Here is a 101,216-nt window from a genome sequence, read left to right as displayed (position 1 = left end):
TCATGCTCAGTCCTAATTGGACGACTGTCAAACAGCCAGGGGGCTTCACTAATAACACAGAACTTTTGTTGATGTGTGCATTCACTGTGACGTTGTCTTGCTCAGTTCATTTTACTAGAAGCGTCCCTGTGGGTGAAGTGTTTAAGGAGCTGGAGCACCAAAATGCTGCTCTGAAGCCGAGGCTGCGCATCACGACTCTGTGCCTCCACCTAGTGTCTCGCTGCCTCTCTGCATTTACTCCAGGCACGGCCAGGACGTCTTGTGACTCAGCTTATTTTACACACTTTATTTTATATGTAAAATAGTTATCTAATCTTTTCTGGCAAGGATTGTTGTATATCTGTAAATTTTTAAGAAGATTCCTGGGAAGGATTGTGTAATTCTGTACTAATTATAAGGTTGGTACACTTCCAATAGTCCAATAATTGCTTACATGACCAAGAGCATCTTTTGATCAGTGGTAGAAGAAAGATTCAGAGCCTTTGCTTAAGTAAAGCAGCTATGACACAATGTAAAAATACTCCATCACAAGTAAAAGTACTGCATAATTTTACTTACAATAAGTGTATAGTGCAGTAAAAGTATTTATGGTGCAGAAATATCACCCATTTGAGCTTTACATTGTTAAAGAAAAAGGTTTTAAGACATTTGTGCTATTTGTGTCTGTCTGCAAATAGTGTACATTTGATTTCACAAGTTTAATAACTGGACACAAGATGTCTGACTTCACTGAAAAGTCTATTCTCAGTGTTTGTGCGCTGGAAGTTTAAAGTTTCCACATCCCACTTGAGTAATTGGACCACGACTGGCCTACGAAGTTGTGATGTCACAAAAGCTTGTAGATACACATCATAAACTCAGATTTAAGGTGAGTACAGAGAAACTTTCCCCCTTTAGCAGATGAATGTGAAAACAAACATACTCTGCACATACATCATTCTGTACAGTGAAGGTCAAACATCCAAGCAACGTAACAATTTTACACATCTTTCTGGAGTGGAGGGGGACTTTAAATATTGTAGTATTGGATTGTTGTTACATATATTAGTGTTCAAGTAGCACTTTATTCTCATCTTCTATAAGGTCATGAAGTGTTTTGTTCGTAAAATCTCAACCTGCAAAGGAGCTAATAACCGCAGCTGTCACATAAATGTGGCAGTTAAATTGAGTTAAAAATGACAATCTCTCTCTTTTACCATGTAGAGTAGAAGCAGTAGAAAATGGAAAATACACAAGTAAGTATACTTGAGTAAATGTATTTTCCACTCCTACTTTTAATCATTGCGCAAATGTAAAAATGTGTCTACAGGCAAGAACACAATCAGTTTTCCAGACAGTAAGAGTTCAGTACATCTTGCATGGAAAATGTACAACTGCTTATCAACTCAACAAAACTAACTAAACTGAAATGTCTAAGAACTTTAAGTGTTTCATTTAAATTCTATATGGTTAACTTATTCATGTATTTAAAAAAAGAGTCAGTACCCTAAGTTTCATTTTTATTGGTTTAATCCACTGAAGTCAACACAGATAGGGTCAAATGCTGACAGGACCGATGATTTCCCCCAAAACCCTTGTATCCTACAAAACATACATGACTGAGAGAGTATCACACTTGCTGGGAGAGGGGCAACAACAGTGCTCAACATCACAACTCAATAACCATAACCAAGAAACTTCCCCAAATGTAAATCACTTCACATTATAGCTTGGCATACAAAACCTACACTTGACAAGGCAATGAGGAAGAAATAATCCAGTGTTTTACAGTATGGCCGCAGTGTGCCGTGAAACTGACTAACCCATTGTGGTTCAGTGAATACAGTTAACTACCTCGAGTGAATCTGGTGTGGACGATGCCGGGGCAGGTAGAGGGGTAAGAGAAGAGAAACTGGATATCTGGTAATTCATTCACAACACTAACACCGAGAACAGTGGACACATCATCAGCACGCTGTGAAGGATTTCATATACATACCGAAGCATTTTTCATCAGGTCTCCAAGATCAGGGTTCCACTTCTTTAAAGAGCCTTCATAGATACAGTGTGCTATCAATATCTTACAGAACAGGCAGGCAAAGTAGTTCAATTCAACAAATATCCTAATACATACAGACATATCCAATACAAATAAAAAGTTGCAAGCTCACATACATTTTTTTTACCATTTGGATTGTTACAGGTGCAAAACAAACTCTTGTCAAAACTGGGTAAATGGTGACTCTACTCTGGCTGCTGTTATTACAAAGCTCACACGACTGCTGAGTGGATGTTGACATCATCTGCACATATACAGCAATGGTCATATAGCACCAGGTGCAGAGAGGTTGTCTGCAAATCTCTAGCTTCTTCGTAGTGTCCGTCTGTATCCTGAACAATATACACCGGCCTGATTACTGAAAGCTTGTTGCCCTGACAACCTCTTAACAAACGTGAGGAAAAACAAACAAAATGATGAAATGAAGGAACAGGTTTATGTTTCTCAGACAAAATGTTATGTGCCAGCCGTTTCTCTGCCCATATTCAGGGCAGAGTTGAATGAGTGGTTTAACCCCAAAATACCCTTTCTTTTCCTTTCAGTGCAGTCAGCGCTTTCCAAAATGACTTAACGTAATAAAAACATTGATTTAAAAAAAAGTGCAACTATAAACACAAAAGGAAGACCAAGGTGAATTGTTCAGCTGCACAGAGTACCTACACAAAAATAAAATACTGCAAACGTCAGATAAAATTAGGTGTTACAAGAAGCAGAAACCATATTCTACAGTCTAATCTTTCATGATTAGTATTTTGAGTTTGAGAACATTTTTCGTACTAAAACAGCAATCTTACAGTGTAACAGTTTACTTTCAAATGAAGGTGGCACTGCAACACGACCACCAGCACATTCTAGCTTAGATCTGGGAAATTAAAAATTGTAAACACCTGAAGTTTCTAAAATGCCCGCTCATGAGACTGACCGCTTCTTGGGACTAACTTCTGTCAACTTTCTGAGCTAACAGGGCAACTTAACAGCTCAAACATGTACATCAAAAAAATATACAAAAAAATGTAAACAAATACATTTCATCAATAATCAAACTGGGCTTGAAAACAGCAAAAAAAAAGCTGCTTTAATTCACTTGAACCTTCCATGATGATGGAATGTGGCAGGAAAGATGAAACAAAATGGAATAGTGCCTTCTTCTTCTTTTTTTTTGCATGAAGTGACATAGTGGTAGTGTGTGAATAAGAATGGATGGAGTGCTTGTGGGTGGGGCGCAGGGGGAGTCAGAGGTGACCAGATGTGATGTGACAGCGGTAAGAGTGGCCCTCTGGCCCCGTGTTGCCCTGTGCCCCCCCCCCGGCTCAGCTGAGAAGAGAGCTTAGCCGAGGCTGGTGATGTTGGCTTTTCCACCAGGGGGAGCCACGATGCGTTGAGTGGTGCGACGAGGAACGTTGTCGTCAATTTGGGCGCCTAAAAAATGTACATACGATACAATATAGCTTAAATGCCTAGTCATGAAAGAGAGAGCTGAGAGCCAGGAATAAAATTTGCGCTTTCACTCACCAGACAGACTGAAGCCAGACTGGTGAAGGTTGCGCACTGGCTGGTGAGTAGACTGCTGTTGCTGCTGCTGCTGCTGCTGCTGCTGCTGCTTGGCAGGGGAGGTCTTCACTGAGGAGACTGTGGACATCACCTTGGGAGTCACAGTCACCTCACACACCGGCCCGTCATACTGGCCCCTGGGGACTCCTCGCAGATCTGTGAGCTACACACACAGGCCAATTCATCAGACCACGAGCTGTGTAGCTACCTATATTGTAGGAATTGAGTTTCTCCATAGCAGATGAATGCACCTGCTGAAAGGTGCGACTACCTGCACTTAGAACTCACCCTGCTGCGAGCCTTTATCCTCTTGTACACATGGTCAGAGAAGGGTTTACGGGTGACGTAGCGCCCGCAGCCCTCCGTGGTGTGAAGGCTGCCCTCCTCCAACACGATCTTGCCCTGGCTTATCACCACCACAGGACCTCCACGCATTTCTGTACCCTCAAAGATGTTATACTCCACAGCCTGGGAGGAGAAGAGATTTGATCAGCAGACTGGTTTAAACTGATTTTCACTTGGAGCAACACATCTGAAAATAGTTGTTTTGCCTGCAGGACACTGTTCACTGTAATACACATTAAGGAAGATCGACAGTACATTACATTAGATTATACTTGCAGTCCCTTTAAGTAACTTACTTTACTTACTTTTTTAATGGTTAAAATACAGTGTTTGCACTTAAATCTCAGATTATGCCTTACTCTATATTACTAAATCTATTGTTGCTCTTGTAGAAGTATGCTAATACCTTCAACAGCCACCTTACCTCTCTACAGAGCTAACTTAGCATGTTATAGCATGCAATGTGCATTCACCTACAATCTTAAGAATTAAGTCTCAACATGTCTAGGACACATAAATGAGTCAAAACAGGCAAAGTAACTATCTGACCAGGTTGTGGCTCTTAGCTGAGATGATCTTAGTGAAATCTGGGTCCCACAACACGAGGTCGGCATCAGACCCCACAGCGATGCGGCCCTTGCGGGGAAACAGGTTGAAGATCTTGGCTGCGTTTGTGCTGGTCACCGCCACAAACTGGTTCTCGTCCATCTTGCCAGTCACCTTTTGGGACAGGACAACAAATCACATGCTAGCATCTAAACATACACAAAAGGTCTTCATGATAGGAAGTTTTGGAATTTATGTGAAAAGTGGGTCGCATCAAGCTCACCACACATTTGTCCCAGATTAGGGACATCCTCTCCTCAGTGCCGTTGGTGCCCTCTGGGATTAGGGTGAAGTTATCTTTGCCGACTGCACGCTGGGAAGTCTGGAAAGTGCAGTGAGCGCTACCAGTCACCTGCAGGTCCCCACTAGATAAGAAAGAAAGCAAGAATGTGTATGCATGTACATGTTACCAAGGGTATTTTATAATGAATGGATGAGGTATAGCAGAGTAAAAATAAAATGCAGCACATAGCAGTAACACATGTCAAATTGTGCTCAGCTATCTTTAGGTCCTGGCACAGCGCACCTACCATGACAGCAGAGAGTTAAGGTAGTCGGGGGTGGTGGGATCAGGACTGAGCGGTGGAGAAGTGACATAGGTTGCCGCCTTGGCCCAGTTCTTGCTCCAGTAATGGGTACCGTCTGTGCCCAGGCTGGCAGATATGGGCTCTCCGTAAACCACAGCACCTACAGCAGTTGACAGGATGATGTCAGCACAAAAAAAGTGGAAGCCAGATGGACACAGGTAAAAGTGTACAGTAAATTTGCAAAGAAAAAGTTCAAAATTACCCCTTTTCCTGGCGAGGGCAATGACATCAGCAGCACTCTTGCTCATCACCTTGGTGATGTAGAGGGGACAGTTGGTCTGATTGGCTATGGTGACAGAGCGATTGACTGCCTCGGCCTCCACCTGCAGACACGCAAAGTGAGATTCATCAGTAGCCTGGTGACGGCGCCTCTTCTCATCTATACTATATTCTGGGTCTTTTTATCTTAAAAGCACATTATCACGAAACATTTTCTCTTTTGGCTACAGTTATTGGGAAACCAGTCCTCCGTCGTACCTCCTCTGGGCGGCTGAGCACATGGCCTTCGGGGCCAGTGATCCCCAGCTCGAGAATACGTCTCTGCTCCTAAAATCCACACAAGAACATTAGAATCCAAAATGGCAAAAGCTGCTTACAACTGAGACTTGCCCGACTTAATCGTTGGTTCTGTTACCTCTGCAATGATGTCTCCATTCTCAGCGTGCACCTGCGCAATGGCTCCAAGGTCTCTAATGACACTGAACACCTCATAGATCTAAAAGGAAATGATACACACTAGTAGGGCAGTCATGTAAGCCAAAGACATTTTAGAGGCTCAAAAACAAATGCCATGACAGACAGCTCAGTAGAGCATGCAGAGCATACCTCAGAGTCAGAAAGTTGGAAAACATCCTTATAAGCCAAATAGACCAGGAAAGAGTTGACACCTGAAGATAGAAAACTTATGAGAAAACAGCCAAAGGTGGAATAAAGAGAGCAAAAGAGGGAAAACCCAGAGCGAAGGAGAAAAGTAAAATCAAAAGGATAAAAAATTACAAAGCAGAAACATTTAGTTGTTTTATCGTCTGTGATAAGTGGTTTTCCCCATGCAATGTCAGAGAAACACTTTTTATTGAAACATAATGACGGAGAAACATTTCTGTACCAGTAAAAGCGGCAGGTAAGTCAGGGATTTTTAGTTATGTTGACAGCATACCATGATCCTTCACTAGGGCCTCCATCTCCTCTTGAGTGCCTTTGTTCCACTCAGTGATGTCCACATGCAGAGAATAGTCACAGCAGGACTTGCTATCAGCCCACTCCCTCCACTGCTTGAAAGCTGCAACCAGGCTGACGCCAGGCTCCGGCACCACATGGTCAACTGTAAAAACACAAACAAACAAACAGGTTGGACTTAATGTGCACACGCAAACTGCATAACTGAATCATATGCTTGACGACATGCACATCTGCAGTGTTATAATCCCTGAAACATTATTACTGAGCCTTTAAACTGATTCACAACACACGTGGAAATCTGTGTGATGTAATACATACTGATCATTGTCGTCCCCCCAGCCAGGGCCGCCCTAGTGCCCTGGTAGAAGTCATCTGCTGCCACCATGCCTCGGTCAGGCATCTGGAATCGGGTGTGCACGTCAATCCCCCCAGGCATCACCATTCTCCCATGAGCCTCTATGATCTTGACTCCTCCGGGAACAATGAGGTTGTCTCCTATTTGCCTGAAGAGACAAATGAGAGGAAACCTGATGAAACTGAGACAATCTAGATTCCAAGAACGAAGGCAATAGGTGTGTGTGTGTGGCGTTCTTGACAACATGATTAAATATTTTTCATTCATTCGTCATATGACCCCTATAAGAGTTAGAAGCTCACCTGCATTGCAACAACAAACATTTTAAAAAAGTAGCCCTGCTAATCTTCAAACTGAACTTACTTGATGACTCCATCCTCCATGTAGATATCAGCCAAGAATGACTGATCATCGTTCACTATCTTTGCTCCTTTGATGAGGAGACGGTCACTCTGAAAGGAGGAGACAGCACTTCACATTACCCATAAACCACAAAAAAAATCTAGCCACCTGCTGAGCAGAGTAAAGGAGTCAAACTTTAGAGATTCATTTAGCTCAATGTATTTCCCAGTTAGGTCAGAGAGAGACAATGCTGCTGAAGTTGTGAAATAGCTAATGGTTACCACATGGATCAATCCATACCAGCTTTTATCATCAATCGATGATTAGGGTTATCCTACATGGTTACATTATTCACACATATTAGACACGTCATTTGAAGGCAATTATTGATCAAAACCCCTCAAGTAAGAGCACAAACTCTTGAGTGGCACAATTAATTCAACCCGTATGAGATGAAAGGAGAGCTTACTAGGCTGGCCTACTTCTCCTACAGGCTTGCTGGGGTCTCTGAGGACAGTGAAGGGAGCTTAATGAAGACAAAAGTGGTTTACTACAAACCTCACAGCAGAAAACACTCATTTACTAATGTGCAGAATGATTGGACACGGACAGCAGGGATGCATTAGGTATACATATCATGGCTGTATGGACAGGATCTCCCAGGCCATTACTCTCCTATAAGTGGGTCACATAACCTATATCCTCTCTGTGCCCGAGTGGTCAGCAACGAGTGCACGGAGGTCGTCATGTACCTCAGCTCAAAATGGCTTTCATTGTGCAAAAATTGCAGCAGTCCTTAACTCCCTAAATGAATGCATCAGAATATAGAGGATATATATTCTCTGCAGTAAAAATGGACCCTCATGATTAATCCTATAACGTACAGTCATAAAACTGAATTGATTACTGAGAACTCAATGTACTTAGGAAAGGGCTCAGTGTCAAGCAGCGTAGGCTATACTATAAATGGAAGGAGGAACTGAGCGTCACATACACAGAACTACACTCAGTTGCCAGTTTATTACGTTCACTGCAGGATTGTTGTACTAGGCTGCATTAGTTTTAGCTAGGTATACCTAATAAACTGGCCACTGAGTGCATGTTACAGCTGACTGTAACTAAAAATAATCAGCATGAATAAAACATGACTTCCAAGTTGCATAAACATCATTGTCTCTGGTTATTTCACGTAATACAACAAAAGCTTAACAAGCAAGCAGCTAATAAACAAGAGACCATGCTTATAATCGTGATTAATAAATAATGTTGCTTTTCCATCACCATCATCATATCAATGTATAGCTGCAACTAGTGATTATTTTCACCATCAGTTAATGCATTTTTAATATTTTGTTTAAATGTTCAAGAAAACGTCAAACGTCAATGACAGTCTTATGAGCCAAATAAATGTCAAAAATAATAAGAGACAAAGAGAAATGTGCTCATTATCACTGTTGTTTTAATTGACTGAAGACAAACAAATGAATAGTCAAAATAATCGGGAAGGACCACCCCTGTCTATCACTGTGAGGCTCTGACTGCAACCTTCACATCATTGCTATTATTTTCTGCTCTAGAGACGAAGTGATGTGACAATTCAGTTACTGTTGTTCAGGGACAAAGCCTGATCTTTTTTGTCAAAAGCTCTGCAGAATGCAACTATCTGCTTCATTCCCAACTAATAAGTGGTGTCTGACTGTGTGTGAGGGCCTGGGGGACTGCTGCAGAGTTACTGCTGTCTGCATGTTGTGTCTGGGATGTCAGGGCTGTGTGTTTATAACCCTGCCTCGACCTGTGAGAGAGAGACCTGACAACTGCCTCGATAACTGCCTGTACAAGACAGAGTCTGAGCCTGAGCCAATACATTTCACAAGGCAGTTTTGTGTTGTCGAATGATCAAACTTAAACCAGTTGCTGCCTATATGCTTCAGCACTCGGGCTTTAGCTGCATGATGAAAGCTTAGGGAAAAAGGTTTGGATGGGTTTTTGGATGGGTGCTGTCCAATGACCTACTTTACAAAAGAGATTTTACTTCTTTTAACTGTCACGGCATCCCTACTGTAGGCCCTTAATACTGGGCTTTCTGGTTGAAAAGCTGCATCATGAAGCAAAACAGACATTATATGATCAAATCCCAACAGTATATATATATCACAGAATCAGGGTTAAATAACACAAGATAGAGCTAGCTGTAGCATTGGAAGATTCTGCAAAAATCTAGCTCTCCAAAATGAAAGAATAAAAAAAGACAGAGCACTGAAGAGGGCAGGCTATGTGGATGTCTGAGGATGAAAAATGAAATGATGACTGTGAGGGAACCTGTACCTAAACTACAGCCTACATTGCTGAGGATGCTGGCAAACGTTACAGCTACTAATGACAGCTAAAGGAGCTGCTTCAGTCAAGCTCTGGGCGTTCATTATACAGAAAATACTACCTAAGCCCCAAATGAGGAATTGTGAAGGAGCTTGCTGCAAACCCACTGGCTGGTTATCATTATTCATCCCGGGCTGTCAGTATGTGGAGCTGCTGGTGACAGCGTCAGTGTAGATGAATGGACACGCCAGCTAAGCGTTGGCTAGCTTTTGGTCTAATCCTGAGGCTCGCCGCACGTTAAAAACAAAAAAGCCCACCGCCGCTGAAGGACAAATGTAATATTTTTCAAATAATGAAACAAAACTCACTGTAATTCGTGGAATGTTCTTCTTTCCTTGGTACCCCGACATTTTGAAGATGCCTCTGACACAGCTGTCCCCTGCCTCTTGGCTAACGCTAGCTAGCTGGACTGGAAAACCTCAGTTGCCAATGAAAGGATGAATGGATGCTCTGCTTGCTGGCCAGTCGACGCCCTGGGTGATCTGTGCCTATCTGACAATTTCTGTCGACAGCAGGTAGTGCAGCCTAACAGATAATTTTCAATGAGTGGCTATATCTTTGCCTAACAGTCCTATCCTTGGATTTGCTGCTAGAATAGGTCCCTGAAGCCCAGACAAGCACCAAGAGGAGAAGGGCCACAAAGAGGAACCGCGCATGCGCACTGCCCCACCCTGCTCAGCTACAGCTCCATGTTTCTTTCATGTGTTTTCATCAGTTTGGGGGAAACAGGTTAAGCATCGCCTGTTTGATTGACTGTGTCAGATCAGAGCATAGGGCAGGGACCTCAACAAGTTATTGGGGAGTAAAATAATTACAATGATTAACAGTTATTGTGGTTGATTAACTTTGCAATTACATGTTTCTATAAATAAGCTGGAGAGAACTTTTTACAGGGAGCAGTCACATAAGATGAGCTTTTGCCCTGGGCACACAATTTGTCTTATTACTTACATTAACAGTTGTTTCTGACTTGGATAAACTTGTGATTACTGTATGTATAGCTGGAAATAGTCATAACACTATATACCACTATGAGCAATGTTACACTTTAATGTCATGTTTCCAATATGATAACAATCAGACGTCTAGGTCTTTGCTACTGCACTGATAGAATAAAATTTGACTATTATACTTGACAATTAACCAGGGCCCTGCCCTGCCTATGAACAAGCCATGTTTGGTCTTTACAATACTGTACAAGGTAAACCTCTCTCTGATGGATCACAATGGACGAGACTGAAATTTACCAGTCAAAGGCATGTAAGTAAGCAAATAATTAGGATTAGAAGCAATTAAAATCAAATCCATTTAACATTGCCCCTCATCTCATCTCTTTGTCATTATTGTGGAAGAAAGGATGAAGAAAGGACCAATGTACAAGGAGAAAAGAGAAGAGATGCTTTCTAGAGGAATGATTTGGGATATCCATGGCCTGAAAAGGGTTGGGCCTGTGACCAAAAGGTTGCCGTTTTGATCCCTGAACCATCAGGATAAATCTGTGTGGGCAAAGTGAAAGTGTGGCACTTGCCCCTCTGTCATTACCACCACTGTGGAGCCCTTAGGCAAGAGCCTTAACCCCAAACTGTTGAGCTACTCAGTGGCCCACTATGGATGTGCTGGGCTGCTTCCAGATGTGTATGTGTGTGAACATGAGAATTAAAAAGAGTGTTGCTCTCAGCTGAATTTAAAAAAGGTTACAAATGCATGTAGATGTTTTGAAGCTTCTTTAAAGGCATTTAGCTACTAGCTTGAATAAGTAACAGAATTCATTTTGAACTGAGTTAATGGATATTAGTTGGAAGAGGAGTTTAAGCCTTACCTAAATTAGAGGGGAAGGACATGAATTTAGAAAATGTACTTCCATAGACAAAAATTGTATTTATGTCTCAGCCTCTGTATTCAATACAAAGACCATTCAAAATTTACAATGGTCACTGCTGCTCATTAATCAGCTGCACAGAAGCCCGTAATGATGATATGTGCATTTTATTAGTTATTATGACTTAAATAATGCATTAAGGTCTGTGGAGCTCTGTCCACTCCCTTTCTATTTATATCTCAGCCATTGTATACAGTACAAACTTTATTCAAATTCCAAAATGCTCTGTATTGCACACCGATCAACTGTACATAAGCCTGTTAGGATGACATGGAGTTAGTATGAGTTATATAATGCATTAAAGCCTGAACGCATGTTGAGTACTTTAAACCCAATACAGCCAATACTGTACATTATGGTCTGAGATTTTTCATATGACTCTGTAATGTCATCCATTTTCAACACTGACAGAAGAATCATCCAGTCATCCAATCAGCATCAATATACTGAAATCACATACATTTTCGTCAGGAAATGCTCCTCTACTTCCTCTGGAAGTTCTACACACACTGTACACTGTTTATTGTATTGTGTTATGCGAAATGATTCCACAGTGTAATCTACATAAAAGTCTGATAACACTCTTAAATGAGGCCCCTGGAAATACCTTCCTCTGTGGTGGTTTCTGCCACTGCCGCTTCGGCAATTAAACGACAGGAAAAAACACATTACGTACACTGCCACAAAGCTATATAATAACAATGATATAATATGCAGTAATAGCAATGTATAAACAAATTATACAATGTCAAATGGTGTACAAGGGGCAGATCACAGCTTAAATTATTTTTCACATCTACATCTTTAAATATGTAAACATATAATAAAATCAAAATAACAAAATAAAAAAACAGTCTAAGATGAATCACCAATGTGCAATGGTGAAAGATACAAATTTGGCACTTTGCCATTGCTGCTATGTTATGTTAAAGACAAAGATATGTAGGCAAAAAGAAATAAAAATAGCATATGGCCTGGTAAATTGCCATCCAGCCGAGGTTCCACTAGCATAGGTACTCAAACAACCCCATTGTAAAAATGTTGGAGCTACATACTAGATCAATGTTTAAGTTTTCCAACCTTCATGAAAACAAAGCTTTTAAACTCAACATGATGCACCTTCTATTCGCAAAAAGGTGTGGAATTTAAAAACAAATCCCACTGTGCAGCATCATTTATCCCCCCCAATAACTGCACCTTGAATGTTTAGTCTAAAAAGTTAAGGCGAGAAAAGTCCTTTCTGTTACCAGAGCCAATTCAATTTGTCTGTATTGCAGATATGGCGCATATTTTTGGTTCATACACTCTGCCAACTGAAACACCAGTGGAGAGATGCAGCTTGGGAGAGGGCCAGATTTCTCATGACATAACATCAAAACAAATAGAAAAACTTCCACCCTGAAGCCACCTGACATCAAATCCTTGTCACATACTTTTGAGTTGAATAGGATGACTAATGTTTTTTCCAGCAGGGTCTGTTATCTACTGGATTCAAGTTGGTGACAACTGCTGGGTACAACGTTGCCCTGTGTCAAAATGTGATGGAGTGCAACCACATTACGTCATGTCTATATAACTCTATAACTACATCTACAATGTGACAGAATTTAATGCTGATTGGAAGAGAAATGTGGGTGTACAATAGATGCAGAGAGACAGCTTGACTACAGGAGGATGGTTGAGAGACTTGGAGACAGGAGAACATCCAGGCACTGCTTCGTCTTCTTTTCAGTAAGAGCTGGTGGAGGCTGTGGCAATTCTCTTCCCAATGTACACCCTAGAAACAAAAACGAAAGACAATGCATGATATCAAACCAGTTGGAAAAAAAAAAAATAGCGAGGCAGCCGTCAATCCATATCACCTGATCAATTATAATTAAGGTACACATTTTCATAAACATCTAGGCCCGCTCTCCATTTTGAATGTAATAAGGCTATCCCAATGAATAGCTACAACTTGCAGGTGACAGAAGCTACTGCTGCGGTCGCTGGTTCCTACTCTACTCTTAAACCTTTAGAGCAAAGAGGACAAGGTTCACTATTCAGGTGCGGGTTGCTTGTAGAAGAATTTTCACTGTTTTATGAATGAGGCCCAGACCTGAGCAGACATGCATCAGATACATACATTGCAGTCATCTTGGACACCAAAAATAGCAGTGCACTGATAAACTGACAATGACACAGCCTGTACTGACCCTGTCCTATGGCACACAGTGAGTCACTAAAAATACCAAACTGCCACTGGCAAGTAAAAAAACATCAGTGCAGCCAGAGAAAACATAACTTTTTCAATTCAAAGCCAAGCTGGGCATTATGTCCCTGCATGAAGATAGAACTGCATGAATCCAGACTTACCCGAGGCCAAGAGCAAAGATGTGTGAGATGAGTAAGGAAGGGATGAAGACTTTGAGGAATTCAGCAGAGAAGATGCCACCTTTCTTCATGACTCCACTCTTCCTCATACTGAGAGATACTGAACGTCGGGGGTGCCTGAAGTGGAACTCCCTGAGAGGAATAATCAATTAACCAGTTAATGCTAAATTATTTCAATATCCTGAACCGCTATTAGTGAGAGTCTGCTTACTTTGGCGGAATGTTTTCTGGTCTGCTGGACCAATCAGAGACCCAGTCTACTTCTTTGTTTAGCAGGATGTCTTCGTCTCTGTCCTGCTCTGGACCGTCTTCCTCTGACTGCAAATGTGGAGGTAAAGCAATTAGATTTCATGGTAAAATGAAAAGACTTGAAAAGGGTTTGAACTTTAGAGTTAAATATGTTGCTTTACTTGACTGCCTCTTGAGCTGGGCATCTCCACATCAAAAGTTATCTGACCCTCATCCTGGTCTGGACTTGGTGGCCTGTGAGGACTGATCGGGATGAAAAACAAACTTGTAACAACAAAACCGCATCTGAGCTTTAAAGAGCATATATAACGGCCTTTGTTCCTACCTATCACAGGAGGAGCTACTTTGGCTGGATTCGTGCTGTGCATCCAGGAGGATCTTTTCCATGTCTCCATTGTGGATGGAGGAGGATGACGGCACATGCTCTAGTCCTCCAATCAGGGTTTCGTCATTCTCAGGCACCACTTCCAAGGTCTGCAGAGTTTGACTCATGCCAGCATTTGCGTTTATTTGGTCTGCAGCGGGTGTCATTAGCAGGTCAGTCTGCACGCCCTGGGCCCCTGTGTTTCCATTCAGCTCCAGCTCTACCCAAGAGCCTTAGCAAAACAAGGGTCAAGAGAGGGGGAAGGAAGGGAAATTGAGCTTGTTTTGTTAAAGTGCAAAGCTAACAGCAGATTGTATACCGCACCACACCCCTGCCTCCTATCAAAAGCAAACAGCTGACCCACATTTCCTGCACCACTGACACTGTGCATTCAAAATGAACTGGCTGTGCACTGCATCCATGGTAGCATGCATTTCTTTGTGCCACTGCCCCACAAACAGCTTGCTAGTTTTTTTTTCCAGACAGGAGGGGGTTATGTAATCTCTTACGGCCAGCGGGGCTTGGGTGAGCACAGAATGTAAACCTTGTGATAGCATGAGATGCCTTTTTTTTTATCCCCCCGTTTTGGGCTTGCTAAAAATAAACTATAATTTAAATATTTCGACGACGCACGTATGGATGACCGAGTGCACATTTACAGACGACTGTGTCATCAGTGCTGCTCTCAAGTGAGGTCTTGCATAACTGCAGAGTGCAGTGTGAGACAATTTGCCCAGACATGTCGCTGTTCCAGCTGTGGTGTTGTCACACATAAAGCGCACGTCCCGGTTTTTCGTCCGAGCTAATCCTTTAGTCCTTAAAAAAATTGTTTAGTGGTTTGAGTCTGAACTCGCCTTTCGCCAGTTTAGTGTTTTAAATGTGTTTTGGGAGCTATTAGTCTGCAGGCACTTGAGCTAATATCCTACCATTGTCTTCCAATAGACATTATATTTATTTAAGAAGACTGTGGCCTATTGAATAAAAAGGCAACTCGACTAACGTTACACAAGGAGCGAGAGGGATATGACCCATTATCAGAAAATAGTCGCAAATAATAGCAACATTTATTTCGTCTATTGTCCCCAACTTGTTTTCATTTTGGCTAGAGCCCGCCCTACGCCAACTCGTGTACGTGATTGGCTGCCCCCCCATCAATCAAACATTTACCACGACGCAATTGGCTAGCTTGCGGCAACGTCAAACAACATCACCCTCCACCCCTCCCAGAAGAAGAGGAAATGCCATACCCGATGTAACTTTTACTATAAAAATCACTATTATACAAATTTTCTCAAAAACACACACACTCATTAAGAATATCTAAAGTAGCCTTTGTACCGTGGGGCACGGAAAACTGACGGCAGTACGTACCGTGAAGTCCGGGCTCTTCGTTATTGTTACGTTGAGCAGCAGCGGTGGACATGTTGACTACCCAGTTTTAGCATTCATCAACATGACACGCAGACAAACTAAAATGTGCGCATGCGCCAAATCTGTCCACAGTCCAGACAAGACAGATAAATGACCAAAGGCAGGCTCTAGATCAGTGATGAACAACATTTTGTTATTTCATTTTCACAATAGCTACTTGTCATAAAAATGTGATGTTGCGTTACAACAAGCTTTAGTATCATTTATGCATGCACGCAATAAAAATGTGATAAAGAAAGAAGTTCAAACCAAATACATGTGCACTATCATTAGGTCCTGACTAGCTGATTGTGGTGGACCTGGGTGGACTCTCTTTCTATCTGAGCCATCTGAGTCTGTGCAGGGTTTGAGGACTGATGATAGTCGTGAGGCTAGCCCCTATCACTCACTCTGTAAGTAAGTGCTGCGTTGGCTGGACTCAGCTATTACTGTGGTTGCAGACATCCATTAGCAGTGTTTCCTGTGGATTTGTAGAGGATGGGTCTGTAGTATACATCACCCCTCCAGTTCTATTAAAGTGTCTTGTTGGTGTTTAATTAATTGGATGGGGTTTCTTTTGCAGGAAGATATATAAATATCAGAAAGTATCACATACAGTGATAGGCAGTGGGTTACATGAACACGTGATTTCAGAGTGCTTGAATAAAGGAAGACAGCACTTGGGTAACCCATGCTATCAATCTGTTCTTAAGGCTGGGTATTGATCCCAAGAGTGGTGGGAGTGGGAACAGGTGCAGACTGCGGTCATAAAACTATATATGATGTTGGAAAAGTATTTGCTAATGGACTCATCAGTGGCAATAAGAAGTGGATTGCAGTGGTAAATACATTCTTAGACAATAATTTCAGCAGCACTGTCTGGCACCACTGTAGGGATTTGAAAATATTCTGCCCTTTTGAAAGCACTGCAGCAACTCTGCCTCACTGATGAAACAGCACTAAAGTAAGCCTAACCATGTTTTGAAATGCTTTTCTGATTTATAAACAGTATGTCAGGCTTAGTTTTGTAATACAAAGCGCCACAATAACAACAACCACATCTTGATAAAGCTTCTATTTATGTGATCATTTCACATTTACAGCACATTATCTTCCATACACAAAACTATAAAGCAGTTTAATCATATTATTCAGAATTCAGGTTTGAAATATTTTATTACTTTTCATCTAAATTGTACTTTATTCCATTTGACAAAGACAAACATCGCTGTACAATGAACCATTTGTAGTTTTTTCTTTCCCCCCCAAACAGATCACCAAAACTCTCCTACAATCTTTATTCAAGAGCCCCTTAAAAGAAAAAACAAAACAAAATACAAATTAAAGAAATTCACAAAAATAAAAAGTGCATTTTGTTTTAACTCCTGTGGTACATTAAACATGTATATAATGCTGCTTCAAGTGGAAAAACCTCATAACTCCAATTTAGACAGTTTCCTTGAGATTTCATGATCCTTTGTATGTAGGGCAAGTTTTGTTGACCCAAGGTTCACGTTTAAAAACCATTATAGCAACTTGAATTTCAAAAAGTGTATGAGCTACCTGTAAATAAGGCAGTTTTTACTAAAGTCCTGAAAAGCTGCTTTTTTGTTTTTTGAAGGTACAAGGTTTTGATCACAGAGCAGCGGTAAATTCCCCTGAGCAGTCTCCTGTCTGGCACGCCAGAGAGTTCAAGAAACATACTTGATTATCTTATTTCTTCTCAATGCTATAAGAAAGGCATTAGGGTTCTTCTAAATGTCTTTGTGGTTTATAGCCTTGAACAATAGCTATGAAGACAATGTGAGGGGAAAGTGAAAAAGATTATTGGTTGGTTGTTATTATTTTACTATTGTCCAGTGACTGTTTTTCAATAATGCTCCGACACTCGTACAGTCTGTGATGACCATCTCTGTCGCGTTTGCAAAGATGAGATGTTTAAAAACCAATGTTACCTCACAAGATATTTTCAAAAAGAAAAACATGCCAATTCTGAGTTTAATACTATTTTTTATACAGATTTTTGCATTTTCAAACATTTCTCACATCTTCCAGGTTGTTAGAACAACAGTAACTAAACAGTGAGTTAGTGAGTGAATAAATGCTTGCTTTGGATGAATGATGGGACAAGGCTGATCACTGATCACATATTCTGAATGGACAACTCTCCCTGTTGATTGGTGGCTAATTGATTGGATCATTCTCATTCTTGACCGTGGAATGGGACAAAGGTGCCACATTATACAGGTTTATACATATATCACATGAGGCAAATTACTTGAATGACCCTCATACAATCTTGCATTAGACAATAAAGAAAAGTTGCTTTTCAAAAAGGTTGCAAAATAAGCGTCTCATTATTAGAGGACATTACCCAGAGCCCTGAGAGAGTGACACTCAACAGTAGCTTAACGCCACCGTATGGAGATAGATGGTTATTTTGGTGGCATCCCAGTGATTGGAAATCAGTTCTCTAAAAAAGGTAGGAGTGACACATTAACTTACATAAATATGATCCAATGGACCAAATAAGCTTCATGCCCTGATTTAATGGCTTAATCTGTCATCAAAAAGTAATTTCAGTGAAGTGGAAAACTGTGCTATAATCCACCTGTTTGCTCCAGAAGAGAATTGGCAGCATGTGGCTGAAGCAAAGTGTAGCAGAGAAACAGAAGAGATAATCTTTTGAAGTATTTTCCCGTGTTCAATAGTCATTAATGACCGCTTCCATACAACAATCATCTGCAAACCAAGTGTTTCAAAAATTCTGCTTTTTAAATAAACAAGTCTGTATTCTCCTGCATCACAGGAGAGAGAAGACATTTCATACATTAATTCAAAAATCAGTAACTCTGCCTAGTCAATTGACTTGACTAGCTTTAGAGAGACCTCGATTAACAGTTTTAACATTACATGTTGATTAAAATGCCTTTCCCATTTAGACCCACAAGGCCCTATTCTTTCACAGCGAGCAAAAAGGATTCATAAACAAAACCATGGCACAAAAACAGGACGTTAGGATCCAAATTAACTCAGAATCTGCCGCATCTGAATAAAGTTCTATATAAATAGCAGTTACAGTCAGCCAAATGGAAAAAAATAAACTGTTATAGTGCTTATGACTACAGAGGTACTGACACCTGAAAATACTTTTCTTTGGACATCCCACACGAGAAACGACACACTTCCCTGATGTCACAAAAAGTCTTTTAAAGAAATACCTGCCAGAATAAACAAAATATCCCAAAGTCATGACAAAAATGTGACCCGACCAGGAGACCTTGCATCTACAATCAGTCCGAGACAGACAGCTACAGAAACTACAGTGATCAGACTGTAATCCTATTGCCTTAATTTATACAAAAATAAATCAGCTATAGTGATTATTCTTCTTTTATCAGGTACAGTACAAAACATCATAAAAAAAACCTCTACAAACAGAAACTAGATCCAGAGGGTAAAGCGGTCGATCAATCTGCAACAACACAACAGGCTTTGTGGGGAAGCTGGCAGCAGCACTCAGTTTTGGTGCCACAGGACACAACAGAATAAGGCTACATCATGCCATTTTGCCCTTCCACATATATATATAAGCTTTTGTCCTGAGCTTTATATGGTGGTCCACACATGTTCAGTCTGACCAGGGGCAATAACCTTAGTGTGTGTAGGACTGGTTACTTTGGCATGATTAGCCCCCATTCAACTCCCAAAACCACAATACCTGACAAATGTGTGCGCACGCCATTCTTGTGTCCATGTTAAAGGACGACTCTGGTGTTCTTTTTTTTTTTTATGTTTTTGCCCATTAACTAGAAATTCCATATACATTACTGCAGACCATTTTCCTAAATGTAGCCATTTCAGTACACAATGAAAATCAACTTACAGGCTTGAAACTTGCTTGAGATAAGTAATCCATCTCAGTGAACAGAAGTGAATCAGGTTGGTACGCTATGCTTGAACACACAAGTTTTCCTGCTTGCAATTGCATTACCACCGAGCTTTGACTTAATTCAAGAGACAACAAAAATGGAATACATGTCAAATCAGTTTCACGTAAGTTGACTTTCTTATTGTAGAGAAATTATTGTAAACCAGTGGCTGCCTTGAAGTTAGAAATTTGATCTAATAAACATCGGTAAACTGTGGACAAAGGTTAGCAGTAATATAAATTATGCACGATTTGTAGAGAGTGAGCTAAAACATGATAAAACACTACAATGGTCCTTTAACACAGCAAACCGTATTGTACATTAGGAAAGAAGTGGTGAGTGAACTTGGCAACTTGACAAATACTTGGGGCAAATATGGAGTGTTGAGAGCTTGTATTAGCAGTGTTTCAGGCCAGTACGAAAAGGAACTTGGTGACAGAAAGATGTATAAACAGTAGAAAGAATTTCCTATTCAAACTAATAAAACATGGAAGCTACAAAAACTTAACAATTGGTAGCTATGACATACAAATGAATCATGTCACGATGGCACAAAAAAATAAGGAAACAAACGAGCCAAATATGTGTATCCAACACATTTTCCCTTTGGTTTGGGATGTAGTGGAGCTGCAAACGATAGCTTTGTGAATGGAGTGCTCCTGATGGAGAAAAGCCATGAAACTAAACCCCAAATTCTGGACTCAGATCTGCATGTTTATACTTGTGAAACACATGGAAAATGCGCTTGTGATGGCCTGCATGGATGTACTGTATTAATGCCACGGTTTGTTGTTGACAGATTTAAATCTTGTCACACTCAAAACTAAAATCATAAAGGGCAGATCATATCAAGCCTTGGGGATTTAGCCAAAGACGGACAGATATTGTTTGTATGTATAACAGAACAGTGGGGCTCAAGCGGAAACTGGGATCTGAGCGGATCAACAAATGCTAGTTCAGTTTTTCCTGGAATATGTACAGATTGTTGGTGGTGGCTACAGCAATGATGTTGTCCAGAGGATGCCAGGCAGTGTGAAGGATCTTCTTGTTAAAGTCCAGACTGTCAACACTGATCTCATCCTTTTTGCGCTTCCCACCTGTGCTTACTTTGCGAGGTTTCAGGACCGACCGTGGCTTGCTGTTCTCCCGTGACGCTTCTAGGGTTACGTCCTGCCGATAGCCTCTGTCAAACATCCTGAAGAAGTTGTTGTAGGAGCCGGTCATCACAACGCTGCAGACAGACAAGGTTTAACCACATTATAATAATGAAGGATAACAAATCAAAAAGCCTCAAGTGAATTGTTCTCTGTCATAAACCACTACCAGGAGCATGTACAGGATACCCCTCTGCCACCTAAACCAACTCATGTGCAGCCTTATGCCCCGCACTGAGCAGATAACCACAGTAATTGATAAGGCCAGTGTTGCTCACGTCAAAAAAGGGTCAGCCCAAAACATTTGCATGCATCAAGCGTATTGAATGCAGGGAATTCCAAAGGCATGATAAAGAAACTAAAGATGACTTTCTCAAATGCAAATTTAGTCTGACAATGGTGAAATCTAGCAGAGTAACAACAGTTCTCCAGAAGGCTAATGCAGTGCATATAATATAGACACTCACCTGTCATTCCCATTCCAGCAGCACTCAAACTTGTCGAAGATACAGTCATTCTCGTAGAGTGAACACAACTTACTCCTGAGATATTCATGCACCTGTTAAAACAAAGTGATGGAGAGGTGTTGTAGTTGTAATCAACAGCTGAGTAAGAGTGAAAATAATGTAGCAAGACATATTTAGATTATCTGTCTGTGAAACATCTCCCTCTTGTGGAGAGACAGTACAATTTGCAGAAAAACAACTGATGTAACGTTACTTTTGTCTTGGCATGGGGACGGTTACAGACCTGATATGTCTCTACTGGCCGGGACTCCATGTTGAGATCCCAGATTTTGACAGACAGGTAGTCGCGGGTCATCATGTAGCGTCCACTGTGGCTGAACTTCACATCAGAGATGGATGAGATGATTTCAGAAAAGAACGAACGATTGTTTGGATCCTCTGGCTCTTCAAACACTTAAAAGAAAAAGATATATATCATTAGTATGAAATGACAGGCTACACTTGTTACACAGCTGTGCACAGTTTAATCCAGCAACATATACAACTCAGTTGTGTGGTCACTGCAGGGATGCACTCATGTTCTGTCTGTGCTCTCAACTTTATTCACATTTTTAAACTAACCCTTCTTTTAAATTCTGTGCACACATTGAATAGACATATTTAGCTTCTCCTGCTGCAACTCGTATAGTAAAACTCTACAAGTTATACCTTCTGGGCAATTGTCTACACCAATTAAGACTTCTCCCCAGGAAAGCAGCAGATGCTTTAGATCAGCTGTTGGAAAAGCTACCTCCAAAAATGTCCGGGATTTGAACGCCATTCTCGTCAACATGCATGATGGTTGATAAAGACACTATTGCCACTGCCCTTTACAGACAGACTGGCCTCACAACTCGAGCTGATCGATCAGGGATCTCTTGATATGCATTGCATATTTCAGTTCAACAGCTCCCCTACAGCACACAGTATAAATTAAATCGACTTACGTTTGGAGTGCTTGTCGCACAGCGCTGATGCCCTCATGTCACACAGGCGGATGGTGCCCTTGCTGCTGCTGTAGACAAAAGTGTTGCATTGGTTGGGGTGGAACTCCGCTGCTGTGATCACCTCTGTCAACTCCTCCATATTGGCTGGCTTAATGTCAACAATATCTGAAGAAGTGAAGTTAGGGCCAAACAGACATTTTTTTTAATCTAACTAGTACAAACATAGCTTGTCATTGCCATTTCCTCAGTGGCAGTCTGTTTTGCATGGCTCAGGTCAACAAACAAGACTTTGTACACATTTTACTTTTTAAAACTATGTTTGCACTACTATGTGTAGAAAAGTCCTTACTTACACAAAAGCATATATAATCGAGGATTGAGCAACCTACTGACTTAACATGGATCAGAAAAAGGTGTCGTAATATGCAGTGCGTTTCAGGGACTGAGTGACGCAGAGTCTGACTGTGTCCAATGTGACTGATGTGTGGTGGGCAGGTGAACAGGATGCATGCGGGGGATCATAATCTAACAGTGAGTCAGAGCTACCTCGAAGGAAAGAACTAAACTAGCCTGCACATACCAGTCATTATTTCACATTATACATATACAGAAAAAAGTGAACTCCCGCAAACTTATATTCTCTTAAAATGGACTGCAAATTTGACTTTTTTCTCAATCGAACTGGACACCAACATCGAATAAATATTTCCAAAGAACAGTTACTGCTTAGAAACTAAAATGTCCAATTATAAAAACACATGGGAGACATTTGTATGAGCCTGAAAGGTTGCATTTCCCAGCACAGTTAGTAGTTTTGCTGTGCCACACCTTTCTCCCACAGGAGAGATAATTAAAGTCTATGGGAATAACTACGATCTACAGAAGATGGTGGCTGAACAACAAAGGATACTAAAGCTGCGATCAGTGATCTCCAGATTCCACAGGTTAATGCGCAGGTCATCTGCAGACAGGTACGTCTCACAATCACTGTTGACTGAGATGGAGTTGATATGGTAAGTGTGAGCATTGGCAAACACTCGTCTAGGGCTGGCTTCCACCATCAAGTCCATGGGCATGAATACTGGTACCTGAGGAGAAGAGCAGGGTTAGAGTCACTCCATTTTCAGGGAAAATACAGTAGATTGTGGTGTCATCAAAGTGTCCTTTATTTTATAAATCACATTATGATTTGAAAAGGAAAAAAAAAAAACGTTTTTCTACCAGGCACAAAAAAGGTCCCAAACTGCTGAAGAAGCAGACAGATGTAGTATCACAGCATGTACTGGTTATCGAATAAGTCTGACAATATTCTATATTTTTGGGATTTTGCTGGTAGTGTGGGGGGAAAAGGTCTCACTAACAGACTGACGCAAACAGTAACTGTTAACGGTCTAGACTCAGCGTAACAGGCTAGTCTGTTAAACTGAGTCTATGTTTGGAAACTATTCAATAACTATAGCTCAGTGTTTCCAAAACTGGAGGATGCACATGATCAGTTGATGAATAGACCTATTTCAGAGCAGACAGTTTGACTCGTCAAACACAGGTGTAGCTAATAACATGAATTGCTGCTTTGCAGTAATTGCATGAATGGATTGTTAATGTTATTAGTTACATCCGTGCTTTTGCTGTTAAGACATGTCAGTATGTACACACCCATAGTATTGGGCTTTCAAGTAACTTGCAATCAAGCTAAACATATTTCAGTTTTAATTAATTATCTTGATTTATTCATTTAAGGAATGGATGCAAAATAAGTACAGAACCTCAACAGTAGCTTACAATTACAAATCAGGCATGTCAAAACATGGTTAATAACGACAATGAATAATACATACATGTTCAACCTTATTGGGACAGCATTTTATACACACCCGCAGTGTTGTGACTGTATTGGGATCTCTGTATCGCCCGTCTTCTTCCTTCAAATTGTAGCCCTCTGGTCTCTTGTCACGCTCACTAATTTTCCACAGCTTTATGGTTTTGTCTGACAATGAGCAGAGAGCAGAGATCATGAAAAACTCATTCAGTAACCTAAGAAACTGTAAATTTAGATCACTTGCTGCCAAATTGCGTCTCCAGAGGCCCGATGGAAAGTTTCATTTTAAAATAGCTGAATATCACCAACTCGTACTTTCTACAGTGAATCAATTTAATGAGAATACAGCGGTTTACAAACCATTTGTAGACAAAAGGAACTGTGCTGCGTTCTTCTGAGGCAACCATCGAATCTTGTTGATCTTCTCCTCAATCTCAAGGCTTTTCAGGTAGTCAAACTCAGGCTCATGGCTCTGGAAGGTGCTGTAAACATTGTACTCTCCTCGACACTGCGGCTGACTCTTACTCTAAACAATGACAGACCAAAGAACAGAGTTATGTTCAAGTATTATTAAGATAGAAATAGGCCTATGCTGAGAGCAAGAGTCAGCGTTTCAGCTCATGCATGATCAGAAGCCACAGAGTATTTTGTTTGTTTGTTTATTTCAAGTGGTATTTTTGGCTTAAATTCTGAATTTAGTAAAATGTAAAACCAGCTTGACCAAGTTGTTCATTTATTAAATGTGAAAAACAATGATTGCACTGTTTGTACATATTTAGTTTGGTCAGAGGATTCACCAAAACTTACCTCTGGCTCTTGCTGAAAGATGACAACCCGACCCCCCTTGTCCCCAGTGGCTAGCAGCTCCCCAGAGTGGTTGAATTCAACAGTAGATATGATGTCAGCTGTCAATAAAAGGTAGTGTAGTTAGCATATGATCCCATTTCTTTTAACTTAGCACCCCTTTTTATAGTGTAATTTGCTACTGTAGTTTGGAGTTTGTTGTGTAAATCTGAAGTGTGTTCAATGTCATATATATAAATATTTTGCACTGGTTTGGCTTTTCTGGTTTAGTGATTCATTTCCTCCCAATGACGCACAAAATTCTTCTGGCAGCATTTAAGATATTGTACGCTTGCCCCTGTTTTGTCCACCTGTGAGGGGTGAAAACCATGTCAACCATGGTGAAAACACAACAGAGCAGTGATGTACATGTATATATACACACACATCAGTGTGCTAGTGCAATGGAACTAAAAGTCTACTAAACACTCTTAGGAGGGGGGGGGGCATGTGCTGCCATGTGCAGCTATTCAGCACTTTTCAAAGACAAGCATTCTCAACAAATCCTACAACACAACAATCAATCCCTGTTTACAGGCTGGCACTATTCTGAGCTAGTGCAATCCTTAATATAGACTATGGTGTTGTTGTTCTTCTTAACGCAGCACATAAAGTGCCTGATACGACCTGGCTCCATACAAACTCTCATATAAAGCAAAAGAGGGCGAAGTGAAGGACAGTATTTCTGCAGTAGTCAAATAAAACTCCTACACTATAGAAGTGCTACATTTTCAGCCTATGTACTGCTATGTGTTGACACAAGGAGAGGCTCACATTTATACTTGTTCTCAGGCAAAGCTTACTGTAAACAACTGTGTAGTCCTTAACACGCAAATAAGTCCATCGTGTACTGTAAACATACGTGCTTTGGGAGTGAATTTACTTATTGGACAATGAGAAAGGGGGCTGTTACAATCCACCACTGTTCTTTCTGTTCCTATGGAGGTAAAAACTTGATATATAAAAATCCCCTACCCCAGGGATTCGCATTAATTATCTTCATGTACTGTGTTAAAATTGCCTGTAGTACTGCAAGGGTCAGTTAACCCAAATCACAAAAAAACATTTTCTCACTCATCCCTAGTGGTATCTAACCCTGCAGGCAGTTGAAAACTGCAAGAGCAAAGCACCTTCACAGAAACAATGTTCTGGTTTGTCAGGATAATCACAGACTTCATTGTCATCACTGGCTTTTGTTAGGAACCACTATTTATTAGAAAATAGGTCAATGAAATCTGTCCTGAATGTGTTTCTAAAAAGACACTTTGCTATCAAGGTTTTCATTTCATGACATTTTGTGATGCTTTGAGCACTACACATTCAATTTCCTTCACCTCCATTATATTGACTTTGCAGTAGAAGTTGCAAAATATACGGCCATCTGCATGGCTTGATACTGATAGAGCTAAGTGGAAAAGTTTTTCTTTTGACTTGGCTGATAAGACCCTTTGAAAGAGGGATCGTCATGCACTCTGTGAAACACATTTGATGTTGAACACAAGCAAAGTGATTGCTCGACCAAATAAACCCACTGCTTCAATAACTTCCTGCTTGTTTATGAAATACCCTTATCCTGCAAAGGTAAAACCTGCCACTATTCAATTATGATATGCATTTCACTCCCAAGCATGCAAATATTACATTACACACACTGGACAAATACACTCTGAGGAAGTGTAAAGGTAGTGCCTGCTGACATTTTGCAGCAATTATGCCAAAAAATAAATGAATGTGGTCAGCCGTCTGTAACAGTCCTACTGTACAATGGGCAAGAGTGTGCCAAACCACTGACCTTTTGACTTCAGTGTAAACAGGTTAATGCTCTAAAATAGCAATCACTCATAGAACTTTTCATGATAGCTCAAACAGAAAGTGTAGCAGTAGCATTAGCGCTAACTTCAAAACAAGCATGCACAGGATGCCAATCAGACAGTGCAGGTTAGCAACTGTTCAGTGACCACCACATGGACTTACCTTCAGCGACATCATCATCTATTGCTCCTTTTACTTGGGAAAAGCACCACTGCACATCACCACCGGCGCCTGCACGAAACACAAACCCAAGTTCTGACACACGGCCATCAAAGACAACTTTACACGCGTTAGCCTGGTGCTACCTTAGCTAAAACCAGGAATATGAGAACAAGGCCGCAATAGACTTCATACTTATTACATATTTAAACTGGTGTAGCATATTCCCAGGCACGTGGAAATAGTTTAAACATGTTTTACTATGGAAAACGCTCACTTTCATACTGTCACTAACATACACTAGCATATTGGAAGTATCCTAGCTTGCTAGCTAGCCTGCGCCGGTTAATCACAACAGAGAGACAAACCCATCATGTGTGCTGAACAGGATAGTAACTGCTAAATAATAATTAAACCTCAGACACTCTGACAGTCTTTGCCTTCTAGTTTTACCTGCCATGGTGAGCGACTCAGACAGAGGGTGTCTCTGTAGCGGGCTCGGGCCCTGGACTGGAGCAGTGCTGACCCGGGTCGGCTGGGTGGTTCTGACCGAGGAGCAGTGGAGGAATAAACCTGGGAGAGCTGCTAGTATCTCCGAAGACCGTGCAAGTCCTCGGCCCAGTTGATATAGACAGCACGAAATAGTTTTCGACCAAAGAAAGTAAACCACAATCCTTAATGCTGAATTTTAGACTTTGCACTCTACTTTGAGATTTCCCTCGCCTCTGCCTCTCCCACCATTACACTTTCAAAATGGCGCAACGCGGGCGGCGTTCAGCAGGCATCGAGCAGAGAGCGGTGAGGGTGCATCATGCAATTTTAATCTGGCTGACTCCGCTCCTGAGTCGTCAACGATGAGGGTCTTTTTCCTGTCCCCGGAGACCACATCGTTAATTGATTTATAGCGTGTTTAATTTTCAATGAAAAGTCATAAGGACTTTTTAGGAAACCCTGTAATGGCCAAACCCCGCCCATGTGGATTGTTTCAGTGAATAACATCGAACTAACCTCGCTCGCTGGTTTTTGGCTTCACAGCAAAAGTGAACAGCATTTGATGTGACGTTTAATTTGGAAATTAAGATTTGCTTTTCATATTTTTTTATTTGAGATTTAATTCAAGTGGAAACTAAAGATAATTCAAATACCATTCATAGTAATGTCAATAACAATAATTATTGAGTTCATTTTAGGGGTGCTGCTCATTAAAACAAAAAAATTCGTCTTCGCGCCCATGAAACCCCCAAAAACCGGTGGCACCTGCAACTGCCACTGAGTTTCGACGGGATCTGCTGCAGTTTCTTGCAATTGCAGACATCAGTGATGGAGGATGCCACTCTGAAAAGATGTAAAAAAAGTGAGTGACAAACTGACTGCTCCCATGCAAGGCACCAGGGCCAGTTTACCTGTACCGGGGCTCCAGGGCAAGATGTGAGGTGGACCCCTATAGGACTTTGTCACAACAGATATTTTGACTAGTCATAGTAGTAAAAGCTCTGTTAAGTGTCACAGTAAGCCGTAACAGTGAGGCAGCGTGCACAATACGAGGACCCTAAAAACTGAAGAAGCTAAATGGAATTCAGCCATCATTCATTTTATTAATCACGCACGAGCTTTTTCACCCTTTTGAGACATGTCAAAATGTCTTCTGTGTAAATGAAAAAGGCCTATTGGCACATCCGTCCCCCGATCCCACTCTCTGTCTATGTGTGTATTATTTTAGTTTTTGGTAAAACAGCAAGGTCTCAAGTTTAACACTCAACTCAACAAATAGGTCGCTGGCACCTAGTTTAGCATGTCTGCAGGCACCCCAGTATTTAGGTAATTTGACTAAATAATAAAGGCCTTAAAACTACATTTTAACGATAATGGTTAAGGCTCAAATAATTTCTGTTTATATTTTGCTTTGGTCAAAATCCCACCAGGAGGGAGAGCTTTGTGTCACCAACTCATTCAGGAGAAATTGGAACTATAACAGAGAAACAGTCCCCGCTGACATGGCCACTGCTGATATCCCTTATTTACATAAACATTTATATCAACCTTTATATGTGCTTCCCAAGGAAAGACAGCTTTAAAGCTTTTATCAATCAAGAATACACAATACTGTTTTTTTGTATGCTACACAACCATACAAACATGTTTCATAACTTCATTGTGGTCATTTTTCTACTCAGCAGATATAGTTTCTAGATTGCACATTTAAACACTGTCAACAAACACATCTGATACAAATTGGCTTTTTTAAAATGTTCTATATGGCTGCAACACCCTGTTTAGATTATTAAAAAAAAAACTGAACAAAAGCCGTGAGCTCTAGAGCGTGAATCAAATAAGGAAACAAACATAATCATTCCAGCTGTTATTGTTGTGTGTGTAGACATTAATAATTCATAGGAACTGCATAGACCACAAATGCCAGGAAGGTCTGCCTGATCAACTTCAGTAATGAGCTCCAAGTCCAAGAACAGGCTCATTCTGCAACAGTCGGGTTCCTTTTACTTTCCCACCATAAAACAAGTGGTCCATCTGGCAAGGAGCAAAGCACCAAACAGCACCGTGTAGCTGAAGAGAACAAACTTGAGGATTTCCCTGAATGTCCGGAGGAAGCGGATGAACAAGGGATCCACGTCCTGAGGCTCCTGCTGTGTCTTCTGCCTGCGACCAGGTTGAGTCAGGTGTCCCATGTTCTCACCTTGTCCCATTCTGCAAACACACACGCTTGTCAAAGTTGTAAGTTCCAGTCTAGTTGTATAAGAGGTGCAAATTGATTTTCTTCCCAGCCTTGTAGAAGCTGAGGAGTCTGCATTGTCACAAGACCACTATTAATAATTTATCTGCAAATTGGACTAAATGGGTTCAGTATTGATCCGCTTTGTTTTGTGCATAGTCACAAAACAATATAGACTGACTAACATCTTCAGCGTTCACCTTTCATGACATCTTAAACTGTTTTCAGATATTTTTAGGGAGACATGCTGAAGTTGTGGGATATGCAGCTTTCTGGGTAACATTGAATACATTCATGTATGTTATCTTTGTAGTTATTCCTCAGGCTACAGAAGTTACAGCCAAGCTCATATATGAACCATGTTAGAGTCAGAATAAATGATGCTGGTATAAATATACAGTTTTGTTGTTATGCCTCACGGTTAAAAAGAAATGTTAGTACAATGTAGTCAGTTGTCAAATGAAAAGTGTGTTAATATCTTGTCCTGTAAAGGTTTAACAGACTTAAAGTAAACAAAAACACACACAATTAAACCACGCAGGGATGACAAGATGCTATTTGAATAATATAAAACTTAATCCAATCATACCTTAGTGTTGTTGGAGCAGGGCAGGAGCTGATTTGAAAGTGGGCTCCTGTGCTTCCAGCCCTGAAGTCCAAGTTGGTGTGTGCTGCCTGGAGCGTTTCAAGCCCTTGTGGCAGAGGAGGAGCCAAAAGCAATAACTGATCACACGGATCTGAATCCCCTGGGATTGATCTAATGGGAGTTTAAGTCGTCAGTGCACCTGCTCCTCAAACAAAGAAAATTTGGCCGATTTTTTGGCCATCAAGCAAAATTCACAGAACTAAGTATTTTCTAATTTATCTAGTCAAAGCAGTTTCCAAGTCTGCTAGCCAATCAACATGGAGGACATTAACATAGATTTACCTGAGCAGAGTTCACCAAAATATCTGAGTGCTGTCAGCAGGTCTCCCTATGTTCATAGTGTAAGGCATGGAGAAGGTATTGACTGAAACAGAGATCAAACACCCTCCTGCAGCTCAGTTATCCTCTACCGGAACATGGAGCAAATGGCCTCCTAATTCAATCAGTGTCCTGCGCTGTCAAATCATGGGCTGCCATGGGCTGAGCTCTCCAGACAGCACAGGGCCATTACCGGCTGATCGGGAGGCCTGTTACTCCGCTAATTGCTCCTTCAGCGAGCGGGACCACTGCTGACGGATACACTCCCGTCCCTGCCTTTCATCTGCTCTCTGATCACAATCGGCTTGCCTTTCCGAAAATGATACTACTAAACAATAGGCAAAATGGCCTCCCACATGATCAAGTAATTCAGCACTAATATCAGTTACAGTTATTAAGACTTTTTATTTACCTATTTTTATCCCAGCGAAGGCCACACAAAACTGCCTACAAAAGTGCATCTTTAATCATTTTATACATGACCTCATCACAAACATCCCAAGGATTTTAATCATACATACATATATATACAGTCGCTCCATAGTAGAGCAATGACCTCAGTGATGGAAAGGGATTGCGCGATAAACAGTAGCATTAAACCAGCTTTATATTATATTGTCTGGGTGCAAATCAAGGACTCGAAAAAAATTAAAGGTACCCTGTGGAGTTTATGACCACTGTAAGCGCTATGGAGCAATGTTTTTAGTAGTGGGTCAACCTTTTGTTTGTATCATGCACGTGCATGAGGCCGCAGGTGACGTGATACACGTTCCATTATTCCACTGATCCGCAGTCGGGTGTGGTACCGCACAGAGAAGCGTAGTAAAGTACGAGCAAAGGCAAGCAAGAAAACATGGATGATAACAATGTACGATTTAAAATATTCATGTTATTAAGTTATGAAGAAGGAAATGCATTCAACATGTTTGTCAGGCCTCAAGGATACACGCAACGCATTTTGGTCAGTAACACTAGTAAATATGACTTTGTTTACAAGAAGACTCCACTGGGCACCTTTAAAGAGCCTGTTGCTGTTTAACCAGCACAGACATCAATGAAACACCTGCAGTACATGGACATAAAAAAACAGCAGCTGAGGTTTTCTGATGGATGGGGGTGTTTGATGTAGCCAGGTGTACATGCAGGTGACTCAGGCGGTCTGGGATTCAGGCCGGTCCATGAGGGATTTGATCCAAGTTGTGCCGTTTATGAGTTTTGTGGTGGCTATAATATACTCCATCCCGCTGTCCTCCATTTGAGAGAGGAACCGAAGAGCGGCTATTTCTGCGTACGACACTCCGCCGAGGAAGAATACCAGCGTTGTCCGATTCTCCCCCTGCTGGCCTATACAACAATAAAAGGAGACGCATGTCACGCAAACAGAAAATAAAAGCTAAATTAACTAAAAAAAAGGAAATTGTGAGCATGACAAAGGACATGGTAAATCCCTAAAATATCTGCCACTTACACAAATACAACTGAACGTAAAAAGAGGGCCAAGTCCCTTCTGCTAAAACCCCATATTTTGAAATGTGAAAACACTAATTTAGCCGTCACCCTCCCCCTAGATTAGAGTTCTCTATTATCACCTTTTAAAATCCAATGTAAGGCAGGCATGTAGAAACAAGTCAACTGTATGATGCCCAAACTCACAGTTCTAATTAGCACATTTCAAATTGAGCGTATAATTAAATTCATTATTCACATCAGTGTAACACCTACTGCTGCCAATACGAAGAGGGAGGAAAACACTGGTCACTGACAAATCAAACACACTGTGTTGTCATCTAGCCTTCTCTTCAACACAGACAAACACTGGCAGTGCTTCTGTGGTGCTGTCAGCTCTGTGCCATCAATCTGCTGCTGTTCAGCACTTGACTTAACAGAAACAAAGCCTGTGTCTTATCTACACGTAGCAGGCAGGAGGTCGTTTACTTTTATTCTGTTTAGTGAGCCGCAGGGCAAACGGCAGACCTAGTTTGTACTAGTCCTCACGTTTCTTATGAAGCCCGGCAGGCAGCTGTTGTCTCTCCTCAAAGTGTGGGCCTGGAAGCATCTTCAGCACCTCTTCGATGCTACGCCACCCGGGCCTGGCCAAGACCTGGGTCAGTCGGATGCTTAGCGGAGCGTAACCACTGTACACGTAGGAGATGTCGTTTGGGTTCTGGGGGAATCAAAAAACACACAAGATCAAGGTCCTCCTCAAACCCTTCAAAGTGCATTGTTTTAATCCTCAAAGTCCGTCCTTAAATCATAAATCTCGTACCTGTTCATTGGCGTCCTCCATCCACAGTTTAAGGGTTTTTCTAATAGTTGGGTAGTTATTCCTTGAGCTTGTCTGTGGCTTCAAAAGACCCGTCTTCTCAAGGTTGTTTAATGTTAGTATGTGTTCATAACCATAGGTCTTCAAAAAAGACAAAAAGAAAACTTAGTCATTTTCAATTATTCATGTAATAATATACAATAGAGTCCACAGTATACAGCAAAATGACCACTATACCACTATTTGTTGATGCAGCGGGAATGTATGGACACAGAGAAGACACCAACTCCAAAAACGAATCTTTACGTCTTTGACTCTACCTGGAGAATCTCCCTCTTGTAGTAGTCAAACACCTTCTGCTTGAGGCCGTTGTTGCAGACTGACTGCATGCACACCAGACGCAGAATCTTGATCAGTGGATCCTTTTGGGCAATGCAGTCTTCTATATATGTGTTCACCTGGATAGTAAAATAACGTTCATTAGGACTATATTGGACCCACAGATAAATACATAACTCACTTTTGCAAAATAGTCCATTTGTATAGATTCTAAATCAGTACTGGGTGTAAAACGTGAATAACAAATGCAATAAGGCATCTCTGACTGTTTTAAGGATTTCAGTAAAGTTTAGCAAAAATGTATGAAACCATAGTATGTCTATGTGCATACACATGTGAGAATAGTTTCTATGACAGATTGGCCTTGGAAGAACAATAGGTTGGATGGATGAATACCTTGTCTGTGTCAACTCCAGTCATAAACTCCTGCTCCACTGTTAGATTATCAAAGAAGGCCTCAGATGCTGAAACAACAGACATTAGCTAGATTTTATTTATGTATAACAAACCTTAAAAATACAATGCTGTAAGAAAAGAGAAATACACGATTATGCAATCCTTAAAGCCAACAGAAATATAAGATATAAAAGGCAGGTTTTCTAATGCTACTCCAAACATCCACAAACAGTGCCTTGAGTTGGTGGACAATGGTTACTTTAAAAAGGTTTTCACAAACCACCACTGTCTACTTTCTAATTATGAGAAAAGCTTAAGGGGAAAAGAGGGGGTTATTTACGCACTGGTGATGTCCTTGATCAGTTCTGCTACAGAAGTGTGGTTAGCCAGGGAACTTCGTGCTGCCTGCATGTGAGGCAGCTGAGACACAAACTGCTTTATTTCTCCAACTGTTTTGGCATTATGGCGCTCCTGAAAGACAAAAAATATCCCTTTACTCGCTGAGCCGTTAATATGTCTGATACTGCGGCTCAGAAAAACAGCATTTAAATGATGGAATCCAATTTAATTACCACAAAAAGTCAATCATACAGCACATCAGTAAATTGAATTAGATGTAAACCCAGTAATGACATGGTAAATAATTAAAATGTACCAAAAACAAGGTTAGGAAGCTGTTGCTCCTTTATCTAATTATATTTGTAGAAAAAAACTGTTTCACCCATCTTCAGTTTTTTCTGGAAAATACAGCCCCCACACAACATCTCCACAGATTCCCTTCAGACTAAACAATGACAATACACACCCAACTAATTATGTTCCTGAAAACCTTTCCAATGGGAAGTGTCTTTCCCTACATTAGCGAAGAGCAGCCTGCTCATACTCACTGCTTTCCAGGGTTAGAACACTTCTGGTGGTGCATACGTTTGCTCATTAACAATCTCTGCTAATGTCGTTTGTATTGCAGTCAATGTACCCGAGTTCTGAGCTGATGAGAGAGTAGTAATATGTTTGGCCTTGTTAAGCATTCTGCTTGAACAATTAGTACTTTCTCTTATCTCTAGGTGATTGTCATCACTGCCCTAACCTCATGGATTTCTGTTATGACCTTTGAGGTAAAATGCCACAGAGATTACAATCAGATGATCTACTGGGATGTCTGGGTGTCTGAAAGTGATCTAATGTAGCTCCCTGGAAGTACCAGGCATTGAAACTACACTTTTAAAGCATTTTTTACACTACTATCATTTTAGAGTGCAAGACCAACCTCAAAGGCTGCTGAGATTATTTTGGCCTTCTTGCTGAGAGCTGCTCCAACAGCGTTGAAATTTTTGTCCCGTATTTCTGCATACAGTTCCTCTGCTGAGTTGAGCTGTAACTTCTTGGGCTCTGTGGGTAAGTCTTTACTCGCCTCACCTTGCTTCTTCTGCGCAAACTTCTCAGGTGGCAACTTGACATAACCTGAAAGTCAGAGGGAGTAAAAAAAAAAAACCCAAGGACATTCAAGAAACCTACCAATATATGCAGACTTAAGATAACTATAATGGTGCATTCACATCTGACTCACATTCACACATAATGACAAGGAGTGAAAAAGGGTTTATTCTGACCGTTATTGATTCCATAGATCTCGTCAATGAGACCCTCGTAGGTGAGCTGTGTGGCCAGAGGGGTGAGCAGGTCAACGTTACGGTCCAGGAGGAGCAGTGTATCGAACACGGGCAGGATCTGATTCTGACTGCCGGCAAACTCCCTCTTCATCCTCAGCATCATGTTGGCAACATGCTGAGAACGAGCAGAGAATTTCTTTTTTTCAAACATTCATTCACCTGGCGGCTGCTGAGCCTCTGTCCACGTCCAATTAGAAGTTTCAATACTTTAATACAAAATGATTTCACCTCCCACCAAACTCACCCGTGCACATTCTCCTTTCCCATATATCTGTGGAATGGTGCCATACAGTGCCTGTAAGGTCATGAGGCCTTTGGCTGTGTGGTAAAGGCTTGTTTGGTCATTTTCTAAGTAGCACTCCTGTAAGAGAATCAAGGGATGTTGGTTGAATTCTTGTTGATTTGAAATCTAATTGTCTCTTTATAACAACATATAGATGCTTCATTTGTAGAGCAGCAGAGTGGTTGATATACTGTATATATATATATATCTGGGATGTACAAGTTGAACACACCCTGAAGGCACTCTCATATTCCATGGAGAGCAGGTCACCATCATAGGGAATCAGGTCAAGGATATACTCGTCAATGTTGATGAAAGAGCCCAACACGCCCTCCTCCTTCAGCCGCTGTTCACACAGCATGCTCCGCCGAGGCACAAACAAAATGTGGAAGTCTCGTGACGAATGCATCTTGTCCTCACTTAAAAAAAAAAAAAAAAAGGTGCACAATCCAGGGCAAAAGTGTTAAATACTGTTACATCGAGAAAAGGCCTTTATCACTGTTTACACTGTGGTGCTTGACAATGAGACACATAAACAGACCTGAATACATTCTCAGCAATGATGTCCATGAGCTCCAGTCTGGGACGAACAAAGAAGATGATGTTTTTGACGTCAGCAGAGGGGAGCCTGCCACTCTTGAGGGTGAACATTTTTTCCACTTCATGTTCCTGAACAACACAGTAATAAACAGTCAACATGGGTTTGATATCTACAATTCACAAACGCCTAAGCTATGTTAGATATATGGTACATCACTGTGCTTGACGTCAGATAGCTCATCTGGACATTGTCTATTGCGTTACCTTACAATAAAAAAAACTGTACGCAGAAATCACTTACCTTCAGTAGAGAGTACTGAGCTATCAGTCCAAAAGGTCCCGTCAGATATTCATCCCAAACTATGGCCTAAAGAGAAAAGGCACATAAAGTTAGGTATGTCAGTAGCAAGACCTGAAAACGTATCAGTATGCGGAAATGTTTGATGTCAGTGTTGTCTATGATTTAGCTATTACTAGCTAACTTAATGATTCCAATAATAAGTTGCGATAACGTTAGCCACCTTACAGGACAGATACACATGCTCACATGCAGATATGCCAGCAGCTATAGTCAGAAGATGTAGTGTTGTAACTATCGCTCAACATAACCTGCAACATTATGTGTTTTGTACCATTGACAGCTCCATGATAACGTTGAGGCTGAAGAGACTAGCTTAACTGTCAGACTCATGGATATGGATAACTGTCGCTGTTTCCGCCATGTTTTACATATGTATGTGTGTGTTCATTACCTTGCTTCCCGCACACTTATCCAAAAACTCTCGAAGCTCTTTCCGTGCTGCTTCTCTCAAAATGTTTAAATTGACTCTACCGTACGATAGGTGGGCAGCCATCTTTCTTTATCAGCAACACAACACATCAGGTGACTACAGCGGCGAAAGTCAATCACGTGACCAAAGAAGATACAATATCAAGAGAGTTCACCGAAGCAGCCAAAAGGCTAAATCCTTCCAGCCTGTGAAATGTTCTGTCCGTTGGTCTGAACATCTTACAGCGATCTGAAATGATCATAAATACCGGTAACTAGCTAACAGGATAGCTTTCCATCTGTGGCTCGCATGAGCAGCTAATTCGTGCTACGCATGCGTACTCGGTGCTCGTTAAACAACTTCACGAAAGCCAGTTTTGACGAATATCTCCGTCTCACATGCATACGGCTATCAGTAGATTCAACATATCTTAAACGTTTATGCGTAGACCACGTGTATCAGAGTGAATACTTTCGAAATTTGACTATTGTTAATGTGGGACGCGAATACGGAAGTAGGAGGGTAATTGCTCTTGCTTCACCTGAAGTCTTTTCCTGTGTGTAGGTGTGGCAAACGCACAGTGTAACCACTAAAAACCGTGCCTCTAATGATGTAACTCAGAATTATGTTCACAGTGAGAGTGTTTTTTGCATATTTTGTACCGATTCCACTGCTATTACAAAGAAATAGAGATTGTAATAAAGCAAAAGCGGCGCATTTCATCCTTGCAATGCAGTGCAATGAATACTTAATCCCTTAGATGGCGCGATGGCGCCACAGTAAGAATCAAAGTCTAGGTTTGCTCTTATAATTGAGACACTGCTGTTAGAATTTCAGAGGTTTTTTGGAGATTGAATTCTTGCTGCAAAACAATATATTAACCCAACTCATGTGACTGGAGGGAAAGTTCCAGCAAATTCTATCATCATGTAGGAAACATGAAGGTATTCCAGTATATTTGTTTGCTGCCAAATCCTAGGATATTTCTGAGGGTTCATAGTTATGGAGGATAAAAAATAACCACTAAATAAAAAACAAAACGACTCTTAAGATAGAAATAGAATAGTAACCCAATTCTATTAAAAACCTTTGCATTCAAATGCCAATAAAACTTTGAACCACCTTATGATATCTTGTTGTGATGTGCATGTTAAATTAGCATAAAGCGCAGTTATAAATCCCCACAGTTAGTGCATAACCTTATAAAAAAAAAAATACAGTGATTTCTCAATAGAGCTGCGTGGATGATGAGTCAAATTCAGGCACCATGCGCTGTAGAGACAATCGGATCAGGTGATGACTGTCCACTTAAGCATCAGGGTTATCACTTCAGATCCAGGGGTTTCCTTCCCAGGGTACCAAGGGCTTTCCATCCTCCACGCAAGATAGAAGACGAGTTCCCACGCATTGTGGAGGTCCGCTCTGCTTCTAGCAACAGACTACTCCTCCAGGCAAAAATTAAAAACACGGGTTTTGGTGACAGGCACCCTGCGCAATGACTGACTCTGTGCTCGGATCCAAGCGCTGCACAGAAATTTAGTCCGCATCATTCCCTGACAGCAGCCCGAGAGAGAGGAGAGCGAGAAAGCAGGGCAGCATTCTCAGGTAGGCTTTATGATCTCCTTCGAAGGATTTTTTTAAACATTGCATCCACATCCTGAAATCACTGGGAGGTTGTTGCGTTTGGTCAGTGACTCAGTGAATTAGAATTTCTCATTTACAAGTTGAATGAATGCAGCATTTCATTCACAAGAGAGAGGGGCTGGAAATTATCTCTTATGAGGGAACACATTTCATTGCTCGCATTTGTTAATTTCATGGAACACATTTTCATTGTCTTTATGAGCCAGTTACTTACTGAGTCATTGGAATGAAAAAAAGGAACATTTGTGAATGTGTGCAGTGCAAGTCAGTGTGCATGGAGCTGCTGTTAATTATTATGTGAGGTACAAATTATGCAAAATGAACATTTGATTTATTCCTTTGTTTTAGGGAAAACGTCTTACTGAAAGCATTGCTCTGCAGCAGAATGCTCCTGTCAGTCATGCAGAGGTGTTGAGAGAGCTGATTACCTTCCTCTTTTGAATTGTTGCATTGATTTACTATAGCATGCTTTGGTGTTGTGATTATGTAGTCAGTTTATTCATGAATGGCTGATAAATATAACTCTTGGTGTAGCTGGATGGGCTTTGTTAAATCCTCCTTAAAGATGAGTTAAAACACGACTGGTGGCTGGCTGCACTCCTGCAACATGGGTGCTTCCTTGTTGCAGATCTGATATATAAGAAAACAGACCTGGTAAGTCATGTGGGAGATTGTGTGGTTGCGGTCCCTGGGCGTTGCTGCAGGATTTTTAGGAGCGTACCATGGGGCTTGATGTGCCTGCAGACTAGGAGGAAGAAAACACCAGTGATGCCTCTAAATGCCGATGTGGGCAACGCAGCTCTCAACTCCAGCTGTGCCACAGGACAGGTGATTCAGCCTACTTGTTGTGACGTTATCTCGTCCTGCACTCAGGGGTTATTACACTTTGTTGGGTCAGAGCGGTGTGTGTTGTAAACAGACTTATTGGACCAAAGCGGTTCATTGCTTCTGGTGTTGATATGGAAGGAGGACAGAAAAAAAGAAGCTGGGAATCCGCCACCATCTCCAACTCCTCCTACAGACCTGAAGCATGGGGATTAAATGGGGGGGAGGGGAGGAAAGACTGAATGAACAGTCTGAGAGATATCTGCAGCTGCCTCCTCTCACATGAGCAACCACAGTAGTGATTGGACGACACCCTTATGCTGGTACCTCTTTCTCTCTGTTCTGTCTCTCTGCCAGCCCACTGTTTTCTGTCCAGGGAAAGGCTGGAATTAGGCAATAGAGAAAAGGGGTGAATTGTTACTACATATCACATGAAACAAGAGACAACAAGAGATGGCGAGCAGTTGGAAACATGGGGGTTTAGGGAAAAGGTGAAAAAAAGATGGAGGAGCGAAGTAAGTGCTCTGCACACTAACTGCATTATTTAAAGCAGAAGGATACAAGGCGACTGTACCCATAATCCCATGTCTTCATCTTGTCTTCCTCTCTGCTGTCTTTTCTGCTATGACTGTTAAGAACCGTCCTAGCTGAAGATGCATCTCTCTTTCTGACAAATTGCAACTACGTTTATTGATATGAGAGATGATCCACTGCCACTATTATTGCAACAATGATCCATTCTGCATGGGCTTTGAAATTTGACACAGGTATAGTAAACACATAGACTGGTGGACTCACACACACAGCTTTTAATCAGTCAGATTTTCGTCTTCTGATCTTGCTGTTACCATGGCCACAGTTGGTAAAGGTGCATGACTCTATGTTCCTCTGTGCTCTTCACAATCCATATATGGAGCTTTGAACCCAAATCATATGTTAGACTCTAAATATCTGTTGGTTTCTGTGCCCTGCTTTTGAGCATATTTCTAAATTTGTTGCATGAGAGATATTATTCTGCTGTTCAGAAGGGAGTGGCTTCATCTTCAAATTCTCATCAGAACGGTGGATGAGAATCGATTCACCAGCCTCTCTGAAGCTGGTGATTAGATCTGCCTAAACACTGTGGCACATTGGAAAAGACAGACGTAATTAATGTGGCCTTTAAACAAAGTTCCCCCAAGAGAGCAAGGAGTTAAAAATCCAAAAACATAATGGGGCTGCTGTTCAATCTATAAACACCAGCCTATCTGTAAGCAACATTTCTGTCCACTACAATTCATAATCTCCAACATTTCTATTTAGCTGATTATAATCACCTACGTGCATATGTTGTAGCTGCAGTAATGCCCTTGCCCCAGCTCAGAGTGACGTCTAAATATACAAACTTTGCATTTCAAGTCACATAGCTGAGGTTCCCAACAGGGTTTTTTTGTCATAGGAGTTGGGCCAAAAGCTTATTTTTAGTGTCGCAGTGTTTCTTGACTAGAGCAGGCTCTAGTTTGCCAACAGACATCCGCTAAAAACACCCAGGGGCACTGTACCTGCTAGTTTGCTGGTGGGACAAGAGGGAGGGTCAGATATCCAGCAGCTGAGCCGTGCCAGATCTTCAAAGCAGAGCAACAAAACAAGACAGAATCATGGCCATCACACTGAGGGATTGATGGGAGATCTGACTTGTTTCTTTATATGATAAGAACCATGTAGTTTATCTCAAAAGACCACCAGCTGTAGGTCGCCTCTGGTTAGTAGGAAATAGATGCATAGAGTCTTTACAACAGACCTTTATTGTGCTGATTTAATGCCCCTGTCTGGTAGTACTTGTTTCCCCCGAGATAAGATGGGAGGAAATTGAAGGAGCATGACTGGCCAATGCATCAGCAGCCAGTTCTCAAAGCCCCACCTCTTACCTCTGGGGCATACAGGGATGAATCACCATCGGCAAAGCAAATTTGAGGCTTGCTGCAGGCTCTTGGTGGAGTGCAGTTAATTGAGTCCTCCATGTCCGATAGCCGTTTACTTCCGTAGTTCTAGAAGAAGTCGTGGACAAAAGAAGTCTCTGAATAACATGTCTGAGGAAAATGTGGGTCAACAGATATTTGTCTGCCAAATTCAAGGATGATTACTGGGATGAATTACTGATTCAGTGTGCATTGTGTTGATTTAAGAATGAAAGACCCAGCACCCACCCACCGTTTAGGTCTGTTGGTCGGGGCCAACAGGGATAGCAGGATAACAGCACGGTAGCTTGTTGGTCGCTGGATGGTGTTTCCTGTTTGTTCTCCATCGATGCGGGACCTGGAGCCATCCGTGCCAAGAGGATGTAGTTGTGTGTATATGAAACGGTGCAACACTCTCACATTAGAGAGGTGAAGAGTCCTCACAGATGGTTCCACAGATGGTCCCTGTCAACGCCATTGTCTGACTGAAAACATGGATAATTTGTCGATGCCACAGACCTAAAAGGCCTAACAAACATCCTTAGTGTTTCCCAAAATAGGGTTCAATCATTTCTCAATCTGTCTGGCCCTCTGCGATCTTTTTCTCCCAAAATCCACTGTTCTATACATCAAGTCTGATAGAGATCCGAGTACATAAAGCACGTACTAAAAGAGGGGACTTACACAGAGTGAAAGGCAATGGGGGTGGGAGTTGTAAATAATTAAGAAATGCTGAGTGATGTTTTCGTTCTGCAGTGGAGGGCTTCTTGGTGCAGTGCTTTACAATCTCGTCCAGGTCCAGGCCTCAGTGTGTTGCTATGTTGGCATCTCACAGTCCCTTTATGGGGGTGGATGGAGTTGTGCCATGCAACTGGGCGTGGATGGCTGCCTCGTGTTTTTTGGTCCTCCCCACTCACACTGCATGCCTGGTGTGTGAGCATTAGACATCAGCAGCTGAACACTGTGAGGAGTTGGTTTATAAAACCAAAGATGTGTAAAAAATGTGACAGTCCAGTCGGTAGAAAGTCGATTAACACTCATGACCCTTTACATTGGGTATACTTCAATCATCCATGGTTTACTATTTGTGTTCAAGGCCTGGTCAGCTGTGTGGTGGCACAAGTTATGAAATTGAAAAGTGCATGCCAAGACCTTGAATTTCTTTCTGACATTAGCACCACCATCCACCAGCCCATGTGTGTCACCACAGCGTGTGGGGGAGCAGCTGGTTGTACTTTTAGATGACATGTAGCCTACGTGTGAGTCAAGGTATTGTCAGCTAGTTTCTGAAGGTTTTAGTGAAGGTCTGTAGATGACTCATAACTCAAAAATAACAAAGCAATAATCATATATGGGATTTACTTTTACAGTAATCATTTTCCATAAGTTTTTTTTTTATTTGTGGCCATCTCTCTTGGCATTAAAGATTTCTGTTGAGATTGTAGCGTGATTGCAAATTATATAGTGAACTAACAGCTAACTCAGCTGTAGATTTTTAATATGCAGCTTTAATATTGTCTTCCCTCTGTCCAAAAGATTCTTACATCTGTAAATTTGACTTCTGAATGGCCCTCAAATAAGTATGTATTTATAGATGTGAGTGAAGAAGAGATTTAAAAGAAGTCTTCCCTGCTCAGACATGATGTTCCAGATCACCACAGGACTCAGTCAAAACTGTAGACCAGCCAAGACTCTCCTGTCTGAGGATCTTAAGCGGTTTTCTGTTTCATAATACATAAAACAATCTGAGTTACTGCCAGGCCAGATGGTAGAGGAAGAAAATTTAGGATGAAATAAAATTCTTCTTTCAGCTATTCGGATTTTTATTTTTTGCAGTTTAAACAATGAAACTAAAAATGTATTTTTGTATTTTGTATTTCACAATTTTTAAATAGTTGACAGTATAGTAAAAAGAGAGGAAGACATAGAATCACATCCATTTTATACCAAACATCCATGCTTCACAATATTGATTATTTTTGGAGCGAAGAATCCTTTTAGTGTTGCTTAGTGTAACCATGTTGTTCATAGTTTCACAACGTGATAAATTATGAATGTTAAGTCACACAAGCCAGTATACGCCTAGTAATGGCGGAAAATATCTGAACTAGTTTCTCGCAGCACTGTGAAGAATTGTGTATGTTTTGCTAGGTTATTGGATCTTTAATGGGAAAATGTGTGTTACAGCTGATGAAACATTAATGGTCACAGCAACCTGAAAGAAATGTGTAAAGTTTCACTGGGATTATTCAATCATTGGTACGGTGGATGTGCTGTGCTGACATGAATATCAACTCTGGCATCTACTTAGCATCAGCACCTTGGAAAATGTTTTTGGAGAAATTGCTGATCTGAACCCACAGGGACTCTGCAGTGGCCAGTGGTAAGGGTTGTTGGTGAATGATTAGGTGGTGGCCGCAGCTTTAAGGCGACCTCCACTACACGTAAGTGAGTTTTAGCCTGAGGCAACACAATACGAATGGAGGCCTGATGAAAGATAAATTAAAGTGAAACCAATTGTGGGACTTTGCATTGATCTCCGATTCTCATTAACCCATTTTAGAAATGTCCTTCTTGCGGGATGGCGAGGGAATTGTTGCCCTGGAATTCAATCGCAGTACCACGCAGTGTTTCAGTGTTATTCTATTCAATACATTTACAAACAGGGCACATGGCCGGGCGTAAAAAAAAATCAGGTCGACGAATAATTTCCTGTTAGTTTACTGATCGACTTATTGTTACAGCACAAATTACCTGATGAAAACATGAAAGCACTGGAGTAAAAGCTCGCTTTTACGCATTGTTTTTTGCTGATCTCAGTACAAGGGAGATGACTCTCTTCCGTACATCCCCACCCCCACTTAAGCTCTATCCATAATGACCCATGTTGGATCCATCCATCAATTCCCCGCTGCCTTGTTGTCACTCTCCCTGCTTTCATCAGTTCTTGTTTCCACAAGCAAGTACCAGAATCTTGAAAAAAGTGTTGGGCTGTCCAAAACCATAACAAGGTGCTCTTATTCCAGTCTACTCCATTTCCAGTCATATGTTCTGCAGTAATGAGTCATGCACCTGCTGTTGAAAGTCAGACAACAACATTAATGTGTAGAAGTGCCTGATATGACTTAAAGCTAGTTACTCGTGCTGCGCATTCATCCAAGGAGGATGCATGGCTGTGTTTCTAAAAACAGATGGAAAATGTGTAGGGTGGTGCTCTGCGAGTTGTGTGTGCATACATCCCTAAACATGTACAGATGCAGATTTGTATTGATTATCCTCTCGGGCCCCCGAGGAGGAGACACAGGTTTCTAAACTGGTCCTCTCCGCCCCCATATGAAATTCTATACAGGAGAGATCCTGCTGGGTGGATGACTTGTGATGAACGGGCAGATGACTATCTTGACTCGATGCTCTCCCTCTGGTCTTTCCTGTTGTCATCTCACACATGATTGGTTACTATTCATGCCTGGTATATTTGTTGACACTATTGTGGGGCAGCTTTGCACAGTTCTGGGAACCACTCGGCAGATCGCCACGTCTGAAAGCATCGTCACGGAGGCTTCATGACATTTTGGAAAAAAAAAACAAGAGGAAAATATCTGCTGCTCCCCAGAGAAGAATCTGCCACCTGACTGAGTCATCTTATATGGGAGGAAAACACGTACACAATGACTGTTACACCAAGTCAGAGTCACAGATGACGCAGATAAGCTGCATTTATAACCTCAACAGCAGAGAGGACGACAGTCTGAGGGTCACAGGGATGTCATAACTGCAGAATAACAAGGCTCAATGTGACATTTTGGTCGAGACAGTATTTTATAATTGGCCTTGAATAAGTACATTTGAAACCGTTTGAGATGTAAACCCCTCTCTGACTGCACAGTAGATGAAACCAAGCTGCACTTTTCTGTGTCTGAAGCATCAGAGCTTATACTGACTGCTTTTTATGAGAGAAGTGTGTATACGATCCTTCAGACTATCTCCTGAATGCTAATTGGATTGTCCCCTCAGCGAAGAGTCCACTTCTGTGGTGCAGTGACATCTATCCCCAGCACCAGAGAGCTCTGACTTGTCTGAGTCAGTGATTACCCAGAGTCTGAATGCCTCCTCCCATCTGTCTCTCTCCATCCACCTCTCCGGGACAATCATGTTAGACAAAAGTGGGATAATTCATTTTGGCAGGTGAAGGATGGCCAAGCTTGAGAGCCTTGGCGTATGCAATATATATACTGTACAGTCAGAGTAACGTCTGAACCGTCAGACTGCTGCTGAAAAGTGGGAAAAGACAAATGCTCCCTGAGGACTGTGTTGCCACTGTTGGCTGGATGCAGCAGCAGCATCAGAGGGAAAAGCCCACACCCAGAGTGTCTATTGATAGCTCTGCGAATTTGTTGTTATTCTGTGAATCCCTCAGGCAGTGCAGCAACAGATTAGAGCTCAAAAGGTATGTAGCCGGACGTTACGCAGCATAATACGAGCAGCTGAATGAGGGAAAAGGTGGCGCACCCCTCCCCTTTCGCTCCCTCTTTCACTTTCCCCAAGGTTTTATAGTGCCAGATTTTACTGCCATGAAAAGCTGAAGACAAGTGAAACTTATTGATTTTCCTTTTAGCCGTATCATCATGCATTCCTTACTGTATCTCCCCCACTCTCTCCAATACAGTACCTGCTCTCTCCCCATCCTGCCCCATCACAATTTGTGACATTTGAGGCTCCAGAGAGGCTTTTTCTTCTTTTTGTTGCTCCCTTTCGGAGCCCGCTGGTCCTCTCTGACTGCTGGTACTTCCCCTCAGGACATATCCTGCTGTATCCTCTGGCCTGTGGCTGCTGCAGCATCACTCCATGTATTGTCTGGCAGAGACTTGAAGCAGCTCTAAGTCAATTACACAGGGGCACCCACAATACACACATAGACTTGCCCATGGGCACTCGCCTCAGTGATTTCTGGTGACATCTTTGTATCATCTTTACCATGTCACTCTGAGATTAAATTACATTCCAGGTACATCATGTGGATACAGTTAACAACTCACTGTTTCCTACTGTCATCATCAGCACTGGGCTGTGTTCTCAGCCTCACAAGCGACTACAAAAGCTTATCTCCTGTCATCATGCACTTTAAATACTCTGATGACACAGCCATCCTTAAGACTCCTCCTCAGCAACACTGACTCTCTTCTGGACTACAAACAACCCAGTCCCGATTTCACCACACGGAGTGCCGATAACTTCCTACAGATCTTATAAACTGCTTTTCAGCCTTCCCCACAACACCTGACCACACACTCAGTCCCACCAGCATCCCTGGAGAACAGAGTAGAAGTGGTTGAGAACTGTAAATACACAGACATGACTTTGGATAAAAGCCTCAGCTTCAACCAACACACCATGAACAATCAGAAATGCTGGAGACAAAGATTCTTAGTCATCCTAGTCGGTACAAACTCACCTCCTCCTCCTCCTGTATCGAAGCATAATTGAGCCACTCCTGCTGTATGGAACCATCTCTTTCTTTGATATGTGTAGAGTCACAAACTGAAAGAAATTCCTTACAGTTTCACTTACATCTGCTAAAATAATTGGCCTTGCCTCCCCCAATTTGCACAACCTTATCTTTTAGCCCTGGCATGGAAGGCACACATAAATGTACATGACCCACACCGCCCACTTCAGCCTCATTTCACTCTGGTCGCTAATGTACAGGAAGGCTCACTTTGTCATAAGCTTTGTTCCCTTTGCAATACTCACACTAAGCAACTCTACCCCTAATAGAACCTGTATGTCAGCATCGTTTCAGCTTGTATTTTACACATAACTTATGCTTGTGTTATGTCTTTGCAATGTTTTCCTGTGTCCATTTATTGCCTGAATATGTCTGTGGAAAGAATCTGATACAACAGGCTTGGCAAGAAGAGACGGTATTGATTTGGCTGTAACTTTGGCACCAGGAAACATGCTTACATTGCCATCGGTAGCTGACATTTTGTTGCTATTTCAGGCTTAATATGTAAATTCATATGAAGCAAGTAGATGAAGGGGATAAAAAGTGATAACTTTTCTGGAAACTGTAATTAATTTTTGCTTATTAATGTGAGATACTCATTTGCTACCTTTTCATTTAGCCCTACATCGCTGTGTGGCAATTAAAGGAGGTATCTGGTGACTTTCCAATTTAAGGTCAGCACTGTCCTGGCTCACAAATCTATACGAAATGTTCTTTTTAATGAGAGACAGCAGCCCATGGTGGCAGTTAAATCAGTGCTGCATGAGATTAGGATAGAGGATAGCTAAAGGTGTGGACACATAACTTGGACGTAACTCAGAATATAGTCATGAATGTTGTGATATCTAACTATACTTAGCAAAACCAACCCACATGAGCAGCTCTTTTCATGACATTAGTTTAAGATGGTTTGACTATTTCATGCTGAATTCATCTCTGTCATTCTTTCTTGTCCACCTGCAGACTGGGATAGTGCAGCATGACGGATACGGTGATGAGCAGCAGCTCGGATCGCTGGGTGTCCAATGACAGGCAGAGGAGCGTGCATGCCAGGTAAGCACGATTGTCATAACATTTTAGTATTGTTAACCTTCTCTATGAGTCTACCAACCCTACACTGTCCTCTCCTTTGTTTCACCTGCTTCCCTCCGATATGTGATCTGTGACACAGCGATAAAGAGCAGTGAGTAGACAAACTCTTATCTGCATCTACGTGTATATTCGCTCTGCAAATGTTCTGAAAGCAGTGTAATGTGTCGATGGTCATTCAGTCACTGTGTTTGCGCCGTTTGTCCAAACATTGAATGAAGTGTGTATGCAAATGTGTGATTGGATGTCATTTAGTAAATCATAGAAGCAAGCGCAACCTCAACTGAATAATATGTTTGGCTGACAGAGGCAACTGGACCATGCAGCCAGGCCCTGGCCCTGGTCCAGACCTGACAGATGAAGAGAAAGAGATTATAAACAATGTGATCGCCCGTGCTGAGAAAATGGAGGCCATGGAGCAGGAGAGAATTGGGTGAGAGATTGTAAAACATGCAGTGGTTTCTCTGATATGTGTACAAAATCACCTGTTGAGACTGATGGCATGCACACATTTGGTCCTGCCATAATTAACGGTGACATTTTAAGTAAGGTTTCACCCTGTGCTGCTGCAGGCGCTTGATAAACCGCCTGGACGACATGAAGAAGACTGTGTGTGGGGATGGACAGTCCCGCTGTTTGCTGTGTGGGGAGCAGCTGGGCTCACCTGGGGTCAGCTCAGTGGTGTGTGAGGACTGCAAAAAGGTAGATAATGAGTCAACCAATTATTACAAAGCAAAAACAACACACTCCCCTGCTGCAGTTCACACAAAAGTTGTGAAAACATAATAGGTCACGGTGTATGAGCTGTGTATTTGTAATAACATTGTAAATGGCGAGCAGCTGGAAATCTTTATTTTCTCCTGTCGTGTAGAACATGTGTACCAAGTGTGGTACACAGTGTAGCAGTCGGCCACGCGCTGTGTGGCTATGCAAGATCTGCAGAGAACAGCGGGAGGTGAGTGCTTTACACCAGCGAACAAATACATTGATTAAAGTCTGTTGAAAACTCTATAACACATGTATTTTTTCTGTTTTCTCAGGTGTGGAAGAGGTCTGGTGCCTGGTTCTTCAAAGGTTTCCCTAAGCATTTCCTGCCATCGCCTATGCCATTATCTAAACAAAGCGAGGCAGGTGCCCAGGAGGCAGCAGAGCCCCAGGGGCCACCAGCCTCTGGGCCCAGGGTGGCAGGAAACCAACCACAACAGCCAGGTAGACACATTTGCCCCTTCAGCTTTCGTCTGCAGTCTTTTTCTGTCATTATTAGATTGGTTTGATTTTGACTGACCATGTTTCTCAGAGTCAGAGGCTCCTGTCTCTGAGCAGCAAGTTTCGAACAACCTTTCAATATATAGAAATCTTTTAAAATGGAAATGCCAAACTATCCAACTGCTTGTGAGATTTCCCTTTCCATGTTTTAGTCCAACTGAAATTTGAATTCTCCTCACTTTGTCTAAGGAAATAAACTAAATACTACAGCTATTGTGCATATCTTTCCATTTTTTCAGAATAGGATATTTTCAGAAGGTGATAAAAACGTTTTGGGACAGGTGATGTAAATATGGTTTCCCATGGCAGACTGACATCTGATGGCCTGCGTTGCTAGGAGATGTGTTGTCAATTTCTATGATGTGCTACTGACTGGAGAACGCCACACTGCATAGACTACAAACATTAATGCAAGATCCACATAGCGTCGGCTATTAGCGATTTAAGCTATCTGTCTTTTTACAACATTCAACATTTGGGATAACCCAACGTGCTGTTAAGTTTGTATTCTACTCGCAAAGCTAGCAAGGTAGGCTAACTATTTAACTTATTTCTTATAGAAATAGCAATAATGAATTTTAATTTCAGTTCGTCAAATTTTCACAGCGCCACCTCTTCAGTCTCATTAGATCAGCATCTGCACACGAGTCTTCTTGCAACCCCACCCCTCATTGCTCTTTTCCAAACCATCAAGCCTTTTATCTGCTTCCCAAATTTGGCCACACCGCCCACTGTTGCAGAGGAGGGGGGTGAAGAGCTCAATTAAGCTGTCGGAAGGTGCATGCTGTGACATGGGATGAGCCGCCAGGTGGTATGATGGGTCACATTGTATCATTTCACACTTTCAGCGTGGTTACCTGTGCAATGTGATATCCCTGCGACAGAGAGGGGCAGCTCGAGCAGACACGCAGACTATATAGCTGCTACACGTACAGTAGTCAGCTGCCACAGCTTGTTGTAGTGTATGTAGGTCAATGCCTTTGCAACGAAAAAGCTGCAACATCAAAAGTATCCAGAGAGACTAGGGAGTATTACAGATTCCACTGCAGTAGGAGCCCGAAGTGCAGTGATTATGCGTGTCTCTCTTATGTATAGTGTGTGTCCGTGTGTTTACTGTATAATGCTATTCATGCTTATTTTTAGGACCAGAGCCACAGGGCCGTGCTGGTTACCCACCTGTGGCCCCTAAACCATCAGTTGCGCGCATGGCCACGGGTGGGGCTGGCCCTGAAGAGGCGGGGCAGGGCAGCCCAGTGGTGATGAAGAAGATGGTGCCCGTCCAGAGCTCCAGACCACAGCCTGCTGCAATGGCCACCATGTCCCAGCAGGGTGAGAGATAGCTAGGACACAATCCTCATGTCCTTAGTCCCAAGCATTATCCAAATATTGCATCCCCAGTGGTGTTATTTTGTGCAGTCTTAAATGATTAATTGTGGTTGTAGGTCCAGTGGCAGGAGATGGAGGGGCTTACTCCTCTGGTGGAGTTCCTCCAGAGCAGAGAGCGCCTCCTGGAGCTAGAGAGGACAGGAGGCAGCCCGCTGCCTACAGTGCCCCCCCCGCCCGACAGCAACCTCCCCCAGCTGAGGAGGAGGAGGAGGCCAACGACTATGACTCTGATGAAGCCAGTGAGTACACCACCTGCTCACTCTTCTCGTAGAGTAACGGTGGCTGATGTGTGTAGTTTCACCTCATGAACAGTTTGACTTCTTCTTTCCACTCATTTCAGTTAAATAGCACCAGATGTTTTTTTCTTCTTAATAAAGCAAAACATATTGTCATGCAGCATTCAGCATTGAGCGTTGATTACTTAATTTGGCAGCATCTCTGTTCCCCTTAGGGATTCTGAGTCATATCGTGTTGATGCCTGACTTCTGCCTTTTAGTCTGCTGGTAATAATTCATATCTATAAATTGCCCAATAGTCCTGGCAAACAACAAGTATCATTCTGGGAGCATCTATTGAGCTGGCTAGAAAATGACAAATGATAAGCACCGTCTGTTATCGAAGCGTGATAATCAATATCTGAGGAACTACAGCAGAGGAAGCTGTGAATCAGGATGTGAATCACTAAATCAATACTGATACATAAAATATGTAATCGTACAGTTTCTTTCTTCATGTATCCCATATCCCATTTTAATGATGAGAATGGTGCCATGCCATTCATGTTCTGCGCCTGCAGCGTCAAATGGCCTTTATTCTCTCTCTGGGGGATTGGGTGTTAATTTGTTTTATTGAGGTCCGGGAATATGGAGCTGTGCAAATTATTTGAGATACAACAGGGCTAACAGGATATAGATTCCCTTTGTGTTTGACCCAATCCCCCAATCCCCTGTGTTGGGAGCGAAAATGGCAGAAATAGCAATGGTTTCGTGTGCCTGCTCTCTATAGAGATGTGATGGTGAGTTGGTCCTGTGGTGCTGACTGGTTTCAGTGGTTCAGCTGGTTATAACTTCTTCAGTATTGTTGATCTAAATGTATTGATTGTTTCAGCCTAATAAGAGCAATATACTGCTGTTATATCGTAACATACGGTTAAATAACACAGTACATTATGCTAAGTTTTGAATGTCTGATAGTCATAATTTGAGGTCTGGTCTCTGCGAGTGTGTGTTTTGTTGTATAACCAATTCAAATATATAGATATATCTGATCATTAAATAAAGGTGGATGAGCTAGTGCTGCTTATTTTTAGCCACGCATCTGGCTGTTTGTCGGTCAGTCAGTCAGTCAGTCAGTCAGTCGATCCACCAGTTTGGTCCAGTCTGAAATGTCCCAACACTGTTGGATGGTTTGCCATGAAATGTTGCACAGACATCCATGTGCTCCCCAGGATGAATTGTAAAAATATTGGTGATCCTCTGACTTTTCATGTAGCACCATCATCAGGTCAAAATTTCACTTTGTTTCAATACTTTGAATTCTGACAAAATACCTACGAAACTAATGACATTCCCATCTGCCTCAGCCGTACTTTGTGTTTAGTGATAAGTCAAATGTTAGCATGCTAACAGGCTAAATGGTGAACATGGTAAACATGATACCTGCTAAACATCAGCACGTTAGTATGCGTTTGGCTCTCAGCACAGCTGTGCCAACATGTATCCTTTCAGAGCTGCTAGCATGACTGCAGACTCTTAGTTTAGTTAGAAGCGCATTGTGTCTCTGGAGCAGCAAGTTGGTGGTGAATCTCAGCCCAGAGAATTAACAGTTATATAAGAAAAATTAAGAAATGACATTTGATTATTTTGTCCCCCAACAGATATGCTAGGCAATGAAACTTCTCCAAAGAAAATGTGTGTGGGCAGCATTTCAGTCTTATTTTTTCTTACCCAGAACCTTATTTTCTGAATGTCTTCCTTTGAGACTTGAGTGTTTATTTGATTTCTTTCATATTATATGCCCCTGCTTTGTAATGAGATTTTTTCTGCTTACTTAAGGCAAATAGAGGGCTGTGAATGTTTCATGAGTGAAAGGTCAAGACTTATTCATGTTGAATGTTTTGTCCATCCTTTCTGTCCATTGTCACTTCTATTCACAAGTTGTGTGTTATTTGATTACAAGAGAATATTTCCCTGTATTTAAGCTCTTTATTATACTATTCATTATTCAAGTGCAGACTTGCTGTCTCTCTGTAGTCTAATGTAATGACTGGTCTGTGTGTCTTTCAGCCACTCTGGGCTCTCTAGAGTTCAGTCTGCTCTATGAACAGGAAAGCAACAGCCTCCACTGTAGCATCCTCAAAGCAAAGGTACCACTATTCTCCTCATTCTCTCGCACAAAGGGACAATTACAATCAAGTGGTTTATGCTAAAATGTTCCTGAATGGCACTTAAGCTTAACTGCTCCCTGCCATTCATGATGATGTGATGGATATGGTGCTCTGTTTCTCCTCAGGGGCTGAAGCCCATGGACTCAAATGGACTGGCAGATCCTTATGTCAAACTTCATCTGCTGCCAGGGGCTAGTAAGGTAAAAGATGCACCTGTCCTACATTAAGCTTTTACTTCTTTTGAAAGATTTATGACGTTAATATCCCGTTAAGCAAAAAAGGAGGAGTTGTGATTTTAAACCCCCTTGGTTTGACAACCCTTCTGCTAGCTCAAGCCTGACACCTTGTGGTATGAATTGACACAAATCATAAAATTGGCATGGGAATGATGTCGAGAAATACATATTGAGATTGAGATTGAGATTGTAAATAAAGTCAAAGTTGTCGTGAATGTACATTGTTAGTGTAGTGTAATTATACTGTGCTGTAGTGGAGAATGTGGCAGATCTGAGTTACAAAAACACCGTTTGATGGGCAGCCGCATCATGTAGATACAAACCAAAGATGTGTGAGATCTTGTGTGGTGGTAACTTGCCTCTAGATATTTCCATTTCCTTGTCTTGATCCTCCCTGCATCTAACAGTCTAACAAGCTGCGCACAAAGACCCTGAGAAACACCCGCAACCCTGCGTGGAATGAGACACTCACATACCACGGCCTGACAGATGAGGACATGCAGCGCAAGACCCTCAGGTGGGTACTGTACCTCAGGCAGTCACGCTTAAATCACTCAATTAGCTGCAACAGCCCTGTTTCCATGGTTATAACTTGTTCTGCCCTTAGTTGACTCTTTCATAGGTGTAACAGGTATGTATGATTAAGATTCCCTTTTGATTTCCACAGGCTCTCTGTCTGTGACGAAGACAAGTTCGGGCATAATGAGTTTATTGGGGAAACCCGAGTGGCGCTGAAGAAACTGAAGATGAACCAGAAGAAAAACTTCAACGTGTGTCTCGAGAGAGTTGTCCCTGTGAGTGTAACTCAGTTACATTCAAACAATGCTTTGTTCTCCTTGTCTGAATCTCTTATTGACCTGCTGTAATCTCGTTCCCCCCTCACAGACGAAGAGAACTGCAACAGCCGGGGGAGCCAGAGGCATCGCTCTCTACGAAGATGAGGCAATGCTTTTATTTCTAAGCATGTCTGAACGTGACAGATTCCTCCAGTAGTTCATACAAATCTTATCACGACTCCCACTGAACAATTTTTCCCTCCACAACTCTGTCTCCAGCCAGGGAAAGATGGCGGAGAGGTAGAGGAGCGCGGCCGGATTCTGATCTCCCTGATGTACAACACCCAGACGAACCGCCTCGTCGTGGGTGTCGTGCGTTGCGTCCACCTGGCTGCCATGGATGCCAATGGCTACTCTGACCCATATGTCAAAATGTAGGTAGAGCAGGATGGAGAAGTGCATTTAGATTTCAAATGTATGGCTCTAGAAATGGCATAAATTGTAAATTGCAAATGTACAATTCACAGATGTCTGAAACCTGACATGGGGAAGAAGGGCAAGTGCAAAACACAAATCAAGAAGAGGACTTTAAACCCTGAGTTTAATGAGGTTTGTAAGAGAGTTCAAAGTGAAAGACTGCAATGAGTGAAAATGAGCTTAACCCCAAATTATTATCCAGTCACTGTGTTTACATAAATATTCATTTCAGCTCGGGTATGAAAAATGTTGGGAAGTGAGCTTTTGGAAATGATGAATTAACGTCTCGATCAAATTTCAGGAATTCAACTACGACATCAAACACAGTGAACTGGCCAAGAAGACTTTAGATATCTCTGTGTGGGATTATGACATTGGGAAGTCCAACGACTACATCGGTAAATATTTGATTGAAAGGGTCATAGCTTTGATGGAATAAAAAAAATGAAATTCTCACCTGCTCACCACCTGCCTTTACACCTCACTTCCTCTCTGACAGGTGGGTGTCAGCTGGGTATTACTGCCAAAGGAGAGAGGCTGAAGCACTGGTACGAGTGTCTGAAGAACAAGGACAAGAAGATTGAGCGCTGGCACACCTTGTATAACGAGAATCACGTTGCTAGTGATTAACCACTTGCCCCCCCACCCCCTTTACAGCATGAGCTAAAACCTCTTGTCCCTCTTTGGTTTGGATTCATCTTTTCCATGTTATTGTTTAATCTATTCTTTCACTACCTGACCATCACACCGGCATACTCGCCTCCTTTTCCCTGATAGTAGTATACTCTTCTTTGCTGTCCTCTTAATAACAATGTCTCTGCCTGTGCTGATATTTACTCTGCCTCTGGGACAAATCATGGCATAAATGAATTAGAGATTTCACTAATGTAACCAAGACATCTGTCAAGGAACAGCTGCACAAGGACCATCACGCCCGTCGGTGATGTTATATAGTGTGCTGAACTCGACGCGTTTTTTGCTGAAGAAAATAAAGTTTGAATTGCACTGGCACAGATCAAGAATAGCAATATGTTATGGCATCTGAGGTCAAAACCATCGTTAAAAAAGTCCTAAAATCCTCGACTGAGCTCATGCCTGAAATTCCTTTGACTCAGGATATTATCTTTTTGATTTGCCGTGTGATTACATCATGCTGTAGTGTAACACTTGAACTGTATAAGCATGCCAAGCCACAGACATAAGAAAACACACAGCTGCACCTTCAACTATTTCAACTGTGCCGAACATATTGTATATTTCCATGAAGAAAATGTTTACATACTGATACATTGCTCAGGTTAGGATAGACATCTGATGTACAGATGATTCATCAGTCAGTGGACCATGAGCTAGATGAATCTTTCATCAGTTGCTGTTAATTTGTGATTTCAAAATGATAGCACACCTAGTTAAACATTAGGAGTTTTTATGTGTGGTTATTCAAGCTGTGATTTTGATTTGTGGGAAATATTAACTGTGCGATTAGAGAAACTGAAAAGTGAAGACTTTTTTTCTTAGTTACGGTGAGAATTGGCAGGAAAAATGATTTTCCTCCTGCTACCTCTGCTCCTCGGAAGCTTGTGGTTCACTCTGACACCTCAGAGGTTTTCTACTGTAGTGTTTACACTGAATGCACACGGCCAGGTCCATTACAGGTTTCCCTGACACATTTGCCGGCTCCGCTTAACAAGGAGCGAAGGTGGAACAGGTTATGTCATGAGTATGTGCAGCTTCACCTGCATGCACTGTGCTTGTGACTCTGACGTGCCCGGGGGCAGTCGTGGCCCCGCTTTTACCCCAACGCACCCTTTGCACAAAGCAGGGCTGTTTCCCCTCTGCCACTACCCAATCATTCAAGGCTTTAGTGTGTGTTTGTTCACTAATCACAGCAAACCAAGGAAAGCACACCTTACAAAGTGGAATGACCTCAATTTATACAGCTATTTGCAAGTTATTCCAATGTCAAAACAGAGACGAAAACAAAAAATCCTATGCATGAAATGTCTTGTGGTTCAAGATATATACATATACTTTGTAAGAAATTAATGCTATTGTAATTCCATCAATGTTTACACTTCTTCCCCATAACATTCCTGTTAATACTTTATATACAAGAGGCCATATTCTGCATGACTATGGTGATAATATGTAAACTGATAGCATCCACAGGATAGACTGATAAACAACTGAGCACATCAACAAAAGACTTTCAACTCTATCAGTAGCAGACAGCGAAATGAATCTCATTCCTTGAATGAGGCTTTCTGTATATACACATTCAAATCTCCAGTGTCTTGTTTTCTCTGCACAGCCACTCGACCCCCCTGTGGCAGTGATTCAAACACCCACCAGTAGCATCACACACTGTCCTTTGCTGTGCTACTGCAGCTGCTGTGATCATCAGATGATGATCAACATAAATTATAATCAATAGTTGTTTTTTTTTTAAACAGGCTTCTCTCTGAGCTAAACCCATAGCTGTCTTCTACTTGATTCTGCCAGTTCAGTGGAATGTTTCCTGGTTTATCTCTGTATTTGTACATAGATAGTGCATGCACTGGAAATATGTATGTTTGCAAATAACTTTGCATGTAAAGATTTTGCAGAGAGTTTACACAGATCAATAAAATCTAATGACAACGGACGAGCCTGGTGTGTGTAAGGACATGTAAGAGTCAAGGTGTGGCTTTGGGATAATCAGTGAAGATCCTCACAGACAGATCAGAGGAAAAGGGGGCAGCGTGTGTTATAATGAAGTAAGTTAGACAATTGTGATTAATTGAACAAAATCAGGAAGTGAAAATAGTAATTATGATATATAAAGAAGGATGCTATTATAATGTTGTGCATAACAACTCTTTCAAATCACATTTATAGCCACTTTGAATCCAAACAGTATCTTAAATCAGAATTTCTTTATTTTGCCACACATTAGCCCTTTGCATGTTGGTCCTGTTATTCAGCCCCTGCTGCAAACCCCTACGGATTAAGACAGCTCTGTCCTAAATCATAGCGGAGATTTGGTTCATTTCCTTAAATTAAAGGTTGATAAAATGCACAAGGTCAGATATGGGTCACTCTGAGAGCTGATTAGTTTGTTTAAACGTTGATTTTAAACGCTAACTTCAAAAAAATCCTACAAAATGCAGTTTTCTTTCCTAAAACTATAGAAATGCAGCATAAACCCAAACCTGTCTGAGTCAGACCACACAAGCCTGCAAAAGTGAGGAGTGTCATATTTCTGACGAGCCTACATATCGGCAGACCAATAAGAAAAGCGTCTCGCCCTGAGGCACACATGCCTTCCTCAAGACAGACACCTATTTTAGCCGGCTGGTGCAGAAGTACAGATGCTACAACTCACGTGGAATCATTCGTCCATTCAGACGTTAATTTGATCCCTCAGCTGGCCTTAAACTGGACTGATTAAAACCCCATTTTACATTGAGATGCAAGGCAGATGCCGACTGGCTGTCCTCGTCTCAACATTGCTCATTTTATCAGAAGCCCAGCCCAGTGTGATCGGATCAGGACACTCCTGTCTCAGGTCGAGTCCTGCAGACCGCGGACAGACGCGCGTCACGTTCCTGCGAGGGGACGCTGCCGGCGCGCGCTCCCTGTACCTCACCCTGTGGTCCGAAGACACGCGACTGCTAACATGCGAAGTAAACACCGATCGACTCGTCACGGAAAGATACCGAGCTCTCTGCGGCAGGAGCGGCACCCAGGGTGAAGAAGTCACCCAGAGGTTTAATGTAAGTGCACTGCTGACTCCGGATGCTCCCTGCGCGCCGGTCTCCTCCAGTGCGCCAAAGTTTGCCATGCGCACAAGAAGACGTGGGACGGAGGGGAGAGCGCGGAGGAAGCGCGCCTGGATATTTCCAGGGACACTGTGGTGCGGCACAGGAAGCAAAGCAGTCGGATACGAACAGTTAGGTGAGCAGTTAAATGCTGAACTCTGATTTCATTATTTGATGTGTGGGACAGTTTCCTGGCCAGAGAAGACACAGGAGGAATGGTTAATGGGTACATCACATGTGTGTATACAGTATGCATACTGTGTGAAGTCTGGGCCCTCTGAAAGAATGTCAAATACAGAGCCAAGGGGATTTTTAGGGGCCCTCACTTCAGCAGCACTCCCTAGCCATACTATAGATTAATACCATAGCAGATAAGATTGTTATACAGGATTTATTATACATCATACAGTAACTATGACCCTAAGTGCAGTGCAATAATGAAATCTCCATCAGCATATTAGACAAATATCACTGGCGTTTTACATGAGATAAAACACCATAAACAGTGATCACTTTGCATAGACGTTTTAGAGTGACATCATAGATTAAAAGATTACTTTTATAGATAGAATTGAATTTAAATGAATTGATATCAAATGTAATGTGTGATTTTGATGTGGACAGCATTCCACAAGGTGTGTATTCAAAATTTAATTAAAATTGGACATTTTTGGGTCATTTAATAGTAATTTGATAGGTACAGAGAAATGAGAATGACGTCAAACTTTTCATGAGAAAAATAATTTCAAAGCCTGCTGGACATTTATGTGGTAGTCACATCAAAAAGATGTGCCCCAGTAGGTTCTTTAAATTAAAGATCTTGGTTTTACAACCCGTACATTTTCAATTTTCAACTGTCTTTGAAGCTTTTTGATATTAAATCAGAAAGTGATCTCCGCTTGAGGACTTCCTTCCATGCAAAGTGTCCTTTGATATGAGATTGAATCCAAACCTTGTCCTCCTGCACAGGAATGTTTGAGAGTGCAGATAGATGCTGCCGTGAGCACGACCACTGCCTGCACATCATCCCAGCTTTCACGGTGAATTATGGAGTCTTCAACTCCAAAGTCTTCACCGTCTCACACTGTGACTGTGACCAAAGGTGAGCCTCAGCATGCGCACCCCAGGCATCTAACACTGAGACGGGGTTCCCGTGACCTGTCTCCATAAAGCTCTGGCTAGCATGGACAGTCAAGTAAGGACAGACCTGCTCGAAGGCTGAAGTGTGGTGGTAGTTTATACCTGACACTTCTTACAAATGAAGGAGTGCTCCTGTCCGGAATGCTAGTATCATATCACTGTGACACTATGCCAATAAATGTAGAGCGGTTTAAGCAGAAGAACCTGGGGTCTTATGATATTTCTATTCATCCAGGGGTAATAAATACATCACTGCAATCAGCCCTCCGGATACTCTTCTGATGTCAAGAGTGAACACGCTACTTGCTATTTTTGTGTTGCAGGCCATTCCTTTCCTGCCTCTATTGTAGTATTCTCACTTTACGTCTGGTGCTGACAGGTGCATGTGTAATATGTTTGCCCTCCAACTGTTGGTGTTCATCCACAAGTAACTGACACATCTTAAGAGTTCACGTCCCTGCTAAAAGTTTAGCTATCATTATAAACAGTTTGGACTACCCAACAAGTAGAGACAAAATGAGGCTGCATCCCAGTGTATTTACCCACCATGTCTGTGTTAGTTTTGACTTTGGACTGTTGCTTGACCTTGGCTTGTACTTGTTCTGCCTCTCCCCAGGTTTCGACAGTGCCTTCTTGGTGTGAACGACACCATTTCCAGTATGGTGGGCTACAGCTTCTTCAACATCCTGCAGGTTCCCTGCTTTGAGCTCACATGGCAGAGGCGATGCACTGAGATGTACTGGTGGGGAATGTAAGAGAAATACTGACACTGTTGCTTGAAGCTTTAGCTGCGTATTGTCAGACAGTGCAAACCATAAAACAAGACATTTGTTCAGTGGAAAGTGCAGGTATGGTTATATAGGAAGCCAGAGCAGCAGATGTGCCTCCGCCACATGTTATAACATGCCTGACACTCTGCCAAACCTCACAAAATCATGAAGGGCACCATGCCACACCTCTGTTCTGTTCCCACCACTTTATCTATCTGGTTACTAACAAATGGTCTTACTAACAAGAAATGAGTTAACCCTTTTTCTTGTTTTATTGGTATTGCATTGAAAACTATACTATAATAACTATAATTTCAAATGTGCAAGTGAGTGAATTTCTACTGTGTTACTGTGGCTATCTTGCTTAAAATTGCAGATCATATCCCAAATAGCAATACACCTAAATGCACCTCTTCTTAATTAAATAATTATGCAAGGAATGTGGTCTATTTAAGTTAAAAATACAGCATATACAGTTTTTTGAAAAATGTTCCCATGGTTTTGTTTTAACATGCATTTACTCTCTATAGGTGCAAAGTAGCCAAAGAGGCTCCATATGCCGTCTTCAAAAGCCCCCTTCCTTACAACACCTCTGATGTTACAAGCAAAGACGGGGACAACACTGACAGCAACAAGTTAACAAGTAGTGTCGGACAGCATGTAACTGAAAGCCCCATGATCAACCCACACAGAAAGTCACCCAAAAGTGAACACAGATGTAGCTCCAGAGACCCACCCAGAGGAGACACTTTCTACCGCAGGAGGACAAAGGGTAAAGGATGTAAAAGGAAACTATACACATCAGCACCCTCCCAAATGCCTCCAATATCAAGAGCATACACCACTACTCCTTCAACGAGAAGGGCTCTTTTAAATGCTTCTAAAAGTAGCAGGTTGATGTCAAATAAGAAAAGAGTTGGAAAAAAGAAGAGCACCACAAAGGGCCTGTCAGCAAAGCGAAGCCAGGTTCCATCCCGGGTGACCACAAACTCTTATCCACAAACAACATCCGCAACACAAAGCACCCCATCTTTAACACAGAAGTCAACACTTCAGCTACACTTACCAACAGCCATCGCAGCCGCAACCAAAACCACCAAAAGTCACAAAAAAGTTCTGAAACAAAGTCGCTGTTGTCGATCCAGGATGCCTCTGAGAGGTGACACTTTTCAGCCTCATTGTAAAAGTTGTCTCGAACCAAAAACGACCTCTCACAAGACAACTGTTACACCCTCAACAACTACGTATGGATTACCGATCAAAGGGACAACACCCGAGACGCTGCATCTCAAAAAAACGACAGAAACTCCCAAACAAGACACTTTGAAAACACTCTGCCGTACAGCTACTTCTGCAACGCCGGTCACAAGAAAACTAAAGACAGCAGTCTCCCTTCACAACGATGGCAAACCACTAAAGCAGATTGATTCCTATCTACTATTGAATAACACAAGCCAGGAGCCCATGGGTATAACCCAAGCCCAAGACGCACATGCAGAGAGAGGCCTGAAAGAAAATATTACATTGCATAATATGACAGGTGAGTGTATGCAGCTGCAGATGTAAGAGGCCTCTCTTCAGTGTTACTGATCTAAATTGAAGGCTGAGCACTCATCAAGTACTCAGTGCTAGTAAATTCAGTCAGAGGCCATGTGAGCTGACAATGTTTGTAAATGTATCATTTGAATTTTGCATTTACTGAGAAATTACAACATTGCATTAATGAAAACATTTTATAAGTGAGTGAGCAAGTTATAAATCAATGACAGAAGAAAAGAATGAGTTATTACTATTAAAACTGTGTATTGTTATTAGTTTTCCATGGTGAGCAATGCTGCCACTACGGAAAGGTGATGATAAGAGCTTGCATCTTGAAAGACCCACACAAATTCCAGTGGGATTGCTGTATTTAAAAAGGTGGCACAGGGCATTGTTCTTTTAAGGAGCTCGAGCTACCGAGCTATCTAGCTATGCCCCCTACAGGTGAGACAGAATGCTAATTTCAACATCGGTAGGTGACTTTTAAATTGCGCAGTTATCTAAAGAAATGGGTGCACTTATTTGTGAGATAACCTGTGTTTATTTTTGCTCCTGCAGACAATCAGTGCCTGTGTGGAAGCCTCAAACATCTGGATGAGTGTAAATACAAAATCCCTCCTTTGGAGAAGAAGTATGATCTGCAGAACATGGAGTCAAAGACTGCTTACCACTGTGATTGCACCAGCAGGTAACATAGCAGCTTTTCCCCCCCATATTTGTGTATTCACATATGCAACTATGCAAGTCTCACAGATGAAAAATAACATTTTCTGAATCTATAATCATTCAAATATATGCCAGGGGCCTGTTTCACAAGGGAGGATAGTTGGTAAAGTCTAGAGCATACCTTTTTCTTCAGTCTGTGTTTTAGATTTAAAGGGGCTCTGAGTTTTACTCTGCCAAATTCTCCTTGTAACTTATAAATCCTTCTTCATTAGACAGGCCCTTGTTCCGCTGCTGTGTTTACCGCTGGAAATACAAGCCTCACACAGCTTTTGAACCAGTCCAAACTAAAAGCTATTACCAAAATAATCCATTAAGACTGTGTGTTGCATTCCTGAGCTACTTCAAGGTTCGACCTGCAGGTTGCAGTGAAATGAAGTAACCACGGCAACTTTGAGCAAAATGAGAAGTCATGTAGAAGGTCTAAATGAAGCGCAGGAGGGTTTTTTTCTTTTTGTTGAAAGAACATTGTTAAGGCTCTTATCGTGGTGGTTATGAAGTGGTTATTAAGCTGTTTCCAGCAGAAGGTCCAAAACTATGACAATAGGACCAAGGTTATGAAAGATTAGATTTCAGTGTCGTGTAGTTGCTCCTATTAAAATACCTGTCAATAGGCCTTTTTCAAAGCAGACATTGTGACTTATAATAGAAGGAAACACACAGGTGATACTAATAACATTAACAATGTTTTTGTTCAATTAAGTGTCCCTGTAAGCCGTGACAGTGAACTAGCAGGTACACTAGACATTTTTCACAGCAGATATTTTGACATGTCACAGCAGGAAAAGCTGCAGCAGCTGGTAGGTTCATGATTTTTCAAGCCTGTCTTAAAACAGCAAACAGAACATGTTTCAATGTTCATATGGGCACCTGACAACTGTTTCAAGACAGACTTGAAAAATCTTGAACCTGCCCTTTAAGGGTTCCAGTAAGGCGTGCCACTGAGCCAGCTGCTGCGGCTTTTGCAGAATTTGATTATGGATTGCGACTCCTACACTGTACAAAAGACTCATGTTTAGGCCATAGCAGCACATGTGTGGTAAGACTATTATTCCTCCTTCCTATCTACAGCATGTTATAAGGAAGGAGGAAGGCCTGCCCCCACAGGCAGCTTTCTCTTTCTTTGTCTGTGTCTCTCTCTGAGTCACTCACAAATGCATATACATCATGCCTTATGGTTTCATGTTTCTCACTTTATTTCTGTGTGTGAGGTTGTAAATGACCTCTGCTTGTCTTTTTGTCAATTTTACAGCTTGGCTGTTCAGATTGAAAGCTCCAAGCAACCCAGTACTCTCCCCACGCTGCTGATGGATTTCGTCTCTCAATACTGCTTTCAACTGCCAACGGAGAAAAAATGCCACAGCAGAAAAAGGTTTTAAGCTCTGATATGCTTATTCATGTTAATCTCAGACAACTTTTGGTTACAGCAGTGCCAGTCTCCTGTCTAATGTGTTAACTCAGTTTGCTTATATAACCGATTATTAGCTTGACACTTTTTACATGTTTCTTTTCTAGCTGTTCTGGAGGCTTCACTAAAGCCTCTGACCTACTTCGAGCACTTAAGAAGATAGAGGAAAAAGACACTGCTTGGGTGCAAAATTCAGGCAATGACAGAAGAAGAGCGATTCCTGTTCGTCTTTATAAGCGATGCCTGAGGCTGGAAAGAGAAGCTGATACTATGGCAACTCACATGATTATAGAATAAGCTGCTATGTGTGGCAACAATGAATTTTCTAAGCTTTACATTTCATGCAGCTTTTTCTGTTTCTCTCTGATTGTGTAAAATGGCAGTGTGGGACTCAAACCCTGGAATATTGTAATATATTTGTAAGTATGCCATGGATGTAAATTTAATATATTTATAAAGAACAGTAATACAACACTGCAAACTATCAGATTGTGCATTGAAAATGTATGTTTTTTTTTGTTTCTGTTTGAATTTAGCAATTTATTTAAAATCATGTGTCAAGGGCATTTTCGCAAATGATCACAGGGTGGCATTCTATTATCTGTACTGCAGATTGATTAATTAAGGAAAAATAACTAAATCTACTCCACACTGCCTTCCAAAACAACCCACAACCCGCCACTAATCATAATCCTAATTGCCAAAGGTTCAACAACAAAGTCTTGGTTTATTTGATCACTACAGGAATAATCATTCACTTTTGGAAACAAACATTGGCACATTGCTACACTTTAGTGTGGTGTGATCTGTACCTATCTCTCATTTTGTAATATACTATAGAGTAGTATTGATTTTACTACATTTGTAAAACATCCCTGATCCAAAAAATGTTTTGTGAGGACTGCAACCGGTTCATTTTATAAACTCCAGCTCTTAGAATGTGTTGCATCAGTGTTTTTTAGACATATATATTCTTATTTACAAGTTATGAGAGATGGAATTTGGCTTCATCAGTTGTTTGAAATAAATTCAAAGATCCATTGCTGTTCAACTAGACAAGTGTCAGATCTTTATGTCCCCAAAAATGTCACCAGGGTCAGTTTTCAGGAAACATGGGTGCCGGTCTTCTGGATTTCTTTTTTGTCATGGGTTCCATAAAAAAATTGTAATCTGATGTTTACAGATGTGAACATGTTTTTTATTGTTATTCACTTGCTTTGTTTAGCTTTTACCTCCTTTTATGTGTTTATGGGATTATATAAACCAAGTAGTCTAGATATAGGCCATAGTTGTCACCTTGAGGTTTTTGTGCTCCTCGCTGCACTTTACAAGTCTAGTTTATTTGACATTAAAGAAAGAGTACATTATTTCACACACAACTACATGTCAAGGATGAAATACTTAAATACAAGACCTATGTCCATTGAGGTGTGATGCGCAGTAAAGATAGCAAAGATACATATGGCAGTGACTCCTACTCCTAACCTCCTCCCAACGTTGAAGTTTGATATAAGATTGTACAACATAACCTCTAAGATACATATTCATTGTCCCGTGTCTTACTATTACAGCAGTAAGTTTGTTAGACACTAACATGAACTCATGAATTCTTGACAGCTTTTATTCTGGGCCGCGGTGCATGCTGGGAGCAGCTCGTTGGCCTTGGAAACATGGCGTCGCACTGACAGCTGGGAGACTCTCATTATCTTCTCCAGCCACTGACACAGCGGCTGGGCCGTTAGCGGAGCTAGATTTTAACTGTGAAATGAGCTTACTACAGATGCAGTCTTCGTCCTGAAAAGACTGTCGTTTTAACGGAGCGGCGCAATAACGGATTTAGTACGGGTGTCACGCCCACTCTGCTCGGTAACGTTATAACGATACCGTACGGTAAGTTAGCTCCGCTTCCAGCTAACCAAGCCAGACAGCTAGCAGCCACTGTTAGCACGACACGATCACCCATGTTATGTGAAGAGGACCTGCCACCACTGCCTGTTCACTGCTTTGCTGTCTTCCGTTAGCTTGTATCCTAGAACTACAGTCTGCTTTATCAAACAGCATCGTCAGATAAAACGGCGACAGTAACGGCAGTGATGTTATTGTAGCTCGCTAGCAGGCTAGCTAGGGCGTTTCTGTCATTCTGTCACTGAATTTTTAATGTTCGACCCCTTTGGCATCACTGTCGGAGGAGAGAGCGATGGGCTCCGGGGCTGTGGATTCGTCCCAATGGCTTTCGGTGAAGGAGGAAACCATTTTCCTCCACGACGGACTCATTCGGGTCACAGATCTGGCCGAACTGCCCAGTGAAATTGGAGTATCGGAGCAGGGGGACACCGAGCAAGAGGTGGGTGAAAACCATCTCACACACACACACACACACTCAAAGATTTATAAATAGAAACACACGCTCATTGCTTTGATAAGGGTGTCTTTTTATTTCTTTTAATGTAAAAATGTGGTTTCACTGTCAGCTGCTACATACCCTCAGTGATAACGGTAGCGCTAACGTTTGCAAGTTTGCTGCCCTGCATGTTATTGACCCACTGTCAACGGATCAACCGCCGTCAACTCACTTCCTCCCACTTCTTTCAAAATATACGTTATGCAAACTGAACGCCTGTAATCTAATCACAAATGCTGCAACGTGTAGCGGTTAAAAACTATGGGTATATGGTCCCACAGTGTTTCTTCTAATGGCACGTGCAAGCGATGTTATGTTTGATTTGCAACGTAATAATGTATTCAATATAATAATAACTCAAATAACTCAACCTGCTTATGAGGGGGCGCACACGCTGCATGTTACCTCTGTACCTCAGGTGTCAGGTTGCACAGCTTCAACTTTATTAGTAGTGCCAGTACAGCAGCTTTCGTACTCAGGCAACTTCCCAAGCACCAAACAGTAAACGCAGACACCACTGCTTTCTGTAACAACACTAGGCTTATGTAGCTGATAATCCACAGATAATTGTAGATGACATAGCCTTTGATGTATTTGAGTGGTGGAACTGCAGCTACCCCACTTAATCTCAAGTGTTTTATGATCACTGTCAAGTGCAGCATACTCAACAGTGATAATAAAGAAATCGCTGTCATGACCTTTTATTTTTCTTCTGTAAACACAAAGAAGCAAATGTCATATGCTGTATTTATAACAGTAGGAGTATACAGTGCATGGCGCCGTGGGTTGTATTCCTTAAAATCAATCACTAATTCTACTGTTTCATTTGTCAGGTAGCCCCTAAGTTAAATTTTGTTTTGTTTTGTGCCCTGTGCAAGGCAGAAGTTATTTTAATTTCAGCGTTTAGGTTGAATGCGCCTTAACATTGAGTGCGGTAAATGTTTTTCTCTGGAATGCAAGCTTTTATTTTGAAGGCAAAATCTCCAAACCGGACGTGCCTATGTTGTTAGACTGCAGAAACTTTACAGTGGTGCAGATGGAAACTTCGACCTAACAATGTTACATCCTCGATATTTCGCCACTCTACCATGTAATAAAGCTAGAACTAGTTGTATCCATCAGCCTGTAGAGTACATTTGCCGCAGTACTCATGTCACATGTCCATGAGCTGGTGTCTAATGTCTGGTCGGTGGTGGATAATGACAAATATTAGACAATGACTGACAGTGATGGTTGACCACTTAAATAAATAATACCTTATGTTAGCCACAGTATGGGTAGTACCATTATCCAACTATTGCCATTGCTGCATGTGTCATTTAGGTTAGCATTAAAATTTGAATGAAATAACTCATAAATTCAACACGCTGCGAATGGAGTCTCGTGTATTTAATATGACCTTTTACAAGAGTTCACACCTGCAATTGACTATTCCCAATTACAGGATCTCCACTTGATGACACTTTATAGAAAAACTATGTTGGTACATTTCCAATGTTTTGCATCGATTGAAGGAGGTATTCCCCCAAAAAATAAATGCTCAAAATAGATTTAGGTTCAGCTTCAAATCCTGAAGAAATGAATGATTTAATGTGCTTATATTCCAACACATGGGTTTGTTTTAGTGTATGTTATAACAGTACTTATAATAGTACACTGCCTGCTTGATTTAATTTTTACAGTGTACAGTGTGGTGCATTCAACTGTACAAATTCAGCTGGGTGTATTACTACAGCATAACATCTTTTGTCCTAACCCATTGACCAAGTTTTTTTGCTGGTGTTATAAATGACCAGTTTGTCATTTGACTTTCTCCAATTCAATACCACATTATATTCAGTACTAGTAGTAGTACCACAATGAGCTATTATCTATTACATTATTAGCACCAGTAATACTAGTGTTCGAAACATAAAAGCAGCACATGGCTTGTTAAGTATTCAGCCATCAGCCACATGTCACTTATTTTGGCTGATACAAGTACATATGTTCAATCAGATCCAACAGATGACAAACCACTGGTTAATTAATGAATGTGAATTGGCAGGTTTGAATTTGACCCCTCACCTTTAGTTTTTCATTTTGTTAAGCTCAACAACAGACATGCAGTGACACAGCTTCTGAACTTATGCTTTTTGCTCAAGCTGCTTTAGAGCAAGAAGAAACTATGTGGACGTGCTGGTGAAGGCACAATAACTGACAGCTGGACTTTTCCCTTGGGGAAATGCGCAGGATGTTGCTCAGTGTACCACTGTTTAGTTTAGCAGCATGCATAAATTGAGGGCTGTTTTGTACTTTTACATTGGTTTAATCTGTGCAGGCAATATTCCCTTATAAGTGCTACAGTGGCAATCATGGTGACAACAAGGTACACAAAATTGTTATGACATTGGACATATGGACATTTCATATAATCAAAATGTTCAACTCCCATTTCAACTTCACGTTTGTAAAGCAAAGCTAAAGTAGAAATAGAGTAGCCATGATTGTTGGTGTCAGCCTCCTATGTGTGGTAGGCAGTAGCTCATACCAAAACATAGTTCTGTCTTCTTATTCTCAGTTATATTCTGATTCTCTACATTTCTGGCCTCCTCTGTGTCCAGCTTTAAGACTGACTGGGTCATTCAGTGTTGTTTTCGTAGGTGTTGTGATGCTGACTATTTTTATCCACTTGCAGCAGTGTTTTGCAGAGCAAGGTGGAGAAGGCCCAGCATCCAGCCAAGGAGTGTTACTGTAACATTAGTAGCATTTCTGAAATTGAATCAATACAAATTGTGCCTGCTAAATGGTATAATGGATTTTTTTTCTAGTCCATGATTCGTGGGCCACAGAGTGTAATCAATATCTGAAATGCTGCCTAAGTGCACATGAGGCACATTGTTTCACTTGTGATAGGCTATCCCAAATGCACCTTGCTATCTCTGACCATTGTTTCATAGTCCAAGGATCTGTAGACACAGGAGTTTATTTTGTGGAAAGATTCATAGTTGTACTGTGGAAATGCTGTAAGTTGCACCGATAAATAAAAGGCATGTTAGAAAGAATTAGTTTAGTTTTAAACTAAAGTTTATTAAAATTATTCTCAGGTAAAATTTTGGTAGAGGTAAGGTACGTAGAACACAATGTGTTTTTCACAACCCAAAATTCAAATCCATGTCAGTGAAATTTAAATTCTCCTTCTATATTTGAATTAATTCATTCATTTCCCCCTGACTTGTAAAATGTTGTCTGTCTGCCATCTCTTATTATCCTTCTTCTCTTCCTTACTCTCTTCCTTTGTCCTCCAGATTCTAACATTTGAGACGAAGAACCCGGTGGAGCTTGCTGAGCGCTTACGTGCTGTCTGTGGGAATCAGAGCAATGCATATGCACGCCTGCTGGAGTACCGTCTCAATGCTCTGCGTGGCCTGTGGGGGGCGCAGCGGCAGCTGGCCCTGGAGGAGCAGCAGGAGCGAGAGGGAACTGGAGGGGCTGATGAGGAGACCTTGGCCTTGCTCAAAAGACAAGGTCTGCTCCAGCAACCCGAGCAGGCGCCCTTCACCTCCCGTGTCGGTCTGCTGCTGGTCTTCCCCCTTTTGCAGTCCCAGACTCGCAGTGACCCGGCGCTCTGCGGTGTCACAGCAGAGGTACTGCTAGCCTGCCTCCGGGACTGCCAGCCACTCAGCCTCAGCAAAGAGCCCGCTGACTGCCTCAATGGCCTGGAGGGGCTGCTCTGCTCCTGGCTGGAAGATGGTGCCCAGGAGTCAGGCCAACAGCTGGGGCAGGCTCAGACGCAGATCCTCCACACACACAGACAGAGGGAAAACGCTGCTGCTGCACTCGTGGCACTTGCCTGTGCAAGGTGAGGCCATACATTCTCTCATTGCTGTCCTACCTTCACAGTTGTTACGGATCCTCCGTTGGCTCTTTTAGACACAGTATTGGACCAACAATATTCAGTAAAGGGTTATTAGAGAAGCCAGAAGGCCTATTGTTACTTTTGAAGTAACAAGAACTCATTGAAAGGTAAAAGCAGTACTGAGTTACTTCATTAGTAACTCTACTCACAAGCAGGTCAGTTATTCCTGGCAGCCAAATCTAAAATAAGCACATAACTGACCAACTGATTACTTTCTCTCCTCTCTCTCTTCAGTGTACATACTACATGAATGATCATGCCTGATTCAATGCTCCAAACCATCCAACACACACTGTAGCAGTCTCGTTCGATGTTCGCACTATTAGATAAAGAAGTAGCTGAACATTTGGTGATTGGTGTTCGTATATATCTTTATACTAGTGGGTATAAACAGACTTCCTGCTTTCTGTCAGCTCAGTGACAATGCATTGCTCTTATGTTCTGACCTCAAACTAGTGCTCAACTGGAGCTGTAGTCTGAACTATGCTCTGTTAGCATGAGCTACTAGCCCTGTTTGAGAGTGATATTTATACAGAAGAAACATTTATTGTTGCCTCTTGCTGTAGCTTCAGCCATTATTCTACCGTTTGTGAAATCCATGGGGCAGCAGCAGAGAGCCCTTGGGAGAGACAGGGCCCTACGCACAGTGTGTTATATGCGTGTAGCAAGGGGTTCTTTTTATAACCAATATTTGCCTTGTCCTTTGCTCACATGCAAAAAAAACCCATCAAACAAAGGAAGTTAAACTGAAATCGAATATAATTGGTTTGATGGTTTGCATGTCACCTAGCCAGCGGAAAAGCAGAATGCGCTTGTTTTTTTTTTGCATTTGTGCCTGAACTCTGGCTTCTGCTGGTGACAACTGATCTTGACTTGTCAAAACCAGAACTCTCCACTCTTTGTTCCGCCTCTGTTGAGGCTGAGAGCTCTTTGTTGTGGGGAACCATCCAGCCCTGGTGCCTTTTCACCGACAGTGGGAGCTAATTAAAGAGCTATCAGCTTTACTCCCCCTCACCTCTGATGGTGTCAGTTAGTAAATTCTGTGAGAGGGGTAAGTAAGCAAAAAGACGGTAAAGCCATGTACTCTGATATCAGTTGTTGATAAGCTGTTTACATACCAAGGTGGAGAAGGGGACACTGTCACATGACTCGCGTGGACCATTTAAGCACTGAATCAAACATACATTCAGTACAGCACATGGTTGGATGTCTCCCAGTAACACGGTGTCATGCTGGTGATACACAAGTGAAAAGTCTAATTTTTTAGCTTTTTTGTTGGCATGGGAGGAGGTTGACTGTAAAAATTATGTCATCACAATGGACATCAATAGTATCAGTCAGTAGTAATCAATATCATCGTGTCGTTATTGATCCTTCCATTTTCTTCTTATGCCCAGTTGAAGATGTTTTCCAAAGCTGCAGTTACAAACCTCGCCTCTGTTGCATCAGAGAATGCCAGAATAGCACTTCAGTAGACGTCTTCTTGCATAGATCTTATTCCTGAATATAGAATTACTTGAATGTGTTCAGTCTAGATGAGACGAGGCAGTAAATGAACACTGCACAAACTTAAGTAGGTTGCTCATTACACCCAGAGTGTCACTGTGTAAAATAATCTCTCTGCTGCATTTTAACTGAAAAGATAATTTTATTCAGATTCAAAAAATCATTACATTTTAATTCCCAGCACATTACAACGGATCCCCTTCTTAATTCAGGCCAAGTATTATTCCACTTACTGTTCCAGGACTGCTTAACAGTGAGCTTTCACTTGTATTTCATGCTGAGGCCTCCTGACTAATCTGCCAAACTGTTCTCCAGGGGATCTCTGAAGACCTTCATCCACACAGTGCACCTGCTGCAGAAACAAACCGACCTGGGCCAGCTACCTGTGTCAGATGTCTTGTACAGGTAAGGGCAGTACTTCAGTTCATCTGAAAGATAGTTATTAGTGATTTTCCCAATGTGTAACTGCTCTGTATCTCTCCTGCTTTAGACTTTTGCTCCTGGAAGGAGGCCCAGGCTCTCCATCCTGCCTCCTGGGGGGCAAACACAGTGTGTCCTGGGGTTTTGAGGACATGCTACCCACACCAGATAATTCTGCTGGAGGAGCAGAGAGTAAAGGTAAAAATGTTTGTGTGATCTGCCTCTACACTTGTAAAACCCCAAAATGTGAACAGTAGATCACTGTAGATGCAGTCAGTTCTTTCATGTAGTTTTGATTAATTAAGTCTTGTACACATATCTAGTTTTCTGGCTAGGGGACTGTGCTTGACAGATTTCCCATCATAATACTGCCTCTGATTTATTTATTCACTTTTAGATTATTTATAATGCCCTTTGTCTGAAAGGCATGGAGTGTTTAGAATCCCAACAAGGAGGGAGGAGAGTGCATTGCCTGGTACAAGGCTCGTCTTACTGTATATGTATGTACAGTGAAGAGATGAGGGCTCATGTTGAAACTAAAGAGAAGTGACTGAGAGGTTCAGGGATAAAGCCAAGGAAGGCAGAGTGATGTTCACTCTCCAGCAATCCATCAGCTGACCTTGTAGGGTGACAGAAGCCGATCGGAGCTTATATTCATAGAGACGCTTTGCATACTTACATTTTAAGATAACCTGACACTTCCTGATCTCTGGAGGTATCTCAATTCTCACAATGAAAAATTAAGCAAAGCAAACAGATGCCATGACCTTGTTTAGCGTCCTAATTCTCAGCTCCCCCTCTCCACTTAGTCCACTCCTCTGTTGATACCTCCCCCTACCTTTCATTCCAATTGTCTGTCATCTGCCTGTCATTAACCATATATTAATATATTATAAATTTTTTTTGGCTCTGTGTCTTTTAGACACTGACCTGGGGCGCTGTCTAGCCACAGACGGGCTCTATCTGTATACCACTAACTCCTCTGGGAGAGGACTCAGCAAGCTGGGTTCTGGTTTACATGGGACACTGAGGTAATGTGACACTCCTTCCCACCTGCCTTTCTTTATCCGCAGCATTCAGAGAATAGCAAGAGAGAAAGACAGAAAAGAGAGAGTGAAACACTAAAAATATCCCTAATAATTTCATCCCAAGGCAACAATGGCACTACGTCATTTCCTTGACATTTTTAAACTAATATCTGCAGTACACAGTCATATCCGCCCTAACTGTCTTTGATTGATTGGCTTGATTTTTAAAAGGGACAAAAGGGCGTTGTGTGCTCTGCATCTTAATTCCATGCTGTGGTAGAAAATTACCCAATTGGAAAGCAGACGGCAGCTTTCTTCCACAATGTGTTTTTAGAATTCAGGGGGAATTCAGAGTTTTGTTTTTTTTCACTTGCATAAAAGGTACATGTGTCAGATTTAGGCCTGTGAGTTAGCTAATTGTATGCTAGAAGTATCTCTGTTTTCTCAATTCCATCTGAGAAATAACAACTTGGAAAACAAACATTGGAATGAGACTCAGTAGGATCCACACTACAGCAATAACCTACAGCAATTAGCACAATTCTTAGCAATGGCATGCAAACAACTAGATTTGTGGACCCCTAACAGCTTTGAACAAGCATGCCAACTCTTTTGTTGGAGGACATACTCTCAATTAATTGTCATTGTCAGCACTGAATAGGGTTAACAAGATGCTTAATGTCTGCAGAGAATTTTAATACAATACATGTGTACATAATGTATACATGTGATGTGATGCTGTGTTGCTACCCATTCATTTTGCATCAAATCCAAGCGTCTCAACCGGGTCTTCAACAAAAAGGTCCACCTCCAAGCAGAGAAAAGAAGTATTCAAATTGTACACGATACAGAACACAGAAATAGATGCACCGTGTTTGTGTTTGTGCAGGGGTTTTGTGTACTGTCGAAATGAAGAGTTGGAGCCTGGCTGGGTGGTGTTCAGCAGCGGTCGTCTCCTCCACCGTCCCTCCTCCTTTGATGCCAAGCCTCATCAGCTGTGCCAGGTCATTGACCCCTTCACCCTCCAGGTACTGTATACAACACGAGTCTCACATACATGCTTATTGTTCATTTTAATGCAGTTTTATTATCCCATCATGCAACATTAAAGTGATTTGATCATGCAAACAAAGCATGAAGGCTCACAATGGGGCAGCATTTCTCTGGGTCGGGAGAAGGTCAGGGTGGGGAATAGTTATAAGCATACATGTATGAATTCGTTGGAAGACAGGGACTATATAATAGCCATGTTCAGTCTAATTGTGATCATTAAACGCCAACCAGTTCTTAAAAATTCAGTTGAAATGACAAGCAGAGCCACAGCCATGGCTAATGTCCACTGTGCCATTTTCAGGTGTGCCAGATTGTGCCCATGCCAGCCCATCACTTCCCTGTAGGCAGCAGCATGACGACACTGCACCTCTGCTCAGATGGAACCTACCTGTACTGGGTCTGGTCCCCAGCCAGCCTGAATGAGAAGACGCAGAAAGGCCACTCTGTCTTCATGGATGTCTTTCACCTGTCTGTGAGTCCCACATGCTGTGCCATATACAGTAGTTTCAGCTGTATTAAGTTTGTTTATGTCTGTGGTCCATCTTTGATGTTTTCTCCCTTCCTCCCTTATCCATGGTGCAGACACAGACAGGGTTGTGCGTTGCAGACATCTTGCAGGAGAGGGTTATTCTTACTCGCAAGGAAGGCGAGTCTTCAAAGTGCTTGAATGAGCTTCTCTTGAGTCGAATGTCACGCTTCCGGGCCTCCCATTCTGCCACATTGGCTGCTCTAACAGGCTCTGCCATCACCAACACTGTCAAAGAGGAACAGTCGGGTAATTCATCAGCAAAACTTACAGTCATCCAAAAAACATACATGCTTTAATGCTTTTTATGATTATTAGAATATTCTCCGGTGACACCTCTCTGTTTAACTCTTTTGTAGCTGTCAACACTAGTTGTGGACTCCCTCTAAAGACCCTGAGAAAGACCCCTATGTATGTGTGTGGAACCTATCTGGTGATGCTCGTTTCACCTCCCGGTGTATCTGGGAGCTCTGCGACACGCTCCCTATTTGGAGGTACCAGCAGCCTGTCCTCTCTCAAAAGTAAGAGCACACACAGATACTTGTAAATCCTCATGTTGAGGTTTTTTTTCATCTTAACTTCTGACAGTTATGCTGTGATTTTTCTCAAAAAGTTAGAGATAATGTGATTAAATGTAATTTAATGTAAAACCTTTTGAAAAGTCAATAAATAAACCAAGCATTTTGCATCGTGTTGCTGCTGGTGAATAACAATTGTTCTGATTATATTCTGATTACAGCTTGAAGTTGAGTTATAGAGTTAGAATAACATTTGAACACATTACGTTTCAATATAGACATTTACAAGCTAAGGTAGAACAAATTGCTTTATTTGTTATCGAATAAACATCGAAGTTTTGTAAAACGAAACAAACAAACAAAAAACCCTATGCTTTGTACTATACAGTATTGTCAGTGATAAGCTTATTCCCTTAACTCAATTTCATTTTTGGTCAGTTTTAGCCTCCAGCCTGGTTTTTAACCTGGCTGATGGTCAGTTCAGCAGCCGTGCAGACCTCATCGATGCTCCTGGCAGTTCTCTAGGCAGGGGAGCCCAGGTGGCAGGGCTAGGTAAACTTAATTTGTCACATTCTACTTTTATGTGTTGAACTCACAGAGGATAGCCATTGCCAATTTACGTTACAATTTACGACCTTTCTCCAATCTTCTTAGGAGCATGTTATGATGCACTGAACAACTTGATCTGGACCTGCTCCAGTGATTACATAGATCAATGGTGCAATCCTGGGAACCAAGCCTTTCATCATGTGTGCCATAGGCTCGGTGTCAGCCATGTCATCAAAGAACCCAAAGGTAGATAAAAACTGCACTGAAAGCACACTTGCTCCCTGTGTGAGGTCAAGTCAGAAAATGTAACATCTGTAAAACTTGTCCTTTCACAGAGGAAACTGTGGCTACTGGCGAGGTGATCAACCAGCTGCTTCATCATGTAGGTGCTATGTGCATCCACCAGCTCAACCTGCTGGCAGCCAGCAGCAACAGCCTGCCCCTGGGGGCCCTACTGGGTAAACAACATCCCATTGAGGCCCGTCACTTCAGCAGCATCTGTGACATTATGGAGAAGGCCATGGTCAATGGAGATACCTGCATCATCCGCTGCATCTTGGTGGTGTTCCAGGTCAGTTTGAGGTGCAGCTGGGGACAGTTTTGCAGAAAATGATTCAGCCATTTCTGTGTTTATGAGTTTTTTGGGTTTTTTTTGGCTGTGTTCTGTAGGTGGTGTTTAGGTTTTTCAATCCTCAGTCGGAGCAGAATAGGGAGAGTGTGCGTCGTTCAGGCCTACTCCTGTGGCAGCTGCTCATGGCTCCAGTGGATCAGATAGGAACAGAGATTCAGAGAGAGGTGTGCCTGGCCATCAGGTAAGTCACATATAAAACAGAAGCAACAGTTAAAATGGTGTTTTGTATAATCAGTGATCATAATGATATTTAAATGGGCCTTCTTTGTTTGCCTCCTTTTCTACTTCTCTGTAGCTCAGGCCTGAATACTTTGTATCAGGGGGAGGCTGAACTCAACAAACTGCTGAAACTGGTTTTAACTGAAGGTGATTATGAAAAACACTTTTTTTTTATATGACCAGCACTTTAACTCTTTTGTGGCGAATATGTCTAATATTCTGTGTATTTGTGTGTGACGCTCAGGTGAAAGGAACAGTGGCCTGTCTCAACTTCGTGATGTCATCCTTACCAACTTGGCAGACCAACTGCAGAAGAATAGATTTGGGAGTGAAGAAGATGACCACTACAGGTAAGTGGCTAAAGTGTGCAGCGTCATTCCCCATAGCCTTTGATAACCAGCACAGAACAATGCCATGTCTTAGTCTTAAGTTAGCTCCCTGTAGGTATCCACTTGTTGTGGAGTGACAGAAATCCATCTCTTTTACAGATTGAGTGATGAGCTGCTGCACTGTATCCTCAAGACAGTAGTCCGGGAATCCTGCCTCGTCATTACCAAATGTCAGACTGTCGCCCGAGACGATTTCCAGAAGTTGCTCTCCACTGTGCCAGTATGATTATCCGTTCAGCAGCACAAAATGCCATCTGTGCTCACTAAGATGTTTCGTGAGATTGCACTTTTACAAACTTGAAATGTTTTTTTCCGTCTCTGTAGGTTGTCTCACCAAGTCTGCGCTACCTCATGGCTGTTCAGAACCACCTCCTCAGTAACACCATTCTCATCCGTCCGGATGACAATGACGACAGTGACAGCTCCCTACAAGGGGAAACAATGAAGGTACAGGTAAACATCCCCTTTAGTTACCCCTACCTCTGTGCATGTGACGTCTGTTTTTGTGTCTGTCAATGAGAGACTAGCAACCCCAAACGGAGCAACAGGAGTGTAATTAGCATTTGCATAGTAATTTGTGTTCTTTGCAGTTTTAATGATATCAGTTAAGAGTGTTATGTTTACTAAGGATGTGCTGTTTCTAAATATCACTAACCATGGTTACTGATAAAAGGGTAAAAACAGAACAATTTATGGTCTAATCTGTAAATAAACAGCTCGGATTGTGCTAATATATGGAGTTTTTTTTAATCTGTTGGCATAAAAGTAAGGAAATGATATGTGTACACCTTCTGTATTGCATGAAAGAGATATGATCATTGAAAATCTTGAAAGCAGTAGTTACGTAAGTGTGGGCCTATGCTATGTGTGGTCCTCAGGAGCTGCAAAGCAGTATCCTGTCCCTAGCAACCAAGATCCTGGTGGGATGTGATGAAGTGCTGGAGACCCTGCAGCAGGTGACCACAGCTCTCATTAACAGCGACATCCCTGACAGAGAAACCAGGTAAACTTTTAACTGCATTTTTTTAAAAAGTACCTTTTCAGTCAGCCACAGTGGCTGCTGGATTCCTTTAGAATCTGCTGGCCTCTTATTTTAGTATGTTGCATGAGCAGACTTTTGAAGTCAATCTGTGGTGTCAACTGTATTACCATAAAACCATAGTGTAACTGACAAAAATAAAAGCAGACAGGATGTTCTCTTGGTTCGCTCTAATGCACTATTTTACCGTGAAACAAGATTTAGCTAAACCTGAGTAATGCTGCTGCCGCCTTAAAAAGAATGAAAGAGTGCATGAGAAATCATTTATGGATGCAGGGTTTTAAAATCACCGTGGCTTTGTTTTACCTTTTTCAAATTCCCCCTTTTCTTTTCTTCTTTTTCTGCCTAGGATCCACCACCTTAACATTTAATTTTCACCCTCTCTCTTCTTGTTGTTCAGGTTGAAAGGCCTGGAACAGGTAACAAAGGCCACCATGCTTGGGCACCTGCTGCCAGTGTTGCTCACCTCTCTGATGCACCCCAACCTGCAGACCCTCACTCTCGCTGACGCCCTCATGCCTCAGTTGGTGCAGCTGGTCCTGTACACCAGCCAGGTTGGAGCCTTGCCAGTCCAAAAGGCAGTTCTTGCATTAAATAAACAGTTTTTCCTCGAGTAGAAAAAGCAGTCATCCTTAAAGTATTTATTTTCACTCTGTGTTCCAGACTGCCCTGTTACTAAAGACTCAGTCTCCACTTTTTACTGAAGAGCCTCCACCTATGGGTGGCTCTCTAGGGCAGGGGGCAAAGGCATGTGCTGCTGATGACAAGTAAGTTTTCTGAAAGTCCACCATCATAATCTTAAAAATTAATTCACAAGTAATCCATCTGATTACGTGATGGATCACTTTGCTGCATGATTTGGGGTTTTAATGAGGAAATCTTATTTCATCATGATTTTAGAAGAGCTTACAGTGACTTAAGTACCAGCTGTGTTGTCTGTTATAAGCTCTGTTTTCTTAAACCCGTAATTCTTTTGTATCCATGATATTAGAATTCTTGACGAACGTGAGGAGCCCGGTTTCCTGACTGGTTTGAAGATCCCTGCCCCATGGGCTGCTGGGAAGACAGTAGAGACGGTGCACCCTGTGAGGGACAATTACAAGTTCAAGGAGACAGTACACATCCCAGGAGCCCGCTGCCTATACCTTCGCTTTGATTCTCGCTGCTCCTCACAGTATGACTATGACAAGGTATTGACTCACAATATGTACTCACTGTATTGCACAATGGCCTTCATCCTGTGTAGCTCTCACATACACTGCGTGCAATTTCATAGCAAAGCTCTGGTTGGGGATATCTTACAATAAGTATATTCTCTCATATTTTAGTTGGTTATCTATGCTGGTCCCAACACCAACAGTCGTAAAGTAACCGAGTATGGAGGGAACACTCTGGGTTATGGCAGCCGCAGTGTCTTGGGGACAGGATGGCCCAAAGACCTTGTCAAGGTAAAAGAGACTGTTTTGCACAAACGTACACAGTGAACACATAGTGTATGTACAGTCTTGAAGAGCTACATTTTTTCTGTGTCCTGTTTTAGGTTGAAGGAGACACTGTGACGTTTTCCTTCGAGATGAGGAGTGGACGTGAGCACAACACCCCTGATAAAGCCATGTGGGGGTTCTCTTGCACTGTCAGAGCTCAGGTAAAACGTGGGTTAGGGTTACACTGGCGTGTCCCAAACATACGTGTTGTACCATTGTTTAATAGTGGCAGCGTGGAACATGAAGAGCAACAGCTAATTCTGAAGATGCTATTTGTTTTTGTTTTCAGGAGTCATCCGAGGATGTCTCTGGAGGCCTCCCCTTCCTGGCAGACCTCGCACTGGGTCTGTCAGTGCTGGCCTGCTCAATGCTCCGCATTCTGTATAACGGGCCAGAGGTGACGAGAGAGGAGGAAGCCTGCCACGATTTGCTCTGCTCGAAGCTGCTGCAAAGGTGACACAGCTAAATGAGACTATCACAAAATGTCTTCCAGAGATATTGATTGCCCATGTGATAAATATAGCACAGTAATAATATGGACACATTTTTCAGTGGTATGTAGTTGATCACAGGCAGGCAGCCACGATGACAGACTGGTGACAGGTGTGTTTTTTTTCTTAAGGTGTCAGTGGCAGGTGGAAGCAAATGGTGCAATCTCTCCTGCCCTCACACCCAGCCCTTCACCTCTGCCACTCACTATTGAGGAGGACCGGGAGTTCACCTACCCCTCTGATGTGCTCATCCCACCCCCAGGCCTCATGCCAGGGACCTACTTCGACTTGCCTCGTATCCGCCTCCCTCCAGGCATCATGGGAAGGCTACGAGAGGTGTCTGGAAGGGCTCGACCACAATTCCGTCCTAGCATCAAGTAAGAGGGTCATGCTGTCACAGTACAGAAGATGTGCATGTGGCATCACTGTACACACAAAAAGAAACGTAAAAACATGATAAAATCACAAATCCAAACAGAAGTTTTCACAGACTATCGAAGACTAAAGAGAGGTGAAGCAACACTTTCTAAGGCTGTGTAATTGTAAAGTTTTTCAGACTGGTCCACAGAGGATCAGAATATCCTTTGAAGCCCTTGTGATTTTGATTAGGCTGACACATCCTGCTTTAAAATTGGATATCTTGGCTTTTGTATGCCTTCTGGCTTATACAGCTTCATACGGTGAATATTTAGAAGCCATAGTGGGTTACTTTTTCTGTGGATAGTGGAGGTGATATAGTGATGTTACTGTATACCCTCTATCAAGTGAAACTGTTTTCTTGTCGAAAGCATAACTTTTTTACTCAACCATTTTTCTCTGTAAGGGAGGTGATCAGGCCAGATGTTATGGAGGAGGTTATAGTGTCCTGTGTCATAAAACATCTAAGCCTGGTGGATGCCCTTCAGTCACTTGTCAACTACCAGTACCGTGAGGATCACGCAGAGGAGTATGACCTGGTCTGTAAGATCATGGCCGAGACATTCAAGAAGATCAATGCTATGGAGCGTCAGCTGCAGGTGAGCTTCTGTTACACAGGACGGTTTTTAAAAACTAATATGCTTAAAATATGTTTGTTTGCTGTTAGTGGAAAACACACTGTGCACACTATGTATGTTTGTCATTTTGTCTGTTTTTAATTAGGCTATTCAAGGAGGTTCTATGTTAGATAGTTTAATAAAGTACTTCCTGTCGGCTGCAGGGAATAGGGTTGATGGGGAATTACTTTTGCATGGTGTTGTTGCAAAGCTATACTTATTTGCAGCCAGGAAGTTGCTAGACTGGGCATATTTACACAACCTTATTATATCTGTAATCACCAGGATGCTGCTGATAAGACAACAAATTGGAGAGATATTTTCATCATGGGCAGTATATTTAAATACAACCTAGAAATATGAGAGCAATATTAAAAACAACGCAATATGTTATCAATTAAAATAAGGTGGAGGCTGACCAGAAGACCTGAGCTAAGCTAAAAAAAAAAAAGAAGTAAATCAGGCTACCGACCTGAACAGAAGCAAAAAGTCGTCTGTGTTGCTTTCAGAGTGTCGCAGAATTGGAACAGAAGTGGCAGAATGAGGTAGAGGAGGCCCATCAGGGAAAGCTGGAGAACAACACTCCTTTCTTTCACGACTACCATTTCTATGAGGTACAATGCTCCACACACACAATTTACAACTTTTGCTCTAGAGATTATACCAGTACCACTACAATTTGCTTTGATATTCATAATTTGTTGTTTTTTTTGTTCTAGAACAAAATTAAGGAGCTAGAACTACTTTGCTCCCTGAAGGAGGTCCCACTGGATTTTAGTGATTTGGAAAATGTTGTCCTTGCATTGAGGCAAGTAATTAAAGCTTATCCTAGCACTTAGAACAGATGCCATTTTCTCAGTGATTATGGGTCAGTTTGTACAGCAACATTTTGTATCTGCGCCAACAGGGAGAAGTTCTTTCAGGAGGTAAACACCATGCACCTCAGAAGTAGCACCTCACTGGCCAAAACGAAGGCACTGGTGAAGAGTCTGATGAACCGCACTGAGCTGCTGCTCCATGTTACCATCGCTCCACATTGCAGAAGCCTAACCACCACACCTGCTGGCACACCTGGTCCAGGTAAATGTAGTCTTTTTATGTGTGTTCTTGTTTTACTATTTAGTTGCAAAGTGAAACCTTGTTTGGCAGCAGTGTTCACATTCACGCTATTAAAATGTCCATGAGCTAGCATCCTTATTAAATCTATGGGTACAGTCATGTAGGAGTCTGATTTACCTGAATTCCTGGAAATACATTGTGTCACAGTCTTATTTCTGTGAATCAATATTTTCACCTGTCCGCGTTTGTCAGTTAGTAATTCCTGCATGATTGGTAGGTGTTTTACTTACCCCAAGACATCAGTCATATGAGACAAAATGGCAGTGAGTTTGACTCTCACTTAATTCTTCTGATTTGTTTTTGTGCCAGCCTCTAAGTCAGTTTCAGATGCCAAGACAGTGATCCCCATGGTGAAGCAGCCAGTCTTCCTACGCAGCATGTCTGCGCCCTCTGACTTGGAGATGATTGCTAACCAGGACTTGGAGTTTACACACGCGCCACAAAGGTATTTGTCTATTTTTGTTTGATAGATTTAGAGTTCGAGAATCACTTTAGTGAACTTTATTCCTTTACTTGCTGTTTTGCCTTTAGGAGGCGACACCATCCTACTAGTCATCGCAGCAGCTCATTTACCCTGCTGCAGTCTCTGGCAATAGAGGATAGCCGTGACAAACCAACATATAGTGTGCTGCTGGGACAGCTCTTCGCCTTTATCGGAACTACACCTGATCAGGCTGTAAGTCTCTTACTCATCACTCACTCCTTTTTTTATTGACTTGCTTGTTGCCAAGGATGCACGATAATGGTCAAAAGGTGAACTCTGACATTGCAATCTTTTTATATCTGTAATTTCTGTAGGTGTCAAGCAGCAGTTTCCTGTCTGCTGCGCAGACACGTTGGAGACGTGGCAGCACACGGAAGCAGGCACTTGTTCATATGAGGGAGTTGCTCACTGCTGCAGTCAGAGTTGGTGGGGTCACCCACCTGGTGGGACCTGTCACTATGGTACTGCAAAGTGGCCCAAGGTAAGAGAAGGGAGCTATAAGCACACACACTAACCTACAAAGAAATTCTGTTGATATACTCAATAAGATGCATGTGCAATGTAGTCATCATATTACAATATAAAAAAATGGCACAGTAAAATAATGAATGAATGCGCCTGGTTGCTTTTATACATCTGTATTTGTGTGCCATCTGTGCAGAATCGAGGAGCTGACCTGTGGCGGAATGGTAGAGCAGGTGCAGGAAGCCTTTGGGGAGACCATGACATCTGTAGTGTCACTATGTGCTCGCTACCCCATAGCTTGTGCCAACAGTATTGGCTTGCTTTGCACAATCCCCTACACCAGGCAAGAGAATTCAGCTTGCGTTATCTTTTTTGATTTGTCTCTTTAACACTAAACCTTCAGATTCCTTACCCTCATGTGTTATCTGTGTTGTGATAGGAGTGAGGAGCAGTGCCTGGTTCGGAGTGGTCTGGTCCAGCTTATGGACAGCCTGTGTAGTTTAAGTGGTCAGAGGGAATGCAGCTCAAACGAGAAGCAGACCAAAAAGCAGAAGGTGGCCACTATGGCCTGGGCTGCTTTCCAGGTGCTGGCTAACCGCTGCATCGAGTGGGAGAAGGTGGAAGGTATGTTTTGCTTGTAGGATCATATGTGAACCGCTATCAAACTCAATATATTTGTGTTGGTCTAGAAAAGGTACTGGTATAGTAGGGCAGGCAGGAAGAACTTGCCTTAAAGTGCACATTAAGAATGTTAATGTTTTTTCACATGCTCAGATGAAATAGTTGCACAATTACAAAGTTAGTAATCATTCTTTTTGTTTTTAAAGGTGGGTCTACAGATGCAGTGCACTCTGGTCTGGCTCGGCAGGTGTCCAGCCTGCTGACCAATCACCTCGCGAGAGCCACAGAGTGCTGTGGGAACCAGGCAGCTGGCAATGATGCCTTACAGGATGTGCTCAGTCTGCTCAATGACCTTTCTAGGTAAAATCTTATATCATGTATGTAAATGATGTAGATGTATCATCATCTATTTGCATGTATGTGTGTGTCTATGTATACAATGTTTGTATGTTTTCCTTTGTTTTGTATTCCAGGAGCCACATAGGGAAAGCTATCCTGAGCCAGCCAGCTTGTGTTTCTAAGCTCTTGTCTCTGCTGCTTGACCAGAGACCTTCTCCAAAGCTGGTACTTATCATCCTGCAGCTATGCCGAGCTGCCCTGCCTCTCATGAGTGTGGAGGACTGTGGTAATGTGGCCCTGCCGTCATGGAGCTACTCTATTAACACACTAGATGCTGAGCAACAAGATGCTAGTGACCCTGCGTCACGTATCGCTGCCTTGCTGCTAGCCAAGCTGGCTGACTATGTGGTACCAGGTTGGTCTCTCTTACTCAATAAATGTGTGGTTGAGTGTGGCCCTTGTAAGCAACTGCTCTTTTATTAAAAATTCAAATGCCTAAAATGTGAGCAACTGGATAGTCCTGAAGCTACTTTCTCTTGCTAATTCTTAATATTTACAATATTCCCTCTTTACCAGGCTGCCAGACCCTGCTCTCCCCAAGCTCCTCTGAGCCAGACACTAGTCTGTCCCGGGCCAGTTCCAAAGGAGCTTTGAAGTCTGAGGATGTTGGGGAGGAGGGAGAGGCGGTTGATGGCAAGCTATCAATCTTTATCCACAAGAGAGAGGACCAGTCATCTCATGAGGTTCTACAACCACTTCTGAGGTAAGGTTGTCCTTAATATCTTTGTTTTTATTTATCATTAGCAAGCTTAGTCTGGGTTTTTATGACATGATCTTCCATTCACTCACAAAATGCAGCAGCTCAGAGGGACGTCCCTTTCGGCTTGGCACTGGAGCAAACATGGAAAAGGTGGTGAAGATGGACAGAGACATGACAAAGGTAAGAGGTTTACTGTATAAAAAACAACTTGTGTTTCTGTAGCTTTATTCCAAGTGCCATCCTTACCTCTGCTGTCCTATTTTAAACCCTCCCTAGAGTGGTAGCTGTGAGGTGATCACAGAAGAGGCATCTGCTGCCCTGAGGAAGGCCAACAAGTGGGCCCAGTCTGGTCTGATAGTGAGTGTTGGTCCACCAGTGGAGACTCTAGCCCAGGAGGCTGCTGGAGGCATCACCACTGGTGACAAGAAGAAAACTGCTCAGACCGCTGTTTGCAGGGACAGGAATGCTGACCTGGCCAGGTAAGCAAAGAAGAATAACTACGGTAGTATGAATACTAGATTTGTGCACTTCCACCACATGTATGTATGATTTCTTCAGCATTCAGTTATAGGCATCAGTAAATTAGTAATGGTCATACTGTCAGTTAATTAGTGTGTTTGTCTGGTCAAACGCTACATGTGACAGACTTGTTCTGACTTCTAAATGTTGCTTTGAACAGATCGGACCCTGTCAGGCCTTTCATCAGTGGCCATGTTGCCAACAGTATGGCTGCTGAGGTTATTGCTCTGCTGCATAGCCTGCTCACTGCCCCTGAGTCCAACACCGCTCAGATCTGGACCAGTACTGCTGAAAAAGTACTATTCCGTGTTTGGCATTATCACAATGGTTGTTGACCATTAAAAATAATTAACAATGAGATGCTGTTTCCATTAAACCTAATGCTTTCTCCTTTGCTGTTTGTGGTAGGTTCTCTCCCGGGCCCTGATGTTTATCCCTCAGCTGGGGAAGTATGCTGAGAGTATTCTGGAGAATGGGAGCAGCAGTGGCAGGAAACTGGCTAAGCTGCAGGCCATTGGCAGACAAGCTGTTGCTGCACTTTGCGCTCTTGGGGGCTTCAAAGAAACTATTAAGATTGGCTCTGAGGTCCAGGTTAGTTAACGGAGACGAATCAGTGAAAATGCTATACTGTTGTACCAACTCGCGCTGCAATTTGCATCCCAGATAAAAGCATTTTAACCTGTCACTGCCACTATCAAAAGCTTTAACATGTTGGCATATTTCCTGTGATTCCTCTGCTCTGCAGGTGGTGGGTAAAGGTGTGCTGGGCAGTGTGGGCATAGTTATGTCCATCAATGAGCAGGAGGGCATCGCTACAGTCAAGTTCCCTTCTTGCGAGTACAGAAGAGCTTGCAAAGCCTCAGACATCCTGACAGTACCTATATCACGCCTCTGCACACCCAGATCTGAGGTATAGGTTTCAGCATCAAATACAATACAGTCCTTTTTTTTTTAATTTTTCTGGAAAATATCTGCTTGAATCTCACTTGTGTTTCACTCTCTGCCAACCCCCAACAGGCTCTCCCCCTCTACAAACTCTCGATCACAGAAAAAGTGGTACAAGCAGTGCAGTCCATGCTTCTGCCACAGGAGGGCAGCCTCTCCATTCACACCTCTCTACCAGCTACAGGGGATGGCTCCAGCCCGGTAATGGCTGCAGTACGCTTGCTGGCTGAAATCAGAACCAGGTTAGCAAACATTCATGTAAATAAACGCTTCTGCTTCTGATAGGTTTAGTCTTTCTTTTTGCCCTTTCCAGTTTTGACTTGATTTTATTGATAGTCTAAGGTTGAGTAGTTTTTAATCTGTTTTTAAAATGTGGGCATGTGAAACATTTAAAAAATGTAAAGGATGTTTGACAGCAAAATCATAGGTTGGACAAAAATCACGTGGTTCTTAATGGTTTTCAGGGCATGCCTGGTGATGGCACAGCTCCTGGAGGATAGCTCCTTCTGTGAAGAGTTCATCCAGCAGTGTCCTGCTGCTGTTGAGGTTCTCAACCTGGTTGCACAGGAATGCAGCCCTGGTGAGCATACATACTGGCATTTCAAATAATTTGAGCACCCAAAACCTTACATTTACAGCATCATGTATTTAGTCTGTAATACATCATTCACAGCTGTGTGTGTGACAGAGTTTTGTCTTCTTGTGCAGGGGAGCGTCTCGGGATGGTTGAGGCTCAGTGTGAAAGAGTGAGAATGCTGTACCGGGACTGCGCTCGGCCTCCTCCTCCACCACTGCAGACAGACAGACGGCAGGTGGGAGTTACCAAATGTATAGCATAGTTTTCGCAAGAGAAATCCCCTCTCATGTAACATACACATGGACTAGATGCAACTGAAAATACGCATTTGCCGCGGAAGGAGGTGGAAAACAGAAAAAGTGATCACTGAGCTTTTCCCTTATCAAAGAGAGCCTGATTTCTGTGTTCTGTGTTGATGGAAAATCTGTAGAACATGTTTTTAATTGACTGACAGCTGAAGGCAAGATAATTATAATATGAAATTCTTATATTGCTGCAAGCCTCAACTCATAATGCACTCAAAAATCTTCAAAGACATTTTTGATAAATTGAACTCTCTAGTCAGATTTGCTGGCCCCACTTATCTCCTCATCCCTTTGATGTGCCTGTGTCTTCAGCCCAAGGAGATCACTTGGTGTCCATCCAGAGTGTTCCCTCCGGTCCGTGCCTGCATGTTCTCATCCCGTCTGACCTCTGTCACCTTCTTGGCTGATCCAAGTGCTGGAGGAGGGTTGCCCAGGGGCACCTTCATCTACGCCACCTGTCCTGTACCAATTCAGGTGGGCACGTCACAGTGGAATACACTTCTTGTTATCTCAGTTTGTTTGAACATGTATTTCTTAGAATAAAAACCATGTACTGATACCGCAGCCTGTCCACAGTCTTACATTTACTTCTCTTTGTCCCTGCAGGCCCCGTCCTTTTACTGGGAGATAGAAATTGTCTCCTATGGAGACTCTGAGGAGGACAGTGGCCCGATTGTGTCCTTTGGTTTTGCCACCGAGGCAGAGAAGAGAGACGGCGCGTGGACCAACCCTGTCGGCACTTGTCTGTTTCATAAGTATGTTCATCTGCATATTAACACTGAGAGACTCCATCCTTTTCTTACTGCCCTGTCTCTGACTTGAGTGCTGACTGCTATCCTTCTCTTTTGTGTTGTTCCATCTCTGTGTGTCTGTCTCTGTCTGTCTGTGTGTGTGTGTGTCAGTAATGGTAGGGCAGTACATTATAACGGCTCCAGCCTGCTGCAGTGGAAGAGTGTCAGGCTGGATGTGGCTCTACTTCCTGGTGAGACAGGAGACAAAATATGTTTTTCTTCATATACAATCTACCATCTCATGTTTGATTTAGTCAACTTAAAAATCCATACAGCAATGTGTGTTATGGATTTGAACTAAACTCCTTAAAAGCGTTCTATCTTATCTGGCTGCTCTTTCAAATTAAAAAGCTATTTTGCAAGCATATCCTGCTTCCTTAACTCAAGCTGTATCAAGTGTTAGCATGTTTTAAAATATGTCATTAACTGTTAACGCTGAGTCATTACTGAGAGTGTAACCATATGTTTGTATAAACACAGGCGACGTGGCTGGAATAGGCTGGGAGCGTTCTGAGGGCACTCCTCCACCCCCTGGTCAGGCCCCTAAAGGCAGGGTCTACTTTACCTACTGTGGCCAGCGGCTCAGCCCCATCCTTGAGGATGTAGCTGGTGGAATGTGGCCCCTGGTACACATTCAAAAAAAGGTGGGTTTCTTTTGACTAAGAATATAAAGCTTTCACGGTCACTTTAGTTTCTTCAGTGACATAATTTCCCCTCAGGATTAATGCAGTTAATCTTCTCATTATTATTATTTTTTTAGAACTCAAAGATTCGTGCCAACTTTGGAAGCCGGCCATTTGCATACGCAGAGGGCCAAGCGCACAGAAATGCGGCAGACTTGTGTGTAGACCTTGCAGAGGAAATAAGTGCAAATTTTGAAGCACTTCCCTTTGCAATGGCCTCAGACAGTGATAATGATGCAGGTGCAAGTGTTACCTCGGACTCTGGCTCCCATGGACCCCCTTGTCGGATTGCAGCTGTGGCAGTCGCCCAGCAACGTATGTTCATTTCAGCCTTATCCTCGTTAAATGTGCATGCTTTTCCTTTACCTCTTTGATTTTGCATAAATATCCCCCAAAGCCAGGTAGGGAGTGCACTACACTGATACAATGTTTGTCCTTTTGTGTTGGCACAGAGTACAACAGTGACTTGTCGTGCCATTACAAAGTTGAGCTGAGCTACGAGAACCTGGTCACCTCTGGGCCTGACCCGCATCCCCCCCCAATCGCAGATGATGAGAGTGATGATGAGGATGATGATGATGTTCCAAGAGTGAGTGGGGCCTCCACTTCTCCCCACTTCTCATCTTCTGATAATGACTTCCAAAAGATTGCACACTTCATTGTTCATTTGGATTTGTGTTTGGCCTTAGGAGGACCACTATGCCTTGCTGGTAAAGGCCTGGGAGACCAAAGTGTTCCCTACCATTCGTAGGCGGTTCCGTAACGAGGCTGAGAGGAAATCTGGCCTGGACCAAATCAAAGGAGCTCTGCAGCTAGGTAACGAATGAAAGAATGTCATAACAACATAACCTAAAAGTCCAGTGTAAATTACTATAACATAAAACACTAACCACAACCTATTTTGCCAACATAATTTAACATTCAAGACAAGGAGGTAACAGGTCAATAGAGGTCAGTAAAAAGTTGCTTAGTTTAAAATACAGGGGTGAATCATAAGACACTACATCAGTAAATGTCCGAACATTCAGAACATTGATGGAATGTCAAAAATATTGAATATGCCTTCAATTTCCATCAGCCATACTCATTATGCATCTCCTCTACATGTTTGTTCCACTTGTAGCTCTTCTACTGTTGAATTGCCTTCTAAACTATTGCTATTAATTCGTGTGCAGTCATGCAGCATGCAAGGAGGGCACTGCCTTAAATATAATTCAAAATGAATTATCTTTTAACGAATCAGAACAAGGTTAAGTAATTATAGTGCTACAGTTAAATTTGACATGAAATTAATTGGCAAAAGTTAATAACATATTTAATGAGTTTAAAGCATAAGCTTGATGTCAAAGTTTCTTAAATATCTGTTAAACAAGAACAAGTTTAACGCTGTTTATACCGTGACTCAGGCATGGTTGACATTGCAAGACAGACAGTGGAGTTCCTCTATGAAGAGAACGGCGGCATTCCTCGTGACCTTTACCTCCCCACCATTGAGGATATCAAGGATGAGGCCAACAAGTTCACCATAGACAAAGTTCGCAAAGGTACCATTCACCTGCACCACTACACCAACACACTTAAAATGAACTAACATGAGGGTGCATTGTAAGTAAACACTGTATTAAAACTGTTGATTTGACACATTGTACTTCTGTACATCAATCTTGTCTGTGGGCTTCTGAAAATGGATTGACCTGTATGATGATTTGCTTAATCTACACAGGCTTGACTGTGGTCATCCGCTGTCCGGACAGCAACAATACCAACAGCACTACAGGAGGGACAGCCCTGCCCAAGTTTGCTATCCGGGGCATGTTGAAGACCTTTGGTTTGCATGGGGTAGTGCTGGATGTGGACTCTGTAAGTATAAAAACTTAATGCTTCAGTGTTTTGAGCCATTATTGAAAATGTATTCATAAACTCTAACTGGTTTGTGTGTGAATGAATGAATGAATTGAATTTTAGTGTCATGAGTGCCTTTTTGTGGCCCATCCCTCATGGGATTATAAGACGCCTTTACATCAAACACTAACAATACACCAGTTTCCTTCCTACAAGGGAACAACGTCCAGCAGGCTGTTCACATATTAATTCAAATCATATTCCAAAAAAAGAAAATAGATACAGGAATAAATCATCATAACCATCGTCATCATCACCCACTCATTACTGATATAAGGTTGTCTTCCTGAGTTCCCATGCATTCCTTAATCCATCCTTAGTCTCTTTTGCAAATAACCATTTCAGTCGTTGTGAATCATTCATATCCCTAATCTGAGTCTTATCCTTTGTAACATTAAACAAAAGGTGGAAAGGACAGTAAAAGACAAAATGACACTCATTTTTAATTTCCCCTAAATCACACAAATTTGATTTTCTTCTTCCAAAGCAGTGTTCCTACTCGTTTCAATAAGAAGAGGCAGGATACCAGTTATTATTTGGGCAAAAATAGATCTTTTTTTCTTTTGATTAATTAAAAATAAAAATATTTCTAGTAAAATAATAATATTTAGTTTAACAGTAAGTACTCAACTTTGGTTTACTCTAAGTCTTGTTTGCCCTGTCATATTAACATGTATTAAACACCTTCTCCCCTTACAGATACAATATTAATTTTCTGCAACTTGAAAGAATTCTTCTTCAAACAAATATTTACAACACATATACATATACGTTACCCAAGGCCCATTTTGTTGTGTATCCCATTTAGATATTTGTTTGGCTTGCCTGTTATCAACCATATCTATTAACCTATTCCATAGCCCGGCAATACCAACCTTCTATCAAACCACACAGGGTTCCCACCCACATCTCCTGTCATATGGTGTCAATTGTAGCAAATCTATGAACAGCCAGGAAATGCCAAATGGCGCAGTTGCTCCTTGGGTACCTGCCATGGCCCCAGCCGCATAGTCAAGGACTGGACAAACACCAGTGTGAAAGAGTATGTTTGTATGTAAAGAAACCAATATCTCCCTCTGCCAATAACTCCCCCTAGTGCCCTGCCTGCAGACAGAGAGTGCTGATGTGCCATACACAAAATCCATATGCTCATCAACATTAAAACCCAAATATTTGTATGCCTTTGTTAACTTCAACTTGTCCAGGTGAATGAGCTGGTACAGGTGGAGACCTACCTGCGCAGTGAGGGGGTGCTGGTGAGGTATTGGTACCCTATTGAGATGCTGGAGCGTCCGCCTGCCGGATCTCGACGCACTGCAGCTAATGGCTTAGTCTCACTAGACAGTAGCAACATTCAGATTCATAGGTAATGTATGAACCTAATGGGGGTGAGCATAATGTAAATGCATCCTGCACCAGTGCTCAAAATAACATCTGTTTTACTGCTTTGCTGTAGGGAACTGCTTCGCTGTGAGAGTGCGCTGGCTCGGTTATACTGCCGTATGGCCTTGCTCAACATCTTTGCCCCCAAGAATCCCCACACCTTCACTCGTCTCTTCCACATACCTGCTATCCGTGACATCACCTTAGAACACCTGCAGCTGCTGTCGAATCAGCTGCTGGCTCCACCCCTCCCTGGTGAGTATTAATCTTTCTTGTGAATAACTGGATCTCTCAGTGTGAGGTTAATGACCTTTTGGGCTTCTGTGCTGATTGCTCTGATGTTGTCCTTCCTGCAGATGGCACTATAAGTTCTAGTTCTATCCTACTGGCCCAGTCAGTGCTTCATAACCTCCAAGGCCAAAGCTGCTCTCCCTCAGACCTGTTCTACCAGGGCAATGCTCAGCCCATCCGGGAGTGGCTGACGGTGGCCATCACCCGTGCCTTGCATCAAGGAGAGGAGAGCCTACTGGAGCTCACAAAGCAGATCTGCTGCTTTCTACAGGTCAGCTCTGCCAATCAGTGCTTAATTTAATGAGCTTGTCTTTGCATACCTACCCAGTCTGTAAAGTTGCTAATCTTCTCTTGTAATTCTGTCCACTACGACAGAATGCACCAGAGCAGTTTACGTCTGAGGAGTTTCCTGTGACGGAGTCAAAGGTTAGCATGGATGTCAGCTTCCCAGGCGCTGCATTTGTGATCGTGTCCTGCAAGGAGAGCCAGCTAGGCTGCCGGAAAGAGTGAGTTCCTCAGAAGGGTTGAACTTCAGCAATTCATAATGAACTCAGATGTCTTACCGTCCATTTCCTGTTACATTTTTTATATTCTCTCCTGTCTTTTCCACTCCATTAGCTCCAGCCTTTACAAGGCTCCCTGGGCTCGAGTCATGGTGTATGGCCTGGGTCACAAAGTGCGTAGAAATGGCCAGCTAAATCTGATGGAGGCGGTGTGCTATCCTCTGGATGCCTCACCTACTAACACAGGCCTTACTCCTCCTCCCACAACCAACCAATACCCCTCTGTAATCATACCCACTGACAAGGTTCACATCAAACTGGGTGAGTATCTGACTCCCAGAAGGAAATTTGTACAGACTGCTTCAACTTTTCTTAAAAAATAATCTGTTACAGGATAAAATGGAATTAAATATCCCATTTTCTTGATTGTAGGGGTGTCGCCCCCTCCTGGTGCTGTACTGGTGCTGCACTCCTTGCCACTGGAGTTTCCTCTGGCCATGGCATTTGCTGAACAGCTGTTGACGTGGAAGCTGGGAGGGAGCGGTGAGCGATCAGAGGATGAGCTGGACACAGTGCCCTCGTCTGTGCTGCTGCAGGTGGTAGAACTACTAGGTGGGTTGAACACCAGTTATAACAACACCTTTTATTAAGCTGTTTGTAGTTGCTGTATACGTTTAATGCCACCCTTCTCCCCAACCACCCAAGCACAAAAGTGGATTTTACCTGTTTAATCTTAAATTATTTGTATGAACTTTCGAGATCCCAATTTGTAATGTTTTTCTATGTCATTGTTCTTATTGTTTTAGGCGGTCTGCTTTGGACCACTGATCTGGCTCCCACCATCAAAGAACTCATCTTTCACTTGCTGGCTGAGCTTTTGCGGAAGATCCACCACTTGGAGCAGCGCAAGAGCCCTGCTGGTCTCTCCAGCTCCATTGCTCTGTTGTTAAACCCCTGCCTCGCAGTGCTCATGGCCCTGCAGACAGAACTCCGCAAGCTCTACGACCGTGAGACTCAGGGATGGACTGCTGGAGGGGCGGGAGCAGGGGGGTCTTCATCTGGAGGCGTCGCGTTGGCTCTGGGGGCGGAGCAGAGCCGCTTCTCCACCTACTTCCACGCTCTGATGGAGGTGTGTCTGGCTGTGGCAGAGGTGACGCTTCCCCTCAATGTTGGCGGCTCTTCAGTGGGCGCCCTGTCCTCCACCAGCGCCCCTAACCTTAGTGACTCTTCGTCATCTTCGTCATCGTCCCCGGGCCAGACGCCACAGAGCCCCAGTCTGCTATCCAAACGTAAGAAAGTGAAGATGAAGCGCGAGAGAGCAGCGGCAGCAGTGGCGGCAGCGGTCTCTGGGAAACGGGGAAGTGGAGGTGCACGGTTGTCAGAGAGTGACAGCGCGCTGTTGAACATGGCGGGTAGTAAACCTGAGGACATGCTGTGGTTCCACCGGTGCCTCACTCTCTTGATGATCCTACGACATCTAGCCAATAAGGATCCGCAGGGCTTAAGTGTGACCAGCGACGCAGTGACAGATGCCTGCCAGGCCTTGGTGGGCCCCACTGCCCACAGTCGCCTGCTGGTGCTCTCAGGTATCCCCACGCACCTGGAGGAGGCCGTGGTTCGAAATGCTATCCGTAGGGCTTGCAACGCACATGGCGGGCTCTTCAAAGATGAAGTCTTCATCCCTCTGCAGGAAGAGGACCCCAAAAAGCCCAAAGCTGGAGCTGGGGTTTCTAGCCCTCAGGATGGCAAAGCGGGCCCTGAACCTGAGCGCCATTTCCCCAACAGCGGAGGTCCTGAGAGTCCGGACAGCTCCAGCAGCGTGACTCCAGCTATGAGTGTGAGCGCTTCGGCTTCTACCAGCCAGACTTCGATCTGCAGCTCCTCTCAGGGAGTCTCCCGCACTGCCAGTGAACTTTCTGTCGATCAGGAGCTGTTAGCTGTTCCACCTCTCGCCCCTGCTGCTGCAGCTTCGGCTGTTCCATACCCGCAGCAGGGCCCCCAAGACCCCCAGACTGTTTCTAGTCAAGAGAGTCTAGATACCTCCCTGTGTAGTACAGGAAGCCTGGGGAGTCTCGGCAGTTTGGGGGAGCCTCTCGACAGTGCAGAAACACCATCGGTGTCAGATGGGGGCTCTATGCACACAGTCACCTCACTGGAGAGCAATGCAGTCATGGCCAGGCCCATCAAGGGTTATGCTGTCATTGAGGTGGGTTGATTAACAGCACCATAATAGATCAAAGCTGTTTGAATTTGTTTTGTTCTGAGGAAATACATGTGTCTTTCTTTTGTTCCTTTTAGGTTCGTTCTCGGGCCAAAGTGGAAAAAATCCGTGCCAGTCTTTTCAACAGCAGTGACCTGATTGGCTTGTCCAGTCTGGAAGGTGAAGAGGAGCTAATGGAGTTGACCAATGAGGAGATCCTCACAGCCTCCAGTGTTAACCAAAGCCTGTTTGACACACAGGGAAGCTCCGCCCTTGAGGACTACTTCCTGGACAAGTCAGTCAGAGGTTGGTGTTGGCCTCTGATTATATATAGTATGTTCTGCTTTTACACAGTGACATTAGTTCTGCCAGTATAAAAACTAAAATGATCTCTCTCCATGTTTCAAGGTGACAAGCTTGTACCTGGAGCACGAGATGTCCTCACAGATATTTTTAAGAGCTGTGTGCACTCAGAGCAGATGCTCAGCCTCACACCGGCCAAGCCAGTTAAAGTGTCTGACATTTACCTCAGCAAGGAGCAGATCAACTCTCAGACCCCTGGAAACCTACTGCATACTTTCTTCACCAATGTTAGGCCTCCAAAGAAAGTACTCGAGGACCAGCTTACTCAGGTATATAACACACTGGCAGGGTCAAGTGTTACAAACTTCCCTCTGCTTCCCTCTGGGGTCAACCATCACATAAAAAATTAACACTTTATACTGTATATACATTCATGTGTGTCAAAATCATTTGTCTGTATCAGATTCTAAGAAAGTATGGCACTCCCAAGCCCAATAAGAACAAATACAGCAAAGCAGGAAAAGAACAGCACCAAGGCAAGGTAGTGAGCACCAAGAGGCCCATCACCAAACCTCCCACCAAGGAAAAGTCTGTGCTCAACAGTGTCAGGTGAGTAAATTCCCGCACAACACTTTTACACTGTCACACAGTAATTGAATTTTAATTTGCTGGTCTCTTGTCTCTGACAGGACTGCGCTGAGTGAGAAGAAAACGGTCCTGAAGCCAAAATCTCCTGAGAAATCCAGACCTGACGAGAAAGATGTGGAAAAATCACCCGCTAAGAAAACTGAAGGTTGGCAGAAATCACACACACTTTGAATACACACATCACTGAATATGTTAGTTGATTGATGGTTCAAAGTTAAAGACAGTGGGGTTAACCACCATAGTGTTTTCTAAATGTTTCTACTCCCTTCCCCTTACTTAAATTTGGATGTTTTTACTGTTTATCAGACAATTTGAAGATATCGCTTTGCACTCTGGTAACTTGTGATGGGCCCTGCTGTGATGCTCTACTGCCCTACAACAGTAAATTTGAGTCCTGTTTTGAAACCAGAAGCTGTGAACTACCTCACATACCACTTTGTTTTCTTTAGTCCCAGAGGAGAAGTTCCTGACACTGGAAGGCTTCCATAAATTTGCTGTTGACCGTGCCAAGCAGGACATCCGTAGCGTCTGGAGGGCAATTTTGGCTTGTGGTTATGACCTCCACTTTGAAAGGTGAGACTGGGGAAAGCCATAACCCAAAAACCAGCACTCGGACTGCTGTAACTCAAATACTGTCACAACACAAGCTGTCCGGGAACCCAACATGTTGTTGTATTGTGACAAAATGTGTCACAAGTTCAGTTATTCAAGGTTCATTTATTATCTTTTTACTTTATTAGAAGTATTCTTAAAAAAAAACTTTGTTTATCTAATTTTCCTAGCATAGAGTGCAATTTCAAATGAATGTCCTTCAGTTTCACACTACTCATCTAATTGTAATGCAGCATGACATCTGCCTATGTTTTCTTGCCAAAGACAGAAAAGAAATTTCAAATGCCTGCTCATCTTTGATAAATCGCTAACTGTTATCAAATTATTAATAGAAGTGACTAAGGATTATGGGAGGTCTCTATTTAACAGCAGCTGTCCTCTGTACTAGGTGCACCTGTATAGACACTCGTCACGCCCAGAAGGCCTGTAGGAAGTGGGGCTTGGAAATGGACGTGGCATTGGTCCAGTACATCAACAGGCTCTGCCGACACCTGGCTATCACGCCAGCCAGACTACACCCCCATGAAGTCTACCTGGACCCCAGTGACACTGCTGATCCTCGTGTGGCCTGTCTGCTCAGTAAGTAAACCACTTGTTTGTTATCATCTTTGTAGTAAACAAGACAGTCAAAAAGGCTGAAACCCTGTTGTTGGTGTTCTTGTTGTTCTCTTCCAATAATGTCATCTGCAATGGAACATGCAGTTCCTTAGGAATTTCCACTCAAAACATTTATTTTGGCTACATACTGTAAGTCACACTTGCTTAGTAGTTATGTCACCTCGTGTATTTAACCTTTTGTGTGTGTGTGTGTGTGTGTTTTCAGATGTGCCCGTGGAGAGCCTGCGCTTGCGCTTTGCTCTGCTGCAGTCCCTCAACAACACCCTGGAGAGTTTCTTCCTGCCGCTAGTGGAGCTGAGACAGACACAGACCTATCAGAACAGTATTGCAGCGCTGTTATGTGAGGCCAAAGGTGAGCACAGATCAAGCAGGACAAGGAGGCAAAGCCTCCTACGTGGATGTGACCGTATCCGTGTCACTGCCTTGTTAAAACACAAATGTCTGAACTGGATTAAAACAAAGTGAATCTGATTGGATCTTGTCTTTTACACTCATCAGCTCTTCTTCTATCTCCACTGGGTTCAGGTCTAATCTTCTACGACACTAAGGTCACCGTAATGAACAGAGTATTGAATGCCACAGTACAGCGGACAGCTGACCATGCTGCCCCAGAGATTACACTGGACCCTCTAGAGATCGTGGGAGGTATGCATTCCTTTCACTTGTTCACATGTTCATTGTTTTCAATTTCGTATCGCTTGTCCTGGATCTTTGCACAAATTCTTTCTGTGTCTCCTTCAGGTGAGATCAGATCGTCAGAGAACACGTATTTCTGCCAAGCAGCACGCCAGCTGTCTTGCATGCCATCGTCCCAGCTTTGTGTGAAACTGGCCAGCGGAGGAGACCCGACTTATGCCTTTAACATCCGCTTCACTGGAGAGGAAGTTCATGGCACAAGTTAGAATTTCTCCTTCACGTCTTCTTCTGTACTACCTTACAGTGTTTTACATGTCAGGATTTTTTTTTCCAAACCTAACCGTAGCTTTGATGAATCTGTCTTTCCAGGTGGCTCCTTCAGACATTTCCTATGGCAGGTGTGTAAGGAGTTACAGAGTTCTGCTCTTTCCCTGCTGCTCCCCTGCCCCAGTGCTGCAGCCAACCGTAACAAGGTAATGTTGTTCACTCTCTGACATGTTTTCAGTATGTTCTGTTCTTGACACCTTTTGTTCTTCCCAACAAGGCATATACAGTATATCATAGTATGGATTGGCCCGATACTGCCTGAATCTCAATGTGTCCTTACAGTTTTGAAATCTAACTGATTTTGATACCATACATAGTTTAGAGTGCCATTGCAAAACTACATAATGTTCTGTTGATAGCACAATCCTAAAAATGCAGTCTTTACTCTTCTCTAAGACTCATATTTGGCATAACAAAGTTAATCACAGATGGTGTAATATGAATCACAGTTGGGTTTTTTTTTTGCTTTCCTCAGGGTAAGTACATCCTGACGCCCTGTCCTATCAGCTATGCAGAGGAACAGTTGTTGCACTTCTTTGGTCAGCTTCTGGGCATAGCCATCCGCGCAGATGTGCCTCTTCCTTTGGACCTCCTCGGCTCCTTTTGGAAGGGTCTGGTGGGCGAGTCCCTCGACCCAGAGCAGGACCTTCAGGAAGCGGATGTGCTCACCTACAACTATGTCAAGAAGTTTGAAAATGTAAGTTCATACCTCATGTCTTTCCCAGCTAATACAGTGGTTCTAGTGACCTTAACATGACCTCTATTCTCCAACCCTGCAGGTGAACGATGAGACGGAGCTGGAGGCCCTGTGTGCTGAGATCTCCTCCCAGCACCATTCGGGAGAAAGCCCCGACTCCCCCAGCCGGCCCTGCTGCACCTTCACCTACATCACCATGACGGGCGAGGAGGTGGAGCTTTGTCAGGGAGGTCGCAGCCTCACTGTCAGGTACAGGAGAAGGATTTCTTGTCATTATCAATTCTTTCAAACTGCACTCATCTATAAGACCTAGCTCTTTATAGTCTGATGTCTTCATCTCTTTTGTGCTTGTTTGTGCGTGTTAAGCTGGGAGAATAAGGATGTGTATGCGCGGGCGGTGCGGAGCCTTCGTCTGAGGGAGCTGCAGAACGTGGAGTGTATGACAGCAGTACGCGCCGGGCTCGGCTCAATCATCCCCCTGCAGCTGCTCACCATGCTCATCCCCCTCGAGATGGAGCTGCGCACCTGCGGCTTGCCTTACATCAACCTGGAGTTCCTTAAGGTAATGCAGTAATGCAGTGCCTGCTGAATTCTGTTTGTGTACTATGTTGCAAAGCAAGTGTAAACATTTCCCACCCCCACACAGCATGACATATTTATTAGTGATTGGCCCAGAACAGGTTTTCAGTGTCTGCTGCAATTTTAGTGAGTGTTGTTTTCAATTTTTTACTGTTGATATATGATGGACATATGATTTAGAGAGATATCACTCAGACTTGACTATTTCAGAGCTGTAGGGTTTACATGAGAAACACTGTTGTCTTACAGGTTGATATTAATCAAATCTAATCAAAGTATGCCCTGCTCTCTCCCTCTGTAGGCTCACACCATGTATCAGGTGGGTCTGATGGAGACCGACCAGCACATTGAGTTCTTCTGGACGGCCCTGGAGATGTTCACTCAAGAGGAGCTCTGCAAGTTCATCAAGTTTGCCTGCAACCAGGAGCGCATACCATTCACCTGCCCCTGCAAGGACGGGGGGCCCGACACCGCCCACGTTCCCCCATACCCCATGAAAATCGCCCCTCCCGACGGAGCTGCAGGTAATGGCAGCAAGGTTTCGACATGGCCGTGCTTTGACACAAGGGGCTGCTATCTCTGCGTGACGTTCTTCTTAGTGCTGTTAGTGCAGAAACTACTGATAGTGATGATGAAAGCAGCTTGTCATAGACAGACTTTGAACAAGCTGTTTGCAGCAGCTTGATTATGTTTGTAAATTGATTTGTTTATATAATGGACATAAGAAGCAGTTCCGTGTGGGAGGAACACACTGTTAGATTTCCAAACTTCACATCTTCGCTATTAGTCACTATTTAAAATCATCGGCTAGAACACACAGTCTGTTAGGGTTTACTACAGATAAGATAGATTAACGCTCGCTTTTATCACCTAGACAAGCTTATTATTGCTAACACAGCAACTCATTGGCCGGTCCATGAAAAAACTCCAGTGGTAAACCTACATAATGAGACTCATTATGTAAGAGAAGTACTAGGTGATTATGTTGTGATACACCCTTCTGTTTTCCTTCTCTCCAGGTCAGCCAGACTCGCGTTACATTCGCGTGGAGACCTGCATGTTCATGGTGAAACTGCCCCAGTACACCTCTTTGGATGTGATGCTGGAGAAACTGCGATACGCCATCCACTACCGCGAGGACCCTCTCAGCGGCTAAGAAGACTTGACAACCCCGCGTCCCCATGCGTGTATACCTTCCCCCTCCCCCATCCGTCTTACTTTTGACCCCTGCCTCCCTGGACCTTCCTCTGAGACAGACCACAGTTCTTTATGCTCTGCTGCTCCAACAAAACCACAAATCTAATTTAATTTGATTTTACTTTGAGTGGCTATTAATGCTTTGCATGTTTATCCCTTGCTTTTTTTTTTAAATCGCAGTTTACACAAATACTACATTTCATGATTATGTTTGACACATATTTTTGTGAAGAATTCAGGGAAGATAATCTGAACTAGCGCTGACACCGTGAACAAGTGTCTGTTCTGGTTGCACTGAGTTTGAGGATGGCATTGAAGTGAGACAACTGTGACGTAGTTTTTTTTTTGTCCGCCTTTTCCCTTCCCCTACCTTTTAACAGAGGGTTTAACAAAGTTCAGTCGAGTTCTGTGAATTTAACAACTTATCGGGATGACTTCAGATCAGCACTTTACAGTTGCAAGTTAAATTCATGATTGCTGAACCCCCTCTCTGCTGTAACATTTTGGCATTGAAAGTGTGGTCTGGCGAAACCAGCTCTACTCAGAGTTGCTGAACTTTGCATTGCTGTGAAGGCAACAAACAAACTGTTACTCTCCTGATGCTTAACCTTGCTGCCTCCCTCTGTCTCCCCTCTGTGGGGGTGATGTTCTGAAACACGCCTCTGCTGTAGGAGTCTCTCCCCAGAGGGTGATGATGGTTGTGTGTGAAAAGAAAACGATGGCAAGCGATTTTCATAGAATTATCTGACGTTTGAGACGGAGGTACGACTACTACCAGAAAAAGGAAATGTGTGATGCTGCCTATTTTTGATCAAGTCAGCTATGAGCAGGCAGATGGA

The 101,216-nt window shown here is 42.6% G+C and overlaps 6 protein-coding genes and 1 long non-coding RNA gene across 9 annotated transcripts; 3 read left to right on the top strand and 4 right to left on the bottom strand.

The window, feature by feature from the left end:
- Positions 1–3,365: 3,365 nt before the first annotated feature.
- dpysl2a (dihydropyrimidinase like 2a) lies at positions 3,366–9,729 on the bottom strand. Of its 2 annotated transcripts, XM_070905167.1 has the most exons (15): positions 9,688–9,729; positions 7,025–7,113; positions 6,625–6,809; positions 6,284–6,448; positions 5,953–6,014; positions 5,762–5,842; positions 5,605–5,673; positions 5,330–5,450; positions 5,071–5,227; positions 4,764–4,905; positions 4,484–4,654; positions 3,878–4,057; positions 3,645–3,752; positions 3,551–3,602; positions 3,366–3,457 (listed from the first exon to the last, which is right to left on the bottom strand). In XM_070905167.1, exons 1-15 carry the CDS (start codon positions 9,727–9,729, stop codon positions 3,366–3,368), a joined length of 1,716 nt encoding a protein of 571 aa, XP_070761268.1. The 2 variants fall into 2 exon arrangements, with proteins under 2 accessions (XP_070761268.1, XP_070761267.1); XM_070905166.1 differs by having other exon boundaries at positions 3,551–3,752.
- A 1,620-nt stretch (positions 9,730–11,349) lies between these two features.
- On the bottom strand, positions 11,350–15,697 carry bnip3la (BCL2 interacting protein 3 like a). The gene is made up of 6 exons (XM_070905030.1): positions 15,616–15,697; positions 14,206–14,476; positions 14,042–14,123; positions 13,843–13,949; positions 13,614–13,763; positions 11,350–13,035 (listed from the first exon to the last, which is right to left on the bottom strand). Exons 1-6 carry the CDS (start codon positions 15,665–15,667, stop codon positions 12,987–12,989), a joined length of 711 nt encoding a protein of 236 aa, XP_070761131.1. The 5' UTR covers positions 15,668–15,697; the 3' UTR covers positions 11,350–12,986.
- A 3,006-nt stretch (positions 15,698–18,703) lies between these two features.
- On the bottom strand, positions 18,704–24,106 carry ppp2r2aa (protein phosphatase 2, regulatory subunit B, alpha a). Its single transcript, XM_070905029.1, has 6 exons — positions 24,068–24,106; positions 23,104–23,281; positions 22,194–22,358; positions 21,491–21,660; positions 21,208–21,299; positions 18,704–20,817 (listed from the first exon to the last, which is right to left on the bottom strand). Exons 2-6 carry the CDS (start codon positions 23,267–23,269, stop codon positions 20,538–20,540), a joined length of 873 nt encoding a protein of 290 aa, XP_070761130.1. The 5' UTR covers positions 23,270–23,281; positions 24,068–24,106; the 3' UTR covers positions 18,704–20,537.
- Positions 24,107–30,915: 6,809 nt separating this feature from the next.
- Positions 30,916–36,863, bottom strand: vps33a (VPS33A core subunit of CORVET and HOPS complexes). Of its 2 annotated transcripts, XM_070904462.1 has the most exons (13): positions 36,762–36,863; positions 36,311–36,376; positions 36,011–36,138; positions 35,702–35,888; positions 35,431–35,547; positions 35,127–35,301; positions 34,784–34,977; positions 33,861–33,987; positions 33,517–33,584; positions 33,102–33,239; positions 32,785–32,922; positions 32,514–32,682; positions 30,916–31,862 (listed from the first exon to the last, which is right to left on the bottom strand). In XM_070904462.1, the coding sequence occupies exons 1-13, from the start codon at positions 36,861–36,863 to the stop codon at positions 31,669–31,671; spliced, it is 1,803 nt and encodes a 600-aa protein (XP_070760563.1). In that variant the 3' UTR covers positions 30,916–31,668. The 2 variants fall into 2 exon arrangements, with proteins under 2 accessions (XP_070760563.1, XP_070760564.1); XM_070904463.1 differs by lacking the exons at positions 33,861–33,987; positions 34,784–34,977.
- Positions 36,864–47,670: 10,807 nt separating this feature from the next.
- LOC139283871 (rabphilin-3A-like) lies at positions 47,671–55,494 on the top strand. The gene is made up of 17 exons (XM_070903926.1): positions 47,671–47,744; positions 47,863–47,874; positions 48,088–48,213; positions 48,353–48,482; positions 48,652–48,735; positions 48,821–48,989; positions 50,190–50,375; positions 50,489–50,671; positions 52,718–52,797; positions 52,944–53,018; positions 53,462–53,571; positions 53,722–53,848; positions 53,940–53,996; positions 54,110–54,264; positions 54,358–54,439; positions 54,609–54,705; positions 54,807–55,494. The coding sequence occupies exons 1-17, from the start codon at positions 47,671–47,673 to the stop codon at positions 54,935–54,937; spliced, it is 1,878 nt and encodes a 625-aa protein (XP_070760027.1). The 3' UTR covers positions 54,938–55,494.
- Positions 55,495–61,424: 5,930 nt separating this feature from the next.
- On the top strand, positions 61,425–64,738 carry LOC139284632 (uncharacterized). Its single transcript, XR_011597341.1, has 4 exons — positions 61,425–61,557; positions 62,115–62,244; positions 63,532–63,651; positions 63,795–64,738. It is a non-coding gene; the product is annotated as an uncharacterized lncRNA (long non-coding RNA).
- A 1,145-nt stretch (positions 64,739–65,883) lies between these two features.
- Positions 65,884–100,789, top strand: LOC139283816 (probable E3 ubiquitin-protein ligase HECTD4). Its single transcript, XM_070903857.1, has 76 exons — positions 65,884–66,031; positions 69,376–69,929; positions 71,808–71,897; positions 71,983–72,110; positions 72,835–72,943; positions 73,830–73,968; positions 74,295–74,465; positions 74,576–74,768; positions 74,879–75,040; positions 75,476–75,589; positions 75,692–75,832; positions 75,922–76,157; positions 76,256–76,398; positions 76,513–76,583; positions 76,681–76,786; positions 76,925–77,045; positions 77,150–77,278; positions 77,704–77,828; positions 78,265–78,418; positions 78,528–78,631; positions 78,856–79,054; positions 79,193–79,312; positions 79,405–79,509; positions 79,638–79,801; positions 79,971–80,216; positions 80,663–80,855; positions 81,383–81,487; positions 81,593–81,685; positions 81,785–81,947; positions 82,302–82,437; positions 82,527–82,668; positions 82,791–82,957; positions 83,138–83,284; positions 83,381–83,565; positions 83,769–83,922; positions 84,036–84,316; positions 84,478–84,664; positions 84,760–84,841; positions 84,938–85,140; positions 85,341–85,476; positions 85,589–85,771; positions 85,926–86,090; positions 86,198–86,367; positions 86,590–86,705; positions 86,834–86,937; positions 87,320–87,481; positions 87,614–87,762; positions 87,910–87,989; positions 88,279–88,442; positions 88,559–88,796; positions 88,934–89,070; positions 89,171–89,297; positions 89,888–90,025; positions 90,205–90,341; positions 91,589–91,749; positions 91,840–92,021; positions 92,123–92,328; positions 92,433–92,563; positions 92,676–92,881; positions 92,993–93,172; positions 93,367–94,766; positions 94,859–95,066; positions 95,169–95,392; positions 95,527–95,672; positions 95,753–95,856; positions 96,161–96,284; positions 96,712–96,902; positions 97,147–97,293; positions 97,467–97,586; positions 97,683–97,838; positions 97,947–98,050; positions 98,380–98,601; positions 98,684–98,850; positions 98,968–99,163; positions 99,482–99,704; positions 100,200–100,789. The coding sequence occupies exons 1-76, from the start codon at positions 65,885–65,887 to the stop codon at positions 100,334–100,336; spliced, it is 13,350 nt and encodes a 4,449-aa protein (XP_070759958.1). The 5' UTR covers position 65,884; the 3' UTR covers positions 100,337–100,789.
- The last annotated feature ends 427 nt before the right edge of the window (positions 100,790–101,216 follow it).

The sequence above is a fragment of the Enoplosus armatus genome, chromosome 4 (genome assembly GCF_043641665.1).
Source record: "Enoplosus armatus isolate fEnoArm2 chromosome 4, fEnoArm2.hap1, whole genome shotgun sequence".
In the NCBI taxonomy this organism is placed as follows: Eukaryota; Metazoa; Chordata; class Actinopteri; order Centrarchiformes; family Enoplosidae; genus Enoplosus; species Enoplosus armatus.
This window is presented reverse-complemented; position numbering and strand designations above follow the sequence as displayed.

What these genes read in the sequence shown, in the direction of transcription:
- LOC139283871 (XM_070903926.1), top strand. Translation starts at nt 47,671, where the DNA reads ATGACGGATACGGTGATGAGCAGCAGCTCGGATCGCTGGGTGTCCAAT. An exon ending in CTATGACTCTGATGAAGCCA is followed by an intron (nt 50,672 to 52,717) that starts GTGAGTACACCA and finishes TGTGTCTTTCAG; the next exon opens with CCACTCTGGGCTCTCTAGAG. An exon ending in ATGCAGCGCAAGACCCTCAG is followed by an intron (nt 53,572 to 53,721) that starts GTGGGTACTGTA and finishes TGATTTCCACAG; the next exon opens with GCTCTCTGTCTGTGACGAAG.
- vps33a (XM_070904462.1), bottom strand. Translation starts at nt 36,863, where the DNA reads ATGGCTGCCCACCTATCGTACGGTAGAGTCAATTTAAACATTTTGAGA. An exon ending in CTCAGTACTCTCTACTGAAG is followed by an intron (nt 36,139 to 36,310) that starts GTAAGTGATTTC and finishes TGTGTTGTTCAG; the next exon opens with GAACATGAAGTGGAAAAAAT. An exon ending in GATCTATGGAATCAATAACG is followed by an intron (nt 34,978 to 35,126) that starts GTCAGAATAAAC and finishes TCTGACTTTCAG; the next exon opens with GTTATGTCAAGTTGCCACCT.
- bnip3la (XM_070905030.1), bottom strand. Translation starts at nt 15,667, where the DNA reads ATGTCCACCGCTGCTGCTCAACGTAACAATAACGAAGAGCCCGGACTT. An exon ending in AGTAGCTCCTCCTGTGATAG is followed by an intron (nt 14,124 to 14,205) that starts GTAGGAACAAAG and finishes CATCCCGATCAG; the next exon opens with TCCTCACAGGCCACCAAGTC. An exon ending in CCAGAAAACATTCCGCCAAA is followed by an intron (nt 13,764 to 13,842) that starts GTAAGCAGACTC and finishes TATTCCTCTCAG; the next exon opens with GGAGTTCCACTTCAGGCACC.
- ppp2r2aa (XM_070905029.1), bottom strand. Translation starts at nt 23,269, where the DNA reads ATGCCCATGGACTTGATGGTGGAAGCCAGCCCTAGACGAGTGTTTGCC. An exon ending in GGCCAGTAGAGACATATCAG is followed by an intron (nt 21,300 to 21,490) that starts GTCTGTAACCGT and finishes TTGTTTTAACAG; the next exon opens with GTGCATGAATATCTCAGGAG. An exon ending in TGCTGGAATGGGAATGACAG is followed by an intron (nt 20,818 to 21,207) that starts GTGAGTGTCTAT and finishes GTCTGTCTGCAG; the next exon opens with CGTTGTGATGACCGGCTCCT.
- dpysl2a (XM_070905166.1), bottom strand. Translation starts at nt 9,729, where the DNA reads ATGTCGGGGTACCAAGGAAAGAAGAACATTCCACGAATTACA. An exon ending in GGCCCTAGTGAAGGATCATG is followed by an intron (nt 6,015 to 6,283) that starts GTATGCTGTCAA and finishes TTCTATCTTCAG; the next exon opens with GTGTCAACTCTTTCCTGGTC. An exon ending in TGCTCAGCCGCCCAGAGGAG is followed by an intron (nt 5,451 to 5,604) that starts GTACGACGGAGG and finishes GCGTGTCTGCAG; the next exon opens with GTGGAGGCCGAGGCAGTCAA.
- LOC139283816 (XM_070903857.1), top strand. Translation starts at nt 65,885, where the DNA reads ATGGGCTCCGGGGCTGTGGATTCGTCCCAATGGCTTTCGGTGAAGGAG. An exon ending in GAAACTGGTTTTAACTGAAG is followed by an intron (nt 76,584 to 76,680) that starts GTGATTATGAAA and finishes TGTGACGCTCAG; the next exon opens with GTGAAAGGAACAGTGGCCTG. An exon ending in TGTGGCAGTCGCCCAGCAAC is followed by an intron (nt 88,797 to 88,933) that starts GTATGTTCATTT and finishes GTGTTGGCACAG; the next exon opens with AGTACAACAGTGACTTGTCG.